Genomic DNA, 144179 nt, shown 5'->3' with positions numbered 1-144179 from the left:
CCCGTTTGGTTTCGATGGGATTTTCTGACGACGGGCTATGTAAGCGGGGCTGTGGACTTAGTGCCACCTTTCTCCACATCCTTTGGGAGTGCCGCGAGGTGGCGGAATACTGGCACCGGGTGCATGTGGTAATGGGACAAGTCACCGGGGTCGCTCTGTTGCCGGAGGTGCGTCGCTGTGTTCTGAATGTGTGGGAGCCCAATGATTATAACGCGGCTCAGACTCGGTGGGCGGCCCTGGGGAACATGATTGCCAAGAGAGATATAGCGCAGCTTTGGGGTTCCCAGCGGCCGCCCGCCGTGTCTGTATGGAAGGAGAACATGGACTGGTGCATGTTCAGGGAGAAGACTGTGTATGTGGCTCGTGGTAAACCGGGGGCATGGGGTAGAATCTGGGGGCAATGGAATCAGTATCGGGGAAATATCTGTGCCCCCCCCTGGTGGACACTTCCGAGGTTGCTTTGTCCCCCTGACCCTTGGTGGTTCCTTGCGTATTTGGACTATCCGAGTGTAGACCTGGCTCTCCCGTGACCCCCCCCTGACCTCTCAGTCCTCCTTTCCCTTGACCGCCATCTGGTGGTCGGATGTAGGGTCCCCCTGCTGTAGTCTGATGCCCACTTTATGTCACTACGCCTCGCCTTTTGTTTTTAGTTGTTATTTATGGTAAATGTATGTATCCTGATTCCCTTAGGAGTATCCGGAGCTTCTGTACTGGGCTGGGGACCATGGGTCGGTTGATACTTTAACACTGTGTGATCCGTTTTGATTCTAGCGGCCGGCCCTGGTGGTTGTAGGCCCATGCTTGTATCCTTTTTTCTGTTCAATAAAAACCTTTTAAAAAAAAAAAAAAAAAAAAAAAATCAATCCAAGGAAGCTCCCCAACGGGCCCGAGACCTAGATCGCCCACAACCTAACTGTCAAGAATTCTCCACCTTCTTCAATCTGAAGACCGACAACCTCATAAAGGACCTCCTTAATGACAGCCCACTACACACTGCTCCTCATACGGTTATCACCCCGTTACTTACACCCATCCCATGCCTTTCCCCCCCTAAGGCCTGCCCCAAAAACAAGGCAGCCTGGTCTTCCTTTGAGACGTACACTGAAGACGACCTAGGCAAGATTCTCAACAACCTGAAACCGGCCAATCATTTCACTGACCCCCTCCCGGCTAATGCAGTCAAAGCCCTTTCACCGTGGCTCCTTCCAATCTGGACCAAAATCATTAACAGCTCACTCCAACAAGGCTGCATCCCGGACTCCCTCAAAGAAGGCCAAGTCTCACCTATCCTAAAGAAACTCACTGCGGACCCCTCTGACCTCAACAACTACCGTCCCATTTCCAATATCCCCACTTTGGCCAAATTGCTGGGAAAATGTGTAAACGGACAACTGACCAATCACATAGATTACTTCAACCTACTAAATAAACACCAATCAGGCTTCAGAGCGGGTCACAGCACTGAATCGGCCATGACACACATTCTTGATGATGCGCTACAAATCCTTGACCAGAATGGTTCGTGCTTACTCATCTTACTAGACCTCTCATCAGCCTTTGATATGGTCAAACACCAGAAACTATTAGATCTCCTGGAGCATAGGATGGGTCTGTCTGGCACAGTGCTAAAATGGTTTACATCCTTCCTGCATAACCGTTCACAAAAATTCAAGGTTAACAACGCGCTCTCCAATGCCTCCCCTGTATCCCTTGGGGTGCCGCAAGGGTCCGCACTCTCACCGTCCTTATTCAACCTGTTCATGGAACCGCTCACTGAAATCCTGCAAACATCCAATGTTCAATTTCATATGTATGCAGACGACACACAACTATACTTCAAGATCAACTCCATAGAGGACATTAATTTGCTCAACTCCACACTCATGATCACCCAGTCTTGGTTATCAGAAAATCATCTCAAACTCAACACATTAAAAACAGAATTCCTCCTCATAGCACCACCGGCCAAGATCCCTCTAATGCATGACCTGATCAAACAACTCTCCGCGTTCAACGTACAACCAACTATCGTGGATTCTGCAAAATCCTTGGGGATCACTCTCGACAACAATCTCATGATGCAAAAACACATCAGTAACGCCACAAAGAGAGCTAATTTCCAGATAAGTACCCTAAGGAAGCTAAAACCCTTCCTGCCAATCGAGGACCTCAAGTTGGCAGTGCAAGCGCTAGTTCTCCCTTGTGTGGATTACGGAAGCGTCTCCCTGTGTGGACTACCAAAAGCCGCAACAGCACCCTTAAGAGCGTCTATCAACGCTGCGGCAAGACTCATCACTGGCTCGAAAAGAACTGCACACATTACCCCTGACTTAAAATCCTTGAATTGGCTTCCATTTGAAGCTAGAATCCACCTAAAAGTGGCGTGCATGACTCATAAAGCCTTACACCACAACTCTCCCAGCTACCTCGTGCAGAAACTGACAATCTCTGGTGGTCTACGGACTTCCAGGAGTGCCGAAAACCTTTTACTGAAACCTCAAAGGTTCAACAAAAAGAAAACATATAATCGATCCTTCTCTGGGATGGCGCCCAAAATTTGGAACACTCTTCCCCCCGAAACCAGACGGAATGCCTCCTCCGCCGCTTTCAAAAAAGAAGTCAAAGCGCTTCTCATGGCAAAATTTACTTGAGCTCTATCCCTTCAGAACTGAGTTCGCTAGTTCCTGTCTTATGTGACAGCACCATGTTGTAATTCCTCTATACCACTATATTTGCCCTCATCATGGTTTTTATATGTTTGTTCACTTGCTTATCTCTGTTTTTTGTTCCTCTTACAGGCTGCTGTTATGTAAAGCGCTCTGATATCCGCAAGGATCTTGTTCGCGCTCTATAAAACTTTCTAAATTAATAAATAAATAAATAAATAAATGAATAAGAGTGAATGTTGGAATTAGCCGTGGCAGAGAAGATTTGAAAAGTGCGGTTGGCTAAAAAAGAAATGATCCAATCCAAGGCTGAGCCACAGATGCCCAAAGACCTCAGTGTGTTGATTAATATAGGATGGGAAATAGTGTTGAACGCCGCGCTGAGGTCCAACAGTATGAGCGCAACTGTGTCGCCAACATCCAGATGATGGCGCAGCCTCTCCAAAGCTGGATTGAGAGGGGTGGAGGATTTTGTAGGTTTCGACAAACTGGGAAAGATGAGAGTGAATGTGTCTCTCAAGGATTTTGGAGAAGGCTGGCAGAAACCCCTATGCCACAGAAAGCTGCTGCTGGTCCTAGATTTGCTTTGAATCAGGTTATGAATGCGAATAAGATTTCATTTCAGAGTACTAACCCGTATCAACAATATCCCATGTTTGAGAATGCTGAGAATTTTGGTGCTGATCAGTCAGTCTGGCAGTGCAGGAGGGTGGAGGAGGATTACTTACTTTGAGCAGTCCTGGAGGTGGACCATAGTGGTCCATATGTAGATGGTAAGGTGAACAGTGGACGTTCCAGACCTAACCCTCTCTGAAAGAACATGCCAAGTTGTTGGAATTGCTATTCGGCACATGAGAAACCCTATCACTGAGGAAGTCCCTGTTAGATTAGAGTATTTTGAGAATAATCACCAATTTGTGGTCTGTGATTTAAGTCCTTTGAGTCTGTTAGGGTGTGATTTGTTGTGCAAGTTGAATTGTACTGTTTATTGTACACCGAGAGGTGTGAAGTTTTAGACTCACGAGGAGGACAGGGCCTTTTAAGATGGTTTATCTCACCCAATTGATACCATGTATCCTACAATGACAAATGAAGCACTGCTTTTAGACCTTAGGGATACAGTGAAGGCTGAGGTGTGGGATTTTTCAGGAAAAGACATTGGAGTCATTAAAGGAATCAAGCCTGTTTGGATACAGATTAGGCCAAATGAAAAATTTCCCAGTACAATTCGTCTCCTGAAACAATCGCTGGAATAATTCTAGCAATTGAGTCAATGATCCAACAAGTTATACTGAAGGAGATTATGGGGAGTTATGTAACTTACCCATTATGGGCATGCAGAAGCCTAGCAGTAAGTACCACATTGTGCAGGACCAGCGCAATATGAATAATATTGTGGTTCCTTGCTGTCCCATGGTACTGAATCGTGCTGTAATACTGTTTCAGATTCCATGCGAGGCTGAGTAGTTTTCTGTCATTGATTTGTGCTAGGTATTTTTCTCCATACCGTTGCATGAGTACAGTCAGTTCCCATTTGCGTTTTGGCTCAGCAATCGTGTTTTGTCATGGTGCCGAGTCCCACAAGGGAATACGGAGTGTCCTTCTATTTTCAACCAGATCCTTAAAAATAATCTGAAGTCTCTGGTCATGCTTTGTAGTTCTCTCCTGGTCAGGTATATTGACGACTTGTTTGATTGTGTTTAATACTCGTGAAGTCTGCAAGACTGATACCATTGCATTGCTAAACCACTTGGCTGAGAATGGACATAAAGTGTCTCCTGGTAAGCTGCAGTACTACTTGAAAGAAGTCCTGTATCTTGGTCATCACATTGAGAAGGAAGTCAGAAAGGTGTCACAACAGAGAATCTCAGCAATTTTACAAATGAAACCGCCAACAACTCAGAAAGAGGTCAGGATGTTCTTGGGAATGGTGGGCTACTTCCGCCTGTGGATACCCACTTTTCCCTAGTGGCCGAGTCTTTATAGAGGTTAATGCACAAGGACGTGTCTGATCCAGTTTCTTGGGACAATGACTGTTTGGTTGCCTTCCTAGAGCCCATGCAGTAGGGATGCCTGAATATAATAACGTGTTTTTGCTTTACTGTAGTGAGAAGGGCAGCTGCTCTCTCTTAGTGCTTACCCAGACTCACGGTAATTCCTGTAGACCAGTAGCATATTTTTCCACTACTCTAGATCCAGTAGCATTTTCTCTGCCCGGGTGCCTTACAGCAGGGGTGGCTGCAGTTGTCAGCATTAAATGGTGGGAAGGCATCATCATGGGTCACTGTTTAACAGTGTATGTGCCTCACTCTATAGTAATATTGCTGGCACATGCTCGCTCTGAGCCGCTGACAAACAGTCGCCTGACCCGGTATGAGCTAATCATACTAGCGGCTGAAAATATCACTTTGAAAAGGTGTTCTGTTCTAAACCCTGCCACCTTGTTGCCTATTCCTGACAGCAATGAAAATGAGGTGGAACATGACTGTCTCGATGTCACTGAACTATGCACCAAGCCAGGACCAGACATTCAAGAAGAGCCACTGCCTGAATCTAATTTTTCATTGTTTGTGGATGATTCATGTTTGCCAGACCATGAAGGAAATTCACGAGCTGTGTATGCAGTTTGCACAGTTTCAAGAGTAGTAGAAGCTTTGTGGCTCACAGATGTGTACTCAGCACAAGTGGCTGAATTGATTGCTCATATTACAGCATGCTGTGTCTCAGGCCAGAAGACAGTGACTGTTTTCACAGATTGGCAATACAGCTTTGGTGTTGTTCACGACTTTGGACAGTCGTCCCAGAGAAGATTTATGACATCCTCAGGATCACTTATTCAAAATGTGGAGCAAGTATGAAAACTCCTTGAAGTATTATAGATGCCTTCCCAAGTTGCTGTTGTCAAATGTGCAGCACATTGTAAGGGCGATGATTATGTAACAGTTGCCAATAAGTATGCCAAAGAGGTTGCTAAATATTGTGCTTACAATGTTTACACTTTTAACAGTAAATATACAAATGAACAAACAAACAAGACCAACTACAACCTTTTGTTAACTAAGGAAGACACTTGGGAAGAAGTTTAGAGGTTGCAGGAGGAAGTGTCAGAGGAAGAACAGCAGAGTTGGGTCAAAACCGGTTGTGTTAAGAGAGATGAGGATGAGATTTGGATTTCCGCAGATGGAAGACCAGTGTTGACCAGTGTTACTCCAGATGGCAAGACATTATCATGGTCCAACTCATGTAAGGAGAGACGCTATGTTTGGGTTGGTCTGACAAATCTGGTTTAATCCCAGCGCTGTGTCACAGGTGTGTAGTGCGCCAACAGAACAATGCGGGAAAAAGGACTGCAGTTACGTTAAGTCACATTGGGAGGTTAGGCAGTCCTTTTAACAGTATGCAATTGGATTTCATTGAGATGCCTATGTGTAATGGATTGAGGTGCTGGTTGTGGTTTTCATCTTCTCATAATGGGTTGAGGCACACCCTACATGAAGAAACAACAGTCTCACAGTTGCAAATTTGCTCTTGAGGGAGAAAATACCTAGGCTTGGCTTTCCAACTTTGCTGTAATCTGACCGGGATACCCACTTTAACCCCTTCAGTGCCCATGACGAGCTGGACTCGTCATGGGCTGCGGTGGCGCTGTGCCCATGACGAGTCCAGCTCGTCATGAACTCCGCCCGCTAATGCAAAGCGCGGCACTGGGCGGGGAAAGGGGCGGGCATGCAAGGGGTTAATAATGAAATCTTGAGGATGCTGTGCGCTGCTTTGCAAGTGGAACAGAGACTGCATTGTAGTTACAGACCTGAAGCTTTGAGTCTGGTGGAGCAGGTTAATGGGACTTTCAAATCAAGTCTTGCTAAAGTGTTTTTGCTTCCACATCATTGAAATGGTATGATGCTTTGCCGGTTGTGTTGATGAGTCTCCGCATCATACCTGATCCAATGACAGGATTGTCCCCCATGAGATCATCATGGGCAGGGCAATGAGACTGCCAGCGGTGCCTGGAAATACACTTGTGAACATTAATGATGATCTAATACTTGAATATTGCAAAAAGAATACCTGATGTGGTGTGTTCTGTGTCTCATCAGGTTGGAGCAGTTATGGCCACGCCTCATCAGGAGCAGTGCCATGACCTCAGTCCTGGTGACTGGGTCCTGGTCAAGAAACACATGAGGAAAAGCTCTCTGGAGCCCTGTTGGGGGGGTCTGTATCACATGATTCTGGTCACCATGACTGCTGTGAAGTGCAGAGGTCTCCCCAACTGCTCACACTTGCCAAGTTCCATGTCCCCTTCATGATATAACAGCACCATTCCCAGAAGCACTGGTGGTGGCCGAGAGACCATGGGAGCAGATTAATGAAGCTGTTGGGGACCAAGAAGAATTTGAGACACCACTTGTTCGGTATGAGGTGGGTCCTGAAGAAGCGGTTGCTGAAGCTGGAGAATAAACTAGTTCTGTTGCTGTGACAGAACTAAAGTTGGAACCTGACAAAGGGCCTAGTGTCTTTCAGTCACAAGTGGGAGCTGGCAAAAACTCACCAAGACAAGAGAGGGTGAGACTGATCCTGCAAGAGAAGGTGAGCTTGCTGTTATTCCTGAAGATACTGAAAGCTCTGATCTGAGGGACATAGAAGGAGATGGAAATACCCTCAGAAGGTCGAACAGAGCAAGAGTGCCTTGTGTGCCTTGTCGGAGGTACTCTTCTCCTGAATGGACATATTTCCCTGCAAATGACTGAGAGAACAAGTTGTGGGAATTCTGGAATTATTGTGAGAATTCAACTGAAACTGAGGAACTTGTTCTTCAGTTTGAGCTTACGTTTGAACTTTCTCTTTTAGTGAGATTAAGTGCTTTGAGACATCTTATTCTGGATGTGGCTGAGTTTTTTTTCCTGAATGAAAATGAGTTCCCTATGTTAGTCGAGGAACTGTAACACTTTATTTTGGAACTGAGTGTCAGTGAACTGGAACCTCTTGTCATGAGAGGCATTAACTAGACTTTGTAGAAAAGAAAGAAGAGTCATAAAGACTTTTTATTTAGCCTGCTACTTATCAATTGAACTTGGGTTTGCTGTTTTCACAGGTGGAAACCGACAGAAGAGATTCTGTAGCTGCAACGTTCCACCCAAAGGTTTAAACTCTGCCATCAGAGAAATGGAAGCCACTACCAATACAAACATGAATTACGTAATACCTAGATACATCACAAAAGGCACATTAATAGTTGTAGTTATGGTATTAATCACAATGCTTATAGGATTGTCTCCAGCTACATACAGACCAGGAGAAATTAGATTTACTGTTGCTCTTACTACATTACATCCTGCTGAAAATAAAATACAGTTGTTGGGGGCTAAGATGTTTCACTTAGACATATAAAGAGGAGATTATTCTTCTAATGTATATTTTAGATTATTGTATGAATATATTGATATGATGAGTGTGAAAGATTATGTGTGCTAGCAGTTGCCTGCCTCTGTAGCTGAAGGCATTACTTACCATCATATTTCTTTGACTTATGGAATTACAAGTAGGCTTTTGATGAGCTTATTTTACAGACAGGGTAGTTTCCAATATTATTTTTCAAACTTTGATTTACTGCTGTCAGAAATCCATATGTTCAGACATTTAAATAAAAAAACCTTATTTTAAACGTGCAGAGATTGTAGCTAAGTATTTGGCATCCCTTAAGTCATTAGACACTGCTTACGCTCATGGGCACAATTTGACTTGTTCAATGTAAGATGTGGAAAATACGTTTTTGAATGTGGTAGAAGACAGGAGAAGAGAATTAGGGCCTAGATTCGGAGATGATGCAGGGCTACATAAACAACCTGGAAGGAGTGCTAAGGAGATTAAACATCAATTGAAGGGAAGGCAAATGTACAAACTCTCACATTAGATTGGTAGCATAATAGGAAGTTATGCATACATGTTTACCAGAGTTTTATTGATCCAAGATTTTTGGGAGAGAGTGATTGTGAGCATATTATTAAGGCAAGAGGAAAGAATGATCTTTATCTAGAGGGACAAGATCGTCTGATTCCTGGAGTGTATTTTATATGTGGACAATATGCGTATTTTAAATTACCTTATGGATGGCATGGTACATGCTGTCTTGCTATAGTTTTCCCGAAGATTTACATTTAGAACATTTTAATGATTGAGCTTGGGACAAGAAACACATAACAAAATGAAGTGTTAGTGTAGCTGAAATGGTGGGTGATATTTTTGGCGCCATCATCCCATCACTGGGTGTGATTGTGAATGATTTTAAGATTAGAAAGCTATCTACTATAGTGGACAAGTTAGCTACTAGTACTGCAAATTCTTTGTTGCTTGTAAATACTTAGATGATTGCGATAAGATCCATGGTTTTGCCGAATAGACTTATGTTAGACCTTTGACTTGGAAAAGAGAGTGTAGTCTGCCAAATGCTCAAAGTTCATCAATGCTGCACTTATATACCAGATGAAAGTCAAGATTTAGATAAATATATCTTGAATATATATGGGTTAAGGAAGGATTTGGAAGGGTTGGTTGCAACAGGAACTTGGGAAGCCATTAGAAATGGATTGTCTGAGTAGATACTATGATGATACGAAATGTCTGGAGGATTCAAGATGAAAGATGCCGAAGACCTAATGGTTTTAGATGGTCCGTCTGATAAGATCAGATCATTATTTTTGCTGGCACGATACACCATCAGAGGGGGGACTGGAGCAAACTTTGGCTACACCCTCATTATTATTGGCTAGGCCACATATAAGTATATTAAGGGCCTTATGTATTCATGTGGTATGATGTGACTATTGAAGTGAAGTGGACTTATAGCCATATAGAAAGTGCATTTGCTATGTAATCTCAACATTTATATATGTGTGAGTGTTCACCAATGTTTTCTTACAGTAACAACAAATTGCAGTTCTTATTGTATATTTACATGTGTGTGTTTCAATAACATTGATTAATCTTCATATATTGATGTATTTACTCAAAGGTATCCTGCTTTCACTGTATAACGGAACATGTATCTATCAGAACTGCATTTGAAACTTATAAAGTGACTGTCTATGTATTTTTTTCCATGCAGTTACAACGTATTGAAGTCTTAACTTTGTTAACTTGACCGAAGGGCTTAAGCATTTATGTTACACAATGTTTAATCTACAACATAAATGTTTCTTTGAGTGCGGTGTTTTTCTTTCTTCTGCAGTTGCCTGGTACAATGACCTAAGGAATGGAGAAAGATAAATTGTGTGAAAAGATAGGAAAGCGTGGTGGGAGTTGTGGGTGGTAAACATTAAAGTGCTGAAGGGAGGACTACTGTGCGTGCAAAATGAGCTGATGGAATCCAAGGTTGCTTCGAATATGTGGCTCAAAGAAGAAGAGTTACGAGTGTGTTTGCCAAAAGAGCACTGTTTAAAGGTGGTCACAAATTGAAACTTTGATACTGATTTAGAAGGTTCTTTTATGGGTATAACTAGTGAATGCTCTTCGGCTTGGTTCAGATTCCTCTCAGACTAGGAGAGGTACAGACCTCTATGCGCTATTCTCATTACATGGCTTTATGCTATGTGATACTTTTGCTTTAGAGATCTTCTACCGAAGTTCACCTATGCTGACACTTTTCTATTCCTAAGGATCTAGTTGATATTTAATTTAGCATTCTTTAGAGTAGGTTATCTGGAGAAATTAGAATTCTTGATTCATTATAGGCAAGAGGACTAAAACTTCAAATCTCCACACCAGATTGTCTTTCTTATACTTAGCACTGTTGCTACCAAAGTCCTCATCTGTTACTTTCGGGTTCCCCTTGATAATTTTGTATTGCTCTGCAATGATTCTGAGGCTGATTTATAGTACTCTGGCTTTGAATTTGAAATAAATCCATACTTAACTCTATCGACTCTGAGCTTTACTATGTAACCAAACGGGTTGTACTGTAATTGTGAATTGAAACCGGACCTAACTCTTTTATTCCTCAAGCACCCTAAAAAGGCCAGTTGCGGGGGGATAAGAAAAAGGGCCCATCCCCTCTGCATCAGCAAACTCATCATGGCCCTTAAAAGGTACAGTGTGGTAATGGTAACACCAGGTGTGGATTTACTACAATTATTTACTGTGCCACTTGTGATGGGGATCATCATTAACAAACAGCACCATAACACACTCAGCAACGTGTAAAAGGGCAGGAAAGTAATTATAGAGCATTTGATGGAGGCCAAATAATTACGCCTTGATGCATATGGTTTTAAATCTATTTTTTCAATGGGAAATCATTGAATATATTAATAGGAAATTAGGGCTGGGGTGATAATTCAATGATTTGGGAGACATTGAAGGCAGGTAAAGTTAGACCAAAAGTCTAACTTAGACCAAAATCTAACTTTACTATTTTTCAATATTCACAAAGGGACTTACAAGTAGTATTATGCCTGCAAAGGTTCTGCTCTTGGGCCGACTACAACACAGTGAAATAACAGGTCAGACATTGATATATGCTGCAACACGTATGACTAGGTTCCTCAATCATGAGATATACAACATCTAGTTGAACACCAACATAGTTCAAAATGCCTTACTTCAAATTGAAAACAGCTATGTGTAGGCACTGGGCTGTTACATATGTGTATGTATAGGACATGTGCATGTAGATAACAGTATAATATCACAACATATTACTAAACATTGGATTACACAGTGAGTGAGGGACACTTGTTACTTGCAGGTGAAAAAACAAAACTGTTGAACAAATGTGATGGGAGTAGGACCAGTTAGCTATAATAGATTGCATTGTATGGGTAATTGTGATGGCCAACGCACAACTCTACAGCAGAGTAGACATAACAAGTAAGATACAATACCATACACCTATTCATATGACCCTTCAAATGGCAACAAGAACATCACAAGTATATTTGTCACAACGTCTCTTCTACAGTTGCACATTTAATAATTACCTATCTGTCATGTAATGTCTTCCACAATAACACCATCCCAGCCTATGTCAAGATCCTAGCAGCTCTACGTTTCTTCGCTACTGGGTCATTCCAGAGGGAGTCCAGTGACATTGTGGGCATTTCTAAGGCAAGGTAGTCCAGAAGCTTGCATCAGGTTCCAAGCTGCATAAATAGGAGAGTGCATCTTTATATATGTATAACACATGCACTGGCAGGAAGGCAAAGGGTTGCTAGAGATTTCTACCTTTTTTCCCACTTCTATGGGTGGTAGGTGCAATTGATTGCACTCGTGGCACTTCAACCACCTCGCCACAATGCACACATCTTCTGCAACAGACACCACTGAAACTCCATCAAAGTGCAGGGTATGTGTGATCCCAGTGGCTGCTTTACTGATGTGCATGTAGTGTTCCTAGGCATTACACATGACAGCTACACATTCCACAGATCACCTCTTGCCTGGCGGCTGGTAGCCTGAGAATTTGGCAACATGTGGCTTCTGCGTAAGTACTCAAGCACCATACAAGTCAGATATGTATAAATGTTGTTTGAATATCCACAACCAATACAAATGACTAATTCTCATGACACATACATGACCCCAATAGACACTGTATGTACCATTTCATACATTATGAACTCTACAGATGCAAGAGTGACATGCACAATTATTTCCTCATTTCACTCCCCAGGTGATGCTGCATAAGCACTCTCGCCTCATCTCCTCCCACCATACAGATGTGCAATCACTGTAGCTCAGGATAAGTACAATAGGACACACATTCATACATAAGCCATCATAGAGGGCACTTTTGGTCTTCTAAAGTTGCAATTCAGATTTCTTGACCATACAGGGGGGTGCTGCTGTAGTCCCCTGAAGTTGTGTGCAAGTTATTAGTAGCCTGTTGTGTTTTGCAGAACATTGCATTATGTCAAGGCTTACGTATACCTCTGAGCCCTCCCCAAGGTCTGAATCCAGGGAACTGGGGCATTGTTTATTACTCACTACAAAGAGAAGGTCTAAAAAAAACAACAAAAAGGTTTTTCTTAAAGAATCAATATGCATACTTCTACAGATAGCTAATCTATGTTAATCCCAAACTACTCAGATGATCTAGTCTGGAACCGCGAAAGGAAGGGGGGAGGGGCTCTGAAGGAAAGAAATCTAATTTCTTAATACTGCCCTCACACACTTTGCAGTGTCATGCTTCATCATTGGCCGCATCTGAATGCCCAGGTGCAGACCAACACACTGGACGGAGTGCTGAGAATTTGTTTAGAAATATAGTGGTGAGGAAAGAAAAACGAAATAATAGAGAAACAAATATTCCCTCAAGAAGGGATCATAAAGTGCAAGACATAAATCATATTATTAAAACTATCTGAGGGGAACCCAGGATTACCTTCATTCTTGGTCACCCTCAATAGGATTAAAATTTAGTCGGATACACCAGGGAGATCAGTGCCCCTATATCCTGTTTGCAGGAACCAACATGTTTCGGCCTTCTTCAGTGGCCCTCACGGGTCACGGTGGCCTTCATCAGGGTATTGATCCCTTAGAGTAATTGTGGTCTTGACCAACACTCCGGTCTCCAAATTATTTTATTTTAGGATAATCTCCTTTTCGCCAACTACGCACTTGCATAAAGGAACCAGTTACTGTATAAGAAGAAAATACGAAAAGGCAGGCTTGAATACCTGAACCTCAATTTTCTTGCCCTCAACCCTTATCTCCCTGGTGTACCCGACTAAATTTTAATCCTCTAATTTGTTTGTCTTGTCTGTTATCAGCATGGTTAATTGGCACTAAAACCACCATCTGGGGAAACATTGTTTTGAAATTTGCGACTGCAGAAAATACAACTGTGACATCTAGAGGGACAATGGCAGTCAAGGGGCATGTGCTTGGAGTTGATGAATTTACAAATGTTACATTTGGGCTCTAGAGAAACTTTTGATCACCTGAATGGTCATCCTATGTCATATTAGATATATGTGTGGGCTGCATACTCAATGTATCTTTCAGAAGAGCTGATCCACACCAAACATATGAGGAAAACAGACAATTTGTGAGTGGAATGCTTGCAAATAGTCTTAACCACTGGGAATCACTTAGACTGCATTCCAATCCATAGTTTTTTGTTAACTATGCCATGTCAGACAAAGACAACCATATACAAATGGCCCTTGGTCCTGCTCCAATAGGAACAGCCAGTCCGGACTGTCAAGCAAGGAACATAAGCAAACCAAGACTGGTTTCAGACTACTTAAGAATGGTCAGTGAGGTATAGGTTGAGGCACGAGTCCTGTGGAACAGTGAGCATGGGACTCATGTCTAGGTATACTCGTTGCACTTGAAGCATCGCAGTAAGGAAAAAAGAAAGTTGATGGTTAGAATTCTTGCAGATAGTCTCAGCCACTATCTTTGGAGCCACATTCCAGTCCATTATTTTTCATTTTCGATGCTACTCCATACAGCGACCAGCTGTATGAAAAACTACCTTGGTCTTCCTCTAATAGTAACAGTCTAGCTCAAACTGCTATGTGAGATCCTCTCTTAACAGGAACATACATAACACCTGATCAATTTCAGCTTACTTTAGCCTTGTCATTGAGGTATGGCTTGATACAGTGGCACTACGAGAACTGGACTTCAGTCAGCTACTTCTTTGTTCAGTCAGTAATGACCATAAAAGCACATGTGAATAACCATCAACACAATACAAGAATAAATTCAGGTTTACAAAATAGTAATTTCATGTTATAAAATAAGACGAAAACAGTTTTAAAAAAGCACAGTTAAGAGTAGTGATATCAAAATACATTGTGGCAAGCTTCCTAAACATAATCCATTCAACAAAAACCTCAAATAAGGGTCCGCTATGTTAAGGGGAAAGGATATTGGCCTCCTTGTCACTAAAAAACTGGGCTAATGAATCATATAAATCATTAAAAGGACATAACTTAGAATATCATATGAAAATAAATATTAAAAAGTAACTTATTAAAAAACTAAATGCTAAATCAAAAAAGGTAAAAATGTAATCAATAGATTTGATCAAAGTCATAGGGGAGGATAATATCGTAAAAGATTTCAAGTACTGAAATAAAATACCACATCATAGAGAATTTGCAGTTCATGCACTGAAATAGGATTCCAGGCAGGTGACCAGAGAAAGGATATCATAGTTTTGACCTTCTCAAGAGGTGTACTTCTTTCTAATCTTTAGTGCGCATTAGATGTAACTGATAACTAAATAGTAAACCGACTGGGATTCTAGGTGCTGTAAATAGTGCAGGCCATCTTTGTGTGAATTGAATTTTATGGGATGTAGGATTGGAGATAAGAAAAGTGATCTCGGACTGCTATGCAGTGTGCGAAAAAGCATAAAGTGCATCTTGGATTGATGGGAAATGAAATCACAGGAAAGCAAGGGAGTGATGTGAATCAAGTGACAATCCTGTGGCGATAGGGTCATCGCCTTATTCACAATGCGGCGTTAAGCCACTTAACGTGGCTTAAAGCCGCCTTGTGAATAGGGCACCCTTTCATGCTATACTTAGCATGAAAGGGGTGAGCAACAGGTGTTGCGGTTGGTATTCCGTTGCAACACCCATTGATTTTGATGCTGCCCCATATTTACAAGGGTCGCGTAAATATGGGGCAGCGCCAAATTTAAGACTAGGGAAAACCTTGTCTTAAACAGGCGAAACGAGGAGAAATGCCATATTTCTTCTACTTATTGCTGTTTCTATGTGTGCTGCATTTTGCAGCACAAATAGATACAGCAAAAAGTCGTGTATGATTGTTAAATGCTTGATTGAGGAAGGTGCTCCTTCCTTCACATAAACAGTCATTTTAAAAATGACGAGTTGCAACTTCCACGAGTGCTGCACAAAGCCTGCACACATAGAAGTTACAAATCTCAATTTATGATTGTTTATGTGAAGGAGGGGACACCTTCCTTCACATAAAGAATAATTTCCACGATGCAGGCACCCTTGCACTATGGCGCAAGGGTGCCTGTGTTGGCGATAGGCAGCTAAATTTAGCACCATTTCAGGGAGACACGCAGGGCTGCACTGCATTGTTGTAAATATGGTGCAGCACTGCGTTTCTAAAGTGACGGAGCATGGCGTTAGCCTTCTTGGCTTTTTGCTGTGCTTCACACTTTTGTTGTAAATATGCTGCTAAGTCTCCAGAGCATAAGATAGAACTTTGGCTTGACTACCCATGATAGATATGATTACAGCCCTTCAGAGGTCGAGATCGGCACATATCGAAGAGCAGAATCCATTTCTAAGGCTCTTTCTTTTCTGCTACATTTGGGGATTTAAAAACATGGACTTTACCATACCCTTAGTATAAGCATCAATACTGCCAGGTGAATTAAAAAGGTTAATTTTACCAATATCCTGGAAGGCTTGCTTAAGGTAAGCAAGCCATGGAATAAAGGTCATATTATCTAATCAGAGGCAGTCCTCTAGTGCGAAAGTGGGAAAAACTGGTCTCAGGTGCAGCCCGCAATTTAAGACACACAAACAAGGTGGCAATTCTCACTTGGTTCTCCAGATAGGGCAGGTCCAATTCTAAATGTGAGAACTGGACCTATATCTTGACATAAATGTCACACTTAGGGTGTTGCACTGAGGATAATACAAAGCTGATGGGTGGAATGCTGGCCAATAAGCTAAGCCACTGGTAATCACTTGAGGCCATATGGCAGTCCATTACTGTTTGCCCACTCTACTGCTTCAGACAGAGATGAGCTATATGGAGAACAACCTTGCCTCTGCTACAACGAGAACAGTCTAGCTCAAATTGCTAAGTCACATTCCTTCTGGAGGGGAACCTACACCAACCTACACTAGTTTCAGCCTACTTAGACCTCATTAGAGGAGTGCAGCTTGAAACCTGTGGCATAGTGAGCATGAGACCAATGTCTGGGCATACCTGTCACACTTAGGGTGTCAATAGGCACACTGAGGAAAATAAATGTTGGTGAGTGAACTGTTCACAAGTAGTCTCAGCCACTGCTAAGGGCTTGGGCCTATATTCCAGTCCATCATTTCCACCCACTCTGCTATTTCAGACAAATTATATGTAGATCAGCCTTAGACCTGCACCATATTAGGAACAGTCCAAACCAAACTGCCGAGCCAGGTCCCATCTGAGTGAGAACATAAGCTACTCCAGACCACTTTCAGCCTAATTGAGCCTCATCAGTGAGGTATGCAACTATACAACTATAACAATCTTTATTCGGCAATGAACACAGCCATAAAAGATACAATACATTAAAACAGTATCAAGTTCATTAAAAGAAAACTTATTTCATTATACTAGACAACTCTAAAATGACATTGGACAATATACTCTCAACTTAAAAGACCGCTTGCTTGTACTCAACTGTAAGTGCTAACTAATTCCCAAAGTCCTATGTCAGATTAGAACCATTCACAAATACCGCTCTCTGTCTTTCAATCATATCTGGATTTCCTAGATCTTATCATTGCTCTTCGAAAGTGCATAACCACGAATAAAGTACGTTCATGCTTCAGAAGTTGCATGTGCAAAAGTGCAATTCGAGCCTGTCTAAATCCCATTTCTTTTAAATAGGGTTTAAGATACAGTCGCCGGGGATACGTAAAATATTTGCATAAAAAAAACAAAGTGTAAAATATCCTGTGGAGACGTATTGTCGCAGCCACAAGGCCCTCTATCCTCTGCTCATGCTACAAAGCCAAGAGGAGAGGCCACTAAATGATGAAACATGTTAAATCTAAAACGGGTAATTAAAAAACGATCATGAGCATTTGTTAAAATAGTGAGGTAATGCTCTCTTCCCAACACTGATTTAGCTAAGACGTGTGCCCTAACTGTCAGCTTAGTCAGTTCCATCTGTAGTTCAACCATTGCCTTGTAAACCCAGATCTCACTCCCATACAAGGCCTTAGAGATACAGATTGATTGATATCATTTTAAAATCACCCCAGGTGACCATGTACCTAATCTGTGTGCATAGTTTGCAATGGCTCCCATAGCTTCCTTCATATCCAATACCCTCGCTTCCTTCAGGTTATTCCAATTTAATTTGGCGTCAAATAAAACAAAGAGGTATGTAAAGGCTGGAACTTAGACTATGCTAAAAGTGCCTGTCTTGTAGGATTTTGTGCTATTCCCTCGACAACCAACTTCTATCACAAACGACTTGGTGTAGTTGGGGGACACATCCAGCCCACTCATGAAGGAGACAAACCCATTGATTAAAACTTGCAATGCTCTTGGGGTACATGCTATAAGCAAGGTATCGTCTGCATACAGCAGAACTGGTACAGGTCTACTGCCTATTCTCGGGGTATCGGCCTGAAGGGATATCAAGGCAGATTCTAGCCCATTGATATACAGCGTAAATAAAAAAGGGGCATGAATACAGCCTTGGCGCACACCCCTTGTGCATTTAAAATTGTTAGTAAGTCCCCCCTCTTGTGTGAATCGAACTGCAGCTGAAGTATGGGCATATAAAGTCACCAGAGCAGTTAATTATTGCTCGCTCCACACCTAATTCATCTAACAGAACCACAGTTCACTGCGGTTCACCCTATCAAAAGCTGCAGTGAGATCCATAAAACCCAGATATATGGATACTGCTTTGGCGATTGTATATTTTGATATCAGTAAATAGAGGTACAGGCATTGGCCCACTGTAGATTTGCCTGTTCGGAAGCCATTTTGGACCTCCGAGATAATTTGGTTTTTATCTGCCCACTCTACTCGCCTATTTAATAAGACCCGCCCCATAACCATGACAGTCAAGTTTATCAGGGATATGGGTCTGTTGCAATTGGGATTATCCCTATCCCCCTTCTTATAAATAGGGACGATAGTAGCAGTGGGCCAAGACTGGGGCATATCAGATAACACTGCCGCATTCAAAACCCTAGTCAAGATCGGGGCCCACACATCTATGTTACTCCGGAACAAGTCCAGGGGAATCCCATCTGGGCCCGGGACTTTATTCTTGGTCAATCCCTCTATACCAATGTTGACCTCATCTAGATGGAAGATGATCTGAGAATCACATGGGAGGAGCTCCCAGTCATAATGGTCTCCATATCTGTGATTGTAAACCGCATGGAAATGATTCTTCCACTGGTCCTGTGTGATATGATGACATATGGTCGGTTTATCCATTTCAGAGAAACAAGGTCTGTTGATGATTTTCCAAAATAGGGAGCTTTCTTTTAGTTCGCTAGTCTGGACTAGCTCATCCCAAGCCTGTTTTTGTAGTGAAGACCTCTGTACCTTGAGTGCTTTTTTGTAAATATTGCATCAGATGGCTACCAAAGATCTATTGCGAGGAATCTCTTTCAGAGCTGTTTTAAGTTTCCTCAGTGCCTGAGAACATTCATTGTCAAAACGCCTTGGGCTATCCAAATGAGGAGTGGCCGCTGGGGCAGTTAAAAGAGCAGCCACTGACTTTGCGATGGCCTCAAAGGAACTCATTAAATCTTCCTCTGAGGGTGATGTATCTAGGCACTTCAGAAATCTCCTGCTGCCTCACTTTGAAAAGGGATAAATTAAAAGCGTTGACGTCCACCTGAGACCACCGCAGGCACCTTCCCATATCAGTTGGCGCAATTGTCCCCACCGTCCTACCACCTTGTACTAACTTAGGACCCTGTACCCTCAGCCCCAGAGTCAAAAGATTGTGATCGCTGTAGGGGCTATCTAAAGTCCTAAAGAACGTTATGGTGGGACCCAGCGATGAAGATACAAAAATAAAATCATTGGTAGTAGCACAACCCCTTCCTTTATAAGTAGGAGGGTCAAGACCATTGGGAGGCATTACTGCATTTTGTAAGGTAACCATTAAGGCATGGGTATTTAAAAGAGCATTTAAATCGGGACCATCTGTTGAGTGTTCCATGTGCCAATCTTCTACTGCCGGAGATGTAGGAGTGACCCTCATACTTTGTCCGATGTCTGGACACAGATGACAGTTAAAATCGCCTAGCACAGTGTTTCCCAAACTTTTGACTCCTGGAGACCCCCAGCAAGTCACTACTGGAAGCCGGGGACCCCCCAAGCAATTTGTACTATTTAAATTACAAACATTAAAACAGTAATTCGTGAAAAATACACAAACAAGTGAACACCAAACAATTACTCTAATAGATAAAGATTTTATTATTTTATATTGAACAAATTTGAAAAAAATCCAAAGATTTTAATGGGAAGGTTAGTGATGCACCTCGGCGACTAACTTTCCAATGTTTGCTTTTATTTCTCGGTACGAGGCTCCTGCTCCTGCTAGGGCCATACTGGAAACCCAAAGCAGCCCTGGCAAATGTTGTCAGACCAGTCCCTGTACGGTGCGCACCTCATACATTTGTCATTATATATTGAATTGTATTATCTTTTAAAGCATAGTAAATGATGACCTTACTGTGTACCAGGATACGATGATCTTTGTTGGGGGTTCTTCAATGATTACCTCACTATCACACTCCAACAGTGCCTCTTATCTCTCCATAACCCCTCTGTCACACGTATTGCATTTGTTTTATAGCATCTCTCATACCAGTGTAGGGCAGAGACAATGATCATACATGTGTAAATCGATGTATAGAAAATTTTACATAAGGCAAAGGGGACTTCAAGGTGTAAGATTCACATGTCATCTATACAGGTAGGCATTTTTTAGGAGTGCTTGGTCTAAAGAAGCACAAACTCAGGATTCGGAACATAACACAGTGGTTGGCATTGATGTTAATAATAAGAATGTATTTCTACCCAAATAAACCTTTATTATCAGCATCAGGCTAATGAAAGACTGAGAGAAAACATAACATACTAACTTGTACCATGCAGTTTGAATGCAGCTCTTAGATGGCCGTTCATAGCTTACGGTGCTAGTTTACGATTGTAACTTATGAACTGCACAGTAACAACAGAAGCTCTGTGACAAATGCAGTAACCGACTGAGCTATGCATATAAAATATTTGTTTAATGCATGGTACACGTTTTTTGCAGCAGGCATATTAAACATCTGCGCTTCCTTAGAGGAGTCAAAGCTGCCACTAGACAAAACTCCCATCTCTCTCCAGCAGGTACATTAATCACCGGAGTTATCTTGACACTTTTATTGTTGCTTTGAAAACTGCTGATTGTACAAGGAACTTTGCAGTGCTTTGAAAACTGCTGCCTGCGGACCCCCTGGAAATGTGTCACGGACCCCTAAGGGTCCACAGACTCCAGTTTGGGAACCACTGGCCTAGCAAAATTAGGTTAACCTGTGCCAGGTCATCCCCCTGTAACTGTTCCAGGAAACCAGCTAGCTTCTTCAAACTTGGTGGGCCAAAATTACTATTTTTAGCATTATAAAAGTCAATTATTGTGAACTGTACCATTCTCCCAAACACCAGCTATATTCCTTGTGCCACTGCAGAATTCCAGGTCAATTGGTTCACGGATCCACAAAGCTCAAGAGCGATAAATATAATTAGGCCACCTTTAGCTCACCCACTGATCGAGCCTTCCGCTGGGAGGAAGAACGACTTATAACCTTCTAGGAAGTATTTATTTTCCACCTCCCAGGTCTCCTGCAGGCAAATGATCTTGTAAGAAGATATCATTTGGATCCATCTATCATCTTCGAATTTTGAAGCTAATCCTGCCACATTCCATGAGATCAGATTGACCTCTCTCCCTCCTTGGGTACTGGGTAAGATGGCTGATGTTATCTCAACTCCCTGGTGACCTATCTGGCAGTTCTGGTTAGAATGATTTAGAGGGTAGTCTACATTCGCTCTCTGCCAATACTCACTTGGCATGACAACCTGCGTTTGGGAATCAGTCCCTGTTGTCTGTACTAGGCTGTGCTCAGGGCCCGCAACCTGTCAATCCAGGTCATTAAGATCCGACAGAGGGGCATACATTTTCAGTGATAACTCCATTCCCTCCCAACTCAAGGGTCTTATTATTTTCTATGGCAGTAGAACTCGGTCTGTAGACAAAACCTAATGGTAGTGGTTTAATTTCTGATGCATAAAAATGGAACTCAGTTGAGTGTGTCAAGATATTATGTGCCAATTTTGGGAATCTAAAGGTGTTAGAAGGTGGTTCTGACCATCTGAGCCAGCCAGATTTTTTGCTTTTGGAACACCTCACTTTTGAGCTTTTACTGCGGGAGAGCCTCATAAGCTGGAACTCACTCCCGGTGAACTTATGATGAAACAGACTGCATGTGGATTGCACCGGTGTCCACCTTGTGAGAGAAGGTTGCTGCGCTGCAGCCGGGGTAACGGACACCGGACTGGTTACATGTAGACACTTGTGCAACCGAGTAAGGGCAGCACGGGGGATATTCCTGTCGTGCGCAGCCCAGGAGCAGGTACAGATAGAATGGTGAGGCAGGAATTATGCAGAGTTGGGTGGTGACATGGAATAGCCTTTATCATGAGGGGAGACACATGTGAGGGAAAGTCAGTGTGTTTTGCTGTTTTCCCTGAAGGAACACTCCAGTACTCTCCTATGAAAATGGGGACCACATGGTGTAGTTTCACTTCTCTAGGGGCTACAGATTCCAGACACGCACCAAAGTACACTGTAAGTTGTGTAAAAAGAAATATTCTGTTGAGTCCAAAGCCATATCTGTACTGCTTATGGGTCATCCAGAAATGTCATATTCCTCAGACTCAGCTCATAACCAGAGCCTGGCTGGGTGTGACCCTGCCAGGCTGGATTAATTACCTTCCTCCGCAAGCTGTAGCATCAGAGGCCTATTCCTTCACTGCAAGCAATCCAAAGGCGAAGGTCTCCTCTCCAAGAGGGAGAGATAAGGGTGGAGCTGCAGGTTATCCATCAGCAGCTGTCACCCAGTGCCAGGCACCAGGTCTTCAGCCATGAAGGCAGCAAGAGGGGAAGGGGGCTCGTCAGAGACCATGTGGCATGAGACTCCTGGAAGACGCCATTTTGAACTATCCCAGAGGCCTGTGCAGAAAGGAGGGAGCAGGGGCAGAGAGGTGATGTGTCACTGCAGGATAGGGCAGAAGAGCCTTCTTGCCAGCCCTCTCCAACTGAGGAAGACTGGTGCTGGAGCCTGGCACCATAGGCAGTTGGAAGGAGGAACCCCCTGACTGTCTTAGGACTCTGGACTGCGCCTTGGAGGGAGTCCAGGGCCAGTGAGGAGAGGTCCAGAAGGAAAGCCAGTTGAAAGGCTGGTGCAAGGAATCAGTGAAGATAGCTTCCTGCTGAGTTCACCCTCTTTGAGACCAGGAAGGGGGTGGAAAGCGCTCCCAATGGCTAGGTCTGGCCACCAGGAGCAAGAAGAGGCCAAAATTGAGCAAATCGGTTCCTTGGGGGCTGAGATATGGCCCCCAGAAGGTAGGCGACCTTTGACCACTGAGAGGACCGACGACGAAGCGTGTGGTGCTCCTCCGCCGGTCTTAAATGCAGTGGCGGCTGGTGACATTTGTAAGTGGTAGGGCGTAAAACAATTGTTGTACTTCACTGCGGCGAGCGAGCGAGCCTGAACCACCTACAAGGGGCTCGGGGGGGTTGTCCCCCGAGAAATTTTTAACGCTCCTAAGAAGGAGCCGCCACTGGGAGAGTATTATATTACTATTTAATTATTGATAAGCATGGACGCGCTTAGTGGAACATCTCGAAAACGATATATTTGCATTCCAGTCATGAACCATATTTGTTTAACAAGACTAGCCATTATGATAACATGTTTGTTGTGACAGAAGTAATAAATAAAGGCTGCATTCCGATTCGCAAGGGTGCTCGTAAACAGGAATTGGCAGGCTTGTAGCTGTAGGCGAGGTCTGCTTCACATTCCTCTGCCACTTATAGGAGCTGGCGAGCCAGCCGCCCTTGCTGGGCACAGTGATTTGTTTATCCATTCTATAGTAGTTTTCTGCAAAATCCAAATGATGATTTGAAGTTCATATCACCTAATGGTGACTTAAAGAAGCACTGATTAACGTACCCAAGTGGGTTAATGCACCCACTGCCACGTTTTTTTTAAATTGTAGGTCACAAGTTTGAAGCCAAGAGGGTCGGATCAACCTGTAAAGTTTAAGGTATTAATACAATGTGTACCGAATTGGTCCAACTACAGTACTGCAGGTAAATCTTTGATAAACACAGTCTGACTGTAGTCTGAGGGGGGTACTGCATGAAGGTTTTATTAACTTTGACAATGCTGTTGGTTTGGCTTTGCGGATGGGCAATACATTTATTTAGCAAAGGCACATTTTTTTTCGTACGGCATAATTTCAATCCCCTTGCCTTGCTGACTCAGCGTGCATCTTGAATATTTGAAAAAAGCTCTAAAATGTGCAATTTTTAATTATTTGTTTATTTAAGGCAACAACCTTTTCAGTCCGTCAACAAGAAGATAAACTATCCGCTGTTGTTTAATGCTCTTACATTTTTGCCAGACCAGTTAATGAGCCGAAGGATTCTATTTAAAGGCATCAGTATTATCCCATAATAAAAAAGAAAGACATAGAACGCACCTTCCAGTCAGAATCATATCAGTTAAGCATTCCAAAAACACTTAAGAGGTTACTGCACCAGCAGTACACTTTTACATATGCAAACTTCAGTCGGTCTGGTGGAATATTTGCTCTAGTGAGAGACCTCTGTCCTCAAAGATAATAGCAGGTAACACACCATTTAGCTATTTGAAGCGGAAAAGAAACGAGCTCAGAAAATACAAAATAAATCAACAAAATGCTTTATCCAAAGAACTGTTTTGGTTATTTTGAGCAGACATGATAAGTACATAACAGGTTCCATTTTTATCGTCCATGCTAACTAAGCACAAATGTAAGAGCCTGTTTATTTATAAGAAGTGCTATGAAGTACTACGTCTCCTACAGTACTTCAGATCCTTAACCAAAAGATAACACTGAGATTACAACGTAAAGCACATTAATTGCACTACGCAACCTGCTATAGCAAGTTGAAGCAGCTCCAAAAAGGCCAAGTTAGCATCTCAAAGGATTTTACGATTGTGTACCATCACCTCGCGAGCTCCTCACAGAGGCATTTTCTGAGTTTATTTCATGTACAGTTGGAAGAGCCTTAACTTAAATGTGATCCTTTTGCATTCAGTTGTCCGTATTTACCACACATGCAAAAGAGACATCTGGGCAGTCACGGCCGGCATATGACGGGCGGGTGGGGGGGAAATAACCCTGGCCCCCTGAAGACACTGGAGGAGGGGGGAGTGCCATCGCGCCCCCCTCGAAGAGATCTCGGGGACCCGGGATCCCCAACTTCGGGCCCCTGTAGCTACGGCGAGGAGGAGGGGGCAGTGCCGTCGCACTACCCCCTTGGTGGAAGAAGCCAAGCCAGAGAGTGCCGTCGCGCTCCCCGTGAAGAGAAGGCGGAAGTCGGGGAGCATGAAGATTGCCCAGGGGGGCACGGGATCTCCAACTCCGGGCCACGGTGTGGTGGAGGAGGAGGGGGAGTGCCACCGCACTCCCCTGCAGCAGAGGGAAGGCAGGGGGAGTGCTGTCGCACTCCCCCGAAGACCTGCCAGGCCGGGAACAGCCTCCGTGTCTGCCCAAGCGGGCAGACCAGAATGAAAGGCCGGCTCCCGTGGCAGCACGCAAGGGTACTGGCCAGTCAGGGAGCCGGTGAGGGCGGTCGGCTCCTTGAGCTACCCTCCAACGTACCTGACAGGCAGGGTACCCGGGTGGGACTGGGCCCCTCCCCCGAGAAGTGGCAGGAGCGGCCGGGGGAGGGCTCCCCGAGCCGCGCATCAGCTAACCTGGCAATAAGAGGTTCGGGTGGGACCGGGCCCCCAATGGAGGGCAGAAGCGGTGTGAGGCCGCCAACCCTAGCAGCGCGGCTCTCCCCGAGCAGCTGGGGAGCCGCTGCTCTCTTATTCACTGTGCTTGAGGAAAGCGCCCCATAATGCCTTGCAGGCCTGGACCTGCATGCGAGGAAAAGCAGCTTGTTCTCTGCGTGTGGTGACCCCAGGAGGACGGGGTCACCGCCCAGTGGGTGACAAGGTGCAAGGGGAGCTACAGGAGCAACGCAGACTCCCCCCTGCACGAAGTTTGGAAGTCCCTACCCTGTCTCTGGGGACTTACAAGAAACAACCCCTCCAGGATTCAGCAAGGCTCTTAAACCCACTTATGGCTGAAACGTTTGTACTGCAACTGGGTGAGTGTGTATGGGACTACAGCAAGGTGTGAAGGGCTGAACTGGGGATGTCTGGAGAAGGGCATCTCCTAAAGGTGAAGAGGGATAATTGCACAAGAGGTGCACTTATCTGATGTTGTTTCTTTTGAGAGACTGGAAGTCACATGTGTAATGTGAAAGTGTAAGCAAAGTGAGGTTACATTACGTTGCGGGAAAGCCCTGCTAGGATGTCTGGCTGTACATGCTTAATCCTGTGATTGTAATGGTGATGCCTTTTAGGAGCTTTAATTGCAATGCATTATAACTGCTATACTGCCATTTTAAGTGATGCCTAAACATGTATTCTTGCTGCTGCGTTAGGTGAAGAACAACCCAGACTGCTAGCCACTATGATGTACAGGTGTATACTGTATGGTTAGTATGGGATGCTCAGTCAGGGTTATGTGTCACCATGGTAGGTGTGCCCATTTTAAATGCTTGTTGAGATAATGCGGTGGGTCACCACTGGGATGGTGCCAGTAGGCAAGGCCATCACTTCAGGTTATGGTCAACCTACTGCATTAGGGGGCAAGATGATGTGCATACATGGGAGTGGTGGTACTAGACCCCAATCCCCCCTGCGGGAGAGGTGGAATTGTTATGCAATGTCACAAAGTAATTCCAACAGCTTATGTACATTTGTAAATTGATGCATAGTATTGAGTAGTGTGTGTGTGTGTGTGTAATACATATACTCTTTTTATAAAGAAAAGTATAGACTGGACAGTCCATTATTGAGTGTTATTTCTGCGTACTGGTAAATGTCGATTACTAGCCCACACCACCCCCCTTGAGTAGGCCTTAGACTGCTCTGCAACGCTACCCTCTGAGAGTCAAGCGCTACAATGGGGTGTTTGGTTCCCAGTGAAGGACAAATGTAGTCATGTTATTTGTGCAGGCCTGACAGATACTGCCTCGTTTTCCAACAAAAGGTGACAATCACAGCATCTCCCTTAACAGTTTTCTTGGATTGTCCAATCCAAGCAACCCTTCTTACCATCAAAATGTAAGAATGATCCATAACATTAAATCTGCTATGTTTCCCTAAGCAATGAGACACTTTATTAATCAGAGTGTCTTTGGATTCCTCCGTACCTACTCCCAAACTTTGACCCCAACCAGAACCACAGTATAGGGAGAACAAGCCGGAGGCAGATTGATTACTGGTAGACCTGCTCTGTTTATGTTCTTAGATCTAGCCATCACTTTCTCGGTCTCACGCGGTGAAGAATGTTGGTCCATGACACCCTCAGCTCCTCTCTCCAAACCACGTGTTTAAGAATTAGGCCTACTACCAGCCTCCTTACCCTGAGCCCTCATGTTTCTCAGTGGCCCATTCCCCAGTGATCAATAATTTAGTGGTCGACATTCTGGCCTATTTTACCCGGGCAAACTAGGACATACTGCCTGTGACTAGTTGGGGAAGGTACTTTAGGGATAGTGTTTAGCATATTCTCCACTTTCCCAAGTATTTCTCTGGAGTCTAATAATGCTTTGTTCAATTTGTTCCAGAGCTGAGAGAACAAGTCTGTCATCAATTTCGCAACTATTTCCCTCACAGTATTCCAAAATTCCCCCATATCTGTCAGGCTAATCAAAGGTTTTGGGTCCTCCACTCTCCATGTGGGCTCTTTTCTTTTCTTTGCTTTACGCAGTCTCCTAGGTGCTGCTGAAACCTCTGACTCCATGCCCTTTTTTTTGTTAACTCGGGGTACCCCCAGATCCTTCCCCGCAGTGCCTGGTGTGGGAGGTCCTATGGCAGCAGCCTGTGAACTATCAATAGTAACAACCAGGGGACTCGTAGTAGTTGCTTTTCAAAAGTCAACCCGCAAGAGTTCAGGCACTGGGGGACCGGTAGAGCCCATTGATAGTCTCCTCTCCGCTTTGTCAATCTCCTTAGTGATGGCCCCCACAGCTTTCGCTAAAAAAGAATCAAAGGTATCCCTTTTGTTGTTAGTCAAATGATCAGAATTAGCAGCTTTTCTCTTCCCCATGGTAAATAAATGTGGAGGATTCCTACCAACACTACAGACCTTGTCACAGCATTAGGCATCCACAGTTGAAACATTTGAACAAGTGCTCACCACACTGCTGAGTCTTCCAGGACTTCTACTGGCTTATAACGCTTAGGTGGTAGTTCCTGCGCGATAAATAAAAGCAGATACTATGTAGTGTGTACTGCCTCCGATTCAAAAGTGACCAGCCTAGAGGTTAGGCCCATCCCAGCCACGATCGGCTGCGGACGGGTGCATACGGGTCCCCCCTTGGCCCGGGCTTTGCCTGGGCACACCCGTGTGCGTCCCGTGCTGCGGTAGCAAGCGGGTGGTCTTGTGGGATTGGGAGGGTGATGTCACCTCCCGCGCCACGCCACACACAGGGCCTGCTGGGGGACTGAGTCTCACCCCAGCGATGGAAAGGCTCTGGGATGTTTCACTGTCCAGGGCCCCGGGTGGCCCTTGAAGAATGAACAAGGCTCGCTTTACTGGCGATAGGGTGGTGTTGGTGCAAAGCCTGCCTGTCCGGGTCTGAATAAACATTGGGGCCGGATCAGCCTGTGAAGGAATCCCACGCTGTGGGAGCAAGCGGGCGGACTTGTAGCGACAGGAGGGTGACGTCACCTCCTGTGCCACGCCACGCACAGGGCCTGCTGGGGGACCGAGTCCCACCCCAGCGATGGAAAAGCTCTGGGCGGTTTCGCTGTCCGGAGCCTCAGGCGGCCCGTGCAGAATGAAGAAGGCCCGCTTTACTGGCGGTAGCGTGATGTTGGGGCAAAGCCTCCCCGTCCAGGTCTTAATAAACGTTAGGGCCGGAACAGCCCTTGAAGGTATAGCTTTCAACCTGTAGCATACTGAGCACACAAAGTTGATTGGTGGAATGTATGTATGTATATATGTATGATGTTTATATGAGGTATTTCTATAGTGCAAACCTACCCAAAAGGCAGGGGAGCACAAGGGAGCAAAGTACAATGTCAAAAACCAGAATAATTCAACACATAAATTAGATTATTTGTGGATGGTTAATTTTTTTTTATGTAGTTGTCTTTAAAGAGGTGCATTTTTTTTCCAGCGCTTGGGTGCATATATACAAAAGGTCTGCTGGTGTAATACTTGCAAATAGTCTCATTTATTGCATGCAACAGGGGCATCCCAAAACAAAAAACACCTAGAACACCTAGAACCAAAGACAATTGTCTATCGAGGTGCAACAAAGACTCCAAGTAGAACGGATAAGGAGCATACACAATCATTTTCAAGATTCCAGAAATAAATTTAAAAAAACAATCAATGGTAATGAGCAAAAGACTCAGTCAAGAAGAACGAATCAATGGTAATAAGCAAACCAGTAGGCCCACGTATTAATATCACTTAAGGGTATTGTATTTACAATGCTAATCACAGTGCAGTGTGTATAAAGAAAAACAACAGCAATGGAACATCGCAACAGTATTTCTAATAGTTACAGTTCTTAGGTACCCTTCCTCCTTGCTCCTTTCCTTGGGAAATCCTGATGGTTCTCTGGATCTCTAGCAAAGGAATGCTCTTGAGGAGTCTGTAATGATGGGGATTAGAGACTTGTTGCGTCACTTCCTCTTTATACGAGGATACATTTTGAATACAAATTCCTCCCCATTTGTTTGTAGGTTTAATCATTATGAAATTGTTATTTTTTAGTGTCAACAGTGGCAGTCTCTCTCCAAGGCAGATATTAAAAGGGATATAGTCACTCCTGGTTTTTACATTAGAGACTTCTTTCAAGATCACACTCTGGGTAGGCATAAGTTCAACAGCATTTTGTTACTCGGAGGATTGGACGTAAAGTCTGGCCTTACGTTGTCTTATTAAAGGTGGATCAATCCAACACCTGCTCGTCCCGGCTCAAATTATTTAGGCCACTTGTTCCTTTTTTCTGAGTAAGTGTGCTCCTAACTTTGCTGATCCTGTTGAAGGTTCACTTCCACACCTGTCGCTGGGTTGAGACACTTTACTCTGCAACATTAAGCATGTCATTTATTCTCTATATTTTTCACAGACTGCCATAGTAACTCCAAGTTCTGTGAGCATTTTAATATTTTGTTCATTTTTTTCGACTGAGTCCCCGTTTTTAGTTTATTTTTGTTCATTTTGGTGCCGACTACTTTCTTTGTTCACAGTTTATGCTCTTGCTCAATTTGAGTAATTCTTGTCCTGATGATGACCTGTTCATTTATTTGGGTCCAAACAGTCTACACTTCCGACACTCTGGAAAGGAATTATAGTCATTAAATCTTCACATTATTTGGAGTTAAAGAACTGTACCTACTAGAAAGACTGTTGAGATGTTCCATTGCTGTTGTTTTTCTTTATAAACATTGTGAACTGTGTATTTTATACTCACTGTGTGACCACCTGAGCAATGAGCACATATTTATTGAATTATGATTAGCATTGTAAATACAATACACTTATGTGATATTACTAAGTGGGCACAGTCTTTTGCTTGTTACTATTGATTGATTCTTCCACATTGAGTATTTTAGTTATTATCATTGACTGATTCTTGTTCATTGATGTCTGGAATCTTGAATGTAATTATTCACGCGCCTTATCTGTTCTACTTGGAATTCTTGTTGTACATTTATATTCAAATAGTCTCAGTCACTGGTAATCACAGGGACTACAATCAAAAACATGCAATGTGAGGGAAGGTACTCCAACATCTGCAGTACCATTGTTTAACTGATTATAATTGATATAACAGTGCCTTTTCATACAATAGTGAATTAAAAGCAATATTTTCTCAAAATCACTGTAGGTGAAAACTGGGAGATATGTAGGTAGGGTGATCCACTTTGTGTAGACGAGACCACAGTTTCAGACTCTAGTGAATCCTTCCTCATTCGGCAGATGTCAGATGACAATAATTGAATCTAGAGTTGAAAAAATACCAAGTTACAACATTGACAGGCTCTTATTGATGTAGAGTTGAATGACAAAACAAGGATCATTATCATTATGCTCAACTTTCTCCCATAATATGGAAAAACAACCAGCCTAAGGGCCTTATTATGAGTTTGGAGGTGCGGGAACAAGATCTCCCTGCATTGCCAAACCCATGTAGGAACCGCCCACCAGATCAGGTGTTTTCTCCTGGTCTGGCGCACGGTTCTTTGGTGCTCCCAAGGCAGTGCCTATGAAATAGGCACCACAATGGGAACGACAAAGGCAGTACCTGCACGGCTTCTGCAGTCCATGCTGTGCAGGTACTGTTGTGCATGCAAACAGGGGGGCACATGTTGTGCTCCCCTGTGTGCATCCACATGGTGTGAGGCACAAGGGCGCCCTGTAGGGCCCCCTTTGTTTGCTCATCATCACACTTTTCATGGCAGTTGCAATGCCATGAAAAGTGCGGAAGTGAGGAGACTCATAATATGCTTGGTGGGGTCGCAGCAGTCATAATAGGGCAGTCGGGAGTCCACCACCTTTGAGTCTGGCGGTCCGTGGACCATCAGACTCATAATAAGGGCCTAAGTCTTTATCATTTATTTGGTGATGTTGAAACATTCATCCGCTTACTGGAACCATTGTTCTTGAAAAAAACTATGCCAGGATTGAAAGTTAATCAATCAAGAACATACATTTGGGCAGTTCTATTTTAAAACCATTGTCACGGCTGTTACTGTTGATTTCCATGGTTACTGTATTCTCATAGTACAATTTTCTTACTTTTAACAGGTCCATATTTATTTAAGTTAACTTTACACTGCTAATTAGTACTTTCTTTAACAATCCAAGTCCCCGATTACACAAACAATGGTAGAGCAGTGGTGGTTTAGTGAAAATGGTGTGCTTTTAGGAAACATGATTAACCGACTTTTACAGCACATTTACAAAAGTATTTTGTTATAGCATAGGAAGCACATGTGACCATGTCACATTTGCAATTACCACTGCAACTCCCGATGCACACATTGTGAACTCTTACAAGTCTCAAGAGGAAAGGAGGTGCCATGAAAATGCACGAGTGCTTACTAACAGCTGAGAGAAGGTGCTAACCATGCCCAATGCGTAACCAGTCTTTTTTGGCAGCTTACACTCCGTGTGCGCAGGCATCCAAAATAGGGAGGCACAGCCAGTGGTCTCAGGGACGCTTGCATGGCCTCCCCATAACTTTTCATACTTTACCACATGTTGTAGGATTGTAATCCATTCCGTTTTAACTAAACATAAGGGCTGCAATACATTTATAATGTGAAAGAAAATGTTGCGATATAGCTCTTGTGTTCATTGCATGTTCTTCTTACCTGTATTACATAACAGGTGTATTTGGAAAGCACGCGATTACCCGTAGGTGTCCAGGCGCTTAATAACAGATGTTTTTTGTTACCCAACTGTACTCATTTTATCGACCTCAGATGGATGAAAGGCTGAGTGGACCCACCGGGATTTGAACCTGTGACCATGAGGTTGAACACTGGCCCCTGCAGTGGCTGCTTTAGTCCACTGAGCCACCAGACCTGGTATTCACTACTCTGATAGACACAGCCAATGTCTGTCTGTTTAATATTCATGAGGGGACTCACGTTCACCTCATCACACATTGCTCATCTGCACTGTAAAATATAATGATTGTTTTGATGATAAACTGTAGCCTTTTCAAACATTGTTAAACATTGGCTAATTTTTTGTGTTTTTAACTTAATGAACCGATTAAACTTGATCTAAGCCTACAATGACTTTTCCAATTCTTTGCATTATGAGTGATTTTTTCATTAAATCAATCAGTCGGCTGATTTAGATTTTTGAGATAAATTGGCTTTCATCCGAGAGCATAGTTGTATCCCATAATAACCTGGGCATCCCTCAACTTGTAATATGAACTTAATACAGGTTTTAACTTAAATAGAGGTGGGCAAGCCAGAAAATTAGCATGGAGAGCCCAGCCAGAGCAGAGCAATGGGTCTGGCTTAGCTCTTAGAGCCTGTGACAAGCTGAGCCCTGAAAACATTTTCCATGTAAATCACACAGAAAACATCACGTAAAGTATGATAAAGTCTCTGCAAATTCTAAAAAATGTATTTCTTTAATATGTGGCAACTTTGACGTTAATGCCTCACATTATAGCTCTTCACTGAGAAGTACTTATTAAAAGTGATAGTTTTTAAACATGAAACATTAGTGAACCAAGAGGCAAGACAGTTGTCGTGTAAACCCTGTTCCCAGGACCAGCTTGTTACAGAGAACCATTACAGTCTATTAAATCAAACACAACAGATTTTTGTACAACTGGTATTCTGAACTCACATAATTGAAAGTGCTTTCATGCGCTATAATGAAGAAAAAGGAGCTTAGGTAAAATAAAATATTTGCCTAAGATTGCACTAGTTAAGCTAGGATGCCGTCATTTATCCAGGTTTTCTGGTACAAATCAGCCACTGTATTCTATTTGTATTTCATTTTTTTATGTTAACTCATTGGTTTTACCTCTTTGTGCATTTTCTACAGTTTTTATATAGTTCTAACTCGACCTGAAAGGTATTGGGGTGCTTTACATGAGCACCATTTACATTACGCAAGGTCACATTCATTTTTTAAAGTCGGGATGTTGAGCCCAAGATTTAAAGTCGGGAGCTCTGGCCATCACACCCCATCAAAGGTACAGTAACAGAACCAGGCTGCAGGTTCGAGCCTGGCTTGAGCTTTCATTGGCATAAAACATTATTATGCACCTTTTTATATAAATTGCAAACAACAATTTTGAAGATAAGTACAAGCTAGGGAAAAATTAAATTTGTATTAAATGAAATATTTTAAATTATTCACTCTCAAAATATATAGGGTGTCACGATTTGTTAAAAGGTGTAAAGTCATTGTGATGCCTTTGGTTTGAAAACCGTGGTTTATGTGCTGGATCAACTTATGAACTACCTAAATGAGGGAGTCGTATCATTTCATTTTTCAGCTGACTAATAAAAACTATAGAGTTACAAAAGAAAACAATGGTGGGTAAAAAACAGCTATACCACAACTAATTAAGTGATCTGTCGGAATCAATACCTCTTACTTGTCCAACATACTTAAATGATGTTTTGACCTAGTTTTGGAGTGAACAGGACCAACCCATTTTTGTGTTATTTATTAATACACTGTCTATAGATGTATAATATGCTTCTCGTATCGGATAATTGTGTCCAGGTGCATAAATGTGTTCTAATTTAGCCTCTCTACAGCTTACCCCATACTTTGATTTTGTATCTGTGTTTTCTACTTGCTACCGATGTACACAGTTTTGATATCTCACAGGGTCATACTGCAGTGACTACTTCAAATGTATGATATTCAAATATATTGAATCAAACATACTATTAATAGCCTTTGCTTTCATCCATGGATTTAAATACTAGATAAGTTACATGTTAGGTTACTTTTCACAGGGTAAATTCTTGGCTGTGCAGAAGTGTTCAGAGCATATGTGATCTATTCAGTTGTAGGCGATCAATTTGCTATCTGGTAGACATCCTTTAGAGTGCAGCTGAAGCCACTGGAGCGGTGCAAAAGTGTGTATCTGGTCACCATACATTTATACAATTATTCTTGATTTTGGTTGTAACAAAATTACTACAATACTTGAAAATAATGGAATCATGATTTCTGCCAGCTAAAGGTTTATATTATAGCCTTAGAGCACACCATAGTGGGCTCTACCGGCCATTAACGGCCAGCTTCAGCGTTCAGCGATGGCCTTTAACAAGGGAGCGGGCCTTTAATGGCCAGTAGAGCCCGCTAAGTAGGGCTCTAAGGCTATTAGAACATTCTGCCCCAGAGGGCAGAATGTTCTAATTTTTAAAACAAAGGCCTCGCAGAGCCCGAGGGGGTTGAAATCCCCTGGGGTGCCCTGAGGCCTTTGTTAAACATTGGAATATTGATTCTCTGGGCTTCTACCGGCCATTAGAAGTCTAGAGCCGCTCTATTGTCTTCAATGGAGCTCTTAACATTCCAATGTTCTAATAATTAACAAAGAAATTATGAAAAGTAAGCCAGTAGTGAGCAGTTTACCATGAATCAGTACAACTCTCAAACAAGGAGCATCAAAGGTATACATAACCAGGCCGCCCTCCACACACAAAGTTACTCAACAAAAAAACCTGGTTGCAACTGACACACAATAAACGTATGTATTCTTAATCCAAATCCAAACACCCGGTCCCGGAGGTGTAGGTGTTTCCTTGCCGTTTAAAGTTGTGTGAGGGGAAGGTCCTCCCTGGTGAGTTGCTGGTAGGCGTCCACCTGGCATCCACTCGGTCCAGTATTATTGAGGTGGAGATGTATCCCCGTGCCCTGATGAAATTGCTGCAAAATTCTAAGGCAATGATACATGTCAGCCGTTCAGCTCAAAATGGTCTAAACATGCCGCTTTTTTAATTCGGTGTGAACACTAGACAAATATTAAATACATATGATAGGTGTTCACAACCTATTTTAATGGAGAGTGCAGTTGACTCTTTGTTACATGTTACGGCGTCGAGATGGTAGATAGTTTACACCATTATTTGTTACACCTTTCTCATTTATGGGTTAAATGTTCACATTTTTTTGAGTTAGGTCACATTTATTTGTATCTTGTCATGAAAGTGCAGATGATGACAAATTGCTGAATACCTACCAGCAGCTCGGTGGACGTTGCTCACGTGAGGCACCTCACATTTTTTCACATTGCTCATGACCAATGTACCAGTATCATCCTCAATTTTTAGGATAATTGGGATGCGTTTGTGGTTGGATGTTTTTTCAAAATAATTGTACACACATGGGAGGTATAGCTAAATAATATAAGCAAAGCCAAACCCAGGAGGTGTGTATTTGATACCCAGTGGATTAAGAATACACATGTGTATTGTGTGTCAGTCGCAACCAGGCCTTTTTGTTGAGTACCATGAATCAGTAATCAGGTTTGCAGTCAAGTAGTCATATATAGAAGTACTCTGGGTGGTAGTATGAATCATGGTGCAGCTTCACTGTTATGTTCAGCTCCCGTTTTTAAATAATGACTGAACCTGTTTTGCTTTTCTGTTACTCCATTTTGATTTCAGCATGGAACGTGGTACTAAGAATTTTGACCACATTTTATGGCTGTGTGCAAAATAGGGGAGAATTAGATGAGTACACAATTTGCTTTGTTGATGCTGCTTAGTTTATTTTTAGGATGCGGTGAGTTGCGGGTAGTTTGGTGATAAGACTTGCCATGTAGTGGTTCATGGGAAAATGAGTTTCTCATCATCGAACTATTTCACATAAGTTTTGGAGTTTTCTTAGTTGTCTTATCCTTGTCCTTGACTTTATTGTTTAGTATTTATCAAATGCCTTTTGACAGCTGTACTTTAAGTTCCATTTTTTTTAAAACTCTTGAGAGATTTTCAGAAATACCTTTCTCGTGCTTGGAGTATAATTTGACACTTTTATCATGAAAAACAGATAGTCTAGGGGTAGCATCTGCACATAAAGTTTCACAAAAAGTGCAATATATATATATATAGGCCTTTGACACTAGACTGAACTGCAATACTAGGGGGAGAAAAAAGTTAAGGGCCTTACTTGCAGTTTGTTCACAGAGGTGGTGGCTGTCCCCTCTGCTTTTTTTAAAGTGCATTATAGGGTATGCCACTATTCATGCGCTATTCATCATTTTTCGACAGGCTATCCCGGTCCACCGAACTCTAAAAAACAGGCCCTAAGCCTCCAGGAGTGATATTCAATGCAATATTATAAATTGGGTTCCTGGTCAACATGATACTTGTCTTAAAAGTCGAAAATATTAATCTGCTAAAACACATTATTCCTTTTCTGTTTGATAAACAGAGAGCTGGAAGTGATAATAAAGGCGAAAGTTGAGCACTGTACTATTACTTGGACAGGCACAACCAAGAAACAGCTTGTGGGTTTTTAGGAGCCTGGCTACTAGGGCAGACACAACCGCTCATAGATATTGTTGTATACCTCGGACACTAAGATGCCTGTATTGCCTACACCATTTTACTTTAACAGGAGACATGGAGCAAATACACTCTACATTCTGAGTGGATAGAAAACGTTTTAGAGCAAATAATCCCAAAGAGAACTTAGAAAAATAGTTGCATCCAAGTTAGGGCCCCTCGGACGTTAATGAACTACTAATCGAAACAAAATATTATAAGAGAAATGAGAGAATTTTGAGAAAATACTACAAAACAGCCAGCAAAAAAATCTACACAGTAAAAAACAGAGGGGCCGATTTACAATGAAAGTGACTCTGTGCATTCCGCAAACCATTTGGCTGTGCCGCACTGAGTCACTTTCAAAGCACAGAGATGCAACATATTTACAACAATATGTTGCATTCCTGTGCTCCCCCTGCACTGGCGCACACTCTGCAGCCATACGCCGGCACCCTTTCACCATGGTGCAAGGATGCCTGCGTCATGGGGAGATTTTTTTTTTGCAGGAAGGGGCACCTTCCTGAACAAACAAAAAATCACTACAGGCATTTTCATCTTTCAATGCATGCTGTAGAATGCAGCACGCATTGAAAGAGGAAAAAACGAGGTGAGGGTAGGCGTAGCATTCACATGCATTTCCAGATTTACGATTCCTCGTAAATCTGGAATTGTGTCTGGTTCCATGGGTGTTGCGTGGGAACACCCACAGCAACGCCCATGGAACGCCCCTTTCACGCAGAGTGCTGCGTGTAAAGGGGCCATATTTACAAGGACAGGAAAAGCCACGCAGGGTGGCTTTTCCTGTCCTTGTGAATATGGAGCAGTAAAATGCGCCACCACTACTTCACAAAAAGTGACGTACTGATGGTGCAGGGTGCTTGTAAATCTGCCCAATACCATTATGCTATTAGGAAAGCCAGGATAGTTTTTTTCAGTACAAAGATAAACAATCTGGCCAATTCAGCAAAATAACTTTTTAAAATTGTAAATTCATTTATGAAGCCTCCCACTTCACTAGCAGGTCCAACAGCATCTGAACCCAGATGCAACATGCTTGCTACTTACTTTCTGGAGAAAGTGAATAAAAATGTGTGCAACTTTGCCAGGGGTGGTAGCTCAAAACCCTAACTGTACCTCATCACCCCAGTTAGAGAAGGCTAAGGTACACCTGACTTCCATTTTAAAGAACAAAACAGAGGAGATTGAAAGACTACTTACATCAATTATGTCAGGATCCCCTTTGAACTCCACACCTCCTAATTATCTCCTGAAAGACGGAAAAGTTATTTGCCCAGTTCTGGCGAATATAATCGATCAGTCTTTAGAAAGCAGTGAAGTACCACTGGCATGGAAACATGGCATGCTGAAACCACTTTTACAAAAACCCTCACTAGATCCCTTAATCCCTGAAAGTTACAGACCAATTTCCCTGCTTCCAGTCATCATTAAAATTGCAGAGAACTTTGCTAACAAATACTTATCCTAATTTCTGGAGGAAAAAGGAAATCTCCATTACACCTAAATGGGTTTCAGAGCAGGCAACTGCACAGAGACTCTGTTAGCTGTTAATGATGAACTCAAAGCAATTTTAGACACAAATGGGTCAGTGCAGTTATATTCCGAGACCTAATTGCCGCATTTTACACAGGGCCTCATTTGACACTCATTAGGAGATTGAAAGATGCCCTTGAATGGTTAACCTCATTTCTAGAAAACCGAGGTTTTCAGGTTTGGGAGGAAACAGTTTGCTCGAATACGCTCACCTTGGACCACGGTGGCACAGGGCTTATCTCTGAGCACCACCCTGTTTAATATCTATGTTCAACCATTGGCAGACCTCATAATGGGACATGGATTTTCAATGGTGTCATAAGCTGATGAAACCCAGATAACCATTTCCCTAACACCTGCCACAACAGCTCTTTCCACCCAGTGTAACACATGCCTCAGAGATGTCACTTAATGGAGATAAGGGTGGGGTTTTGGTGGTGGGTAACAATTCCTCCCTCTGGGCTGAATTACAATGGCCTTATTATTTAGGAGAAATAATCTCCCCCCCCCAAACTGAAATAACAAGTATTTGCTTCTGAATTGACTGCCACCTTACCATGGAGGTCCAAGTTAAGAAATTAGCAGATTGCTGCTATGGTTTACTAAGGACCCTAAAGAAGGTTCTGAGTTGGTTACCTCAAGCCACTCGAAGAACAATAGTCCAGGGCCTAGTGCTTTCCTGGCTTGATTATGACAACTCAGTCTACCTTGGAAGCCCCATATATGTAATCAAGCATCTTTAAATCATTCAGAATGTTGCAGCCCACATTCTCCTAAAGGTTCCTAAGCATCATGCTGTCTCATCATCTTTGGCAGGGTTTTATCGGTTGTTGGTTCTCAAGAGAATCAAATTTAAATCTCTCTGTCTGGCCCACCGAGTGACACACAATAAAGTTCTCCTTTAATGCAGTGGCTGTTATCTTCCTACAACCCCAAAAGATCATTACACTCTGCAGATCAGAGACTCCTCACTGTACCAAAAATAAGGGGAGTTAGAAGTGGAGGCCTTTCGTTTGCCTATTTGGCACCAAGGCTCTGGAACTTGCAGTCTTTGTCTCTGAGAGTGACCAAGGAAGAAACAAAATTTAGGGAACAACTCAAAGCTCATCATCTCTTTGAATGATCGGATTGCTTTAACCACTATGTGACGGACTTGACCTTCAGCTCTGGGAGGCCAGTTGGGTAGCCAAGCGCTTTGCAGATCCCTAGCATAGCATAGCATACCACTGTGGGCAATGCCCCAAAGACTCTGGTTCTATTTAATGAATGGGATAGGGCCTTGCTAACCAACGAGAGCATTACAAACAGTAGAACAGCTAGTCATGTCTACTGGCAATATGTCCAGAGCAGGAAGTAGAGCTATTGCTAACACAAAAGACTGGTGGCTGGATAAGTTTGCAGCACACACAAACCAAGTATTTGTAAGTAAACTAAAATGCCAACCAGTATCTCACACAATCCAACAGTTAAATGAGTGCTTTGGGTGGAGGGATTGCCACTATGGACTCCTCAAATAGGACAAAGTCTAAGTAACACATATGGTCCAAGAGCACTTCAAAAAGTAAAAAATTACATTACATCATCTTGTACTTTATTCTCATTGGATTACGTTCTTGTTACTCAAGTGCATTTCAACTCTCTTTAACACGTGTTTCGTTGCTGATCAGATTGCCCATCAACTCCCTCAGGGTTAGAATGAATACATAAAATAAAATAATAAACTGCAATACAATCTCACAATGAGAACCACCACCAATGTTACAACTAAATGCAATAAAAGAGGCAAAGTCAAAAATAACTGGACTTTGATTTGTTTACATCTTTTGTTTTGCTTCATTTTCATATGATGGATGGTGATTCGACATAATCTTTATACTTAGGTTTTGTGGCAACTCTCCTCTTGGTTGTATTGACTCTCTGTTTGGATGAGGAGTCACAGGGATGTTGGCCTGCTGAGGTAAGCAGAGCACTACATCTGTGATTGCTTTTTAATAAAGCAATTTTTATTTATAATGTAGCCTCTTTTCCTAAAGGAAAACAGGATGCTTTGACAAAAAAAGTAAAACGTTTGTAAAACTATTTAAGAGTAGGCAGTGCTCCCATGGACCACTGCCTAATACTATTTTTATTTTTGGACTATTTACAAAGGGTTACCATCTCGTTTGAGGTGTCAGTAAAATATTATTGTTTTGTCAACTGCATGTCTTTCACAAAACATTAATACATATCATAAGTGTTAGAAATTGGGTTTCTGGTTGTCAGAGTATGCACCCTGTACAAGCAGAAACCGCCACTCTAGTCAGGGTACACATTAAAAGATAACCTGTGCTCATCCTCTGGTAGCTTGGCACAGACCTGTCAGACTAATCTAAAGAGGCAATGTGTAAAGTATTTGTGCAACAAACACACACACTGCAAAAATATTCTACACATGGTTAGAAAAACTGTTTATATTTTTATGAGTAAAACACACCAAAACAACAAAACCCCAATAAGTAGAACCGGAGTTATGAATTATTAAAGAATAAATCAAAAAGAAGTGCTTAGAAGCAAATAGGTTTCTTGAGGTCACGCTGGACGGTGGTAAATCTAAAGTTCAGGCTGGCTGCGATAGAGGATAGGCCGGCTACAGGACTCAAGCAGGTCCCGCTGAAAACGTATTTTGGATGCTGGAAGCATCAACGGCGAAGACTTGATGCATTGCATCTGGTCCACGCAGGCGATTAAGGCTTCATCCACGAACCCCTTTATGATGCAGGCATTGCGTTGTTGTCAAGCCGCGCTGTCTGTCATTGAGCCATGCAGCCACAGTCTGTTGAAGAGATGTTGTTGATCGACTCCTGGGTCAAAGGGTAATGTGCGGGTTCCAATCAACGCAGTCATCCCTGCTTTGATTTTGATGGCTCTGGCCAGCAGAAATAACCTTTCAAGGGCCCAGGACTGGATTGCCACCATTGGGTAGGTCAGGACTCACATATGGCAGAGTTCAGCTGTTGTTGCAGGGTTGAAGGAAGTCTTTGATGGCCCTGAGATTGGAGAACAGGGGGCAAGCCGTTGGAGTCACTCTGGGTTCAAGTGAGATGGGTCCAATCCTTGTTCTCAGCAATACAGCACAGCAAAGCAGAAAATAAGTTCTTGCAGAACAGCAGTCAAGCAGAGTGACAATCCTTGTATCATAGCATTCTTTACAGGCTGAGAGTTCTTAACAGGTCCAGTAGTGTACTGTCCTGGTAGGGTCAGAGGCCCAATATTTAAACCCAGATGTGCCTTTGAAGTGGCGGTGAATTCAAAGCAGGCCTTTGAAGCACACAGGTACCCCTTTCTCCCCAGCCTTGCCTTCAGACTATCAGTAGTCTATAATTAAGTCTCCCTGTTTTCCGTTTTCACAGATTTTTAAGATAAAAACAGACAGAAAATCATTTATTTTTCTGTCTGTATTTATTTTTAATTGTGGATAAAAACAGAAATTGGGTTGTTTTTTAATGATTCTGAATGGTGTCAATCATGACTGCCAGGCCAAAAGCTGTGCAGATTGACAGGCAAGGGATTAAACAAATAAAGGAACTTTAGTAAAGAGACTTAAACAGCAGACGTTTTCCACAACCTTGATACTAAACTGTGCAAGTGTTCTGATAAGTGCGTAGTTTATCATCTGAGTGTGTATATATAATTAAAACCTATCAGGCATTCAGGCATGAGTGTATATTAACTGGTTAAATAAATGCAGAAATATACATATCTCAGCTTCATTTTTTCACAAAAAACCTAAAATAAATATGGATAAATACAAGTAAAATTAGCAAAAAATAAATATAAATGAATACAGACGGAAATGACAAAATATATATACCATAAAACCGGGAGCCCTAGGTATTATCAACCCTTTGTGTGGAAAACAGGGAATTGCCTTTTCAGCTCCACCTCTCTCTTCCTGCCCAGGAAAAGCTATCAGAATGCAGATGAGTTCGCTGTCACACCCACACTTTCTGTGTTTGTGGCTGCATAGAGTGAATGGCCAAAGTGTAGCTGTAGCTCACCCCAGACAGGCTGAAAGACAAACAAAGCAGTAAAAACAGGGAAATGCCCACTTTCTAAAAGTGGACATTTCTAAAATAATAATGCTAAATCCAACTTTACCAGTAAAGAGGATTTATCATTACCATTTCAAAGATATGAAACATGAAGCAGCTACTCGTTTCTAATCAGGAATTACAGTCTAAAACTGTATTAAGGAATTCCCAATGCTTTCCTAAGAGAGGAGTAGGCCTTACAATAGTGAAAAACGAATTTGGGTGTTTGTCTTTATGAAGACATATAAAACGTAAAAGTACATGTCCTACTCTTTAGTTACACAGCACCCTACCCATAGGGCTACCTAGGTCCTACCTTAGGGGTGGCTTATGGGTAATAAAAGGGGCTTGTAAGTCTTGGCAAGTGATTTTAAATACCAAGTCGAAGTAAACTGCACGCAAAGGCAGGCCTGTGGCCTATGCCTATGGGAGGCCTAAGAAAGATTTGAAAGGCTACCTGTGTGGATGGCACAACCAGTGCTGCAGACCCACTAGCAGCATTTAGATTACAGGCCCTGCGTATATGGTATACTACTTTACAAGGGACCTACAAGTAAGTTATATATTCCAATTGGTATACATCAATGTTACCATGTTTAGGGGAGAAGCACATGCACTTTAGCATTGGCTAGCAGTGGTAAAGTACTCAGAGTCATAAGGCCAACACAAAAGATACAAGAAAAAGAGGAGGTAAGCAGGCAAAATGTTTGGGGAAAGACCACCCTAAGGATGACATGTCTAACAATAAGAAATCTCTTTTTGGAAGGGCACCCTAAGCACACCCCTCCCAAATTGCAATTCCTTATGATTTCCTAAACCCATTTAGTATTTGGTGACATCACTAAATTGGTTTAGTACATTTGAACATCTAATTTTCTTGTTGAAATTCCTGTAATTTCCCAAGATGCAGGGTTTGCAACATGACAATACATAATTTTCATCAGGCACCAGGTTCCATGGAACCTGGCCACAAGGTTGTATGACTAAAGTTGGCACTGCCCTGAACAAGTATGATCTGGAATCTTTTTCTTCATCTGCAAAAAAAAGAGCTAACTTTTACATTTCTTGAAAAGCCTCTCCTTAAACCAACTGACCTCTCTAATTTCAGACTTGTTACTAAACAAGCCTCTTAATTGCAAAAACACACATCATTTGTTAAATTTATCAAATTACCAGGTATAGTCTTTCCTCTACGTCTTTCTCGTTTTCCATACTTAACCTATCCTCTTGTCATGGATGTACAACTGTTTATTTACTCCATTCTTAAAAACCTGTGGAGCCGATTGTATCTATACAGCCAATGGATTCACATATGTGATTGTTGTGCGTCATTTACAGCGGAGTGTCTATTAAAGCACATCCATGCATATGCTTCACTGGTTGTGCTCATATATAGTGCCATAATCATAGTTCAAAGGTATGAGCACCTCCGACAAGCTGACAGAACCACTTGCAAATATGAATATCTATGTCAAGCAGATTGATGATTTTCTTGCCTAAAGAATGGTCCCTGGTACATGGACTCCAGGCAAATATCAAGAGCACAGGATGTTAATGTGCTTCCCTTGTTGGATTTTTCTGCATGTAAAAAAGTAGCTACACAGTGATTACAGGTGTAGAGCATTAGGTTAATATTTGTTCAGGATGTGAGGGCTGCGCAAGTAATAAGTCTGCAATTTCCCCATGCTAGGAACCAAGGACCCCATTGTAGTGCTTGACCCTTTCAGAGTAGCAAAGCAGAGTAGTGCAAGGCCTACTCAGGGGATGTGGTGTGGGCTAGTAATCACCATTCGCTGGAACAATAAATGACTATCCATTCAGTGTTTTTTCTTTAGAAAAAGGAAAAGTACATGTATTACACACACTTCTAAATACTATGCATTAATTTACAAATGGAAACATAAGGCAGATTGAAAATACCATATATGACATTGCATAATCATATTTGACCCCTAAAGGGTCATGACACTGCCAGACAACAAACCACATAGAACACCATACTTTTGTACAGTAAATGCAATCTTAAATATTAACCATATGTAAATGCAATTATTGATGTTAATTAAGCATTTTAAAATGACAATAGCATGCCTGTGTGCTTTTTATATACTTTCAGATTACATACAACGCAACTATAAAAACAGTTACTTGAGAGCTTTACTTTCTGACCACATAAAATGCAGCCATAAATTCAGTCCCTAGAAGGTGATTTGTTCTTTGTATCTCCTTTATACACATTAAGGTCATAAAACCAGTCCTTAAAGAGGGTAACTCCCAGCTGAAGAGTGGAAACTCCTGCCACACAACTGATTATAAAACCGATGAAAAGTCTCCCAAGGTCATGCATTTTAAGAACTGGGAGACATAGGGTCAGTGTTTCTAATTTTTATAAGAGGGGGATGCGGCACTTCTTCATCCTCTCAGCATCATTTTGAGTTTGTTGGTGGTGACCCAATTTCTCAAGGGACACCACTCGAGCCAAAACCAGTGCTTTGCAGATCCCCGCAGGGCATTATGGGGGTAAACCTTCCGGGAGCTTATGCATTTACAGTTAGCAGCTTCTGCCGCATTCTCTGGCTGGTGCCGTGCTGCCTTATGGCTTCTTCATCCAGAGGTGCCCAGTCCCACCTGGAACACCCCAAGGCCAGTGGAGTAGTAGGGGCATCAGGGGGAGCCCCAGGGCAGCAGTGACCAAGGCCAGCTCCCTTGTGCTCCACCTCCTCCTTTACCCAGATTGGGAGCCTGTTCTCCTTATCCTGTCCGCATTCCATGCGGGCGGGAGGCAGGTTACTAAGGGCGTTCCCTGCCTCCACCTCTAGACATAGGCAAGGGGATGGAGTGGGATGTTCACAGCCCTGTCCAGTGCCCAGGGTTGGGGGTCCCGGAGCCCTGGATCAGCATGTTGTCAGTCCCTAGGTGGATGGGGCACCCGAGGGCAGGAGTCAAAATGAGGAAGGGCCTTCATGCACAACCCCTCCCAGCAAATAATACATTCATTTTTGTGCCAACCCCCATGCCCTAGCCCACCCTGTGGTTAGAAATTAATCTAGGTGGACGGCATAGCCCCAAGCACTCCTTAGCTCGGAAAGCATCAGAGATTGCGGACCTTAAAACTGTCATAACTCTGGTTCCGTTGGGCAGATTTGGATGATCCTGGGCTCGTTTTACTCCTGGCGGTGAGCTCTACCCACCAGGAGCAGGTCCAGCAGGCCTCCTCACTACAACGTTGTGTACCTTGCAGGAAGCTGGTTCCACTGGTTCCCTGCACCCTCTCTTTTCCTGGTCTTTGTTCCTGGGTGCAGAAGTGCAGATCTTTCCCCCAACTGGTCCTAAGGGAGTGTAAAGGGGCCAGTTTCACTGGTACTTGGAAAGACCCACTGGTCCTACCATCAACTGTGGGGGCAGAGTCCTTATTCGTTTTTTTTAAATCAAGGAGTTTCTCCTTCCAGTTATCCATGGCTGTTGCAGTCCCATGATTCAGCAGCGAAGAGCACAAAAACACCAACAGCCATTTCTCTCCCTTTTGAGATTCTAAAGAGGGGGTGGAAGATTCGAGAAGCCAAGCGCTCCTGGCAATCATGGGATGCCCCACAACCTCTCCACCCCTGTCCCAACACTCCTGCACAGCATTCTCGGACAGTTTCAAATGGCGTCATCCAAGAGTGTCTGGTCACATCTGCTTATGGAGTCCTAGCTCCACCCCTCGCTGATATCACTGCTGGGCATTTCTGAACAAAAGTTCAAAGAGGAGCCCCCTCCTGTGCTGGCTCCATTTGTCTGGGCTTTCTTCTTTGCTCAGTGGGCCTGGGAGGTCCCCAGCCCCAATGCAGTGTGGCAAGTAATTAACAAATGCAGATTATTATCCCCACCCATTCCTGCTGTGGAGCTGAGGGAAGCACTATTAAGTACAGTTGAGGCCAGCATGACTCGCGGGTGGAGGGGCGGGCGGATCACGCGGGGTGGGGTTAATTTAAAATACAAATTTAAAAAAAGTTGTCTTACCTTTGCCAGCCTGGTCCAACGTCGAAAAGCGTCGTCTCTGTTCCTCTTCTGCTCTCAGAAACAGGAAGCAGGCAGCCTACCTCCTTTCCCCTAAGCCAATCACAGCGCTGCAGTGGCATTGTTGTGAATGGTCGGGAAGCCGACCATCCGGACGCCTATGGGGAGGCCATTTTATCCATGTAGGCTGCATGCAGCCTACATGGAGAAAAGGCAGCGTGTGCATGACTGGTTTGGTCAGCCCCAGAGGGTCGACCAAACAGTATGCGCCCTCAGCAGTGGGCAAGCCACTCCTCCCCTGCCCTAGAGCAGCCCCGCCCACCTGCCCGCCCCCAACCAAACACTTTTGCTTTCCCGCTGTGCGAGAAGCAGAAACATAAAATGGTAGTTTTACCATTTTATGTTTCTGCTTCTCGCACTGCGAGAAAGCAGTGGGCTGACTCTCCTCCGCCCTAGTAGAGGAGCCGCCCCTGGTTAAGTACTCATTTTGTGTGGGGCAGCCTTTGCTCCTACTGCTGGAGAGAAATGTAAATAACTTGGCACAGCAGGGTGACAAAAGGCCTGGGCTCTGATCAAGAGCTAAGCCAGAGAACTATGACAATTCTGCATGACCCAAAAGTTGTACAGATATCCTTTTGGAACTCTCATAAGGCAGTTCCCCCTATGTGTATAGTAAAGTGTCACCGCAGACAAAACAGTAAATCACATTGACCTTCCCTATGAGTGCACATTAACATTATAAGGCCCACCCCAGGTCAATATCCAATCCTGTAGCGTCCCATCTGCACCAGGGTACCTGTGTGCAGTGGCCGGGCAATGCATGAGAAAAGTCTCACACATGCAGCCATCACATGCGTGTGTTCACATGTTTTACGTGTACCCAGCCAAATGCCCTTCACCCTTGCTGCATCACAGAGGCCTTATCCTAAAAGCCAGATACTTGCTATCAACACATGCAGTTTATTTGCCATGTGATTACCATGGATGAGACGCTTGTAAGGAGACTCATCCAAAGTAAAAAGTCCATAACCGGGTGATGCAAAAATGAAAACTTTCGGGTGGACTGAATTGGCGGAACCCAATTGCAACAACAGATTTGCAGTAGCAGCCTTGTCATTATTCAACCTTTGTGTAGTATCAGTAAATGGAAACCACCCTCATATACACACTGTGTTAAATTCTAGTGGTGTACTCAATTTGCTAAAGAACTTATTGTTAACAAATGTGCTAAGCAGCCAACATCACCTAAATTAACTGTTTTGTTATTTAACACTAGGCTGTATATCCAATGTGGACAACCCAAACATTGTATTTATGAGCCTAGTATAACTTAGTGGGCAAATGGCCTCATAGCCCTCTCCTCCCACAGTTTCGTACACCACGGACGTCAGAAATTCCGGGAAAGGGCTATGATAGGTTTCTAAGTTAGACCATCAGGGCCCCTGACAAATGAGGCATTTATTTGAAAAGTTTTATAAAACGCGAACATGACCCGTACGAATATCAGAGCACTGTACAATATAGCGGAAGTGGAAGGAGGTAACAGAATGAATATGAGTTCCTAAAGGGACATGTGAGGTATCAGAAAAGCAACAAAGTCATATGGAGCACACAAAATTACAACGTTGAACCGAGGTAACAACCCATCTTGTAGGACATGTAAAGTTCCAGAAGACCATCTAATCTCATAGGGCACGTGAAGAGACAAAATTAAAACTTTTGAGCAAAAGTATCAAAGAGTGTCAACAAGAAATAAAAGTAAGTTAAGATGGCTACAGGACAATTGCTGTAGACGGTCATTTACGAATAACCAGTTGACATGTTTTTTTAATGCGGCGTTAGAGGGGTTTGTTCTTATCTCTGAAGGAAGAACGTTCCATATTCTTGGTGCTAGATCAGAGAAAGCACGATTGTAGGTTCTTTTCTTATTGAGTTTGGGAGGTTTCAACAGTAGGATGTTAGAGCTTCTTAGGGTGCAATTCGAACCCGATAGTTCAAGTTCTTTTGAGAGGAAAATAGGGGTGTTATAGTGAATAGCTTTGTGTGTCAGGCAAGCTATCTTGAAATGGATCTTTGCTTCGATACACAGCCAGTTTAGTTGAATTAGGTCTGGTGTGATGTGGTCATGTTTTCTGGAACCAGTGATGAGCCTAGCCGAAGAGTTCAGAGTGGCCCTTACAGGTGCCAATCTAGCTTTAGGTAACCCAGTTAGGGTCACCAATCCATACTGCAAGCGTGAGATAACAAGGGATTGGGCAGCAGACTAAATGTCCTCAGAAGGCAAGAATGGCTTGATTTTTCTTAATGTGTTGAGCTGATGATTGGCTCCCCTTATAGTTGCACTGATGTGATGTTGCATATTCAGGTATTTGTCCAGAGTTATGCCTACAGATCTCTCAGAGTCAACAACATGAGGGGTGCAGAGAGCTATAAGTAGTTTGAGCCAGTCTTGAGTGGGTGTAGAGTGATTGTGCGGGGCAATCAGGAGGAATTCTTTTTAGATCATATGTAGCTAAAGACAGTTATGAGATAACCATTATTGAGTTTTTAGCAGCACAGAGTTTAGAGTTATTATGTAATCTGGCGAAGAGATTTTTACATACAGTTGAGTGTCATCATCATATATATGGTATTGAATGTTAGAGCTGTTCAGAATTTCGGAGAGTGGTTCCATGAAAAGGTTGAAAAGCGTGGGCGAGAGTGTGGAAACTTGAGGCACTCAAATTGCGAACAGGGTACTGGTTGCAAGGGAGTGGTTAACTTTGCGTTCTGTTTCGTAGGAACGAGGCAAACCAAATTACTACAGGGCCTTATAGCCCCATCCTTTTTTGAAGAAGAACAATCAGGTTTTCATGTTTGAACTTGTCTAATGTTGAGGTCAGATAAAGAAGGATCAGTAGACAAGGTACATTCTGGTCAAGAGATCTCAAGGGGTCATCTAATATGTGTGTTAGGGTGGTTTCAGTACTGTGACCTGCTCTGAAACCTGACTTCTATAGGTCAAGTAGCTGAAACTTCTCGATGTGATTGCAGAGCTGTGTGTGAACGTTTTTATCGAGCAATTTGGCCAAAGTCATGATATTTGTAATTGGATGGAAATTGTTAGGATCAGCTAAGTCTGCATTTGGCTTTTTGGGGATGGGAGTGACTTGACCCATCTTGAGGCACTCAGGAATCCTACCCTGCACGAGAGATTCATGAATAATCAGGGACCAGAGAGGAAGAATGGCCGATTTGAGTTCTTGAAAAAACTTGCCAGGTAGAGGTTCGTTGAAGTGATTGGATGGTTTTAAAGAAGCCATAGATGAGAGCAGCTCCGCATCGTCTAAAAGTAAAATGGAATTCCACAATTGATTCTTTTTTGGAGGGTAAACTGTGGGTTAGGAAGTAGGTGCACTTGCTACCATTGACCAATATGAAGGTGAGAGTGAGGTCAGAATCAGCAGATTAGGTGAGGCGCATTGCAGTTCATGTTCGATTTGTCTTGCCTTTTCAGTGAAGTGTGCTGAGAAGTCCTCCCCACTGGGGCAAGAGATCTTGGTTGCAGAGTGTTGATTGGTTGAGTGGTTAGCTTGTTGTTTGATGATTCCAAATCGTTTTTTGGAACTGTTTTTGGCGCTGTCAAGCTGTGTCCTGAAGTGATCAGTTTTGTCACTACGGATATGCTTGTTATATGAGCTTCTAGTCATCCTTAACTGTTTGAGGCTTGTAATAGAGGGCGAGTTTCTCCATAGTATCTCTATAAGCCTTCATTTGCGACGTTCCTCATTAAGGGAGCCATTACACCAGGTTTTGGACTGTTTGATCTGAATCCTTCCGAGTTGCTTCGGTACAATTGTGTCGAAAATATTTATCATGGTGTGGATGTAATGATCCGTAAGGTCATCCAGGTTAGTCATGTTAGGGGATGGCGGAAGAAGATTATTGCTAATGGATGTTAGATCATTAATGTTGATGTCTCTCAGATTTTCAACCAGCTTTTTGGTTTTGAGTGGTTGACCTTCTCTGACCAGAAACTTTTCCAGGAGGTGAAAAGAGATTTGGTAATGGTCCGACCAGTCACAGGGTGATATGTCATCAAGTTGTACGATGTTAACTTTAGCTATGATTAGATAAAGGGTGGAGCCCTTGTTGTGGGTTGGTCCCTGGCAGGCCTGCGTGAAGTTGAGGTCAGAGAGGAAAGCCTTGAAGGAGCACAATAAGGTATCATTTGTGTTGTTCCAGTGCAGGTTAAAATCCCAGAGGAAGATATGGTTGGAGTGTTGGTCAGAATATGAGGTAATGAACTCCATAATTTGCTCGAAGAAGAGCAGATTTCACCTGGGGGATGATATATTGTGTGGAGCAAACAGACAATCCTGCCATTGTTCCAGATTTCAATGTCTAGGTGTTCACAAGAGGACATCATAGCAGTTTGAACCTGTTTTAATGTGAGGATGGAGCAATAGATGCATGCAGTGCCACCCCAACTTTCACAGGTGTATTGAGTCTGATAATGTCATATTCAGGAGGGACTAAGATGTCCAGAATTGGGGAGGAGGTGTCATTAAGCCAGGTTTCCGTTAGAATCAGGAGGTCCAGTTCTTGCGTGAAGATGAGGTCCAAGATATCTGCCGCATGCTTCACTGCTGGCCTTACTAGGCATTACTAGGAGAAATGGAAATACCACAACCGGTTTGTGTAGTTACTGCCCATAATCCCCAATATTTGACATGGACATTTAGCATTACCATTGATTACTTCTGTGACTCACTAATGGCCAACATACCATGGTAATAATAAAGCTAAAGGTTATTTAACATGACATTCATTGGTGTCTTATCCAACTTAATCTCTTGCAACTGTATACTGACTTATTGTACTCTAACAATAAAGAGAGTACAATGAAGCCAGCCTATCCATATTTCACAACAACAATGTATGTATTAGGTTAAACCTATCTGCTGTATGTGAACATCATGCTTGTCTATCTACCTACATCTAAGACCGGCAAACTCCAGCTTATGTGGATTATTTATATATGTCTGTTCATCGAACGTTAATGTCCATTGTTTGTGCTGTTTGAGGACTTAAGCAGATTTTTCATACAGACAAATTATACATAAACAATGCATTTTTGTAACTGCTTTCAATTTAGAAGTGGGAGTAATTTGCACTCATATTTTAGCTACTGATAAGTGTGAGTGAAAAACAGACTATTTATGAAAGTAACACATGCATAAAGGGTGCAACAAAAATAAAATATTTTCCCCGTGGATCCCCATTTTTCAAAAGAACCATACATTTAGTTTAAAACATTGTCAGGCACTGCCTGTCTACAATTTCATTTGCACCCGGGATTTTTGTGCCCTCTTTTGTGCAAAGGCGTATATGACTCCCACTGTCTGTAAAGTTCTATGTCTTATCGAACTGTACTGAAAAATCCATTCTGCCCTGCAATACCAGTTATTCTAAACTGCACTACCTCATTTCCCTAAACCTAAGCAACGAAGCTACTAAATGGAGGCAGCGCCTTTTGATGGCATAAGTCTGTTTTTTTTTTTAACTGAAGGCCATGAGAATTCAAATACCATGGATCTGTCCAGCCACCAAAAATTATATTTATGAATGTTTGCACAAAAGGCTTGTCCACAGCACCATGTGTTTCTCTTTCGTACTGTCGTGGTACCTTTGTACCGTTTGGTGGGGGCCTATTTCCGAAGCTGGCATATTGTTATGTAAAATGAGAACAGAGAAATACTAAAGTGCACACCTTCCAGCACATCCACGCCCAATGAACACTGTCAAGGAAATTGGTTTTCTTTGCTACATTTAACTACACAGCCTTCGGGCTTCAACTGGTTCCATTTCTGAGGTACACATTTAGTTCAATAAATATATACCGCAGTTCAAATCTATGAAACATGTCACTGCAGTTATCATTGCTTCTGACGCATGAGATACAACGCTGACAGCAAACACCAAACAGTTTCCTACCTAACTCACTGTTTGTTAACTCTTGGGCAAACCAAGTGCAGGAAAGTCGACTTCTAGCTTTATTTAAAGGACACGCCACCCTCTTGGGAGGAAGCTTTCAATGTCTGTCTAATAAATGTTAAGTAGCTCTCACTGATTAATGTAAATACGGCGAATTCTGCATGTTTCAAATGGGCACTACGAAAGTGTTAAGTTGTGACAACAAAGGATGTATCAGCGTGTGAGGAAATAATTGTCTCCTGCCACGAGGGGATCTGATGTGACATCGCTGCCTGCAGTTTCAGATCCATTTACCATCACTCCCGATGTCAGTCAAACTGCTATAGCCTCCCTCGCTCCTCGCCCGAGGTATCCCCCATGAACACTTCCGTGCTGTCCTGGGTGAAGCCCTGCAGCTCGTTCCCTCTGGGGCTCCCGCTGACGGGAGTAACAACGTGCTCTTACGGGCATCAAACAGTTAGACATTTGTTCACCGGGAGGAGATGGCAGTTCAGCTAGGGAACATCCGGTCTCATTCCGCAGTCTCCCGGACTACGTTCAGAAAGCGAGGAAGGACAATTCATTTTTATCAGATAATTAGTAACCGAAGACAGTAGGAGCTCACGCTGTTGGGCTGTTTTCCGCTTTGAGAATGCAGAAGAAATAGTGGCCCCAGCTGTTGCGGACTGGCCTCAATCACTCAAACTAGCCAACAGAGTGAAACCCTCCTCCCTTCAAACTGACTATCTTTGATCTCCGCAATATCAAGCCAGTGAACGCCTCAGTAGGACGGTAAGCAGGCAGCAGGCACCGCAGTAGTTAGTGGTGGCATGCGGCTCGGGGCAGGCACCTTACCTCCACGGTGTAGTCAGCCGGCGATCTGCCGCACGACATCAAAGCAGGTCCAACTGCCTGCCGCTTTAATTAGGAGGCTGAAATTATAATATTATGTTAAAGAACAAAGAGTCTCGGAAGGAAAAAAATATGTGCTGCATATCTGACAAAGATAAATTGGATTATTCAAAATATTCTTGATGAAATGTTACAGTTTGCAACTAATTATCAACCTGTTTTATCTCCAAACCAGCTGGGCATTTTTGTGTATGCAAGACCGGCCTTACCAATGATCTTAAGATGTCACTGTAGCGTTTACATCTTTTATTTCGAGAATTAAATTACTAGGAAGTGGCTAATGCAATTCACTGCTGAGAAGAAAGGCTAGTTAGCCGTATTCTCTCCAAAGTGATCTTCTAATGAACTTCTTTGGACGATGAGTAATGAGGATTTATTCAAATAAACTTTAAAATGCATTTTTTTCAATACAAATGTTCAAGAAGGGCTATTTTTCAAATACATGTCAATGTATATATTAATAACTTAGTGAAGCAAATGTTAATGATGCAGGGTTTGTTGAACCTCTTACTTTGCATTTTGGACTTTTTTTTAGCATTAGCTATTGTACTGCTGGACCTAAGAGAAATGACGGCCAATTTAGAACATGTTATTTGTTATGGTGTAAAAAACCTATGGCCAGGTCTGCATGTGAAATCTTTGGATTCACACCATGATGAATCATACTCCTTGTCGCATTTATTACAAAGGTGAGCACGATAGGAATTGGGTAATGCATGAATAAATATTAATATAGATATAAAAGCATATTTGCATAAAGTAGGTAATCCATTTTTGATTTATTCTTAATTTGCGCACATGAAATAAATCATTCCCCTGGCTTCTGTATCAATGGCCTTCCACCAACAATAGTTTTCTCTCTGTGGAATACAGTTATATGGCTGTTTGAATTTTAGGGATGTTCTTAGCTGTTTTCATGAGCATTGCACTAGCAGTTCCTTGGGACGCTTTCTTGGTAGGTGGTTATGACGTTATTAGTGGCCAGGGTGAAAATACTTGTTCTATTTCTCCTACATAAGAGCTTAAAGACTCCGCAGCACTATGTTCATTGGGATGAACTGAAAGTCTCATGTCTTAAAATGTTATAGTTCAAGAAAAAGTACTACTGAAATATTTGTAAATTATTTTACCAAAAAAATTCATATTCGTTTTCTGCATTATTTCATAATATTTACCAAAAAATTCACATAAAAGAAACTCCACTTTGTAAAATAACCAATGAGAGACACAACTATACATTGGAGGAAAGTTTCCATGATTTATTTTGAGATGAGGAGTAACAACAACACTGAAATTATAAGCAAAACAAGGCTATTTGTTTGCAAATTAACCCAGGAACTCAACACAATTTCATGAATAAGGCACATAAGCAATCAGATTATAGAAGAGAAAGCCACCTATCAAATGCGTTTCAAAATATTTCTTTCAAATAGTAAGACAAAATCTCTCACGAAAAGTGTTTTGGAATATTTAAAAGCACTTGGACAAGAGATATTTTTGATCACAATGTATGATTTTTAAAAAGGATTTTTAACTTTTAAGGACATTGGTGTTAGAGTGCGCTGCTGCATGTCTTCAGTGTGTGGTGATCAATATCAAAATTCTTTGATTATGTGTTTCGCGAATTTAAGTCATAGAGCTCACTCTCTTTTTGGGGTTATTAGTTTCCTTTTCAGGACAAACATAAGAGCTATGAGTTTTTGCATTACACTTTTGAAAAAATGCCAGCACCTCAGCTAGCACCACTTCTGGGATGCCTCCATGGGCTTATTAGTACATCCCTCGCATTACAAAATGGACTTTCAGTAGGGTTCAGAGATTCCAGCTCTATTCATTATAAGGCGGCCTCTCTTTTCTCAAAGGTCTGGGAATATATGCTTTTCAAAAAGCAAATATTTATTATAATCGCAACACCTCTGCTTTTGGAGTCAGCCTATGTACATTGGGCCTATAGTGCAGATTGAATGGCCTCTCGGCGGTGGCAAATTTTGGCAAATGATGGAACTGAGGCACAGGGAAAAAACACATTTGTCAAGGAGTTCCTAGTTTAATCGAGTGGAAATCCAGGATTCAACTCGAAGTTTGCTGGTGGGAAGTTAAGAAGCATTGCAACAAGATTTAATCATAAACCACTAATCTTTGCATGCTAACGCCTGTACACATATCTAGAAAATACTACTCAATAACATTTAACACCTACTCAGGGAGAGAGAAGTAATTTCACAGGATAAGATCAAGTAAAAGTTATTTTTACATCTTTCTACAAACAGGACTCCGCTCTTGCATCCTACGCTCTGAGACACACTTTCCTCCACACTTTAATTATCCTATCCTCTGTCATACTTACCTCAACAAAGCCTACCTCCACAATACCCACAAGTCAGAGGGAGAGCATAGTTCCTCTCTGTTTAGTTTCTTTCACCTGATGACTCTGTTTTGAGGATGGACAAGGTAAAGGAAAGAAGAGCCACTCATTATATATGGCCTCAACTCAGACCTTTAATAATCTTCCACTGCCAAGTAACTTCTTCCGGTAAAATAAAGAGAGTGAGTCTCAGATAGCAAAGATGGCAAAGAATTCAAGGAGCTCGATAGGATCCTTGTTAAATAACGTTAAGGCTCTGCTGGCAGAGATTAAATCTGTCTCTTCTGAGCTTAACTGAACCTACCTTGAGGGCGTAGTTAAAACAAAACCCAATCTCGAGAGTGCTACTATCGAAAAGGCTCGATTTAGATCATGAAGTAAAATAGAACTCCACTCCAGAAGAGATGTCACCTCTGCGAACAAAAAAAATATCAAGGACTTTCTTTTCCCCTTCTAACTCTAGAGATTATACCAAAATACAAACGGTCATCAACACCACACACATGATGTGTCTAAAAAAGGACAGCCAAGGTGGGCACTGGGAAAACCTAATTAAAAAGAAACACTACACTATTTGCTTTTTATGAGTCCTCTCAAATGCCCCTAAAATACATACTACGTAATTGCAGACCATATTCCAAGCACTGCCTGGGGTCTGCAGATGTGATCACCTCAAATAATCTTGCTCTACTTTTTCTAACATGCACATCTCAGCCAATCATGAACCCCCTCCAGACTTCAGCGATATCAGACACAATAGAGTTTGAAAAAAAGCAGTGAAGTAGCTTCGGTACACAGGGAGAACATGGTCTATATACATGCCTGAAACTTGATCAATATTTAATTTTCCAAAACCTTTTAAAGCAAATGAAAACTGGAGACACCACTCTTCATAATCCAAATAACTACCATTCTCCAGGTAACAATCTAACATTTGAGGAACAAATCGTTTAGTATACCTTTAGAAAGAAAGATCTTTTCAGGCAGCAATTACTTCTCATGTGACTTTAACCTCCCATGTGGGATGAGAGTCTCTTTGGTTACACACACATCCTCATTTCCGAGTGACAATGATCTCTCCCGGTTTGCGCATTGTCCACACTGGATCTTGTTTTTGTTTCTGTTGAATTGATTAAAGTAGAGTCTCCAGGTCCCGTAGACTGGTTAGATCATTTCATAACCCCCTTTACCCTTTCCTCCACTAAAACCATTATAGAATGTCTATCTAGAAGGCCCAAACATGGACAGCAAGCGTTACAACGAGGGACCAATACAACGCGTACTATTACAACGACTATGCCTTTACCATGCAAGCCATTACAACGCAAAAACATGCGTGGTAAAGGTATAGTCGTGGTAAAAGTTTCTAAGGTAAGTGACAGTCCTCTCACTACATTTACACTTTTCAGCACGACCCCCCAACACTACCCTAAACCCTAAAACACTACCCTACACTACACATACACCACAACACTACCCTAAACCCTAAAACACTACCCCCAGCACGACCCCCTACACTACACAAACACCACTACACTACCCTAAACCCTAAAATAGTACCCACAGCACGACCCCCTACACTACACAAACACCACTACACTACCATAAACCCTAAAACACTACCCCCAGAACGACCCCCAACCCTCTTAAACCTTAAAAAAGTAACCCCCACCCCATGCCCAATCCCCCTTACCTCTCTCTCCTCATGGTTCCTCTCTCCTCCTGGTTCCTGCTGCATGTCGTCTTAGAGCTGCGGTGCACGTCGTTATGAGGAAATAGAACAGCCTCTGTTTCCTTACAACTCCGTGGATCGTCTACATTTTTATAGAACGCATGGTCATTTACTATACATACCTTTACAACGAAATTTGTTGTAAAGGCATGCGTGGTAAATGACCATGCGTTCTAAAAAAATGCGTAGTAATGACTTCGCGATGTGCAACGCATGCATGGTAATGCATGCGTTGTAATGGTATCGCGAAGTAAAAAACTCATTGAAATGTCTGTTTACCCCCAAACACAGGGTCAAAGATATCAAAACTATTGTCCTATTCAACCGTGGAGTACAGTGTTTCCCCTTCTCTCCCAACTGTCTCTCCTGATGAAGTCAACATACTCACTGATCAATACAATAGGAATAATTCTGAAATGATGGATAACTTAGCCTCACAAAACAAAAAAGATTCAAAAGCAAAGGACCTGCACAATGATTTTTCAAATAATTCAAGATCAAAAAGAAATCACAGAGAGCAGTAGAACATATATGGTGTGAAGAACTGTGCTCTGAAAAAAGTGAAATAACATTCTGCTCCGTGTTTTATGATTGCAACCAACAATTCTGAATAGAGCTGTGAAAACATTGCCAACTTATTAGGAGAAAAGCTGAAACAGAGAGATAACTCTCTTGCCATATACACCTTTTCCATCAATCACACTCCCAGACCAAAGAGAAATTCATTTTAACTTTAAACCTGACCAAAATCATGCACCATGTGTTCAAACAACTGAGAAATCACACATTTGTAAATTCAGAATATCAGAGTCAACATTAGGTCTTCATTGCACTTCTCAAAACCCATTTATGCTTTCCAAATAAAAGACATTAGTCTCTCAGTTTTTAGCAACATTTTTACAATGTTGCATGGACATGGAGCTTAAACAATGGACAACAAACTTCTAGATAAATGTCAGTCAGGTTTCTGGGCAGGATGTGGCACGGGGTCCGCTAGTTTTACAAACAGTGGATGATGTACTCATATCATAGTTCACTGGTGACTTCTGCCTCCCAATCTTCCAGCACTCGTTGATAATTCCACCATCATCAATTTCCTGAAAGAAAGAATGGGTACAAAGGGTACCATGATCGATGTTCTCTCTAAATTCTTTTCTCTATGTTCGGCAATAACGGTATTTCGTGCACTGCAGCTAAGGCTGAGTGAACGGAAGGTAAGCAACAACTTAATATACAAGCATGTGCGGTGTGCAAGGATCCAAAATCAGTGGCATAGTAAGGGTGCCATGGGCCTTAATGCAAACCAGTAAAAAAAGAACACACCCACACAATCACACATAACTCTGGGTTGGTATTAAAAGACACCCATTACTCTGGGGCAGAGAGCTCCTTGCACCCCTGGGCATGGTTGCCACAGCGTCTTGTGGCCTAAACATTCTACCTGTAATTCCTCTCTATTTGCTACCTCCCTGCCACCATTATCTCCTCCTTGCACCTCGTCTTATCTCTGTCCACTTCCAATAGATCTCCTGGCGTGTCCTCCCTTTGTTTTAGCTTTTTGCTCTCTTTGTTACAATCCTACTTTTCTTTCTCTATTTCCACTCTGCTCCACTTTTCCCTCACTCTGTCTCCTCTCTTAAATCTATGTCCTACTCTTCTCTCTCCCACAAAGTCTCTCTAATCTCCCTGTTATCGCTCATTCCACCCTTACTCTGTCAAATCTATATCTTGACTATTATTCTCTCTCATCTTGTTCCTCTCCTTGGTGCAGAACTCCTTGTATGCCACCTTTTGCTCTACCTATCTCCTTTAGGTTGTTTTATCATCCTTTTCTTCTTTCTTTCCCTACCATTTTCCTTTCCTTTCTATGTGTCACTCCCCTTTCTTTATTTTCCTCTCCCTTTCTTGCTTTCTATCTCACTTGCATGTTTCATCCTCTCCATACATGTTTCATTTTCTCACTACACTCAAATCTCCCCTCTCCCTCACATTCCCAAATCGCCTTTCCTCTCCATCTCTCTATTATTTCTGTCCTTCCTTCTTTCCTATCCAGTACCTTTTCTTACTTTCTATTCCTAGTTCTCTTCCAATCCAGAACCTGTCTACAGAAATTTGGCATGCTCAATGCCAGACGCAAACCATTTTTCTCTCATGCTTCAATGGCTTTTGCACAGTAAAGCTCATTTGCTCTGCATTGGTCATTTGGTAACCTTATATTAGCTTGCAGTAAAAACACAAATAGTCCTCATAATATTGACAAGTACCTGTTTAGAGATTCTGATCCAGATTTATTAACTCTTTGCGCTGAGTTTGCATCACAGGGGTGACACAAACCTAGCACCTAGTGTTGTTGTTGGATTTACTTTCCAACGCAAATCATGATTGGTGTAGGAAATTTGCCCACAAAAACTCAAAGTAGCACTATGCACTAAATTGTGCTACTTTGCATTGCGGGGCATACCATAGGTGGTACATGAGCATTCCCATGCAACCACCCATGGGGTTTGAGGCAAACCCCTATATGATAACATTTATAGACAGGGAATTGAGCCAAAAAATGATGTCCCCTCAAGGCAGGAGTAACAGTGGAGTAACTTTGAAAAGTTTATATATTTTTCAAACTTTGCAAGTGTGATGTACTTTACAGCACACATACAGTGAGAGATGTCTTAATGGATAATTTTTTGTAATGGAACAATCCCATTCTAGTACAAAACCCATTCTTGACAGAATGCTCACATCCTTGTTCTTAGTTCAGGCACTGGAATTATAAGATTTTGCGTCCTTGGCCTTTCCTGCATGAGTATGGATTTGCCACATGTGCCACACAATCCATCATCTGCTGTATAGTTTGCAGATTTTAATCCCCCAAAATTGCTTCTATCTTGAATGGATAGAAAGTTACTTAAACCGGGTCTACAAGTATTGCTGTGATGTGGAAGACCCTTCGCAAAGTTTGACTAGGCACATTTCTGTTGCTTATTGTTGTATTGGGTGTTAAATTGGTACTAAAGAGGTGAAACATGTGCCCGGTTAGTGTTGGCATGTGTGAAATGCAGTGGCGGCTCGCCGAGGGAGGGCTGTAGGCCGGTGAGGCGGGGCGAGGGAGGGGCAGGGTGATGGTAGTAAACTCCGGCATACGGCGGAACGAAGTAAAGTAAATAAATACAACAATGTACATTGCGTGCGCTGCAACGCCAACTCGGCGTTGCAGCGCGAGCAATGTAAATTGTTTTATTTATTTGTTTATTTACCTACTCCATTCCGCCGTATGCCGGAGTAAACTAACCCCTGCCCGCCTCACCGCCCCGCAGCACTCCATCGGCGAGCCACTACTGGTGAAATGTCAAAATAATAAGGTAGTACTATCAAAAAATGTGCAGCATTACGCTGCATAACTCACCTTTTCTTGCCACATAATTCAACCCTGCTTCATCATTTGGTCCTCTCCTGACGCATAATTCCAGTGGTCCGGACTATGGCAGAAGGTAAAGGTGGGCAAGCCACCAAATTAACAGGGACAGCTGAGCCAATGGTATGCTATGGCTCTTAAGAACCCATAAACAGACCAAACCTTGAAAATATGTGGCATGTCAATCATGCAGCACAGATTATGTTAGACTACAGTAGGTCTTCAGAAACATCTCATCTTGGTAAATTAGATTATGTGCAAATTATTTATTAAACATTAACTGAGAATAGTTCCTGCTCCCCCACCACTTCCCCCAAAAGACAATGCTATTAGTGAACTAAAAGGCAAGTCAGGGGTCATGTGTACCCATATGTGGCCTACGTTAAAATTATAGATGGAGCTAATTTATTTTGTGCAGTGCAAAGCCTGAATTCATGTATTTGAAGGTGACGTCTTTGTGATGATAAATAAAAAGGAGGATCGGTTTAAAAGTATTTGCCTATTCTTTAAGAAGAAAGTTTAATGTTTTTTTTTATAGTATTTTGAGCAACCTCCACTGGAAAGTATTGGAGCTCTTTACTTGAGCATCAAGACTGGAACCTGTTTCCAAGGCCAGTTTTAGCACTGGTGGTTCCCAGTGTGACACTGTTTGTTGGCGCCCCCAATGACCACCTCCTTCACAGATTCCCTCACTACCACCCTTTAATAGTGCCCCTCAAGTCTCCATAACTGCTCTCTCTCTGATACATTTAATAGGTTTATAGCGCCACTCATACCAGTGAAGGGTGTCAGAGCACTTTACATCTCACACACACATTACACAGAGACAATCAACCATACATGTATAAATCAGTGTACAGGAAATATTAGATAAGACAGAGGATTACAAGGTGTACCAGTTGCATGTCATCCATACTGGAAGGCAGCATCATTTAAGAGTGCTTGGTGTGGAGAAGTGCATACTCAGGATTTAAAATGTAACACAATGGTTGGGGATTCTCTTTAATAATAACAACTGTCTTCTACCCAAACAAATCCTTTTTGCAACATTAGGATAATGAAAGACTGGGGAAAAAATTATGACACTCTAATATATACCTTGCAGTTTGCGTGCAGCTTTTTGATTAGTTAATATCTTGCTGTTCTATTTTAAGATTTTAACTTATAAACTGAAAGTAGCTAAAGAATCTCTCTAGCAAAAGCAGTAACACACTGAGCTAGCCTCATAAATACATTTCTGTGATTTACATGGTAAACGTCCTTTGCATCAGGCATATTAACTCTCTGCGCTACCTTTACAATGAGTCAAAACTTCCACTAGACAAAACTCGGATCTCACTCCATGAAGAACAATAATCACTGAAGAAATCTTACCATTTTTATTGTGGCCTGAAAATTGCTGGTGGCCAGGAAAGAGGCAGCAGGTGGTTTTTAAATTTTAATATACTTGCCCTAGAGCCAGCCCCACAATGTTGCCTCAGTTCCAATGTCAGCAGCACTGGCCGTAATGCCACATCCACACCCTCTCATTGCAGTGTGAAACACATTAACATATGTTTTGTTTCACACTGCCTGCTAGGGGCCTCTTGCAACACTGGAAGCCGCCCCTTTGTCATTTAATTGATATACTGGTCCTCCTGGTGCACCACCTGCCTTGAAAAGGGATGTTTTTATACTACCCTTTAGTTATGCGCTTTGCTCCTCGAGGAGAGAGCGCGCTCCTACTGAGTGTCTGGGCGTTGTAAAAAGCAAGGCTGCACGGGCACAGCCTAGAGGGAACATAGACCATGATCCATTGCTTCACCTTGTACCGTGAAACACAAAATAATGCATTAAAGTGGCAATCTCCCACTCAAACATTCCTCTTTCTAACGTTGGGTCCCACATGGCACTTTTGAACATAGTCTGATGATACTCAGGTTTAATACGAAAGTATCTTAAAATGAAATCTTGTTTTTTGCCCAGACTCTCCAGGGCATAGTTTTATGAATGTCACAGCATCACTTCAAACTTAATCCTATCAAAACTGGATTACTTTTGAATGTTTCTCCCAACAGCAACAACTGCTCAACAGTACTAGAGTACTCACCCACAGTCCAGAGAAACTCTTGCGCTCAAGGCAGAAAAAAATGACACAACAATCCTTTTTCAGGAAGTGCACCAAGGGATTGGTATTCCATCCCTTCAACAATCAGAACTCTTAATTCGTGTGAGAAATTCAAGAAAGAGCTAAATGTTCTTCTGTTCCATGCACACAGTACTTCATTTGATGTGGTGGTTGCAGGTAGGTATCAGTAGCACTCCTTTTTGGGGATTGGCACTTTAATTTCCTCAAGAGACTTTGATCCAGAGCTAGAGAGATAGAAATACAAAAGAGGAAAAGAAGAAGTAGGAGAAAGACAGAGAAATAGGGACAAAGAAAGAAAATAGGGTTGATAAAAAATCTGCAAGAGTGAGATAAAGAGGCAGGGAGTGTTTGGTGGTGGATTAAATATGCATGAGGTGGAATCAAGACAATGCAGACTTGCTATTCTAGCTCCAGCCCTGGGGATGTGTGCAACTTTGTGGGCCCCAGCACTTATTCTTTTACAAATTAAGCACTGCAATAACCCTTCCAATTATAAAGAACAATTCCTTTCCAGTATATACTGTATGTAATGATTTGACCCTGAATCAATCCAACTCAGGCTATCATCACCTATATAAAATGCTCAGATTTCTTACCAGTGATTTTCATTACTCTGATTCTTCTATACTTGTTCCAGCATTTACTTAATGTGAGAATGTGGCCATTCACTGCACTGTTCACCACTTCCCAACGCTGTTTTCCATTTCTGTTCATGGAACTTGGATCTACCAATAAATCCCCTCTCTCCTCACAACACTGTCTGTTCTCTACGAAGCCCTTAGCTTAAAAAGATGATAAACGAAAACAGGGTGAGAGGGAGGATATAAGTACTGGGACGAGTAAGGAAGAATCTCCTTTCTTGTCCAATTCCTTACTGAAAGAGGCATGGCCAAGCTAATAATCAACTTCTTTAGATAATGAAACCCACCAAAGACTGACTAGAGCTCAGTTTTTTCTCAAAAACATAATGCTGTAACAGGTGCACGTCTCTATCCTGAACCATTAGTACTCCGACAGAAAAGCTGTGAAGATCAAAAGCCTCCCAGCGCTCACTCAGCCAATACACAGCTAGCTTAACCAGCAGAGCTACCTACCATGAAGCCAGGTCTTCAATGCCCTACGAAAGGAAAGCTCATTGGACTGCTGGTGAAGTTCAAGGGGAAGGGTGCTCCAGAGCTTGGAAGCCTGATAGGAAAAAGAGCAGCCACCCCATCGATATTGGGGATCTGTAACAGTTGAACTGAGGAAGATCTGAGTGACCTACCAGGAATGTAGGAAACAGCCAGCGGTCTTATTAAGGCAGGGCCTCTCTTGAAAAGTGATCTATGTAAAATACATAGAGCCTTAAATTGAATCCTCTTCTCCATGGGGATCCAAAGAACATCCCTCATTCTGTTTTTTGCTGAATAATGTCTCGGAAAGGTTCATCAGAAGCTGCACAGCAGCATTCTGAATAGTTTGTAACCTTTTTGCCACATAATTTGGCGACCCAAAGTACAAAATATTGCTATAGTCAAGGTGCGAGATGACCAGGGCCTGAGCAGCTAGTCTTCTGGCTAGGAACGGGAGTAGATTTAATACCTTCCTTAATCACCTTATGACACCACAGCAGTTCGTTGCCAGATTTCTTGCTTGGTGGTCCATGGTGAGACTGGAGCCGAGCCACATCTCAAGGCCCTTTATTGCCCCTTTGGGGTTAGGGAGTCCATCCAGGAAGTCAGGCACAAGAGATGGACCTTGTTTTAGGAGGTTACTGCCCATTAACATGGTCTCCTTCGTGTCTTCATTGAGTCTCAATTTACAGTTGGCCATTCATCTGGCCATCTCATGAAGACAGGGAATCAAGTTATGATGGTTGGAGCTGGGGTCAGGAGGGATAGCTATCACAAACTGGGTGTGATCAGCATTAGAAGCCAATTACAGCTCAAAAGAGCACACAGTCTCGGCCAGAAGAAGAAGATAAAGATAAAAAGAATGGGGCTCAGGGTGTACCACTGTTCATAGGAAACCTGTGAGAGCACAAAGAATGGTCAAGCACCTGGAACAAAGGAGGAGAACCATTTTCGAGCACGGTTGATGACAACCACATCAGCTACCCTACTGTGTTGAAGGCCGTGCTCAGCTCGAATAAGATAAGAGCGGCCAAACCTCCTTTTTGCAGCAAAGTTATAAGTCCCTCGACCACAGCTAGCAAGTCTATTACAGTGCTTTGCTGTGGCCTGAACCGTATCTGTGTGGGGTGGAGGATTACTTTAGATTTGAGGAAGATAGGGAGATGCTTATTGTCATGCCTCTCCAGCAAGGATCTGTTAGAAATTTTGTTTCTTATTGGCAAAGCAACCAGGCACCACGAGCAGGAACCACAATCATAGTCAGGGTAAGTCACATACACACCATAAATTAACCTATGCTCACCCTCTGGTAGCTTGGCACAGAGCAGGCAGGTTTAACTTAAGAGGCAATGTGTAAAATATTTGTGCGACACTTCAAAGCACAGTGAGGACACCACAAAAAGACTCCACATCAGTTTAGAGAAATAGATTATGATTTTATAAATAAAACAAAATCAAAGTGACAAAAATCCAATACATAGAAGTCAAGAAATTGTTTTTATAAAGATTAAAAGTAGAAAATAGTGCTTAGAAGCAATAGGTACCTATGGGATTATCTACTTGCACTGGACTGAGGCAAAGTCAGGCCAACCACAATGGAGCGTGGGCTGGATAAAGGAACCATGCAAGGCCTGCATAAACAAAAGTACCTTTATTCTTGGCACAACAGCAAGATGTAGGGGCAGCCGAGCAATGCACAGTTTTGATCCTGCAGTCGAGGTGATGCGTTGATTTCCCCCATGCAATGATGGAGATGCACCGGTTCTGAAGAAGAATCGCCGGGTCTGAGGTGCAATGGTTCTGAGTGTGATGGGCCACGTTTCTCCATGCAGTGGAGGGGATGCATCTATCATCTCTTCTGCAGCAGCGGTGATGCTGTGGTTCGGATGTGTCCGTTCCAAGGGTGATGCTCTGGTTCCAAGTGCGAAGTGCGGTTCTGTTCCACAAAACAGCATCGATGTGTTGATTCAGCCTCATGCAGTAGAGGATGTGTTTGTTCCACTGATGCCCGCACCTGGATCCACTTCCATTTCACCAGGTACAGGAGCGGGGTAAGACTTTGTTATCTCTGAGTCTTAAAACAGGTGGCAAGCCAGCATGCCCTTGGAGATCACTCTGAGTTCAAGCATGAGTCTAGTTCTTCCTCAGCAAGGCAGAGGGTAGCAGGCAGCAGAAAATGTGTTCTTCCAGAACAGCAGTCCAGAAGAGTGACAGTCCTTGTAGCAGCACAGTAGTCCTTCCTCCTGGCAGAGTTTCTTCACAGGTCCAGTAGCGTCGAATTTAGTGGTGTCAGAGACGCAGTACTTATACCCAGTTGTGCCTTTGAAGTGGAGGTGATTCCAAAGAGGGGCTTTGAAGTGCAAAGTTGTCCTCCCTCCCAGCTCTGGCTCCAAACCTACTACAAAGAGGTATGCAGCCTTGGTGTGGGAACAGTACACTGCCTATTCAGGTGTATGTACCAGCTCCTCACTCCCATCCTTCCCAGGATGACCCATTAGGATGTGGTTGGCCATTCTGTCACACCTAACCTTCCTTTGTTTGTGGCTTTCTAGAGGGAATATACAATGTCCAGCTGTCACCCACCCCAGACCTGTCTTGGAGAAGGGCTGCAGGGATTCAGAGCTAAGAGCTGAAAAAGGCCAATCTTTCTAAAAGTGGCATTTCTGAAATAGTAATGATTACAAGTAAAGAGGATTTATCATTACCATTCCAATGAAATGAAACATGGCAGAGCTACTCCTTCTCAATCAGGAATTACTGCATGTAACTATATTAAGGAATTCCCAAGGATAACCTATGAGAGGAGTAGGGATCACTGAAGTGAAAAACAAATGTGGGTGTCTTTCACTACCAGTACATGCAAAACTTAAGAGTACACATCTTACGTTTTAATCACACAGTACCCACCCTATGGGCTACCTGGGGCCTACAATAGGGGTGACTTAAATGTAATAAAAGGGGAGTGTAAGGCTTGGCAAGGAGTTTTGAATACCAAGTCGACATGGCAGTGTAAGCTGCACACACAGGCTCTGAAGTGGCAGGTCTAAGACATGTTTAAAGTGTTACTTGTGTGGGTGGCACAATCAGTGCTGAAGGCCTACTAGTAGCATTTAATCTAGAGGTCCAGGGCACATGCAGTGAACTCTACTACGAGCTTATAGATACATTAAAAATGGCAAGTGTGGATAAGTCAATCAAATCATGTTTTTAGGCGCACACAGTCATACGGTCAACAAAAAGATTACAGAAAAATTGCAGGCAAGCAGAGCAAAAAGTTTGGGAGAAGGCCACCCTAAGGCTGTGAGGTCTGAACAGGATCCTCTCTATTATCCTCTGGAGGTAAAGCAATGAGAATAATTTCCCGATTCCTAAGAAAGTCAGTATCAATCTTAGGAAGTAATGTGGGATCCAATGACAGTTCCATACGACCCTCAAAAATCCAAAGGAAAAGATGTTGACATACTAGAGTGTCTAACTCACCTAATCATCTAGCTGACATGATAGCAACAAGAAGGCCATAAGAGTAATGAACTTCTAAGGTGAGGACTCCAGGTGTTCAAACCAACCATGCGATGGAAGCATAAGATCAAGGGAAGATCCCAAGCTGAAACTGGATTTTAAATTTAAAGCCTTAAAAGAGCAAGCCCTTTAAAAGCTCTGATACCAAAGTCTCAACTGAGGACAACTATTTCAAGGGGATCTGAATCCCCTTATTTTCACCCACTGTAGCTTAAGGGTAGATATGGCCAACACCTCATCAAATCCTCCCTGAAGAAACTGAAAGATACTAGATTTTGAAGTATCAATTGGGGTTAATTCCTTACCTCTGCACCATGCACCAAAGCCCACTGGTGACTATCGGCTTATTGGTGTTTTCTCATCGAGAAGCTTGTAAAGATCTAAAAACAGGAAGAGAGAGAGAAGCCTTTTTAAAAACCCTCCCTCACAACCTCCAAACCGAATGTTTTAGGTGGACCAAGATGTCCAGAGGTAACAGGGGGAAGGAGATAAGGGTAGAATGTAGATTCTCCGAGTTTGGTGTAGAGAGAATCTGGATTTCATTAAGGACATGGAGGCTAGCATTATGCATTAACGTTCATTGCCAAGCTCCTTGCAGCACTTCAAAGAATGACATCACAAAACATAAAATTCCAGAACAAAAAAAATGTCTATAACATATAAACTCTGCCACAGCAACCATCTTCCTTTTTTAAGCTGCTCTGGACCCATAACACGTAAACTTGACTTTTTCCAAATGATCAACAAAATCTTCTCGCCAATCTCTACTGGTTATCTGAAACAAACAATAAAAACGTATTTTACTTGTTCTTAAGTTTCTACTAATAAATCAACACATCAACAAATCCTCTTAAATCCACTCCCCCTCCAAACACTTAGTGTGGGAGGGATAAAGCTAGCCTCCGTGTCCTTAATGAAATCCAGATTCTCTCTACACCAAACTTGGAGAATCTGCATTTTATAACAGGACCAAAGCTGTGCTGCAACCACAGACGAAACATGACCCAACGGTTTGAAAAAAAAATTTGCAAAAACATCAGCATTAGACCAATCTGCTGCATGCAAGATCTCTTCCAAATGTCCACCTGACATGAATGCCTTACTCGCCATAGCACCCCTTCACGAGTGTGCCACAAAATCAGTCATATTCACACCTGCTTCCAACATACAACCTCTCACCCATCTTGCAATGGTCGCTGAAGTAACCGGTCAATAAGGCTTCACAAAAGAAATCAACAACTGATTGTCACCATGCCTTCTGAACTCACTCAACCTGCTCTCATACTCCTTTAAACAATTTACAGAACACATCTTAGGATGATCTTCAAATCTAGGATAAAAGATCGAAGAAGACATGCATTTTGTTCTTCTAAAAATCCTAAATAACACTCCATCTGGATTATAACATCTGTTACAAACATCCAAGGCTCGACATCCGAAACTCTCCTAAAAGAAATAAGACACAACAAACTTGCCAACTTAGCTGACAACTGTTTTAGATTAAAAAATCTATTCATAGGCCACCCTTCAAACATTTGAAGTATCTTACTTACATCCCACAAATAATTGTATCTAGGTCTCGGTGGTCTCCGCAACCTTATTCCCTTCATGACTCTACAGACTAACGGTTCTCTACCTACAGAGCAACCTCCTACTAAACAATGACCTGCAGCAATTGCAGACCTATAACAATTAATTGTTTTATAACTTAAACCCTTCTCTTGCAAACTAGATAAATAATTTGACAATTCTATGGCAGATGCCTCCACGGGATCCAAACCCCGTTCCCTGCACCAACAAACCCACTTCTTCCATGCTCCAACATACCTCTTTCTGGTTCGTGGAGCCCAAGACTCCCTGAGCAACTCTTGAGCTTCCTACAAAAGACCTCCGAACTGCATACCTCTCCTGAAATCTTCCAAACAAGAAGGCTTAACGCACCTTCCAAGACCAAAGAATGAAAACCCTCTTCTGCCCCTAGAAGAACATCCTCTGTTTCCGGAATCAAAAAGGGCTCTTCTATTGCCATTTCCAACAAACCTGGAAACCACGCCTGCCCTCCCCAAAAGGGTGTCGCAATTATCAACTGACATCTCTGTCTCTGCACCATCAACAATACTCTCTGAATCATCACAAATGGGGTAAAGCATACCCCCGAACCTTGCTCCAATCTTGCTGAAATCATCCACCTTGTTAGATTTGGGGGTCTCTAGTTGGCAGGTAGGTACCTGTGACAAACAGGGACACTTGCGTCTAGTCAGGGTAAGGTGGTACTCTCCTAAAATAACCCCTGCTCACCCCCTTGGTAGCTTAGCACGAGCAGACAGGCTTATCTCAGAGGCAGTGTGTAAAGCATTTGTGAACACATACAGTATTCAAGTGACAACACTACCGATGGACACCACACAAGTTTTATATAAAAAATAAGTATTCTCTATATAGATTTATGTCAAGACCATAAACGACAAAAATCCACAATACTGTTACTTTAAAATGGTAGAATTTAGCTTAGTTCCCTTTAGATGGTAAATGCGACACTCAGAGTTCAATGTACCTTAAGATGCGACACGCAGGGCAACGAAAGTGTTGCAAGGACGGTGATGCTTTGAAGATCCGGTGTAAATAAACAAAGATGGCGCTTTCTTCTTGATGCGACACGCTTCCTGGTGATGTGGCGGTGCCTGATGCGATGTCGATCGTCTTCTCCGGTGATGCGAGATGTTTCCTCACAATGCGAGCTGCGTCAGGCCCTGCGTCATGCTTCCCAGTGATGCGGCGGCGTCTGCTGCGACGTCGATGCTCATCAGGACCATCAGACGCACCACAGGAGGTGGAGCCAGCATTGTGGAGGGAAAGCACAGCCCTATTCAGGTCCCAGGTACAACTCCTCCCACCCATCTACATGGAGATCTCTCTATCCAGCCCTGTGCTGACTCACCCTGTCTCTGGGAATTCCCCAGCCCCCTGGAATGCCCCAGCCTCTGTCACTCAAACTCCAGACAAGGAATACACAACCTAGCAGAGGCAGGCCTGGATGGTTAAACAAGAAAATACTTACTTTCTAAAAGTGGTATTTTCAAACACAGAATGTTAAAACCAACTTCACTGAAAGATGTATTTTATCATTCTGAGTTCAGGCATACTAAACTCGAATTTCTACCATGTTCCCTGAGTCAGTTAGGATTATAGGATGTGATAATCAAACCGCCCATTCCGGCCAATGGGGAACAGTTAGCCTTGCAATGGTGAAAAACGAAAATGGCTGTAATTCACTATTATGACATGCCACACACACCAGGGCATGTCCTACCTTATACTTACAATGCACCCTACCCTTGGGCCCACTGTAGGGGTGTCTGATATGAAGAAAAGGGAAGGTTTAGGGACTGGCAAGTGGGTGCACTTGCCCAGTCAGCATGGCCGTACCAGACTGCACACAGGCTCTGCAATGGCAAGACTTAGACACACTTTAACAGGCTGCTTCTGTGGGTGGCCCAACCAATGCTGCAAGCCCACCAGCAGCATTTGGATTACCAGCCCTGGGCACCCCTGGTGCACTGTACTAGGGTCTGAGAAGTAAACCAAATCAGCCAATCATGGAGTCACTAATCCATACATCAATTTACAATAGGGAGAACATATGCACTTTAGCACTGATCAGCAGTGGTAAAGTGCCCAGAGTCATAGAGCCAACAACAACAGGTCAGAAAAAATACAGGAGGAAGGCAAAAAGTTCAGGGATAACCCTGCAAAAAGGGCCAAGTCCAACACACCTCCTCTGCAAACAGATCCGGTCTCCAACTGTAATATCTTTCCTGTTGAAACGTTAGCCTCGACACAAACAAGTCCACTTCCAACGGACCCCATACTTGAGATATTCTTCTGAAATATATTACATTCAGCTTCCAATCACCATATTCTCTGAGATATCTCAAGTTACAATCTTCCACAACATTTTCCAGACCTGGAAAATACTCCGCCTTCAAACCAATTTTCGGATCCAAGCAAAATCTCCAAATCCTTTTTGTCAACTGAGTCAGATTCGTTGATCTGCTTCCACCCAACTTGTTTATATAACGGACTGCCGAAACATTGTCCATCTTCAACAACACATTGACATTTTTTAACTTATTCCCAAAACCCCTTAAAGCATAAAGTCCTGCTCTCATCTCCAAACCATTTATATGTTCTGACTTTTCTTCCAAAGTTCACTTTCCTCCTGTCTTCTGATCCTCTAAACATGCTCCCCAACCAAATGGACTCGCGTCTGTTTCCACAACAAAATCTGGACAGTTCACAAAAATCGCCCTTCCATTCCAGGCCTCCAGATTCTCTAACCACCAAACCAACTCCTCCCGTGCTTCTACTGATAAAACTACCTGATCTCCATACCACAAACCTTTCCTCAGGGCCTCTGCTTTCACTCTCTGCAAAGCCTGGTAATGAAGTGGACCTGGAAAAACTGCTTGAATGGATGAAGATAATAAACCAATCACTCTTGCTAAACTCCTGAGAGCCACTCTCTCCTTTCTTAGCACTCCCTTCACTTTCTGACTTTATCTTTAATACCTTCTTCTCTGGTAAACTTAAAGACTTCTTTTCTGTGTCCACCACAAAACCCAAAAACTCCAAACAATGTCTCAGCTCTAAGACTGATTTCTCCTTGTTTATAAGGAAACCTAATTTCTCCAAAAGATTCATAGTCCATAATAACTGATTCTTCAAATCCTCCTGACTCTGAGATATTATCAAAAAATCGTCTAAGTACATAATCAAACAAACACCTCTTTCTCTCAAAAACTTGGCTACAGGTCTCAACACTTTTGTAAAGCACCATGGTGCCGACGCCAGACCAAGTGGGAGAGAACAAAACTGATAAAGCTCCCCCATCCAACTGAATTGCAGAAACTTGCGACTCACCTCCGCAACAGGAATAGTGAAATGCGCATCCTTCAGATCCAATTTCACCAACCAGTTGTTCTCTTAAAGAATGTCCCTTAACAGATGGATCCCCTCCATTTTGAAATGCCTGTACAAAACATACTGATTTAATCCTCTTAAATTTATCACAGGTCTCCATCCCTTTTCTTTCTTTTTCACCAAGAAAACAGTACTCACAAATCCGCGATCCTCCTCAACAACTCTTCTGCAACTATATCCTGCAGATCTCTCTGAAAAACTAGCTGCTTTGGTTCCTTCAACTGAAATGGCTCTTTTTCAAATTCTATTACATATCCTTTTACAGTCTGAATAACTCAGCTGTCCTTGGTAAGAAACTCCCAATTCCTCACAAACCATTGTAGCCTTCCCCCTACCTCGCAGGCGATAGAACCAGAAATGATCTTCGTACTCACCTTGAGTTCCTTGAGTGAACTGCGCACGCCCTCTTCCTTGACGCACTCTGCCTGTTTTTCCTCTCTGAGTATAGAGTCTAGTCGCTGACTGAAAACCTCTGAACACTGCACGACCTTGTGACTGGTACTGAGCCCTGCTGAAAGACCGGCCAGGGAAACGGCCTCTTGCCCCAGCCCTGTCAAAAACTCCTCATCCAAAGACCCTTCTTAATGAAGATTGAGCCTCATCCAAACTGGTGAAGGTTGAAGCATATTTTCCAACTCCTTTCACCAATCCTTCGCTGAATAGATAACCCTTCGGATCTTCAGAAGGTTCTTTTTTAGCAAAGTCCCTCAACTTAGAACTTATTCTCATTAGGAATGCTTTCCTTCTCTCAGCTGATAATGCAGAATAAAACATATCGCTCTTTGAGCCCAACCCCTCAAAAGCTCATTATCTATTTGAACACTCTTCATCTTGGCGTCCTCAGCAATGTCCAAAATACGTGCCAATGGCCCTAAGACATCCAACAAACGGTCCTGGCACTGCTTAAGTGCTCTTTCTAATCCTTTCCTGGGGTCACGCCCCATCTTAAAAAGGAAACAAATATTATCTGGATCGAAATCCGGAGTGAAGCATGCATTTCCATCCACAACAGGACATGAACACTTTGCTCTCATAACAGCTCTTGCTTCCTTTTCAAGTGGTCTCCTTATCCCTAGTTTAAAAAGACTTGCAACATGAGGTAAAGGCCACCAGTCTGTACTTCTAGGGCGACGAATCATCTTCGGACTAAACATATCCTCACCCTGAGGATTTTTAACAATTCCTTTCTCTTTCCTCTCTTTCTCCACTCTGTCCCTATCCAAATCCCAATCGTCATTAGGCCTTGGCATAGTTCTTGGAGTTTTGCAATGCAGAACTCCGCGAAGTTACAAAAAAACTCCGCGGAGATCCGCCAGTGGTGGAGTGCAGTGCAAACTGCAGTTTGTGCTGGTATTCCTGCAGCTCGGTAAAAATGCTACCCGAGCTCCCGCTCGCGAACTTACTGTTAGCGATCGCGAACTTACTGTTCGCGATCGCGAGCCGGGAAGAAAACTCTGCTGCACATCGCGTGGCAGAGTTTTCTGCATTCCGCGAGCTCTGCGGAGTGCGGCATGCAGAAAACTCCGCAAACTCCGCAAACAGAGCGAAGTTCACCGCCCAGGTCTAATCATCATCTAAATAATTATCAAGCACAAACTCATCTGTTTCCTCATCAAACTCCTGATGTAGAAGATCCTCTTGATGCTTTTCTCCATCATTTGTGCCGCTTTGGACACCCTCTTTTGTGCTGCTTCGGACACCCTCCTCATTTGTGGCGCAGGGCTCAACTTGATTTCTCTATAAAAATCTAACCCCTACTTCATTATTCTTTTCCTTTCTGTCCCTTTTACCATAACTTCTTACATCTCCTCCCTCCCCTTCTTCAATGACCAATATTCATCCTCAGAGCAATCCACTGCCCTTCTTTCCTTTTACAACACACTTTCTAAAACCTCTCTCATAGATGTTTTTATCTCTTCCTGCACAATCGTCCTTAATTTAGCATCTGCACACTATAAGAGTGTGGGCTTTCTCCATTATCCATCATAAAACCTACAAATAACAAATCTAACCTTTCTCCTACAAAATATTCTGCTACAAGCACTTATCTCTTATCAGCCACCTCTCTCCTTTAAAAGCACAATTGTGTTCCTTATTTTTTTTTATGGCCCAAACGCGCTCCGACTCAGTTGACTGACCAAATCAGCTGTTAGTCAAATTCTTCTGGCAGCACTTATCTGAAATTATTGCTGCGCAATACTAAACAAAATGGCCCCCATGCATCTCCACGCAACGTAGCGTGGTGACGCATCTAGGGTGGCTTTTAACAAACAAGTTCCTTTATCAAAGGAAAAGCCTCCCTTGTCCTATGGTGAAAAGCCTCCCTCGTGCCTAATCGTGCTCAGCAATCCATCTACACCACGAGCAACGGGAATTTTCAAACGCTCGCAGTGCAACAGTAAAATACCTTCCTTTTCTCACTTTATTATTCTTACAAAACAAAACAGTTAACCATAAAATAAAATACCGTTCAATCAACTTTCTTGCCCACCATTTCTCCCCACCTCAAAAACGACCCATAAATTGGGTCCAAGAAAACCCTAAAGTGTAACACAAATTGAAACAAATTAAATAACACTCAAAATACATTAAGGTGCCGATTCCGATCCGTTAAAAATAATTTGCGTACGACCCGTATCCGTATTTTTTTACGTACGAGTCGTACAAGTACCGTACAAACTGCCAAGTACGATTCGTTCGTGAAAAATATCTACGAATAGCGTCGGGAAAAGTGTATGAGAGTGCATTAGAAAATTTTTACGTCCGAATATCATCGGGAAAAGTGTACGACATGTCCCCGGACAGTTTTACGTACAATTCGTAAAACTAAAGTCCGAGCGCACAAGTGCGATCCGTACCGTCCGTCCGAATATACAACCGCATGGAAAACGTCCCGTACGGAGCGAACTGTGTACCACCCCTACCCCGGGCACACCTGGACGAGGGGTACGAGTCGCACAGCCCCCCCAGCACCCCTCCCGCGTACATCCGCACCATACCCCAGCCCCCCCATGTACGCACCGTACCCCAGCACCCATACGTGTACGTGCCGTACCCCACCTCCGTACCGCAGCCCCGTACCTGTACGTACCGTACCCCCACCCCCCCATATGTACGGTGCGTACCCCCACCCCCGTATGTACTGAGCGTACCCCCACCCCCGTATGTATGGTGCGTACCCACACCCCCGTATGTACGGTGCGTACCCCCAGCGCGTAGCACTGGGGGTACGCACTGTACATACGGGAGTGGGGGTACGCACCGTACATGCGGGGGGTACGCACCGTACATACGGGGGTTGGGGTACGCACCGTACATGTGGGGGTACGCACCGTACATACGGGGGAGTGGGGGTACGGTGCGTACAGGTACGGGGCTTGGTATGGAGGTGGGGTACGGCACGTACACGTATGGGTGCTGGGGTACGGTACGTACATGGGGGGGCTGTGGGTATGGTGCGGATGTGTAGGGATGGGGGACGGTGCGTACTGGGCCCCCTTTTCGTCATGCATGGCGGCGTACTTAGCTGTTCCGGCACTTTTTGGGTCCCGTAAAAATATTGCCGTGCGAAGTTCTGTGGGTACGAATCATACTTGCTGATCCGTAAAACGCTGCCTGACTCCGTGCGAATGTCGCGTACGCGGTGTCCCGGATCGGAATTGTGGGTATATTTTAGCCGGTCGGTGTTTTTTACGATTCGTACGGAAATGGTGTTTCTGTACAATTCGTACTTGCGGGTTTGTAAGGTGGTTTTCCCAGGTACGAGTCGGACGGAGAAAACGCTCCGTCCGACGGTTCGTACCCGGGTTTTACAGGATCGGAATCGGCACCTAAATGTTTAAAACACAATATAAATCATAACCTTCATTAAATCAAATACAAGTTCTACAGTTAAATTCAAATATTTAAATAGATACTTATCTGTCAAGGAGCAGCAATTAAAAGAGGAAGATGGCTGCTGTGACAGAGTTTATATATGTTATGCAACTTGTTTTTGTTCTGGAATTTTATGTTTTGTGATGTCATTCTTTGAAGTGCTGCAAGGAGCTTGGCAATAAAAGTTAATGTATTATGCTAGCCTCCAGTCCTGTCATGAAATCCACTCCTTTCCCAAAAGCTAGTAGCCGCAGGAGAAAAACCCATGGTCTCCTTGTCCAGAAAGGAAGGACCAGAATCACTACTGCTGATTCTCTCTAGAGTTTTGCTAGAACATTTAAGATCAGCTAAATGGGGAAAAGGCAAAAAGAAGAACTACTTGAACCTCGGCAGGAACTGCGGGAGTTCAGAATTCTGATAAGTTGCAAACAGGTCTATAGTGGGCAATCCCCATCTCCTGCGCATCTCACGAAAGACTGAGGACAAATTATTGGGCGTTTTGGAAAGCTCCTGCTGAGAGCCTCCCCATGAGTGCTCATGAACCCCTTGATGTAAATCGCTCTGCGATCTAGTAGATTGTGCTCAGCCCAGGAGCAAATTTGATGAACTATCTGATTCTGGGAGATGGTGCCTATCCCAAAGTGACAGTTTGGATAGGGCATTGTTACCATAGTGGGTGCGCACCACCAATGCTCACCTCTTCATAAGGTGAGCAAAAACCTGTATCGCCTTCCTTACAGTGATTAATTAATTCCTTCCAGTTGGAGGTTCCCTGAGCTGTATGATCTGCCAGCACTGCTCTCTAGCCCTAGCTGGTAGCATCCATTGTGAAGACCACCGGATTCGGGTAAGCAAAGAGAACCCTGTCGTAAGGTTGGGGACCCTATTCACTGTGTTAGACTCTCCTGGGTCTAGTGAAGTTCTGTAATTAAGTACTAGTAATTCTCCTGCAGAGGCACCCAGTAATTCAGAATATGAAGTACGACTAGTCCCAAAGGTAGCTTTGTGCATGAGATGATGCTCAGAGTTGCTGGCTGTAAAGAAGAGAACAAAAGGAAAGAGTATTTCTCCTTCCTTGTCAGACATCAGGTCTGACATGTTCTAGGTGATAACTAAAAATGTCTACATTACCATTGACTCTAAGCCACTCTCTCACTAATAGTTCTGGTCTCATTAACAGTTTCTGTAAGAGAGTCCTGAGATTGAACTTCCTGGATTCTAGAAGCAAAACCATCCCTTGCATCATGTTAACTATCACCCCCATATATCCCACCCTCTGAAACACATTGAGGTGCAATTTTTGCAGTTTGCCAGACAACCACAGCTGTAAAGTCTGAACTGTTCATGCTATTTGTCTCATTAATTGGCTTTATATTAGAAGGTTGTCCCGATATGGATAGACTCATAAACCCTGGGAACTAAGAAGACACAAGACCTGAACCAGGACCTTGGTTAAAACCCTGGGGAAGGTATTTAGCCCAAAATCAACAACTAAATTTAACAATGGTGGTTCCTGACAGCAAATCTAAGAAATCTCTTCTGGGTAAGAGCTATGAGATTGTGCAGGTAGGCATCAATATTCTTAAGAAAACCTCCCCTAAAGATCAGAGAAATGGCTTGTTGTACAAGTCTCATCTTAAAATGCACTGTGGGAATGTACCATGGAAAATCAAGTCTATACTTCAATCTGAAATTGCCAGAAGCTTTCTGCAGAAGGAACACTTGGAGTAGCATCTAAGACGACTCCCAACTAGATAGACAGCAAATATGATGTCCTTGACCAGTAGATGAGAAACACAGACCCTCAGAGCCCCTTTTTAATCTTATCCTTGGCCAAGAAGTCTGTAAAATTGTGATTCTGGAAAATCTGGATGAACCTTTATGAAGTGTACTCAAGAAACATTCTGCTGACCCCACTTGCTTGTAATTGACTTCCTCTAAATCCGATAAAACAACTGAAGATGACCCCTTACTGGTGAAGTAGAGGTCTGGGCATAGACAAGAACTCTTTTTCGAGTTGGTATCACCCCACTGGCTTACAAAAGGAGGAGCTGAACTGATTACCCCTGTGTTGAAAATGAATCCTATTCTGATGTAAGTTTGTTCTGTAATGATCATACTTCTTTCTGCCCCCGTCCCACACTCTGCTTGCGTTGAGTATGCTTTTGGCAAGCAAAGGATTTTTGCAAAGCCTCTTTCAGCAGGTCGCCAAACAGCTTGTTACCTGAGAAGTGCATTCTCAGAAGTTAATTCATTTGGGCTTTTTCCACCTTCCAGTTCCTGAGGTGTAAATGGATTCTGGCAGAAACGGACCCTGCTGAATCATAGCTGAGGCTCCTAGGTTGTCAAACATGACATCCGATAAGAATCAGGCCTTGATCTCCATTCTCTACGACAGCTGTGAGAAATCCAGCCCCCCCCTCGAATGCAGGAGGAAAGAGACTGTAAATCCTAGACCACAGACTTCATAAAGGTCTGCCCTTAATGTTAAGCTTAGACCAGCATGTGATTTATTTAGGGCATCCTTAACCTTTTTATCCATTGGATCTAACAAGAAAAATATCCTCTCTGATAAGGAAAGGTTTGCCCACTAATTGTGCAAGCAGGACGTCCACCACAAAGGACTGAGGTAGTTGGCCAAGGGATAAAGCCTGCACATGAATCTGGGGACCAAGACTCTGTCCGGGTCATTCCATTCCCTCTTTAACAGATTCTGGATAGCAGGTATAACAGGCAGCTTTGGGAAAAGAGGGCTTTGGGAATGGTCAGAATGGTTCTCCAATAGTGCTAAATTGGTCTTCTTCTATAGATCATTGGAGATTAGAAAACAGCTACAAAATCACTGGTTTAAGATCCTCTTTAAAGATGTTTTTCCCTCCGGGAGCAGAAGGTTTATTGGGAACCAGCCTCCTTTTTATCATACTTCGGAAAAGCTGAAGAGGAGCAGGAGGGTGGGAAGAGATAAACAGGCTAGACTTGTCTGAGGGCAAAGGAGAACCTTGGGGGTGAGCTTTTCTCCTACACTGGAGATTACACACTTCCAACATGGACTTCACCATCTCCTGTAAATCCTTCTCAAAAACTGGAGGAGAACTAGAACCCTGTCTCTTATCTCTGATCTCATGTAAATGTCTCGCAGAAGAAGGAGACACATGGCACAACTTCTTAGTATGCTTTCCCATGATAGCAGCAAACTGTTGGTCAGCAGTCAAACATGCCATGGAAACAGCGAAAACCATCCTACTACATAAAACTGACAACTGTTTTCTGGCCAAAACCTGGCTAAATAACCTCATATTCCCATTAATCTATCTCCTCAACCCTCCAGGCTACTCAATCCTTCGCCGTGACTGCAAAAACTGTATTGGTGGTGGATTAACTATCATTCACAAAAACGATCTCTGCCTAAAACCCTTCCACACAACCTAATATCCTATCGTCGATCTCTCCTCCAAAGGCTCCAACCCATCAAATTTCACCTCATCTATCACCCACCAGGTGAAAAAACAAACTTCTTTGTGGATCCAACAGACCTAATTACACAAAGCTCCCTGAAGGACTCCACTGGTATTATATTAGGTGCACTTAACCTGCACCTAAATGATGCTGAAGATACAACAGTCCAAGCCTTAACCAATCTCGTTGAATCAAAAAATCTCACTCAACACTGCAAAAACGCAAAACCACAACAAGGGCTCCACCCTTGATGCAATCATCTCCAAACAATACCATATCCCTTTAATCCATCATATCCACCGACTGGTCCGACCATCACTTAATTCTATTCAAGCTCAATGTCAACCAACCCAAGTCCCACTCCCACACCAATTTCCTTAAGCAATGGATGAGAAATATGCACAAAATCCCCCAATCTGAGTAAGTATCCCTTATTGGTTCCAAAATTCTTCCTCCACCTGACCTTAATTCCACTGAGGATCTCACCTCTCACTATAACACTGAAATGGCAGAACTTCTTGACACTGTTGCCCCTCTAAAACTTAAGACGTCAAGAACCATCCTCTCCAGATCCTGGTTCAATAAGGACCTGAATAAAGAAAGATGTCACCTTAGGCTGGCTGAAAAATCGGATGACATCAACCGTCTTTGACCCTTCTCTCTCTCCTCCCAGCTGAACACTTATAATACAAAAAATATATCAACCAAGAGAAGTCCTTCTTCTTCTGAGTCAAAGTTGATCATTCTAGAAACGGGCCTAAATACCTCTTTATTGCATCGGACTGAGAACTGGAGAGACGTGCATACACCAGATCGTGGTAAGATTAAAGCCCCAAGCTCACGTGTAGAAGCGCTTTGCATCTCAAATACGTTCCTCCCTGTAAATCATTTGATTAGCCTACGTTTAGAAGCGCTTCTCATATGCTTTTTCATTTATGTTGCAGTAAATCACCCGACTGGCCCACAAGGATTAACCTTTGAAAAATATTCCTAAACCTCCACGATTCTTGTACTTTTTAAGGTACGTTTAAATAACTTTGAGAAGTATTGTCTATGCCAGGAGGTTTCACCTTCAAATAGACTGACTTTCACTTTAACCTCGGCATCTGCAGACAAAATTAACTGACCTTAAGTAATTATTATATGACCCACAAGGATTAATTATATCTTTCCAATCTTTGAAGGTTTGTTTAAATAAATGCCAGAAGTGTTTATCTTCGTGACTTTCACTCGATTATTGTCTGCGCTAGGAATGATTAAATCCCATCCTTCTATTCATTTAAGGCTTGTTTCAATAAATACCATGAGTTTTTACCTTCGTGATTTTCAACTAAATTAATTTTCACTCGATTATTGTCTGCGCTTGAAGTTATTACACCCTTGGGAGTGTCTAAAGCCACATTATCACCCCATAGGTCAAATCATATCTATTTCTGCTGGACTAAGAAGCCCAACACACGCGCAGTGATTATTGACCTTCTGCGCAGGGTAAGCACTACTACCACATAGAACATCAATTTATTTACTGCTCTTATAAACACACACCCTTAAATTAGCCTTTCAATTTTACTCCATAGGCTACATACCTACCCCACTGTCTCGAGGAAGACCCGCCGTGACGCTTATTAAATATTGCGCTTTACACAGGGTCGAAACGTCGCCGCATACTATGAGTCTACACAACGTCTCAGTTCACAAATTAACTTATACAGGATCATGAAGCGTATGTGAAAAATCATATGGACATAATCAAAAATTGTATCCTCCCAAAAAATCTTTTTGGATTTCTCTATTTGTCATATACTAAGTGTATCGTCTGTATTTACCACTACATGTCACTCCTTCTTCACAAGTCTTTCAATTGTATCACTGTAGCTTAGCTTATTCGTTATTCCTTCTTAAAAAAATACCGATTGAAATTTCGCTTGGGTGTGTTTTATTTTCCTTCCCTTTTTTCCTAATTTATGGACATGTGTTACATGTAATGTATATATACTGTGAACACTCTAAAGCAATTGAAAATTCCCCGACAGAACCATTGTATCTATATAATAAATACCTCTTCAGCATCATTAAACAGCAAACCTCCTCCTTACCTCTGCTGATGACTCTGTCAAGTGCTGTGATGAGTTCGCCAATTTCTTCTCTGAAAAAATAACAAAACAGCGAGTTCTCTTATTGGATACCCCCACCTCCTCACCCATTACCAATGTTGTCCCCTCTTCCAATGACGATCCCACCAATGCTACACCTTCAAACAATGATAAGGCCCCAAACCCACCTTCTCAGTATACTTGAACTCCAACCACAATCACATACAACTGAAAAACAATGCAACATGGACAACGTTCAAACATATATCTGAAGAAGAAGTCACTAAAATTCTTGCCTCCATAAAGTGAATATCACACATATCTGACACCCTTCACTCATATCTAGTCAGAATCTCAGACACGTCATCTTCCCAACATGGACCAAAATCATTAACTCCTCTCTATCCAGTGGCTCGATGGTGGCATCACTTAAACTTGGCCAAGTCACACCGCTCATCAAAAGATAGATGTTGATCAGAATGGCCTTAACAACTACAGACCCAAAACCAACCTCCCTCTCATTGCCAAACTATTGTGATATGTGTGCTCTCACAACTCAACAGAAACATTGAAAAATTCAACCTACATGACACCTTCCAATCTTGATTTAAGAAAGGCTGCAGTGCGGAAACTGAAACCCTGAACATCACTGATGATTTCCACTTGATGATGGTCAGGCCTCCCTCCTATTCATCCTTGACCTCTCAACGGCCTTTGATACATTCAACCACAAAATTCTCCTAAACACCCCCTCACAGCATGCAGGCATCAAAGGTACAGTTCTTCAGTGGTTTACTTCATGCCTGAACCAACGATCTCAACAAATCAAACTGAACAATTCCACCTCACCAGCAGTATCAGTCCCACAAGGAGTTCCTCAAGGATATTTTCTGTCCCCTGCCATGTTCAACTTCTATATGGAACCACTTGCAGTCATCCTAAAACAAGCCAATATTGCCTACCATGTCTATACATTAAAATCTCATCTTCCAAAGACATTCAGCATCTAAACAATAGTCTTGCCATGGTGCAAACCCCACAAAACTGAACTTCTCTTTATCCAACCTAAGGAAAAGTCCAATACTATACACAACTGGCTTCATAACTTAACTGCACTAAACTTCAAACTAAACTTCAAACTTTCCATGTTCAACTCTGTCAAATCTGTAGGAATTACACTTGAGAAAAACCTGAACATGAAATACCACATTAATTCTTCTGCAAAAACTGCCTTTTACACACTGAAACACCTAAAAAAATTGTAGTACAATCCTTAGTCCTCTATAAGCTGCACAATGGTAATGCATCATTCACAGGTATCCTAAAAAAAACCCACCTTATTTCAATTGAATCCACACTAAATGCAGCAGCTAGACTTCTTTGGAGAGAGCCGCTATGATCACTTCACTCTCAAGAAACTCAACTGGCTACCAATAGAAGCAAGAAATATATTCAAAAGAGCCTGCTTAACCCACAAAGCTCTTTGCACAGAAAACCCAGTCTAATTCACAAACAAATTATTTAAAGAGGTCTCTGCGAAGCTCAAATACTCTACTTCTGATGTCACCCAAATCTAAAAAAAGAAAAAATCACTCACTCCTTCCTTCGCTGGGGTTTTGCCTAGAATTTAGAATGCCCTGACACATGATTTGCATGACAATCATTCATTCCTACACTTCAGAAATAAACTTAAATTACTTCTTCTCTCCAAATACTTGAACCCACCCTCCTAATATAACAGACTTCACAGTCAATCTTCCCCCTCCAACCAACAAAAAGCCTGAACAACTCTACCTCTGAATTTAAACGTGCATTCCCCCAACTCTGGAAATAAACAACCAAAAGATTCCCCTGAACTATAAAACCTATATACTCCATCATTTTTTACATATTAGTAACATGGGTACATATTGTTCTTACTATTTTTCTTTAGATTATCTATAAATGTGTCTGATAACCCATGTATGCCAATTGTTTTTACTATATTACTTGTATACTGTCTGCAAGTGTTGCTATGCATTTTCTGTAAAGAACTCATATATCTTCGGGTCAAGTCTGCGCTATATAAAACTCTAAATAACAGGAGTGAGAGAAATAACGATGAGCAGACAAGGAAAGTCCCCTTAAATACCCAGATGGATCCATGTGTTCTGGAGCCAAACCACTGCCTGAACCAAACCCAAGAAACAGGCAAAACAAACCATATGTGTAATAGCTCCTATAAAAGAATGAAGGCTTAGACTAACTGTAAGGTCCAAGGGAATGGACTTACTCTAAGGAGTGACCACATGCACTCTACTCATACTGCCCACAGCAGTTACCCCCTAGGTAACCTGCTATGCTTCTTTCAACAAATCAGGCTTTACATTTAACAAACATCATGGTGCCCCATGCAGCCACTCTACAAAAACTAAATACTGACAGTATAAATAAGTTACCGTCTCAGGAAATGGCATCTCTATCAGACCAATAAGACCGGAAAGTTAACACGGGGCACAGTGCCCATGCAGCCATGAGTTTACCCTTTTTGCTGGCAGTGCACCTGATAGCAGCTATAAACTTTATTCAGGTATGGTGCCCTTGCAATTGTGAGTCACCTTTACTACTGAGCAGCTGCAACCAACCTTATCCATGCATGACTCCCTTGCAGCCATGATCTGTAATCCGTTGCCTAAGCAGCGTGTGCTGAAAGCCACAATTATCTCCATATGGGAGTGACACCAGTGCAGCTGTGACCCATTGCCGTGTTCCAGGTGATAAGCACACAAAAACAGTGAAGCAGCAGGGAGACCCTTTTTCCAAAAGCAGTATAAACTTCACCATGGTAGCCGGTGCTGTGGGGCAAAAACAAAAGTACAATGGTACAAGCAGAGCCCTTCCCCCCTAAAAAGGATTCAATTAAACTGAGCAAAATCTTACCTTAACAATGTTGTTTTAATCAAGAGACCTCAGCACCCTCAATTAAACAGGAAGTTGCCTCAGCAAAATCAAACAGTCCTTAGAAAGCAATAGGGCTAAAAAAACAGGAATAGGCAGTGTTGTGAGGAGGGATGTGATTTGTAGGTAGATCCCAGTTCTAGCAATAGAAATAGAAAACAGCATGTGCAGTGAATGCACCCTTTAAGTGAGTAGTGGAGGTAATATGTATGTAATTTTCTGACACTGTTGTGTTGTGCGATCATGTGAAGCAGGACCCATGTGGTCCTTGAACGACTTCTTACAGAGTTACATAATTAGTAAGGAGGTATTTGGGTGTGTCTGGTTGTGGTAAAAAAAAGCCTATGACATATTGCATTTGTTTAATGGTTGCATGCCGAAGAATAAAGATGTGTGCTACAGAGCCCCGTGTGTAGCATGATAATTTGTGTGCTCCAGATTTGGGGTGGGTATGACAAATGATGACTAGTAAGGGATACGCGCCCCGAAGGAACAAGATTGCTCAACCTGAGAGTTCACCGAGGTCCAGCAAACTGCTTGTGTGTGCCACGTACTGCAAGAAGCAGTCTACAGTTGGCATATGTGGAGTCAAAGCGCAGCGATAGCCCTTGCAAGGCCTTACAAAAAGCCCACCAGAAAGAAGAGATAATGCACCACAGCACAGAGCCATCGTCCATACAAAGCAGAAATGCTAAAGTAAATGACAGCCAGGTGCGAAGAAGCACTACAGGTATCAACAGCTAGGTGCAAGAAAGCGCTAAAGGCAGAGACGACCAGGCACAAAGAAATGCTCAACGTAGTGACAACCAGGTGCAGAGATTATGAGTACACTTACCATCTCGAATGAAGGAAGTGCCCTCCGACCTCGGATCGGGCCAAGTTAGAGGCCGGTGCGTCCAAAATTGTTGGTGAATTCAATCTGACGAAAAGCCAGTCGGAATAGTGAACTTTATCAATGGTTTCAGAAAGGAGCGGCAAATACAGCACATCTGGGTTCCTAAAACCACACCAGCCAAGAAGCAAAATATTGTTGCCAGATGGACTGTATGGATTGAAATGTTTGATGATTTTATAGATGCTCTAGAAGAATCAGTTGACAAAAATAGCTTATCAAATACTTACAGAACCCTGCAGTGAAAGAAGTGATAAAGAAAATACCTCAAGCTGAGGAAGTATTGTACCATCAAATCAAAGAAACGTTGGAAGCTAAATTCAAGCCAATGTCGATCATCGACTAAGACATTTACATTTTAAACCCAGCAAGACAGCTGGTGAAACGATGGGTGACTTTGTCAAAAGACTTGATGCCCTTATCGAGGACTGGAAGTTCAGTAAATTCAATGACGAAGAAGCCCTGCACCTCCGAAACAAAAGTGGGTCATCTGATTCGTTCAGATGACCAATGCTGAGAGAGACACTTAGTCTAGAAAAGGTAGTCATGGCTGAGGAACGTGCAGAACAACAAGCTACTGATGTGAAAGCTGGAACAGACCAGAATGATTTAGCGTTGACCATGAAAAGTAAGCAGGAACACAAAGTGGAGGCCCTAAAGACGATGTCTCCGAACAAAAAAGAAATTGGGTTTCCGATGTTGTTAGAAATTGGGTCTCAATTTGGCAAGGGTATGACTCACAAATGGCAGAGTCCAGCAGCACCAACACTTATACCCAAGTGGGCCTTTGAAGTGGGGGAGATCTCAAACAGGCCTTTGAAGATCACAAGGTCCCTGCCTTTCCTGCCCTGGCTCCAGACTCACTACAGGGGGGTATGCAGCTATTTGTGTGTGGACAGGCACAGCCCTATTCAGATGCAAGTGTCAGCTTTCCTCTCTCAATTTACCTCAGGAAGGTCCATCAGCCTGGTGATGGGCAATCAGGATGCAAATGTCATACCCTTTCTGTGACTGCCTAGAGGGAATGAACAAAGCCCAACTGCCCCCCCCCCCCCCAATGTGTATTCAGAGACAGGCATTGGCATTGGCATTGGCACAGAATGGTTAAAGTAGGAAAATGCCAACTTTCTAAAAGACACTAATTGGAAATTACACTTAAAAGATGTTTTAAGGCAATCCCAATGTTAACCTACATGAGAGATAGGCTTTCCAGTAGTGAAAATCAAATTTAGCATTCCTTCACTAACAGGACATGTATAACTCAAAAGTATATGTCCTACCTTTTAAATACACTGCACCCTACCCTTAGGGCTGCCTAGGACCTACTTTAGTGGGGGCTCATATATAATAAAAGAGAAGGTTTGGGCCTTGAAAGTAGGTTAATTTGCAGTGGCAGGCCTGAGAAATGGCTACTGAAGTCGGTGGCAGAATCAGTGCTGCAAGTCCACTAGCAAAATTTTGTTTTTATAAATTAAATATGCCAATTGTGGATAAGCCAATGTTACAACATTTTGAGTATAAGGCATATGCACTGAAGCACTGGTTAGTAGATGTAAAGTGCCCAGAATCCTAAAGCCATCAAAAATGAAGTCAGCAAAACAGGAGGTCAGAAGGCGAAAAGTCAGGGGAAACCATGCCAAGAATGCCAGAGCTAACAGATGTGAATTGCCGTTTCCACACAAAGGTAAATGTCCTGCCATTGGACAGATATGCAAAGGATGTGAGAAATAAACAACCACTTCATAAGGGTCTGCAAGTGAAAGAGAAATCAAGTGTGTCACAACAAGAAGAAAAAATGGGCACCAGAAAGTTCCAAAAGCATTCTAACCACACCCATAAAATCAAACAGCAAAATCAATCGAGGCAAGTAGAGAGTAAATGAAGTTAATTGTGCTTGTCAACATCATCATCGAGTGATAATGAAGAAGATGGATTTGCAATGGTGTGGTTGACTGCAGAACGACATGCACATGTAGGATTGGCTGCTTGCAAAGAAGAACGCAAGTGAAAGAGAAATTGCCACGTGAAGCGATAAAACTAATTTAGAAACTGCCCCAAGATTACACTAAAGGTGAATGGTTGCCCCATAACCTTTATTATTTACAGTGGTGCATCAATCAAAAACATGCTGGCAGAAAAATATAACTCTCTGGTACCACGTCTAACAGCATTGAAAACAAAGGTATACACACAGGCTGCTTCTACGCCATTGCAAAGTCAAGGGTCATTTGTAGAGACCACAAGGCACAAGAAAACAACAGTACAATCACCAATTCATGTCGTCCAAGGTACATCGTCAATTGCATGTTTTCTCAGTTTCAGCGTTGCTTCTGACATGGGACAAATATCCATCAGCTACAACCTCAATGCACATTCTGAAATAGTAAGTTAATTTCTGTTGTTTCCTGGCCTAGTGAAACATAAGACAATGAAGGTGCAACTTCACATTAATGAAGACATTCGTTCTGTTGCTTAGCAACACTATCAGATTGCTTTTCATTTATAGGAGGCCATTGAGAAAGAACTATAAACATTGTTAAAGCCTGACATCATTGAGCACTCTACTGGTCCGATGCCATGTGTTAGTGCCCAAAAAGAGCCGTGAAGGTGCAGTGCACATTTGTGTTGATTTGCGCCAGGCCAACAAAGCAATTGAGAGGGACAGACATCCAGGTACACACAAAGTGGACATGATAACACAGCTGAACAGAGCCAACGCCTACTCCTGTCTTGATTTGAACAAAGGATACAATCAACTCGATCTGGAAGAGACCTGTGGGTACATTTCTACTTTTTCCATTCATGTTGGTTTGTTCAGATAAGTTTTGGTGTGTCCTAGGCTGCATAAATCTTTTAGGATGTCATTCGCTGAGAAATTCAACCTGTCACACGTGCTTTTAACTACAGTGATGATATAATAGTGTTTGGAACCACATAAAAGGAGCATCACAAAGCTCTTACAAAAGTATGTTGTCTGCTTGCTGATGCAGGTTTCACTTTCAATGCAGAAAAGTGTGAATTTCACAAAAATATACTAAAATACTTTGTGCATATTTTCTCTGAGGGGGAAAGACTCATGCCTTTGAAAAGGTGCAAGCATTGTCGTCCACTTGCCCCTCCAAAATGTAACCATGCTGCGATCCTTCTTAAGCATGGCCATCTACTGCTCCAGATACATTCATGTATTTGCCACAGTGAGTGCTCAATTAAGAGAGTTGACAAAGGAGAATGGTCCTCTGAATGTAACCAGAGTTTCAAGAAAATCAAACACTCAATTTAAAATGCAATTCTAATGGCCTATGAGCTAAAGTTACATAATGAGGTCATAGTAGATGCAAGCCAGGTGGGGTTGGGCGCGATCCTTTCTCAACACAATAGACATCTAAATGCTCAGACACACATTGTGGCATCTGCGATCAGAAGTTTATCTCAGGCTGAACGTGCCTTTTTGTCAGCTAGGAAAAGAGAGCCTGGCTCTAGTGTGGGCTTGTAAACATTTTTATGTGTTTCTGTACGGTAAGCATTTTACCCATGTCACTGACCACCAGGTTGGCGCACCATTATTGGAAATCTATAAGCGCAAGATGCCCCCTCACATTTAGAGGTGGGGGTTGAGATTGCAAGAATAAAGCATCACAGCACAGCATCTAAAGCGGCAGAAGCACATGTCAATTTTGTAGTAAAGTCTCGCACCCCTGCAGCTCTCTTCATTGAGCAAATCATTGCTGTTACTAACACAGACAGAGACATGCTCACACTCAAGAATCTCACTGAGATGTAATCATGGAGAAAACATGCTTGACCTCTCACAGATGACTTTGAATATCAAAAATGTGCAGGAAGAACTTTCCGTCATACAAGAAGGTATTATACTACAAGGTTTGAGAATTGTCATACCTGAGAGCTTGAGGCAACAAGTCTGAACTGGCACACAATGGACATCGTGGCATTGTTGCCAAGAGAGCTAACAAAGACCAAGTGTGGTTTCCCCACCTTGATGAATGAGTCAAGAAGGAACTGAAAGCATGTCATCTATGTAACTGCTTATCTCCCAAGATAACACAGCATCCTCTAAAGGTTGTATGATGGAACAACGCATGCATTCATCACGCATGCCTTTATAATGCGTAAACTGCCACGCATGATCTGCTACCACATACCTCATTACCATGTATGCCATTACAATGCACGTTTTCAGGGCACATCTAAAGTTCTGTTACAACACCTACAGTAACCACGCATACCACTTTCATGCAAACGTTTATAACAAAATTGTGGCATGTGCGGTACTGCTTATAACACTGAAAGCACAGTCATGAAACAATCGGGCAGCTCAGAGGCTCTGTTTCAGGGGCAGCTGCCACTGTTTAGATGTAAAACATACACTCTCATCCCCTTACTCCCATCCCAATGCACCCACCACTTAGCTTGCGAGTGGCGTAGTCCAGGAGTGACCCAGCTCCTCTGTACCTGCAGATGTATCTGCAGTATACCATGCGCCACTTCCAGCACCGCCTCCGGTGCTCTGTCTTAAGGCAGTCCCGCTTCCATAATCTTTTCTCTCTGGGGGCCACAACGAGGGCAGGGTAGCAGGTACAGCCAGAGAAGCCGTTGACTGGGGCGCTGAACCAGCAGTGTAGACAGCAACCACTTCAACAGTGTCAGACTGCTGCCATATAAGTAGTTTCTCGCTGTCAGTCTTGCCGGTCAATTTAACTGACACACACCCCCTAGTGATTGTCAGTAACGGGGTCCCCACCCACAGGAGGCACTCCGATGGGGGTCCCACCGGTGCGTAGGGCGCCATGAAGCCCACAGTCAGGTTTAATGTCCAAGAGGCAACCAATCGGGACTGGAGTACGCACCCATCTTCAGTGCAGGCTTGATCACGCACCCACAACACTTAAGCCACCTCCTCAAACACTAACCATAAAAACTAATTTCATTCATTTAATCATTGTTGCCCTCTTGTCTCAACTCTGAAAAAAACACTTAAGCTATGAAGTCACTACCATGCATATTCCTTTATCATTCATGGCTTTACAAGGAAATTCATTGTAAGGGCATGCGTGGTAAATGCTTACTCGTGTTAAAAGCATGCATGCTTTTACCAAGCTCCACCGTTCAACAGCATAGAGTTTAAGGACTTTCTTAGTCACATGAACTGCAAGCATCAGAAAAGCACACCTCTCTGGCCACACGCAAACGGCATTGTTTGAAAGATTTATTGGCACCCTGAAGAAAGTGGTTCAGCGTTCTGCGCTCGAAAGAATGCCCAGCCCTCCGTGCGTATCGGTCAACTCCCCAGGTGAAAGCCCTGCCACCTTGCTGTTTGGGAGAGCCATTGGGACAAAGCTATCACAATGGACCATTAGCTAGACATAGACACTGATGAGACTCGTGTAACGGACACTTCACGCCAAAGCAACATGAAGACCTATGCAGACAAGTGCAGGTGTACTCGGGACACGGTTTTCAAAGAAGGAGGCCGGGTCCTAGTCAAACAATAATGGAAACGCAAGACTGACGCTCCATTAGATGCTGATCAATTGAGAGTCTTGACAGGTAAAGGACATATGGTGATCGCTCAATGTCATGGAAAGTCCATTACGAGAGTCTCATCACGTTTCAAGCACCTGCCTCGATGGCTGTCGGCTCCAGACCTTACGAGTGAGACAAGTCCTACTGAGTGCACCAGTGAAGCATCTGAGTTTATATCTACGATGCCAGATTGCATTGCAACTCCTTCACATTTTTTTGACTCGATCTGGAAGATTAGTGCGAGCACCTTGAGGACTCATTGAGGAACTCTAATTAACATATGTTGTTCATACTTTTTATTTAAAAAGAGAGAGATGTAGTGTTGTGTGATCATGTGACTCTTTGCAAAGTTACTAATCAGTTGGGAGATATTTGGGTGTGTCAGGTTGTGGTCAGTAAAGCCTATGTCTTGTGTTCAGTTAACGGTTGCATGCTGAAGAATAAAGGCATGTGCTACAGAGCTCCGTGTGCGGTGTGAACATTTGTAAGCTCCAGAGCTGGGGTGCATTGCTTGTAAATGGATCTAACAATACTGCCTGTTATATGTAAAGAGCTCTGCTACCTGTTTAGGTCTTGTTTATGCTATATAAAATATATAATAAAATAGGAGTATTTCCAATTCAGCTGAAATTTACAGAGCATATCGAGAACTAATCCACACTCATGAGCCTTAAGGACTCACATAAGAGCAGTCTACGAGGCAGCTGTGATTGTCATTGTTTATGCACACACAGAGCTCTAATCAGGGGACATTAGTCAGAAATCGGCATGGAGTCCAGTGCACCCGCAGAGGGCGCTCAGTCTCAGCCACTGGCTCATTATTCAGACACCCTGGAAACTTTACTTTTAGAGCAAACATAGAGCACGGTGTTAATGTCGGAAAGAGTGTTTTCTTGATTACATCGGTGTTGTAATCAAAACTAAAAAGGGAACACTGCAAATTGTCAGTGAAGGATGATGTGCCCGTCCCTACCTGCTTGAGACGCAACAAATGAGTTATGAGGTGAATACTAAATGTATTTTAAATTGCAATCCCAAAAAATACAAAAGTTTCACGGATAATCAGGGCCACTTGAAGTTTATGTTGGGTTGAGTGAAATATGGCCAGCCATCTCATTCAGTATTCACTCCTCACTAATTTATGGTATGAATTTTACATACAATATCACAGAGGACAAGTCAAGGGATGAATCATAATTAGTACACTGAGAGTTTATAGGAAGAGGCCATTCATCATACGGTTCATTGTTCTCCTAACATCACATAGAGCGACCAATTATCCATGTACTTCTCGCTTCTCATCAACGGATCCCTCCTTTCTAATTTGCATAATTTGTGCTCCTTCCTGCGATGTTATCAAACGGAGCTTCCAATGTACATCACTGGGCTGTTCAAACAAGCTGCTAAACTGCTGACATATTTATTAATCTTTTATGTATGAGAAACTTGCTGTAATGTATACGAATGCCATCAAGGTTATTTAACTAGGTAGATAAACATAGACATTGGGAAAGAAACATCGGAAACGTGGAAAGGTTTTGCTTAACGTTTGTGGGAAGGGAAAGTATATTCGGAGGTTTTAGTATTCGACATTAGAAATAAAATAGCGTTCCTTAGTAAAGTTAGCTTTTTTTTTTTTTTTTAAATATATATGAGCTAGCTGCAATAACTTGTGAACTGGTGCAGAGTGGAGCAAATATTATGTTTCACCATGTTTCACAATATGTTTCATGCACTTTTGTGCTGGGGCAAAAATGTTCATGGGCCAGAGTTAGGGTTTTATTTAGAATTGAGTGGACGGGATGCTCCATCAAAACATGATGGATATCCTGACCTCAGTATTGCAAGAGCCATAGGCTACAATGCTCTTTTAATATGACTGAAGGAAAGTTTGCCACTAATATGGCACACAGAATATTTGCCACATTTGTGCCGGTATATCCTTCCAGGCAAACTCTTAAATAAGGCCTTTAAACATGTTTGCTCCCGTCTGCATTATGCAACGCCAAACATGGCCCAGATTCAGAACAACATTAGATCCCTTTTTGTACCACTGCAAACCTCATATGATCTGTGGTCTGAATATATTTTAGGAAGGGGAAATATTAACACATTCTCAATCTGTAGAAACCTGCTGTCTTATCAGTAGCAACTGCACTGGGTCAGAGCGAGCTGAGCCCAAATTCATTCTATCTATCTATCTATCTATCTATCTATCTATCTATCTATCTATCTATCTATCTATCTATCTATCTATCTATCTATCTATCTATCTATCTATCTATCTATCTATCTATCTATCTATCTATCTATCTATCTATCTATCTATCTATCTATCTATCTATCTATCTATCTATCTATCTATCTATTATATATATATAAATATATATATTTTTGGGTGTTTGCAGTGTTTAAAACTCATGCATTAAACTCAGAGGTTCTTTGGAATTAAAAAATAAGGTCACTAACCTCTATGCTAAGCTAGTGCAACTGTTCATGATACAGCGCCTGGTTGCCCAAAAATGTTGCTGCCATTTTTCAACCTATTTCACATAGTGCTATCAGTCTTGTTAAATGCATTTTATTTCCATAGGCTTCCTCCAATTGAAAGCATGTCTATGTGGTTACTACTCCCACCATATATTTTCTGATTCAATTTATTAACGTAAGATAAATGAAAAACATCCCCATTCAAATATTGCCACACTACTCCCTCTGTGTAATTTATCCTTTCATCTAATAGGAAGATTCATGGAACACTTCATAGAGGCTTCATGTGTTATCTTCATTGGGAGTGATTCTGACACTTTTCCACCCCAAATAAACACTTATTCCAAGTTGATTTTTGTAAATTAAATGTAGTTGGGAATTAAGAGTTAAAGAACATTGAAAATATTTGTAAATACCTACAATGTTCAAAGTTGTGAATCAGTAACCCTGCAGGAAGGGTGTGCAGGAAATGGGTCCCAAAGCTCACAAGGCCGTATGAATCAAGGTGCAGCTACTGACAATGCTCAATAAATCTATACATATCTAGGATTGTGCCCCATGCAGAAGGGATACTGCTCAGTTATTCCCACTAGACTGTCCCTTTTTGGTCTGAAGGCCAAGACTGATTTTCCTATACGTAGGTGCTTTCTGTAATGACACAGACGAGCTAACTCTGTTTCAGATCAGTTAAGACACTCAAGCCATTACTTTTTAGCTGTCTTCCTTATTTAGATAAGTTCCTGTTCCTAGGAAGAGAATGAGGGAATGAAGTGAGCTCGTTCATGAGGTCATATGAGGAAAAGGCAATAGGTTTGGACATGTCTTTGGCGCAAGGGCCGTGCATTTGTCACTTTTAGGAATTGAAGTGACACGATCAAAAGTGTATGACTCCCACTGAGAGGGGGGTTGCATTAAGAGCAGCAGTAATATGTTGCATGTTAGCCAACAATGCTATAATTACTCCATTAAATGAGCTCCCGTCCTTGCTAAGGCCCTCACTACCTAATTCCAGCTGGACCGGCGGTAACAGCACTTACCATGGGGATCGAAGTTCACTAACATCATTGCTAGTTAGTGGTATTCGATCCAGAGATTTCACTTTCTGAAAGTAGGCGAAGTCTCCGGCAGGAACACTAGATGGAAACATATGAGAATCTGCATGATATGTCAAATATTCATATTTTATTTTAATCCAGGAAACGCAGACTCTCTGTTATTTCCGCCTATGAAATTACCAGGCTCCATGGAAATTGTAATTATGAGATTATAACAATTCTAACAGCTAAAATTGCAATGAGAGCCTATGTCAGATCACATTTATTGAGGAACGTCATACCACTGGGCAGACCTTTTTTAAACATATATGTTTAAAAAAGGTCTGCCCAGTGGTTACGTATGGCTAGAACCATGATGGGGCTTCAGCATAGCCCTTAGTTCACTCACATTTCAAAAGCTATTGAGCAAAATCTGTCAGTTTTGAAGAGTTTTTGAAGTATTTTAATGAAGTGTATATATGGGAGGATGCTAAAAAGAACAGCAGGGCGCACGAGCTGCAAACATATGTAGAAGACTGCACAGACCCTGGTACAATGTTGAGGAAGAAATCTAGCCTGGCTCCATGACTTTGCATCTGGAGTGATCATGAATCCAAAGGGGAGGTACTCAAGTAGCCACCCTGGAATATTTTTAGACTTATAAACTGTCATTTAAAATAGATAACTTGGCTGTTTGTTGCATACTATATGCTAAGGATTGATATTTGTCGCCAAATGGCTTGGCTGATTTGAAAGTAGCACCGCTGAGTTTAGGTGTCACATACAACAAATTTGCCTTTGAAATGGAAACCATAATGTCCCCAGCCTTTATACCTACAGCAGGAGTAATACAAAACTATGACATTATGGTGCTCCCCCTATTTAATGGGTAGTTGCCTCAGACTCCCAGACTGGTTAGGGTTCAGGGTTCATCTCAGGTCTACATTCCATTGTGGAATGTCTATCAACGTACCCTTAAGTATGAGGCCTATCCTAATAACGCAACTAGAGCATGACATAATCCCTTTCAAGGTAAACCTGGAAGACACCACCTGTCCCTGTAGGAATTTATCAAAATACTTCAAAAACAGCACACTTTGCAAGACCTATGACAACAACAATCCCTAGCACAAGCTCTAAAACCCAAAGACTCACAACAAAGGAGGCACAAACATGAAACGGTATCCAATAACGTGCACTTCTTTGCATATATGCAAGGCCTAGGTTATTTGGAATCCATAGCCTACACCCTAGTTTAGTGAAAACTTTTATTACCACCAACAAATCACTACCAAACTGTAAAAAAATACGCAAAACTACTACATCCGAAATTGCAATCAAGAAACTCGAAATCAAACAACTTCCCTAGCTTAGATGTAAATACCTCTCCTACCACTTCAATGAACATGGATCCAGCAGCCATTGTCCTAAAAATAGACTTATTATTAAAAATATACAGTGAAATGAAAATTAAAACTACCCCACAAATACACTGTAGTCAATGTAAAATTATTATATTCTGTCTAATGAATAATAATTATAAAATCTTAAAAAATATGAACTAACTGGATTAATTTTCAATGTTTTTGAAATAAATGTGGAAATATGTTTAGGTCAAAAATTTATTTTTGTCCTATATTAAATCACCAGTTAATTAATTTGCATTTCTTTATCTTTAAAAAAATATGCAAATATATAGGGCGCTCATTACAAGCGCACGGCTAAACTAAAATACCTGTGCATATGCTTGTTTGCCATGGGGTTTGAATTACGAGCTGTGTGAGAATTGTCACACCCACACACATCTTCCTTAACAGATTCTGGCATGTTAAACTTCCAGAAATGTATCAGGGCAAAAGACCCATAAATAGGAAAAATATGTGGATTTTGGTATGTTAAATGCAGATTCCACATCTTCCGCCTCATTTGCAATTAAAAATCTACGGAATAGGAGGCATATATCTCACACTCGGCTTATGATATTTAGCACATGTGGTAAATACCTCCCCTTATTCTGCCTAGTTTGTAATGAGGGCCATAGTGTGTATACTTATTTTTTTGTTTTGTTGGTTATACAATTTGTGAAGAAACGGTTTATGTATTGCCATTAAATGCACACACACACGCACATACACACACACACACACACACACACACACACACATACATATACATATATTTTTTTTCCTCTTATGAACACTTTTAATTATTGAATAATTTACATTTTATGGTTGTAAAGGTATGTTTGTGTTTAATTCACAATATAAATAAAGAACCTACAAACTTTAAGAATTGTTATATTACTATTAATATGTATTCTGTTCAATAAAGCTCATATTTAATTTAAGAATGTCCACATTATTTCAAAGCATATTATGTTAAAATGATATCACTAAGTAATTATTATTTAAATATTATAATATATTTAATGTACTATTTTAATTTAAAATTGTTGTATTTGAAAATCTAGCAATAATAGTAGGGTTTCAAAAACTAATATGACTACACTTCCACAATCTTGTAAATAGTATAATAATAACTATGTTGTTTAAGACTGGAATTCTAGTTCTACAAACCTAGTTAAATAATGCATTTGTTCTTAGAGATCCCATTTACTATTCGTATTCCAATCCCACAGACATTTCAGAAGGTCCAAATACAGGAGAGGGGGAGCTGATTCACTGTTGTGACATTGTGGAAATAGCACACATTCTAGGGCGTTACATTTTCTAATCTAAATCTATATTCTAAAAGATTAAGGGATTTTTTTTATGCTAGAGGCAAACCTACTATTTCAACCCCATTGCTACGAAAACTGGGGCAAGAACAGATTCTGGAATTCATACAGACCTTATATGACTGAAAAGGGAAGGAGTGGGGTCAGCATTGGAGTTCCTGGCCTGAATCCCAGTGCAATCCTTACAATAAAATAGAGTATGTCAAATGTCCTTCTCAAACTCCAAACCCACAAACATTAAGAGAATATATTAGAGGGACTCAAATTTACCACTCCTACTTACTAATCCCACAAACACTGACAAAAGTGCACATGTTCTGTGGATCAAAATTACTAGTCTAGCTCCAATTCCCACAAACTAAATGTAGATATATTGGGGTGGAGTCAGAATTACTATTTTACCTCCAATCCAACCAACATTGTAGAAAATGGATAAATCAGATGGGGCAGATTTTCTTTTCTAATTGAAATCCCACAAACATTGATGAAAGTACATAAATAGGGTTTGTCAAATATATTATTTTAACTCCATTCCCACAAATGTTTTTTATAGAATGTTTTAGCCAAAGCCTAAGTTTTTGATTTTGGAAATCTGTGCACCTTTAACACCCCTTCCAAGGTTTCAGGATTAAAGAGGCACCACTTGAAGGGTTAAGACTCCCCCAGGCAGGGTCCAGGTGTAGGTTAAAGATGGCTGAAGCCTTTTCTGTCCCTGAGGCTCTGATCAGGAGTCCAGAGAACAAGCCCTTGGAGTCACTTTTGGAAGTCCCGGGTTCAAGGAAAAGAGCAGGGCTCAAGCAGCAGAGCAGACCTCTGGGGCTCAGAACAGGCTTCAGGTAGCAGAGCAGTCCTTACAAAGTACCCACAGGGAAACAGCAGCAGGCAGTCCTCTTTTAGTCCTTCCACAGGTCCAGGAGTGGACTGAACAGTGGATCTGAGAGTCCTGTTTTTATACCTGTTGCCTCTTTTGAGGTGGGAGATACTTCTGGAGGCTTACACCCCAGAAGTGTCAGACTTTCTTGCCTCCCTACCTCCAGCTCCAGTATGGCTACTGGCAGAATGGACTTGTGTGAAGTTCTTTGTGTGAGAGCAGAACTTAGCCTATTGATGTGTAAAAGGAACTGTGCCCAACTCCATCCCCCATCCTGCCTGAGATAGCCATCCAAGCGTACTTGATCCCTCTATTGTTTGGCTGTCTTGGAGAAATATAACGGCCAACTGCCATTCACACCTAGTCATGTGACCCAGGAACAGGCTACAGGAATCAAATGGTGGGAAAAAGAAAATGACAACTTTCTAAAAGTGGAAACTTCAGAATTGTGACGTCAAACTTGACTTTACCATTGAAGAGGATTTCAAATTACAATTCCTCAGATACCAAACATAACTTTCCTACCTATTCCCAATCAAAAGTTAGCACTTGTTAAATGTAATTAGGTAACCAAATGTTATCCTAATAGAGAGGTATGCCTCACAGTAGATAAAAACGAATTTGTGAGTTTACCAAGAAATGTAAAACTCAAAAGTACATGTCAGACTTTTTAATTACAATGTGTTTAGGGCTGACGTTAGGGGCAACATGTTTGTAATAAAAAGTGAGTTTTAGACTTGGTAAGGGGGTTACATTGGCAAGTCAAATTGATGGTGTAAAACTTCTGCCAGGCTACAATGGCAGGCCAGAGACATGCTTTTCAGGGCTACTTAGGTGGGTGGCACAAATAGTGCTGCAGGCTCACTAGTAGTGTGAACCAATTGTGCTATGTTTTAGTGAGTGAGCACAACCACTTTAGCAGTGGCTAGCTGCCGTAAAGTGCACAGGGTCCTAAACCCAACAACAACATATAAAAAAAAGAGGATGAAGGAAAAAGATTTGAAGGAAGACCACCCCAGGTCTGACAAGTCTAACACTTACTTACTGAAAAAAGAATCTTTAGTGGAATGATTCTCTTTTGTCCTTGATTATGGACAAACATTCAGTAACAAATCCCAGGGATATATCTTTGGGAGTAACTGTGGATGAGGATTTGATTTTCAGTTTGGAATTTATTATGGTGTATGCATGTTGTTTCTATCTGCTGTGTTGTTTGGGGAAGATCGCATCTTTACTCAATATGTAGAACCACATGGGACAGCAGCCTTTATTTCCTCTTATAATCTAACTATCATAAAAGTCTTTATCTCAGCCTTCAAGATTATGCCCTTTTTAAACTACAACACATTCATACCTTTCAGACTGGACAGTTGTGTGGTAGAAGAAAGTGCGCTATAAATCAGAGACACAAAATGTTACACTAGCTCTCTGTTAAGCAAAAGATTCTGTTCAAAAGCTTGTGTTCTATTAAAAATCGTTCTGTATGTAAGTTCCGTCTGTTCTTATGTAGTGGTTTTCTGCCCTCAGCTTTTATTTTACATATTTGTCAAACAAAGCACATCGGACGTGGTGGGCATGCCCCCACGCTTTTAGATTCTAAACTCTTGAATTACCTGCCTCTACAGTTATTATAAATTCCAGATCACCTTACAATCAGAAAATCCCTTAAACATTTCTGTTTCATCAATTGCTACCAATTACCAGTGTTGACACCTTTTCACTCACATTACTTGCCAAGTTACTCAGTTGGGTGTTTAGCACCAAGATGCAACAGAAGGTGAATGCCACAATTTACAAATATCAAATTAAATGAAAAGCAAGAGTTGACCCAATAAAACCTAAGGACAGGGACTAGCTGAAAGTCTGATGCTCAGTCACATCTGGCACACACCCCTGGACTAGACACCCAGTGTTAGATATATTAATTAGCTGCGGAAGCGCACAACTCATTCATCCCAGTCTTTTACAGCTTGGCACTCATTGGACAGATGCAATCACATATTGCTCCTTGAGTACTAATGTATCTAATTGAACTGCCACACCACAAGCTATGCTGCAGGCTCTCTATATGTCTATGTCTTTTGCAGGAGGACCACACTAATTTTACTTGATGGGGCCTAGATCCTAGTTTCTGGCTGATTGAAAGAGTTAAACATATGCATATATTTTTTTCTTGATATCTCCATACAACTTAATTAATCAAGTCTTGGTGTTGGAAACACATTATTAGGGTGAATAATCCCTTTATTCTGCACTATTCTTTCATCTCAAAGCTTAATCCTGACATTTCACCTCAGTACTACAAGGGATATTTCTTACAGCAGTATATTCTATAGAAATTGATGAATACAAACTATTGCTCACAAGAAGTATAATTTAAACCATAACACACAACCAACACAAAGAAAGAAAAAAATCTCCTCCAAAGATAAAAAATACATTAATTAGATCCTTAAATTATTTGTTACTAAAAAAATATATATTACTAAGTATTAACCTATTTATGCATTATAATACCTAGCCATTTTCTGTACCTTCATTTTCCAATGATTCATATTTATTTTGTGTTTACTCAACTCCGTTATACTGTAATCATCTACTTGAACCTGTCATACACAATATAATGGATATGTCTGATCATTCCACCAGTTTGCAATCAGCATCCTTGAAATTGCTGTATCCTTCTAACAGGATATTTATGACCTGTGAGCTAACAACAAAAAGGACAAGCAGGACACAAATATAAGCCTGCAATTTTCATATTACACTTAAATGGCCCTCTACTGACTCCAAAAATGACTCTATTGTTGGCCATAAAGCAAACATATGTGTGTGGTTTGAATGTAATAGTTCCATCTTTAATACATTCCTGCATAGACAGAAGATATATTCTGCCTATTATCTTCACATAATATAACATCAGAAAATACAATAGCATGTAGTTGGGCAACTGTCATATGAAGAAAATTTGGAATTCAACCACAAATTTTTTGTATACTTCACATTTTCTGGTTTCTAGCATATATCAGCTCTGAAGTCACTGATCATTACTGGATTTTAACTTTGTATATAACTGTTAAGTACATGCTTTTGCTATTCAATTTGGTAAATAGCTTCTTCAAAATCAGGAGAAAACTTTGGATATATTAAGCAGCATAATTTAATTTCAGCACATGTTTTGTTTTATAATAAAATGCGAAATTAAACTGATTATTAATCCTTTCTAAAACGTCTTTAAACACATGAATATTTCCCTGATTATCAGTCATACCTGTTTTATAAAATATTTTAATACAATTATTTGAATTAATCGTAAGTTCCAAGAGTGGTAAATTGAATTGTCCCCAAATGGCTGCTACAACATCATGAAAAATAATTTGAAAATATTCAGAAGCATAATTTAATTTCAATATATGTTTGATCCTATATTATAATAATAATTACGTTGATTATTAGTCTTTTTTAAAACTACATTAAACTTATGAGGCCTTACATGATTATCAGATATAATTCCTATATACTATATGACCTAATTTAGCATCAGGGTTTGAGAGTGAAAAATAGAAATATCCTCAAAATCCTGATTATTTAGTATATCTACAGATGATATGTGTGCTTTTCTGAATATTTCACAAGAGTTGCATCAGTTTCTGAATAATGTTCATCTTGATTTGTTTCATTTTTTAGTTATTACATTTTGTCAAATACACTGTGGTTGCTCTGGATAAAAACTGAAAATGAAACTGGCCACATTTCCTGGATTCAAGTACAAAATGAATATCCTGAAGGCAGGTCACCCAGTTATATATACTGAAATTTGTGCAGGGTAACCCTGCTGAACTAACATTTTCTACAAACCATTCACTGAGAAATTCTTGGATTTTTGTTCTGCCAGATAAAGATATCTATTGGCATTGTGAGCTTTTGAAGGAATCTTCAGATATATGCATTAGTAATTGTATAAATAGACAAAGGAGTGCAGCAGGACTACCAATTTCATTTTTCCCCTTCCAACTAGGTATAAAGTATGTTACAAAAACCACATAATTTCAGCTAATTTTGTAAATACATGTAGTTTATACAGCTCCCAATGTTAAGTAATGTAGACCTCGGATATTTGAGTCTTGCAACCACAGGTACCAGGGGTAAACTATTGGTGACTTTCCTTAACAGATTTCACATTATCAATTCATACTTCTAGATACTGATCTTACATCCAGAAATTGTGCCAAGTGTATTAAACGTATGTAAAATTATGCATAGTTCTGTTGTTTGGACTGATAAATCATCAGCATATAATTTGACTTTATGATATGAATTGCCTAACATGAAGCCTGATATTGAATCATTGTCTCTGAGAAAAGCCAACAGTGGCTCAAGGTCAAAAGCAGTGGAGATATAAAGGTTTTTTTTCCAGGTTCAATCCTAAATTCCATGTATAGCATCCATAGCAACGTTCTAGACACCTCTTGGAGAGGTGTCTAGAATATTGACAGGTTTTATAATTCCCCCAGGTAAACTCAAAGCTGACATAATATGATACAATAAACTTAAAATAATTAAATAAAAGGGTATATCTGCTTTGCAGTCAGAAATATTGCCAACATTTACAGATTCAGTATATACAAGCAATGTTTTTTAACGTATCAAAATGTAATAAATCTTTTCTTATCTAAGTGAATTCCCTGTGGGATTACGTCTTGAAGATGTTTATCCAGAATGTTTGCAAATGTCTTACTATTGCAATTTAGTTAGGATATAAATTGATAAGAAGAAAATCTGGTTGGATCTTTACCAGATTTAGTAAATATTGAGACTGTTGCTTTCTCCCAATATGTCAGTGATAAACCTATATGATGTACCTCAGAGCAGATTAAAAAATTGCTTTTTGATTTTACTCCACAGATTTTTCCATTATTTGGCAGGTAGCCCATTTGGACTACTGCTTTACTATCCTTTAACTTAGTTACTAGTATTTCCACCTCATTTCTTTACATATTGAGGTCTAGAATGTCTTCATCACTGTCAAAAACCATAGGGAGATTCAGGTGCTCAATAACAGACACACACTGTGAATCTTTGAAAGTTCCCCATAAAACTGCCCCCACAAAACAAAGCAAAAGATTCCTGAATTACATTACCATCCATTTCTTTTTGCCAGCATGTTTTAACCCTATACTTATTTTTCTGAACTACAATTTCCCAAGCTAGCAGCTTGACACGTTTTCTCCAAATTCATACATTTCCTCTAAAAAAGTTGACTTTATCTTAGTATGGCAACTGTATATACTCTCTGCACTCACCATTTAATTGCTTCTCAAGTCTTGCTTTCCCCTTATTACTGGTTTGAGAATATCTGCTTTGCAAATTTATAATTCTATCTATATAGCACAGAGAATCAGAATGATGCTTTCTGCTTTTGTAAATTGTTAATAATTTGGTGCCTGTTGTATGAATCAAAGGTCACAAAACAGAACGTACAAGTGTCACTCAAACTGATTTGCTACCTTAGATTCATTTTAGCATCAAGATGCCTATTGGTATTAGCGCACTCTATACATTTTATTTTCATTTCATTTCATGTGTATTTATCATTCGCATCATAAATATTGATTCAAAGGAGGTTTTAAAACTCCAGCTTAATGAAAATTATTCAGGGAGGATGCATTCTGCCACCCTCTGCAAATCGTGTGTATGTTATGTTATTCCGATTTGTATAGCACACTTTAAGCCTGGAGAGTACCAGAATCTTGGCACTGAACAGGTGTGAATATAGATACACTTAGGGACTATTGGGACTATAGACATTGCCATGGATCTCTATGCATGTTATGTTATGTTATGTTCTGTTATGCAATGTTACATCATGTAATGTTATTTTATGTTATGTTATGCCATGCTATGCTCTATTAAATCAATTTGCATGGTGCAAGTTATCAACCATGAGGGTATCCAGGTGCAGGAGTAGGAACATAGGCCAGGCAGAGCTCCTACTTGAACAGCCAGGTCTTCAGTTTCATGTAGATGCTGAGTAGTGAAGGTGCTGTCCTGCTGTGCTGGGGAAGTTCATTACAGTTCTTGGTATCAATGAAGGGGAACGAGTGCCCTCCTGACTTCCTTCTGTGGATGCAGGTACCTGTGCAAGAGTAAGGAAGGTAGAGCATAGCTGTCTGGATTGATGGTAGAGTTGAAGTCAATCATTGAGGTATGCTGGTCTGATATTCTCTAGGGGTTTTTAGGCATGGACGAGCAGTTTGGATTGGCAACATTTCTGGATGGATAGCTAGTGTAGTTCAGTAAAGTGGGGAGTGATGTGAGCCCTCCTGGGGACAGGTAGGATTGGTCTGGTGGCAGTGAATTGGATGGGTTGGAGTCTTTGCGTGAGCTGGTTGTGGATGCTGATGTAGAATGCCTTGCCATAACCAAGTCTGCTGGTTATGAGGGCCTGGGTGATTGTGCGTCTTGTATGCATGAGGAGTTATGTTATGTTCTAGGTCTTGGAGCAATATGAGAGAATGGTTGTCTACCCATTTTAACATGCCGAATGCTGGGGATGTGTGCGAAAAAAGGTCCATCCGATCTGAGGTGTCTAATCAGGGTGTGGAATTAGCTGCTATTATTGAGGTAAGGAGTGCCTAGTTATTCACTGCCTTGGAGGTAGGGGTGAAGAATTTGAAGGTGCTGAATTTCTGGATGGGGAACCAGTGTATTCGCTGAGGTTTTTAGAGATGTGGGGATGCCTACATAAAGGGCGTGCCCTGGTCTAGTCTGCTGATGATGAAGGTTTGAGTTACCATTGCAGGTATCCAGTAGGAGCCATTTGAATTTTTGTCTGAGCATTGTAAGGGTGTGGAAACATATTTCTGCTACTGTGTTGACCTGTTTGACTGTTAGAAATTGGGTGTCTAGCTGGCAGAGGTATGCACGCTGTCCAAGAAGGGATCACAATACTAGTCAAGGTAAGACACAACACAACTTAAATTATCATGTGCTCACCCTCCGGTCGCTTGGAACAAAGCAGACAAGCTTTACTCAGAAGGCAATGTGTAAAATATTAGTGCAATAACTCATAGAGTAAGACAGTGAAAACACCACAAAAGACTCCACAACAATGTAGAAATATAAAGTTTGGCTTTATAAATAAAACAAGACCAAAATTACAAAATTCTAATGTGCAGAAATTGAGATATTGAATTTTGAATAAATAAATGCATTGAAGCGTTTAGAAGCAATAGGCATTAAAAATGTTGCTGTAGGTTGCGCTGAACCGGGGCAATGTCAATGTTTGGCTGACCGCGATGGAGTGCCGGCTGGCTACAGGACTCACGCAGGCCCTGGTGAATGAAGTACCTTTCCTGGTTGCAAGCAGCTAGAAGCGTCAATCTTCTCCAAGCAGTGAAGGTGATGAGTCAGTTCCAAAGACGGGTGCTGAAGTTGAGAGGTGTCAAGTGATGCACCGGTTCCTGCTATGCAGTCGAGGGGATGCGTCAATCTCACCAAGCTGCAGCAGCAGTGATACGTGGTCAGATGTGTCGATCTCTGGAGGCAGAGTGCTAGATGTGAAGCTATGCGTCAAATTTTTTCCCTCATCTGCATTGATGTGCCGGTTCTGCTTCTTGCAGACAGGAGCTGCATTGAAATCAATGTTGCAAGTATCTGGGCCACTTCCAGTCAGCCAAACACAGGAGCAGGAGTAGAGACTGATATCCCTGAATCTCAAGCAACAGGAGGCTACCAAACAAGCCCTTGGAGATCACTTGGAAGAAAGCAGAGTCAATCTCTCCTTCAGCAGAGTTACAGAGCAGAAGGCAGCAGGGCAACAAACAGAAAAGCAGGCCTTCCAGATCAGCAGTCAAGTTCATTCCTTTGAGCAGCTAGTTCTTCTGACAGAGGTCCAGTTGTAAGTCCAGAAGTGTCTGATCTGCTGGGGTCAGAGGCTCAGTACTAACACCCGAATATGCCTTTGAAGTGGGGGGACTTCAAAGATTGGCTTTGAAGTGCACCAGTTTCTCTTTCAGCTGTCACCCAGCCCAGACGTGTATTGGAGTCAGGCTGCAAGGCACACAGAGCAGTAACAGCAGAGAAATGTCCACTTTCTAAAAGTGGCATTTCTAAAATAGTAATGTTATATCCGACTTTACCAGTAAAGAGGATTTATCATTACCATTCCAAAGATATTAAACATGATGCAACTACTTCTTTCTAATCAGGAATTACAGCTTAAAGGTAATTTAAGGAATTTTCAATGTTAGCATACGAGTAGAGTAGGCATCACAGCAGTGAAAATCAAATGTAGCTCTTTCTCACTGCCAGGACATGTAAAACTTAAAAGTAAATGTCTACCTTTTAGTTACACAGTACCCTGCCTACCCTAAGGGTGACATATGTGTAATAAAAAGAGAGTTTAAGGCTTGGCAAGTAGTTTTAGTTGCCAAGTCGACACGTCAGTAAACTGCTCATACAGGCCCTGCAGTGGCAGGCCTGAGAAGTGGTTAGGGGGCTACTTAGGTGAGTGGCACAAGTAGCACTGTAGGCCCAGTAATAACATTCAATGTATAGGACATGGGCACATGTAGTGCACTTTACATGGGACTAATAACTAAATTAAATATCCCAATTGGGAATGAACTAATGTTGCCCTGTTTTAGGGAGAGAGCACATGCACTTTAGCACCGATTAGCAGTGGTAAAGTGCACAGATTCCTAAAGTCAGCACAAATGAGTACAGAAAAAAGGAGGGAGGCAGGCAAAAAGTTGGGGATAGACCACCCTAAGCCTGCCAGGTCTAACATTAACCATGGAGATTTGGATGTCACTTATGATGCCTAGTTTCCTTGCAGTGTTGGTGGGGTTGGGCTATAGACCTAGGTCATCGGGACACAAGAGGCCAGAGACCATGGAGAGATGTGTTTGCCGAACATTACCACTTCAGTTTTGTTGCGGTTGAGCTTGAGGCATCTCCTTTTCATCCAGTCTGCTATGTCTGACATGCATGTGATGTTGCTGGATTGTGTGCTAGGCATGTGTTCTGAGAAGGAGAGGATCAGTTGCGTGTCATCTGAGTATGAGTCAATGTTGAGACTGTGAGATCAGACAATGCTGGTGAGTAGGGTCATGTAGACATTAAATACAATGGGATTCAAGGAGAAGCTCTTTGGCGCTGGGAAGATCAGCTTAGTGATGTTGGACTGCAAGGGTTTGAGGATGACTATCTGAGAACCTATGATGATGAAAGAGCGGATCCATTGTAAGATGGATCCCGTATTCACGTATACGGAGTCTTTGGAAGAGGATGGGGTGGGAGACAGGGTAGGAGCCTGCTGAGCGGTTCAGTAGGGAGAGGACTGCCATGTTTCCCTTGTCGATGATGAAGCCCATGTTAACCATGGCAGCGATAAGAGCCGTCTCGGTGTTGTGGTTGTTTCTGATGCCAAATTGTCATTGGTCGAGGAGGAGTTTGGTCTCAAGTTCACTGACGAGGCGTGAGTTGATCTGTCTTTCCAGGAATTTTGCACGGTATGGTAGGAGGGAAACAGGCCTGCAGTTTACCAATGTCATTGAGTCAGCTTTGGGTTTCTTGAGGAGAGGTAGTATGGTGGCATGTTTCCATATGTCCAGGAAGGCGGCGGTGGAGATCAAAGGATTGAGTATGTAAGTGAGTGGTGATCGGACAGGGTCCAGTCCTTTTGAGAAGATGTAGTGGGGGCAGGGATCTGACAGAACTCTTGATTTGAAGGATCACTTGATGTTGGCATTGTCTGTGGATGTAATTTCTGACCAACAAGTCAGCGATGACCTGGCAAGTTACAGGACACTATTTTACGCAGGTCGAGGGATGCATGATCTGGTTGGAGAGCAAAGGTATGGTAGATAGATAATTTAGTGCATAAATCCTGGGAAGGGGTGATAGCCATGAAGCTTGCGGGCATGCATATAAACTCTTTAATTATGACAAAGATCTCTTTGGTGGATTTCTCACTGCTCTGTATTGTGGAATGAAAGGACTAGGTGTTTGGCAGTTTTAAGGCATTGGTGGCATCTCCTGAGGGGTGACTTGAAGAAGGTTCTGTCTGTGATGTCGTGTGTGAGGCGCCATTTTCATTCAAGTTGTTTGCAGTGTTGTTTCATAAAGGTCTTTGATTTTACAGCTAGTGTGGGAAGTGGTCCTATGTTTGGACTTGGTTTGGACTGGGTCCAGGGAGTCAGTGCAAGTGTTATTCTTTTGCTGAAGTGAGAGATGCTGTGGGTGAGGCTGGTGTGCTGGAGGGTGCTGTGGGTGAAGAGTTTGGAGTTCCAGTTGTCACTGGACATTTTGTTCCTTTGCTGGTGGGTGGTCTGGAAATTGGTGGGTTCAACATAGTTTTGTAGTTGAATGTTGAATTTGATAAGGTAATGTTCAGTACAGATGGGAGGAGTGGGAGCATCTACCAAGATTGTAACCCACTTATACTCCAGCTCCACAAAGCTCCCAAGGATTGCTGTTCCACACGCTGAATGAGTATATACATGGTGGCCATCTTGAACAGGTAAAAAAGTAACAGAGCATCTAGAATACAGTTCCAATATGTTTATAATCTATTGACGAGCTGAATAGCAGCACTGTGGAGCAAGTGCTGACAAAAGCAATTGACAAATGGAAGCTACTGAAAATTAGGCCACCCTTTTTTTCCATACGACGATAAGGGGCTAGTTCAATAACCATGGGAACCACGGCATTCTATTAAAAAGGAGTAAATGATTCTCTTGAGGACTAGTGATGAGAGAGAACAGGTCATCTAATTATCCACAGTCACAATCATGTCATCCAGAACATCTTACAAAAGATTTCAAGAAACAGAGGAATCATGTCTATGAGAACAATTATACATTTGAATTCAAATCAAATAGCATATAAACAACCATACATCACAATTTTATGAGTCGTTTTTCCAAAAAGTGGAAAAAGGTAAAAGCAGTGCAGTGCTTAATATATATTATAGATGCAAAATTGTGTAAGGTGGTTAAAGTACATTAAAGTATCCAAGTATGGCTACAGATGGAACTAAATATGTAGAAGGGTGAAAATTGCTATTCCCTACAACCTGAATTACTCTGCAGTATAAGCAGTCCAATAGATATTATCCATTAGATATGCTATGTTTTTCCTGCAGCATTCATATTTCAGATTTTTTTGTCCGTGATTCCTCCTCAATGCTACAGGGCTGCGTAAAGACTGTAAGATTGTACCTCATGCATTCCAGTAGAGGTGGAAGTGTACACAAAAACAGCCAGTAGAAATATTGGAACACCAACATATTATTGTGGGCAGATCAATATGTGATTGACAATGTTGCAATCCAATGGCAGAAGGTCCTAAAACAAAAGAAGCTAAAAACAACTGACCAAAATCTTCTTAAAGTGAATATAAAACAAACTGAAACATCTTCCAAAGGCTTTCTAGAGTCCTGTAATACTCTTTTATGTAATCTTAGATGACTTTGTGAATTACACCGAACCTCTAAATTGTGATTAAAATATGAATATTCAGGCAATATTCAGATTCGATTTTTTTTAGTGCAAACAGAAAGGAGATCACCCTCTTTGAACTTTTACCGAAAGAGGGGGTTGATATTTCAGGGCCATTCACAAAGTCAAAGAAGGGTACGTAAAAGAGTAAACTTGTAGTACTACTTGTACGCATAAATGCTGTTACCATTTTACTGAATATATTTGTATGAAGTAGCACAAGTGCCAAAAATTCTACCTAAAAAAGGCCATAATTCCTGCTAGACGAGTGAGCTTTGGCTGTCAGAGCGATTCTGTTAACTGGTCATACCTCTGCAGATCTGAACTGCCTGCACTGTAGGGGAACATCAGAAATTCTTAAAGTAATTTATCACGCCCATCTGGCCATTGGTGTCTCGATACCTCCATTTTTGAGTGAAAAGATCAACGTGCATGTATTAATTAGCATTCTTCAATTTGCTAGTCACGGGCCATTAAAGGCAGAATACTTTTAAGGCCAGCAGAAAGGAGAGCCCATCCTTCTTGCAGGAAACTGAAAAAGTTTGTAAGAATATTGCAAAAAAGTTTAAAGCTACGGTTGTTTACACTTTAACATGCACACATTATTAGGCTCTGCAAAATGTTTGACTTACGACATCACAAACCAACAAAACAGCTGTACAGTGTCAGCTCCAAGACACCTACCTGCTGAATGTACACTTAATAAAAAACACCAATGTACCATGGCGTATATTTTGTCTGGAAGTATTTAATTTTAAACTGACTAAGTGAAAGGGCCTTGTATTAATTTATATTTATTTTGCGCTGCACTGTCTATGATTGGTTAATGTAGTCAACCAGTTTGGGGAAGAAAATTAAATATGTTTGGGCCCTAGTCACAAAGTGAAATTTGTTGGAAAACCTAGTGTATGACAGAATTTTCATTTCTTATGCAGACAAGGAGTTCAGAAAGGCATTCGTGGCAGACATCAGTCCGTTTACCTGTGCGGCAGTCTCCTTCCTGAGTGCGGGCTACTTGCACCCATACATCCCACTTAAGGAGTGGGAATTTTCAGCGTTCCAAGGAGTTCGAGTTCATGGCTAGCCCTGGAATTTGTGAACTTCCACAAACAGCTACATTTGTGGGCATTCACAAACTCCTCTTATTCCCCTCAGCAGCCTAGAAAGTGAAGGTTGTTTACTTTAGAGGGGTGTTGGCTTAAATGTCTTTCCAGTGTGAGAAGGGCAGGCATCAGTCCTATATTTGTTTTGGGTATGAGGGAAGGGGGTTTAATAAAAAAAAGGTGCATTAGTCTCTGCTTTGGAGAACTCTGCGCTGCGGGAATTGCTTCTGGTGGGAAATCCGCATAGAATACTGCACTTGGCTCACTTTTCAATGTAGGTTCATGTGAAATGATGTGAATCTCAGAAAGTAGTAAAACCACCCTCACATGTAGGTTTAAATCCCCGAGTGTAGCTTTCCTACTTACTTTGTAAATTGTGCCCTTTAGATTCTAGGGGGCAGATTTACAATGACGCAAAAGTGGCGCAAGGGGCTTGTAAATCTGCTCCTAGGGGCTTTATTTATGAGGCCCTTACGCCGCAGTTGCGTCACTTTTTGAAACGCTGCAGCGGCGTAAAAAATGCGCCATTTTTAAAAAGTGACGCATCTACGCAGATGCGTCACTTTGTAAACCTCTGCGCTACATTATACCTGTGTCAGGTATAATGTATGCAGGGTGAGCGTTCCAGCGCAGAAAAAGGCTCGTAGCAGTGTGGAAGTGAAGTCTCTGAGATTTCACTGCAACACTTTTACGGCCTCACTGCGTCAAATCCTTACGCCTGTTTGAAACAGGGGTAAGGTGTGACACAGGCCTTTTTTCACTTGTAGCTTGCCCTATGTGAAATGACACATTGCTGGATTTGCGTCTGTTTCCAGACACACTCCAGCAATGTGCCACTTATGCGCCGACAGATACGTCAGGTTTCCTGACGTATCTGCCAGTCCTTGTGACATGGAGCACCGTACTGTAAATACAGCGTATCCATGGTGTCGCAAGGAGGCGCAGTGAAATGTGTTGCATCACGTTTTAATAAATAAGGCCCTATATTTTCAGCATCTGTAATAAGAAACTTTTTTTATGTTGGTTCATTGTTAGAGGAAGTAAAAATAATATGTTTGTGTCCATCCTCATTTACTATGTATTCGTGTATTATTCCTGTGCACTTTTTTTCAACCATTTCTATTGCTAAAGGCAGCTCTTCCTATTAGGAATTTAGGTATGAGATTCGTTTATGTGTTCAATATTTTCTCTGCACATTTAAAACTTAAGTACTGGAAGAAAGTTCTGAACTATATTTTTATGTCTTCGACCCTCGGCAGCCTCTCCTTTTCTAGTGAGAGAGTTTGCCTTAACAACTCTGGTCAATCAAGTTCCTTATCCCCATGAGTGTTAGAAAAAAACACTTGAAAATGGCTGGAAAAAAATCTTGGTTCCAGAAGGAGCTTTGAAAAGGTGGTCTCAAGGTCAGCAAAGTGCTAAATGCTGTTCCTACCTCCTGCCAATCCCTTGGTGCTCAAGTTCATGCAGCAATTTGATTAGACCAAATAGGGTTGACTACTTTTAAGATGACTTGCAATGGGCCGTAGTGTATCAAACTCAGAAAAATATACCTTTTTAGAGGGTAGCTGACGCATATTTCTCCTGGTTGCCTTCAGCAAAAGAAATATGTCTTCAAATGTACCAGCCTGCTCAAATAACTTTTAAATGTACAAAATGTCAAATGATTTGCAGCAGGAATATGTTTTCCCTAAAGGCTCTGAAGTGCTACAGTATATAACGCTTGCCTTTTTAAGGATAGCAGGTTTGCCTTGATGTCATAAATTGGTAGGAATATTTTCAAATGCATAAATGTGTGATACATAAAAGTATTGCTCACAGAGTAGCTGGAAAAGCAGCGAACGTGAGCCAAAATAAATACAACTTCAAATATTGTCATTGGCATACTTCTCCATGCCTCACTATGCGGTGCAAACATATGAATATAAGGATACACATGATCCATGTAACACTTTTTATTTTTTTTACCAATAAGCTTTGTAATCTAAACTATTTTATGCATTTATGTCAAGGTGCAGGGATCATAAGTATATGTAAATCCTAATGGAAACAAAAACAACACACAGAAGAAAAGTGTTTGTGGCTAACGAATTTACCACTGTGTCAATCAGTATAGAGTTCCTTGTTAACTAAATGTCCAGGGCTAAGGTTGAGCGAAAATACCATCATTATTTTACCCGAAATTAAGTGAAATGTCAGGAAAATTTATGCAAAATTATGCGAAATGCACTTTGAGGTATCTAAAGTGAAAACTGATTGCGAGGGGAGGATCTGCACGTTCGAAAGTCCCTTGATTTACCCGCAAGGGGAATAGGTTGAGGAGGAAATATCTCTCGTGACACATTTTCTGCTCAAACCTTTCTCCCTCAAGATATTATCTGCTCAAACACATCCTCTGCCTAATGTCGTGCTAGCAAACTTTTCCACAGGTGTAATGCAAAGTTGCACAAATTAGACACGTATAATAGAAAATTTTGCATGGGCCTCAATTAATGAAGCTGAAAAATAAAACTATTAATTAGCTGAACAGAACATCCATTTTGGATGTTTTCAACCGGAGGTAACTTGCACTCGTGCCGCATGCTTTTCCAGTTACTCTGACAGTCAGGCTTTAGAGAGTGCCTGGCATATAGATGCATACCCAGGCTACAGGAGGCTGATTGGCACAACTCTGAATAGTGAATATCAAACTTTGGGGGTTTCCCCTCATCCACCCCACAAAAAACACACAATCTTACATATGGAGTTTGTCAGGCTGGATGAGTATTTTTACATAATCACTTATTAAGTGTAATAAAATAACCCAGTGCTGGTCTATGGGAGTGATAGCTTTACAACACTGAAAAACTACTTTAGGATTTTTTCAGTGTCAGGACATGCACAACATCAATACATATTACCTACTTTTCAAATACCCTGCCCCTGCTCCAGGAGTGGTTAGGGTCTGTCTTAGGGGTGAGTTCTAAGTACTAAAAAGAAATATTTAGGCCTTAAAAAGGTTCATTTTGCCAGGGAAAAAGGGCAGTTTAAAACAGCACTACTGGCTGCAGTGGCAGGCCTGGGATAGGCATTACAGTACTACTTTATTAGGTGGTACAATGAGTGCTGCAGGCCATGGTTACATGTAGTACCATTTACTGCGGTCTTATATGTAAATTAAATGTGCCAATTGTGTGCATGACAGCTTTACCATGTTTAACGGAGAGAGCACTAGCACTTTACCATTGGTTAGCAGGGGTAAAGTGCACAGAGTCCCACTCCCAAAAGGTGAATTCAGCAAAAACATTGGAGTGAAGGTAAAAAGTCTGGGAGAATACCCCAACAAAGATGTCAGGTATTACACAGCATATGGAAAATACTTATGTCAGTGCTATGAGTGTGTTCCCAAAATTTCACAAGGTTATCCATCACTCGTGTCATTTTCGGATACTCTTTGTTGGAACGTCACTATTACCCCACTTTTTTACCCTCCTTGAATGTGTTGTCACATACAAAGACCATGGAAAATGTCCCTTTCTTTCCACAAACCAGGTGAAAAGAGTGCCTAAGCTGGTGGTCACAGCAGTACTAACTGGACCAAACACTCCTCATGTCGGTGACTGCTCGCATTAAATATGTGGTTAAGTAATGAGTTGAAGTAGCAGCTTAAGAACAAAATGCCACTGAAAATTAGTTGGTGAACTCGAGAGCTGGTGATCAGCACACATGGAAGTATAAAAGTAGGAAAGATAGTGGCTTTCGAAGTTCACTGTGAGATAAAAACTCAGGACAAAAATGAAAGGAAGCTCTTAATAGTTGAGCCTTTTTGTGGTGTGCTAAACAAAAGAAGAGAAGAGAAGAGAAGTGAAGAGAAGAGAAGAGAAGAGAAGAGAATGGTTGTATTTAGGCCCACATTTAGAAAACCTGGAGAAAGAGTAATTTTAAGAGATAGAAAGCAGAAATAACAGAAATATATTAATGGATGCTGATATAGAGGCATGGAGCTGTAGTTTAAAAAAAAATATTTTCAGAATAACAAAACAGTGTTGTTTGAAAAACCATAAGACAGCTATACCAGGGCTAAATCGATCAATTTGGCACTAGTAGTGGTAACAGCATACACAATGAGAAAATGGAAGTTGACTGAGTCTTCACACCCAGGAGAGCCGGCTCAGTGAACTGATTCAGACGGAAAGGTGTGAACTGAATGATTGAATGCACATATATGAAATTGCTGTGAGGCCAATTGTTCCACGTATGTCAAGGGCATGGGGTGGAGCAAATTGAGGCTGGGATTATGTGTCTTTTCTTGAGCCTTATTACTTTCATTCTGGGTAGAACAGATAGGGGATATGTGTTAGAGTCTACTATACTTCTACCAGAAATGTGGGCTACACAGGTGTTATTTCTCTGATTCCTGATCTGACAAATATAACAGTACATGCCTCTGTTTCTACCTTTGTAGGTTTAATGAGTCCAGTGGTAAATGTACTGTCCCTTACATCCACCTCTGTAATGGCTTAGGTAACATACAGATCCCATGACTTCCCTCTCTAATCCTTGTGTGGCCAGACTGATAGATGAGCAGTACTAGCAATGTTCATACTTTTGACTTCCAGCATGCAAAGCCCCTATATCTTGATACTCCGGCTCCAAACACTGGGGAATTTGTGGGTGAAAATGATTGCATTTTGTTAATCAACCCCTAAATCTGAAATTTGAGTGGTAGTAGCTATTGCAATCTAAGACCCAAGCATGTACGACTAGTGTAACCAGTGTCCTGTCCAAACCTATAATGTCTCTGTAATCCCAGAGAAGACGTCAGTTGTGACATATTAACGAGGATATACATTAAAGGGGCAGGATCAAAAACTGAAGATAATTGAGGTTTAGGTAGATGGTATGAAAAATGAGAGGTTATGTGAAATTTCCTTTTCTGACTTGCCAGTATCACACGTCTTTTATTCATGTGTTAGTGAAACCCTGCTTAAAAAATCACTATTTTGCCACCATTTCCTAATATGTATGTTTCAGGGGGTAAACCTGCAACTCTCCGTGAGGAGCTCAGGTTTGCATGGAACTCTGCAAAAGTTCTGGAATGATCCACAAGGGCCTGTCCAGAGCCAATGGATTTTTAGCCAAACAATGAGAAAATATCCTATAAAACCAACTAATTGGCTACATTGTTATCAAAATGGGCGTTTAGAATCTCTGGCTTTGCTCACTTAAACTCCGTTATTCAAGGCTAGCATTGTGCTCGAGCACCTTCAAAATCACCAGCCAGTTCTGCCATTTTGTAACTGTAAATGTTATTTATATAGTGCTTACTCCACCTGCTAAGGGAGATTGAAGTACTTTGCGACAAGTAGCATGCTATTCTAGAACCCAAGATAAGATTAAAATTGTAAATTTGTAATATGTGATTTATTCAATTTGTGGATTAGTTGTGGAAAATATGTGCTCTTGAGGTCTCATGTGTTAGGTAGTGTTTTGCATAGGGACAGAATAATGGAAGTGGATTACAAAAGTAAAGTTGAGCGCTCTTATCAGGAGTAGTGGACGTGTGTCTGTTGGTTGGGTGAAGTGAATAAAAAATAAGTTTGAAAAAGATGATTGGAAGTTCATAGTAGTCAGAAAGATTTGGGAAGAGTCATTGAAGAGGTGTGGGATAAGGTTGAAGAGATGTTTTTTGTAAAAAAAAAATCATTTTATGACTCTATGTGGTTTCTGTAAGCAGTGACAAAAGTAACGAATTGAGCCCTGCTGTCCCTTCAAACACATAATTTAAATGCACCTTTGGACGGCAACATTTTTGAGTCGGAGCAGGAAGCCTTCACCTTATTTCTGTAAACTACAACATTACATTTGCTGAGGAGTAGCTGGTATAGTGTAATGCACTGTATTGCAATTTTTACATAGAGTTTACTACTCATTTGTGGGGCACTGAAGTGCTTGCCTACATAGGGACCATGATCCACCTAGTAGGGTGTGTGGTAGAAATGTGAGTCTTTGCTTTGATCCTGTGCGTAAGGACACCCGAGGTGCGTTTATCATGTTCTGGGATGCAACTCTTAGTAGTGTGATAGATGACAAAGTGTGAGAGATAGGCGCGCAGATGATTACAAAGGTGACACATGCTCAGACCTCTGACAGCAGAGCTGATCCTCGGATTACTCAGACTACAGATCTCTTACAGACCCAGGTATCACACAGCATAGTCAATTTCCAAGTGATACAGATCTTACACTCTAACACTTCTGGCAGCAGTGGCATCCTCCTTCTTAAAGAACACACACAAATCTTCAGTCTACCAAAGTATGTCTCTCCCGCACAAATCAGGCTGCAGCTCGGTCTACAGTCTCAAAAAATAGCTCGAAACTCCGCCTATGTGAAATGCTCGTTTAGGATCAGAAGTGCCGATGAGAGCTCACTGAATTTCCATCTATGGAAAGAGATAAACTCAGGCAAAGCCTGCACCCCAAGAGATTACCTGACTGCATCCATAAACCGCCTAGGTCTGAAGGAGCTCTGGGCAACTACGGGAATGCAGAACAGCTTCAAGTCTTTGGTAAGTAAGACAGTAAAAAGGCTCTCAGCACTGGAAGATAAAGAAGCGCTCAGGGGAAGGTCTCATGCCTGGTGCGTGCTGCAGAGTTATACAAAGCCTGGCCCGCAAAATTATCTGTGTGCTGGCTTTAGCAGAAGACTAAAAGAGAAATATCTCCGGTTCCGACTGGGGATTCTTCCTGTCCTGCCGCACCTTCCACCATGGAAGCGATCTGCAGAAATAACTAAGTGCCGCTTTTGCAGGAAAGCAGAAGAGAGCATCACGCACCTTCTATGCATCTGCCGTGGTTTGGACCCAGAACGATGTTTGTTTTTTAAATCAATCTTTAACAAGAAGAGGATAAGAACCTGCAGGGAAGCAGGGAAGGCTTGTTTTGGAGGCGGAGACATACAGCTGGCATGCCGGTTTGTCCAATTCATGGGGGAAGTAGAGGCGAAATTGAAGAGATTCGACGCACCATAAACAGCTTTAATCGAGGCCTCACGATTCCCTTACTGGAGAAACGCCTGACCAAAAAACTTCCCTTTCACCACATTGAAAACAATTGGACATTTGAAAGGCCACCGACCTCTAGCATCACTATTATAATAATTGACTCTGATCTGATAAATTACACTATTAATTTTGCTACTTTTTATAAATGCATTACATAAGCTCTTTTTAAACACATGTTTTTATATCACATGTTTGGGACTAAGGACCGACCAAAGCTGATTAGATGAAACAGACACTCAGTCGGAGGACTGCACAAGCTTGCTGGAAAGGAAACACTGGGCTGGACAAAACTGTCCCATAGCCCCCCTTTTAATTGCAGATTATTTCTTTTGTGAATTTTCGTCTTGTACAATTTCCTTTTGTAAAGGTTTTTATTAACTTATACAATAAATTACGATAGAACACACACAAATGCAGGCATCTGAGAGCAAATTTATCCTTCGGGTTAGATAAATGTTGATGGCTCAGGTCTTTGACAACGGTTAACACTCAGTTTACTGAGGGTTTTCAGGTCTCAGACTGTTGTCAGCAAAGCTATCCCTTAGGTTATATGGATGTTCCAAGCTAAGGCGTCAACAAAGATCATCTCTCAGATGTTCCACACTCTCTGCCTCCACAGGGTTTGGTTTGACTCAGCACATGTTCTGCCATACAAAAAATGGATCGACTCATATGAAAGTGGAACTTTATGCGCCCTTCCAAAGTATGTTTAACTACAAGGCCCTATAGCTGTGCCATATTTGAACATGACTTGCATTTAATCTGTTGTGAATGAAAAATATTTGCGCTTTTTCTCCATGACCTCCTTTGAATATAAAACTTTTATCAAAACTATTGAGTATCTGATGAAGTAATTGAGTGTGATGAACATTAAATTCGAGTTAGCCTTTTATAAAATGAAACTATTTCTTTCTGAACCAGTACTCGTCAATGAAAAAAAAAATTATGCCATTTCACCCTCTTGTTTCAATATTGTCATATGTCAGTGATCTGCGGGTTCGTGTGATTGGTGGAGTCACACATGTTTTCCCCACATAGAAAAGAGGCACGTTCATGAAGCCAACAAAAATAATCGTACATATTTCAGTATATTTAGGAGTAGGGCCGCATATGATTATGTATAATAACATTTTATGCATACATTTTTGGGGTGTGAATACCGCTGTACCATTGGAGTGATTGAAATATTTTATTTGATCCCAAAGGGAGGAGCAGATAATAGTAAGTTTTGATGAACCCCAACCACAGGATTAAAGTCAAAGCTTCTAAGGCATTTCTAATTTTGACAAAAAACATAAAGCAACCACCACCAGTTTGATGGCCTCAAAGCCGAGAGAATCGCTCGATGTTGTAACTGCTAAAAACAGTCGCAAGTCCCTCATCAGAAATAAACCATAAACATAATAGATTTGATGGAAACACAGGGCTAATAAAATGGGTTCTATTACAACACGATTATTTTTGTGTCACTGGATGTTTCGAAGCTATCTTTTGCATTCTGTAGGTGGCTAAAAAAATTTAAACAGAGGCGAGGCATATTAGAATATTTTGACAAATTTATGGTCTGCTGTAAAATTCTGTAGTTCAAGAACAAAAGTAGCTTTTTATGGAAGCTTTTGAGGCTGATTGCATTTGTAAATCATTTCGCGGCGTTCTTGCAGCAGCAAACAGCTCAGATAATGGACCTGATGTTTGTATCATACATGCGAAAGCTCTTGGAAAGTCCCTGGATATGGGGAAGTACATGAAAAGTGATTCCCCCGAGCTGCCAGAGAGTGTATGCTAAACAGATTCATGTAAAGGAAGCGAAGGCTTTAGCTCAGATTGGACGAGGTTACTGAATGTTTAGTATATTCACTTAAACCGCGGTGCATTAAACCCACATTCCAAGGGAGAAATGTGTCCCCTTGGGATGAGCGTCTTGGAAAGAACCATTGTAAATAAACTGTCAGGAGTTCACAAATACCTTGTCACTGCAGCTGAAGCAATTTGGGGCACTTGGGAGTTGTAGTAATGGCGAGGCTATCACAGTACAACCACAGTACAGCCCTTGACAATTTACCTTAGACAGGCAAAGAGGAATTAGATACATTCATTTGTAAAGTTGGCATTACTAATATTAAATGCAATAGTAACTGTGGTCTGAATTCAAACCACATTCAATCATGCTTATTTGAGGTAATTCCCTTGCACGCTTCTTCATATTGAACCACTTGGCATATGCCCACTGCTTAGGTTGAGCCGTTGTTTGCCAGTGGGGGCCACCACACCCTTTTTTTAGGGGACTGGCACTTATTTTTTCAAAAGAGATATTTATCGAACTCAAGAGAGGGAAAAACACAGAGATTAGAAAAACGGAGGAAGAGATAAATGGCAAAACAGTCACCAACAGAGAAAGCAGTAACCTGCAGGAGTGAGATAAAGAGCCATGGGGAGTCTGGTAGTGAGATAAAGAGTCCTAAAGTGGATTTAAGGCTACCAGCATTGGTATTCGGCGTGCTGACGTTTAATTGCCCTGCAGAGCTCCGGGCACCAGCACACTTTCTTTTACAAATTAAGCACTGAATGTTTCTAAAAGCACACTTTCATACCAATAATCTCATCACTGGAATTCAGCTATGCTCAAAGAATATAATTTACCAGAATATTTTAAAGCAGAGAAACATATACCAAGAAATATACCTGTTGCCTTGAGGTCTGGATTTTAGCGTTTGAGGCGTTCATTCAATTACTATGAATTTGCCATAAAATGAGCCACGAGTTCTTCACGAACACACATGTTACGTCAGTGAGCTCTTGATGATGAAATTTGTGTAATTGTTTTTGCAAATGACTCAGGACTTTATCTAGTGCTCCCGTCATTAAGCTTTTTGTCCTGCGACCATCACCGCAGACCCTTTTTATGTCTGGCATTAGGCAAGACCTTTTAATTTGATTTGACATACAGATGTGTAATATACTTACATATAGGGACTTTCAGCCACCTTTCTTCATCCATTGTTCTGTTGTTGTGTTATTCACGTTTTGCTTCTGCCCACTACAGCATATAGTATGTGTTAGAAATGTGATTCCTGGTTGGCTGAGGTATACACCCAAGCCAGAAAGGAGCCACCACTCTAGTCAGGGTAAGCTAGATACACACTAATAGATAACTTGTTCTCACCTTCTGGTAGCTTGGCACAGAGCAGTCGGGCTTATCTAAAGAGGCAATGTGTAAATTACCTGTGCAACACACACACACACACACACACACACACAAAGTAACAAAACGAATACACCACAAAAAGACTTCACACAAGTTTAGGAACATAGAGAGTATTTATCTGAGCAAAATGAGACCAACATGACAAAAATCCAATCAGTAAAAGTCAAGATATACATTTTTAAAGATTAAATTCAAAAACAGTGCTTAGAAGTCCTCAGTGGTCAAAAGTTACTTGAGGTCGTGAGGGAATGGTGCAAATCCAAACTTCAGGCCAACCGTAATCATCGGCAGGCTGGCTACAGCACGCAGACAGGTCCCACTGAAGAAATACCTTAACTGGAGCTTTTGTTGACATTGAGAGTCTACTGCGTCATTGTCGAGCCGTGCAAAGGGGGTTTCACTCCATTGAAGTGAACATAATGCGTTGTCATTGAGCTGCACAGAGTGTCATTTTCGAGCCACACAGGCTGTGGAACTGTTGTTGTCAGGCAACATCGGCGTCGAAGGGCAATGTAGCAGAATTTCTCATGCAGTCAATGGAATACATCGGCTTTTGATGAAAACAGCAGCAGAACCCACTTCTGAGGCCCAGAACTTGGAAGGTGCACCTCAGGCAAGGGTAGGGCTCACAGAAGGCAGAGTCCAGCAGCACCAGCAGATTTGTAGAAAGTCTTATGTGTCCCTGAGAATTCAGAAAACAGGAGGCAAGCCACCAAGCCCTTGGAGATCACTTGGAGGGAAGGCAGAGTCCTTCCAGCAGAGTCAAGGAGCACCAGGCAGCGGGCTACAAGGTGAAAAGCAGTCCTGCCAGAAAAGCAGTCCAGTTTAGTTCTTTAAGTAGCACAGCAGTCCTTCTGACAGAGGCTCAGTTCAAGATATAGAAGTGTCTGTTTTTAGGGGCTCAGAGTCCCAGTACTTATTCAAGTGCCTTTAATTTAGGGGGGTAACTTCAGAAGAACTCAAGGATCCATTTCAACTGAGTCCTGTCTGCCAGGCTAACCCTCTGGGGGGTTAATCAGTGCTTTGTGTATGGACAGGACACTACCTATTGAAGGGTAAGTGTCAGCTCCGTCCAATCCTCCCTGCCCAGGAAGACCCATCTGGATGGAAATGAATGCAGATGAGTGCTCAGAATGCAGATGAGTCTCATCTTCCTGTGTTTGTGACTGTCTAAAGGGAATGTACTAAGTGTAGCTGTCACCTAACCCAGACGCGTACAAGAACAGTAAGTACAGAAAAATATCCGCTTTCTAAACAATTGCATTTCTAAAACAGCAATGTTAAATCCAACTTCACCAGTAAGGAGGATTTATCATTACCTTTCCAAACATGTCAAACATGAAAAGGCTACCCCTTTCTGATCAGGAATCATAGCTTAAAAGTGTATTAAGGAATTCCCAATGCTAACCTATGAGAGGGGTAGGCCTCACAGTAGTGAAAAACGAAATAGGCTACTTGTCACTACCAGGGCATGCAAAACATACAGTACATGTCCTACCTTTTACTTACATGGCACCCTGCCCTCAGCGTTACCTGGGCCTTCCTTAGGGGTGACTTATGTGTAATAAAAAGGGAGTTTAAGGCTTGGCAAGTAGTTTCAAATGCCAAGTCACAGTGGCAGTGAACTGCATACACCGGCACTGCAGTGGCAGGTAGAGACAGGTCTGAAAGACTGTCAGGCTCTCCAGATCCGTGTCCTCAGGGCTGTGTCGATGCTCAATGGGGGCCCACCTCTGAATCGACCCAAGTCTGGCTTATGTGTATCTACACAGACTTTTGGGGCAATTGAGCGGGGGAAGGAAAGGATGGGGACTGCGGGGAGGGAGACCTGTGGATGGAAACAAAGAGACACCGTGAAGACTTGACTGGTATGCCTATTTTCTATCTCTAACCCCATCTTTCCCCGAACCCCTCTAATCCACCGTTTCCTACCTGTAAAGGAAAAAAGAAAGGTAGAACTGAGCACATCCGAAGATAGTCGAAGGTAAAGCCTTCAGAGTCAAGCCAAGGGATTACAGTTCAATGCCACCGGGTTTCGCTCTGCAACGTATCCTCATCCTCCTCTATGCGCTCTCTTTCCTGTGTTGTGGCAAAAAGGAAACAAAACTATAACAGCAAAGAACACGTTCTAGAATAGGGTGTATGGCCAGGAACCCTCGTGAACGCTCTATGCCGAAGGAGAGCTGCTTGTCTGTGCATGCTCTCAGTCACTGTCAATGCCACCAATAGTAATAATTAGTGTGTTGAATATCACACACTCATTCCGTTAGGGCTGGAAAATGTTAGTCGAAGGAAACAATAGCCCCCCCTCACATGTGCTGCGTATGATTCGTTTTGCGTGCTTTGCCTATAGGATTCTCAAACACACTCACACCCAATACATAGATGGGGAGTCGCGGGCGCAATACCCTCTCTGCATGAAACCAACCCTGGTTTTGCCAACAGAGAGAAAGCAGCCCAAGCGCCACTACGGGTGACAACACTCCTCTGCACGAGACAGCCTCGACGGCGCGTCTCTCCCAACAGAGGAGTCAGCGTAACCAGGGACGTCCGTCACCGGTTCTTTGCAAACAATGGCGGTTCAAAGAGTTATGTGTCCAGGACACTCTTACCGCCTCAAGGAGTAGCCGGGGGTTTTGACCTGCATGGGAGCAGGTACCGGGAACGAATAATCGGCAGCGCTGCCCGGGGTTCGAGCAGCTTTAATTCCTGCTTCCTGCTCCGCCTCCTCAGCACGTACGTCATGCCCCGCTTTGCTTCCTGGGAAATGTGGTTCCGGGCAGGGAACTGCTGGTGCAGCTAGCGTGCACGTATGCCGTGCCCCGCTTTGCTTCCTGAGAAATGTGGTTCCGGGCAGGGTACTGTTGGGGCAGCTAGCGTGACAACCGGCCACGGAATCCCTGACAAAGACTACTTCTGTGGGTAGCACAATCAGTGCTGCAGCCCACTGATAGAATTTTAAGTACAGGCACTAGTTAAAAGGTACACCACTTTACAAGGGACTTACCAGCGCAACAAATATGCTATTAAGGTAAACACCAATGTTATCATTTTGAGGGGAGAAGCACATGCACCTTAGCATTGGTTAGCAGTGCTAAAGTGATCAGACTCCTAAGGCCAACAGAAAAGAATCAGCATAAATGGGAGGCAAAAGGGACAAAGTTGGGGGAAGACCCCCCTAAGGATGATAGGTCTAACAGTATGGCCAGTGATTCAGCCTAATTAGGACCCTGGTTAACTTCACTTTGAATGACTGCATTTTGCTTTCTTTCTTTCTTTCTTTCTTTCTTTCTTTCTTTCTTTCTTTCTTTCTTTCTTTCTTTCTTTCTTTCTTTCTTTCTTTCTTACTTTCTTTCTTTCTTCCTTTCTTTCTTTCTTTCTCAAATGCCATAGACTTGCAGTCAATGTCAGGCTGAATATTTTAGGTCTGTTAGCCAAGGTCTTTTGATTTTACTAAAGTTTTGTGTATAACATAGTTACTTATAGGGATATTAGTCAAACTTCATCCAATAGTCTGTCGTTGGTGCCATTCATTGTTTTGCCATTCATTGTTTTCTTCCACCCTCTCCAGCATGCATTAAGGGGCAATGTATCAGTCCACTTCAGCCATTGTCTGACTTCACTCTGAGTTATGACATGCCACCCTTTCACAAGGAACACATCTACACACAAAGTAGTTCCTTTCAGTGCTTGGTATTTCTATGGTAGTGGGTGGGTTTTTAGAGACCCAAAAACATGTTTTGCCTGTAGCAAATAATTACAATTTTTTAGATTGATGAAGGCCAAGTGCATTCCATAAAAATAAAGTTCTGCAAAAGCCATGGCAAAACATAACAATTATTGCCAGAAGGCTGGCGGCCAACACCATACATATTGGCTTTGACAAAGCTTGTTTGACTATTGCTGGCATCTCATATGCCTGAAGATTTGTACTGTTTTGGAGAAGACCAGCAGAGACTGAGGCAGGATTAATAGGAGAGTACTGTGGTGTCAAATAATCATTCCGCTATCCAGATATGAAGCAGTGTTTGGCTTGAGAGCCCCACATACAAGTTGCTGTCAGCCTGTTTTTTATGTTTATAAAGAAGGGATAAAGCCCTCATTTTCTTGCCGTACTCTGAATTATTCTTTTGATTAAAGGTTTTCAGGCACCTTGTGCTCCCACTTTGACATGTTTTTATGGTTCGGCTTGACAGTGCAGCTTTCACCAGATAATTATGTGGGGCTTTGGCTCCAACCATTGTGGTCACAAGTTGGGAGCCAGGAGTACATGTTTTGATTAGGAAGAAGTTGTGTGCTTCCGTAAAAAAATGTTTCCCCTCCACCAGTTGTAATCATTTGTTTATTCATCCAGCTGCCTAAGCTTGAATTTTCAAGGACACACATGACATTGGAATGCTATTAAAATGACTTGCTATTAAAATGTCTTAGATAACTAGATCATTTATATTGTTATTCTTTTGCAGCAACACAGATGAGAGGAGGAGGTTTGTCTTAACCTGCATGGATTTGTGGGTCTGGTGTCACCTGACCTTTTAACCTACACCAATATTATTCTACATTTGTTTGGTTACACACAAATACATATATATTTCCATGCTATTTACTTGTACTGCTTCGCATTGTCATAAAACATTCCTTTAAAGCCAGAACTATAGACATTGCCAATGCTTGTTTTATTTTTGATCAGAAGATACACCCGTAGTTCCCTGACTGCACCTGCAGCCTTGTGCATTTCCAAGTAACATAACGTAACATAGTATAACATAACGCAACATACCGTAACATAACATAGCAACATAACATAAGATAACATAACATGATGTTGAGATCAATAAATATGATAGCAGTGTACAACCTGATGTATGCACGCATAGCAGGGGCATTATCAACAAATGAAATATCGCTGTACGCTATAATCTATGCATGCACACTGATGTCAATGCCAGTAAATCCAATCTCAATGTACACCGTAACTTCTGTACACATAATGACATTAATCTCAGTGAATGCAATGTTGATGTACAATGTAACAACTGTATGTATAATAATAAGGATATATGTAAATATGATATCGATGATCGCCATATTACACATGCCCGCACCCACAAACTCATTTCATTGCTGTCGGATTCATCCGAGATGACCTCCCCTTCAACACTGAGTCAGAAATACGTGGTCAGACCAAAAGCCAAGCCTACCGATTGACTGGTCACATGTGGGTTACACTTAGCCCAAAGACAAACACGTACCCAGGAAAAACCCTCATCGATCTCACAGATAGGCAATCACACCACATGCAGGACTGAGGAGATTAGTCCCAATAAAACACGTTTGGCCATAGGCACGTGTTCCCAAACACTCATCCAGTCAGGACACAACATGTACACCACATGGGGTGATCACACGCTCACCACACCGGACACCTGGACACGCACACACTGGCACACACTAGCTCTCCCCGAAGTCAAGAACCATCTGTGTCCCCCTTATCAGGTGGTTGTACTTGTTGTTCATGACTATGATGCTTTTTAAAGATGCCAAAGTGTTTTATTGTACCCACAAAATGTATATATAGGCGATCAAAAGTCCTGTACTCTGAGACTGTCATCAGATGCACCTCTGTCGATACTCTCCCGGCCGCTGCGTTTATTTAAACCAACTTGTTCCTGTTTTGCCAAACGCCTCTTGTCTTTTCATTTATTTAAGGTAAATTCATATTTGAGTAACAATAACATAACATAACACAACATGCATAGTGCAGAACAACATGAGACATGCTGTTTTGTTGCCAGTTTTGGGGTCACATATTTTTTACGGGACCATGTAAAGATGGGCTTTGCCTTTCAAATATAAAAACTTCTTTATATGGTTCCCTTTGGTCTATAAAAAAATATAGAGATAGTTAAAGAAAGCCAATTATAGTAAACAATCTGACTAGGATGTTTGCAAGAGGTAGGATAGTATCAATACAAACAAGAAACCAATGATGCAACAAATACCATCTCTTACCAATCAAAGTAATATCTACCTAAAGGGGATCAGCAGACTTTCCCATACGCCAACCATCCCACGATAACCACACTGATTGGTAGGCCTTTGAAGTACCTGAGGACCAAGTGCTCCAAATGTAGTTTGTGGCTTTAGAAGAAAAACTGAGGTTCTCCAGGCTGTTATAACATTTTCCAAGCTGTTAGTGTCGAGTAGTAATTAAGAATAAGGTTGAAGAAAAGTCCCTGAGCATTCAAAGCTGACCGGTGGAAGGTGGAAAGAGAAATGGATAATGTAACGTTAATTCCAAAAAAGATGGAAACCAACATGGGAGTGCCAAAGAGATATGATCTGAACCAAATCTGTAATTTCACCCCAAACCAGAGCTGGAACACTCGATATCATTAAGATGGGATGAAGTGCATTTTTTATGCTTAAAGAGTAATCTTGCTAGGAAGAAACATCTGTTGCAGAAGCCAACAAGACCAGTTTCCAGCTGTAAGAAAATCGAGGTGAGTATTCAAGTGAGTGGTAAAAAGATCCACTGTAAAGGGACTCCAGTTTAACGAAAGTTTTCTGAACATAGAAGGGTGAAGGCAATCACTAAAGTCTTTAATATTGCTGGAGTTTTAGTCTGACACTGTATTTAGATCAACAGGAAAATAACCTGTCTGGTTCTTAATTTTGCATCTGAGACTCCAAAAACTCTTTTGCCACCTCTGCCAAAAACTGATTTTGTTCCTCCTATTTAGTTGCAAATGTCAGCTTGTGCATTTGCACAATTCCGTTTGCTATTTCCTAATAGCAAATGTTTGCGATGCATTATTAGGAAATTGCAAACACCTATGTTCTAATGTGTGTTTGACACATCTAGCGATTACCAATGGAGTTGCAATTGACCGACCGTATTAATATTCATGAGTTAGGTCGCAATCTGAATCACTAAAAACACAGGAATGGTGGCCTGCTGGGGACTGCAGACTACCATGTCTGTGTTTCCTCTTAAATAAAGCAACTTTTTTTCCCAATGCAGCCCATTTCCCTTAAAGGAATATCGGGATATTTTTACAAAAAGAAAAATGACAAGTGTTCTTTTTATTTTTTCAGACGGTGGGAACATTGCCTGCTCTTAAAAAACATTGTTGCATATATTCACAAAGGGGAAGGGACCCCTTCCTGTTTGCAAATGGGTTACCACCAAATTGAATTTGTTGGTAATTAGCAAATGTTTTGCAACCACATTTTTGTTGCAAAACCTTCATACATAGCTCTGCAAGTCACTATTAATACGCTGCTTTCTAATACCAAATCACTTACCCATTTAGTAATTCGGTAATCACAAAATAGGGTTTGGTACATAGAAAGAGGCTCTTTACCGGTCGCGAACAGCTCAATTCTGTGAAATGGGCTGTTTGTGACTGAAAAAAAGCTACGTTCATGTGGCCCTTTGTCTTTTGTGTACTCTGGATGATAAAGGAACTGACAAGAATTTATAAACAAATAAATGCAGAGATGACTCCTGTCTGGACCATGCACTGCTAGTTGAGAAGTGGCGATACCCTGCACCACAGCCTTTTAGGCTTGCTTTTGATGCTAATAGTAGATCCGAGTTAGAAGCACAGATACTTACTTATTCTCTTCTAAGCCTCCAGATGATCTAACCCTCACTGGAGCCCTATGAGAGACACCTGATTTAGGGGAATAATGTCTAGGTAAGAAAGACTCTTTTGAAGATGTCAATTATTTTGTCTTTGAAGTACTTAATATGGAAGATGAAATGAGAATACTGTTAGGATTGATGAAGACAAGAGGCTCACTATCCTAGCTTATGATCTCAGGGAAATCATGGACTTGATTAACATCACCTTTATTCCTTAACTTTTAATGGCTGTTTCCTTGGGTTTTGGTAAATGAAGAACAGCAATCTCTGCATCTATATGGAAACTGAAGAATTCTGTCTGGAAGGGAGTACACTGGACTTATCCCACTTGATAACACACCCAAGAGTCTAAAACAGCAGCATTACGACAGCAATCTGATGATTGAGAGAAAGCTGATTCTGGGCCATGATCAAAATGCAAGCTAAATACACTATGAATCTTTTACTTTGAGTTAAAGCTTCCATCAATGGTTTCATGATCTTTGTAAAGCACCAAAGTGCTAAAGAGAGACCGAAAGGGATACATATAAACAAATATGTTTGGTTGTTATGCTGAAGAGTGAAGAGGAAACCACTGTACTGCGTTTTGGATCAAAAAGTACACTGTTTGAGTTACTAAGTCATTGATGTCTTCTGAAAAATGAAGGAGCTATGGAAGCAAATTCAGAAAGAATTTACATACAGTGCTATAAGTTGATCTTCAATCTTGACTGTGAGAAGCAATAAAAGAGGACTTCTTGCCCACAGCCAATGATAATATAGGGATTTGTATGGTTCGTATCTCTCTACTGCAGTTTGTTTCCCTTTGGTTTGTTTGGTAAAGCCTTATGTGAACTGTAGTGCGTTTTTGTTCTTGGGTGTTCAAAATAAAAGAAGAAAGGAAAGGATGCCATCAGTCTCCAATATTGTCATAAAATGATCAGTTTGTTTATGGAATGTAGCTTGTGACGTGTCATGCATTCAGGGTAAAATTACCCAACCACTCCTCTTGGGGAATAATGCACTCTAGCAGTTCTGTAACTGATTAGTGACTGAAAATCAACATAGCAAATATAAATGTTTTAACAGTGGGGCCAAGAAAGATCACTGGTACTTATTCCTTCTGGTAATAGGTTAGAGATGTACACTGACTCTTTGAGGGTCCCAGGGCAGCTTGTTAAAATTACACAAATGGCAACATCTAATCAGAGATATTGGGATATGGTTTTAGTAGAAGCTTTGAAGCATTAGCAGGCCAGGGCACCAGTAGCATAATCATATGCAGGGGAGATATATGCTTGTTGTAATCTTAAACCTCCAAGTTGCAGAGATCAATTTGTGAGAGCTGCTCTGGGGACCACTATTGTAAATGTGAATACCAAGACTAGTGCTTTCTTAGCTAGGTTACTTACAGAAGGCAAAGAAACTCCTGTTTTGTGCTGAACTTTGTGGGAAAGTTCATAAGGAGGGGTTGCTCAATGGACCATAACATAAAACGTCCCTGGGTATGTTACCTCAAGGGAATCTTAATAATCCTTAAACTCCAATAACTCCAATAGTGGAGGAGGTGGCCTCAAAGTGGGGAATGTGCACATTCATGACCAGTGTCATAGAGACCTGACTATTACCTACTTTTGTGACACGTGAGCCTACACTTTCCATGATGCCATGAGTACACTTTAATCTATGAAGGATCAGGAAGTTGTGTATGTAAGTCTTCAGTTTTTATCAAGAATCATGTGTTCATGTTGAATGCTTTTCTGGGCATTAGACCTGAAACTCTTTTCTTTAATCTCTTGTATATATAAAGTTTCAAAGATCTTTTGTAGTAAATGGAATTTAGATGCTGTTATCCAATTAAATGTTCTTCTTGGTATTACCTGGGACTGTATTATTAATTGTGTAAATAATGTGTATATTAGTTATATAAATACATTTTTGATTAATTTGTGGCAATTATATCAAGTGAAGTTTGTAAACAATTATTAGGGTTCTTGAGAAGGAGATTCTGCCATGTTGTCAAATAATTTGAATCAAGGATAGTCACAAAAGCAAATTGTTCTTAGCCAAGGAGGGCGGATCTAATAAAATATATTACACCTTGTTGAAAGATAAATAGGGAGTGCCAAAATTACACATGCCATGAAGTTGGATCTTGGGAAAGAAACTGAAACTAATAGATCAGATGTAAATTGGGACAGAATGTCAGAATTTCTCATTTTTATCAAGGACTGAAAAATAATTAATTATAAAATTATATTTAGGCAAAAGTCTATGCTTGTTAGAAACAGTGGCACACCTATCTTTGTTCCAGTAGGTTCAGTGGCACTGGGGCCCAGAGTCTGACGGGCCCATTGAACTCTGACATTTGCTGTATTTTATTATTCCAAGTGTAATCAAATGGGTCATTTTCCTTGCTTGCACCAGGGACCATGGCATCTTTGCTACTCTACTGGCTGAAATAGGCTGATGCTATGCTTAATATTACACTGGTGGTAACTAGTGCTCAGCAGTTTCATTCTGTTTTGGAGACTGGACCTTATTTTTGATCAGCAGATTTTAACCCAGAGCACGGGCGAGAAATGCCGAAAGGGCAGATAGAAGGACCATGATAAAGACAAGAAACAGTGACACAGGGAGAAAACAAGTATGTGAAAGATCACACCTATAGTGAGACTAAGAGACAGAAAGTGAGAGACTGGAAGTTTGAGGTGGTGCAAAACTAGGTAGCCTTGCTTTGGTATTCAGCAACCCCACCATTTTGCATGTAAAAACATTTAAACACTGCTTTTATTAATTTACTTTACACTTGCTCTAAGAGAACGCTTCTATGACTAACTGCCCATGTGATTTTTAAGGCGCTCGGATTGTCCGAGATAATATTTTAAAACTCCGTGTTTACTATTTTATTTGTTTTTTCTTTTTATATTTCCCCTGGTTTTAGGGCTGCTCGCACACCCGCACTCATCCCAGCTTACCTGCACCATAATCTGTTCGACCACCGCGTTTTGCGGGTCCTCTGCCCCGACTCGTGTTTGGCGGCCATTTTGGAACGGGGAACTACGCTTAGTGCTCGTTGTGGGGTAGGTGTGGCTCAGGGTCACAAGGGCCTAGACCACTATAAAAAAGCAGGCAAATTGTGTATTCTCCCTTGCTCTAAGAGAACGCTTCTATGACTAACTGCCCATGTGATTTTTAAGGCGCTCGGATTGTCCGAGATAATATTTTAAAACTCCGTGTTTACTATTTTATTTGTTTTTTCTTTTTATATTTCCCCTGGTTTTAGGGCTGCTCGCACACCCGCACTCATCCCAGCTTACCTGCACCATAATCTGTTCGACCACCGCGTTTTGCGGGTCCTCTGCCCCGACTCGTGTTTGGCGGCCATTTTGGAACGGGGAACTACGCTTAGTGCTCGTTGTGGGGTAGGTGTGGCTCAGGGTCACAAGGGCCTAGACCACTATAAAAAAGCAGGCAAATTGTGTATTCTCCCTTGCTCTAAGAGAACGCTTCTATGACTAACTGCCCATGTGATTTTTAAGGCGCTCGGATTGTCCGAGATAATATTTTAAAACTCCGTGTTTACTATTTTATTTGTTTTTTCTTTTTATATTTCCCCTGGTTTTAGGGCTGCTCGCACACCCGCACTCATCCCAGCTTACCTGCACCATAATCTGTTCGACCACCGCGTTTTGCGGGTCCTCTGCCCCGACTCGTGTTTGGCGGCCATTTTGGAACGGGGAACTACGCTTAGTGCTCGTTGTGGGGTAGGTGTGGCTCAGGGTCACAAGGGCCTAGACCACTATAAAAAAGCAGGCAAATTGTGTATTCTCCCTTGCTCTAAGAGAACGCTTCTATGACTAACTGCCCATGTGATTTTTAAGGCGCTCGGATTGTCCGAGATAATATTTTAAAACTCCGTGTTTACTATTTTATTTGTTTTTTCTTTTTATATTTCCCCTGGTTTTAGGGCTGCTCGCACACCCGCACTCATCCCAGCTTACCTGCACCATAATCTGTTCGACCACCGCGTTTTGCGGGTCCTCTGCCCCGACTCGTGTTTGGCGGCCATTTTGGAACGGGGAACTACGCTTAGTGCTCGTTGTGGGGTAGGTGTGGCTCAGGGTCACAAGGGCCTAGACCACTATAAAATAACAGCCACGCTGCGCGCAGCGGGTACGCGCTGCGGGGCGCCGGATTTCTTTCTTTCTTTCTTTCTTTCTTTCTTTCTTTCTTTCTTTCTTTCTTTCTTTCTTTCTTTCTTTCTTTCTTTCTTCCTTTCTTTCTTTCTTTCTCAAATGCCATAGACTTGCAGTCAATGTCAGGCTGAATATTTTAGGTCTGTTAGCCAAGGTCTTTTGATTTTACTAAAGTTTTGTGTATAACATAGTTACTTATAGGGATATTAGTCAAACTTCATCCAATAGTCTGTCGTTGGTGCCATTCATTGTTTTGCCATTCATTGTTTTCTTCCACCCTCTCCAGCATGCATTAAGGGGCAATGTATCAGTCCACTTCAGCCATTGTCTGACTTCACTCTGAGTTATGACATGCCACCCTTTCACAAGGAACACATCTACACACAAAGTAGTTCCTTTCAGTGCTTGGTATTTCTATGGTAGTGGGTGGGTTTTTAGAGACCCAAAAACATGTTTTGCCTGTAGCAAATAATTACAATTTTTTAGATTGATGAAGGCCAAGTGCATTCCATAAAAATAAAGTTCTGCAAAAGCCATGGCAAAACATAACAATTATTGCCAGAAGGCTGGCGGCCAACACCATACATATTGGCTTTGACAAAGCTTGTTTGACTATTGCTGGCATCTCATATGCCTGAAGATTTGTACTGTTTTGGAGAAGACCAGCAGAGACTGAGGCAGGATTAATAGGAGAGTACTGTGGTGTCAAATAATCATTCCGCTATCCAGATATGAAGCAGTGTTTGGCTTGAGAGCCCCACATACAAGTTGCTGTCAGCCTGTTTTTTATGTTTATAAAGAAGGGATAAAGCCCTCATTTTCTTGCCGTACTCTGAATTATTCTTTTGATTAAAGGTTTTCAGGCACCTTGTGCTCCCACTTTGACATGTTTTTATGGTTCGGCTTGACAGTGCAGCTTTCACCAGATAATTATGTGGGGCTTTGGCTCCAACCATTGTGGTCACAAGTTGGGAGCCAGGAGTACATGTTTTGATTAGGAAGAAGTTGTGTGCTTCCGTAAAAAAATGTTTCCCCTCCACCAGTTGTAATCATTTGTTTATTCATCCAGCTGCCTAAGCTTGAATTTTCAAGGACACACATGACATTGGAATGCTATTAAAATGACTTGCTATTAAAATGTCTTAGATAACTAGATCATTTATATTGTTATTCTTTTGCAGCAACACAGATGAGAGGAGGAGGTTTGTCTTAACCTGCATGGATTTGTGGGTCTGGTGTCACCTGACCTTTTAACCTACACCAATATTATTCTACATTTGTTTGGTTACACACAAATACATATATATTTCCATGCTATTTACTTGTACTGCTTCGCATTGTCATAAAACATTCCTTTAAAGCCAGAACTATAGACATTGCCAATGCTTGTTTTATTTTTGATCAGAAGATACACCCGTAGTTCCCTGACTGCACCTGCAGCCTTGTGCATTTCCAAGTAACATAACGTAACATAGTATAACATAACGCAACATACCGTAACATAACATAGCAACATAACATAAGATAACATACCATGATGTTGAGATCAATAAATATGATAGCAGTGTACAACCTGATGTATGCACGCATAGCAGGGGCATTATCAACAAATGAAATATCGCTGTACGCTATAATCTATGCATGCACACTGATGTCAATGCCAGTAAATCCAATCTCAATGTACACCGTAACTTCTGTACACATAATGACATTAATCTCAGTGAATGCAATGTTGATGTACAATGTAACAACTGTATGTATAATAATAAGGATATATGTAAATATGATATCGATGATCGCCATATTACACATGCCCGCACCCACAAACTCATTTCATTGCTGTCGGATTCATCCGAGATGACCTCCCCTTCAACACTGAGTCAGAAATACGTGGTCAGACCAAAAGCCAAGCCTACCGATTGACTGGTCACATGTGGGTTACACTTAGCCCAAAGACAAACACGTACCCAGGAAAAACCCTCATCGATCTCACAGATAGGCAATCACACCACATGCAGGACTGAGGAGATTAGTCCCAATAAAACACGTTTGGCCATAGGCACGTGTTCCCAAACACTCATCCAGTCAGGACACAACATGTACACCACATGGGGTGATCACACGCTCACCACACCGGACACCTGGACACGCACACACTGGCACACACTAGCTCTCCCCGAAGTCAAGAACCATCTGTGTCCCCCTTATCAGGTGGTTGTACTTGTTGTTCATGACTATGATGCTTTTTAAAGATGCCAAAGTGTTTTATTGTACCCACAAAATGTATATATAGGCGATCAAAAGTCCTGTACTCTGAGACTGTCATCAGATGCACCTCTGTCGATACTCTCCCGGCCGCTGCGTTTATTTAAACCAACTTGTTCCTGTTTTGCCAAACGCCTCTTGTCTTTTCATTTATTTAAGGTAAATTCATATTTGAGTAACAATAACATAACATAACACAACATGCATAGTGCAGAACAACATGAGACATGCTGTTTTGTTGCCAGTTTTGGGGTCACATATTTTTTACGGGACCATGTAAAGATGGGCTTTGCCTTTCAAATATAAAAACTTCTTTATATGGTTCCCTTTGGTCTATAAAAAAATATAGAGATAGTTAAAGAAAGCCAATTATAGTAAACAATCTGACTAGGATGTTTGCAAGAGGTAGGATAGTATCAATACAAACAAGAAACCAATGATGCAACAAATACCATCTCTTACCAATCAAAGTAATATCTACCTAAAGGGGATCAGCAGACTTTCCCATACGCCAACCATCCCACGATAACCACACTGATTGGTAGGCCTTTGAAGTACCTGAGGACCAAGTGCTCCAAATGTAGTTTGTGGCTTTAGAAGAAAAACTGAGGTTCTCCAGGCTGTTATAACATTTTCCAAGCTGTTAGTGTCGAGTAGTAATTAAGAATAAGGTTGAAGAAAAGTCCCTGAGCATTCAAAGCTGACCGGTGGAAGGTGGAAAGAGAAATGGATAATGTAACGTTAATTCCAAAAAAGATGGAAACCAACATGGGAGTGCCAAAGAGATATGATCTGAACCAAATCTGTAATTTCACCCCAAACCAGAGCTGGAACACTCGATATCATTAAGATGGGGTGAAGTGCATTTTTTATGCTTAAAGAGTAATCTTGCTAGGAAGAAACATCTGTTGCAGAAGCCAACAAGACCAGTTTCCAGCTGTAAGAAAATCGAGGTGAGTATTCAAGTGAGTGGTAAAAAGATCCACTGTAAAGGGACTCCAGTTTAACGAAAGTTTTCTGAACATAGAAGGGTGAAGGCAATCACTAAAGTCTTTAATATTGCTGGAGTTTTAGTCTGACACTGTATTTAGATCAACAGGAAAATAACCTGTCTGGTTCTTAATTTTGCATCTGAGACTCCAAAAACTCTTTTGCCACCTCTGCCAAAAACTGATTTTGTTCCTCCTATTTAGTTGCAAATGTCAGCTTGTGCATTTGCACAATTCCGTTTGCTATTTCCTAATAGCAAATGTTTGCGATGCATTATTAGGAAATTGCAAACACCTATGTTCTAATGTGTGTTTGACACATCTAGCGATTACCAATGGAGTTGCAATTGACCGACCGTATTAATATTCATGAGTTAGGTCGCAATCTGAATCACTAAAAACACAGGAATGGTGGCCTGCTGGGGACTGCAGACTACCATGTCTGTGTTTCCTCTTAAATAAAGCAACTTTTTTTCCCAATGCAGCCCATTTCCCTTAAAGGAATATCGGGATATTTTTACAAAAAGAAAAATGACAAGTGTTCTTTTTATTTTTTCAGACGGTGGGAACATTGCCTGCTCTTAAAAAACATTGTTGCATATATTCACAAAGGGGAAGGGACCCCTTCCTGTTTGCAAATGGGTTACCACCAAATTGAATTTGTTGGTAATTAGCAAATGTTTTGCAACCACATTTTTGTTGCAAAACCTTCATACATAGCTCTGCAAGTCACTATTAATACGCTGCTTTCTAATACCAAATCACTTACCCATTTAGTAATTCGGTAATCACAAAATAGGGTTTGGTACATAGAAAGAGGCTCTTTACCGGTCGCGAACAGCTCAATTCTGTGAAATGGGCTGTTTGTGACTGAAAAAAAGCTACGTTCATGTGGCCCTTTGTCTTTTGTGTACTCTGGATGATAAAGGAACTGACAAGAATTTATAAACAAATAAATGCAGAGATGACTCCTGTCTGGACCATGCACTGCTAGTTGAGAAGTGGCGATACCCTGCACCACAGCCTTTTAGGCTTGCTTTTGATGCTAATAGTAGATCCGAGTTAGAAGCACAGATACTTACTTATTCTCTTCTAAGCCTCCAGATGATCTAACCCTCACTGGAGCCCTATGAGAGACACCTGATTTAGGGGAATAATGTCTAGGTAAGAAAGACTCTTTTGAAGATGTCAATTATTTTGTCTTTGAAGTACTTAATATGGAAGATGAAATGAGAATACTGTTAGGATTGATGAAGACAAGAGGCTCACTATCCTAGCTTATGATCTCAGGGAAATCATGGACTTGATTAACATCACCTTTATTCCTTAACTTTTAATGGCTGTTTCCTTGGGTTTTGGTAAATGAAGAACAGCAATCTCTGCATCTATATGGAAACTGAAGAATTCTGTCTGGAAGGGAGTACACTGGACTTATCCCACTTGATAACACACCCAAGAGTCTAAAACAGCAGCATTACGACAGCAATCTGATGATTGAGAGAAAGCTGATTCTGGGCCATGATCAAAATGCAAGCTAAATACACTATGAATCTTTTACTTTGAGTTAAAGCTTCCATCAATGGTTTCATGATCTTTGTAAAGCACCAAAGTGCTAAAGAGAGACCGAAAGGGATACATATAAACAAATATGTTTGGTTGTTATGCTGAAGAGTGAAGAGGAAACCACTGTACTGCGTTTTGGATCAAAAAGTACACTGTTTGAGTTACTAAGTCATTGATGTCTTCTGAAAAATGAAGGAGCTATGGAAGCAAATTCAGAAAGAATTTACATACAGTGCTATAAGTTGATCTTCAATCTTGACTGTGAGAAGCAATAAAAGAGGACTTCTTGCCCACAGCCAATGATAATATAGGGATTTGTATGGTTCGTATCTCTCTACTGCAGTTTGTTTCCCTTTGGTTTGTTTGGTAAAGCCTTATGTGAACTGTAGTGCGTTTTTGTTCTTGGGTGTTCAAAATAAAAGAAGAAAGGAAAGGATGCCATCAGTCTCCAATATTGTCATAAAATGATCAGTTTGTTTATGGAATGTAGCTTGTGACGTGTCATGCATTCAGGGTAAAATTACCCAACCACTCCTCTTGGGGAATAATGCACTCTAGCAGTTCTGTAACTGATTAGTGACTGAAAATCAACATAGCAAATATAAATGTTTTAACAGTGGGGCCAAGAAAGATCACTGGTACTTATTCCTTCTGGTAATAGGTTAGAGATGTACACTGACTCTTTGAGGGTCCCAGGGCAGCTTGTTAAAATTACACAAATGGCAACATCTAATCAGAGATATTGGGATATGGTTTTAGTAGAAGCTTTGAAGCATTAGCAGGCCAGGGCACCAGTAGCATAATCATATGCAGGGGAGATATATGCTTGTTGTAATCTTAAACCTCCAAGTTGCAGAGATCAATTTGTGAGAGCTGCTCTGGGGACCACTATTGTAAATGTGAATACCAAGACTAGTGCTTTCTTAGCTAGGTTACTTACAGAAGGCAAAGAAACTCCTGTTTTGTGCTGAACTTTGTGGGAAAGTTCATAAGGAGGGGTTGCTCAATGGACCATAACATAAAACGTCCCTGGGTATGTTACCTCAAGGGAATCTTAATAATCCTTAAACTCCAATAACTCCAATAGTGGAGGAGGTGGCCTCAAAGTGGGGAATGTGCACATTCATGACCAGTGTCATAGAGACCTGACTATTACCTACTTTTGTGACACGTGAGCCTACACTTTCCATGATGCCATGAGTACACTTTAATCTATGAAGGATCAGGAAGTTGTGTATGTAAGTCTTCAGTTTTTATCAAGAATCATGTGTTCATGTTGAATGCTTTTCTGGGCATTAGACCTGAAACTCTTTTCTTTAATCTCTTGTATATATAAAGTTTCAAAGATCTTTTGTAGTAAATGGAATTTAGATGCTGTTATCCAATTAAATGTTCTTCTTGGTATTACCTGGGACTGTATTATTAATTGTGTAAATAATGTGTATATTAGTTATATAAATACATTTTTGATTAATTTGTGGCAATTATATCAAGTGAAGTTTGTAAACAATTATTAGGGTTCTTGAGAAGGAGATTCTGCCATGTTGTCAAATAATTTGAATCAAGGATAGTCACAAAAGCAAATTGTTCTTAGCCAAGGAGGGCGGATCTAATAAAATATATTACACCTTGTTGAAAGATAAATAGGGAGTGCCAAAATTACACATGCCATGAAGTTGGATCTTGGGAAAGAAACTGAAACTAATAGATCAGATGTAAATTGGGACAGAATGTCAGAATTTCTCATTTTTATCAAGGACTGAAAAATAATTAATTATAAAATTATATTTAGGCAAAAGTCTATGCTTGTTAGAAACAGTGGCACACCTATCTTTGTTCCAGTAGGTTCAGTGGCACTGGGGCCCAGAGTCTGACGGGCCCATTGAACTCTGACATTTGCTGTATTTTATTATTCCAAGTGTAATCAAATGGGTCATTTTCCTTGCTTGCACCAGGGACCATGGCATCTTTGCTACTCTACTGGCTGAAATAGGCTGATGCTATGCTTAATATTACACTGGTGGTAACTAGTGCTCAGCAGTTTCATTCTGTTTTGGAGACTGGACCTTATTTTTGATCAGCAGATTTTAACCCAGAGCACGGGCGAGAAATGCCGAAAGGGCAGATAGAAGGACCATGATAAAGACAAGAAACAGTGACACAGGGAGAAAACAAGTATGTGAAAGATCACACCTATAGTGAGACTAAGAGACAGAAAGTGAGAGACTGGAAGTTTGAGGTGGTGCAAAACTAGGTAGCCTTGCTTTGGTATTCAGCATCCCCACCATTTTGCATGTAAAAACATTTAGACACTGCTTTTATTAATTTACTTTACACTTGCTCTAAGAGAACGCTTCTATGACTAACTGCCCATGTGATTTTTAAGGCGCTCGGATTGTCCGAGATAATATTTTAAAACTCCGTGTTTACTATTTTATTTGTTTTTTCTTTTTATATTTCCCCTGGTTTTAGGGCTGCTCGCACACCCGCACTCATCCCAGCTTACCTGCACCATAATCTGTTCGACCACCGCGTTTTGCGGGTCCTCTGCCCCGACTCGTGTTTGGCGGCCATTTTGGAACGGGGAACTACGCTTAGTGCTCGTTGTGGGGTAGGTGTGGCTCAGGGTCACAAGGGCCTAGACCACTATAAAAAAGCAGGCAAATTGTGTATTCTCCCTTGCTCTAAGAGAACGCTTCTATGACTAACTGCCCATGTGATTTTTAAGGCGCTCGGATTGTCCGAGATAATATTTTAAAACTCCGTGTTTACTATTTTATTTGTTTTTTCTTTTTATATTTCCCCTGGTTTTAGGGCTGCTCGCACACCCGCACTCATCCCAGCTTACCTGCACCATAATCTGTTCGACCACCGCGTTTTGCGGGTCCTCTGCCCCGACTCGTGTTTGGCGGCCATTTTGGAACGGGGAACTACGCTTAGTGCTCGTTGTGGGGTAGGTGTGGCTCAGGGTCACAAGGGCCTAGACCACTATAAAAAAGCAGGCAAATTGTGTATTCTCCCTTGCTCTAAGAGAACGCTTCTATGACTAACTGCCCATGTGATTTTTAAGGCGCTCGGATTGTCCGAGATAATATTTTAAAACTCCGTGTTTACTATTTTATTTGTTTTTTCTTTTTATATTTCCCCTGGTTTTAGGGCTGCTCGCACACCCGCACTCATCCCAGCTTACCTGCACCATAATCTGTTCGACCACCGCGTTTTGCGGGTCCTCTGCCCCGACTCGTGTTTGGCGGCCATTTTGGAACGGGGAACTACGCTTAGTGCTCGTTGTGGGGTAGGTGTGGCTCAGGGTCACAAGGGCCTAGACCACTATAAAAAAGCAGGCAAATTGTGTATTCTCCCTTGCTCTAAGAGAACGCTTCTATGACTAACTGCCCATGTGATTTTTAAGGCGCTAGGATTGTCCGAGATAATATTTTAAAACTCCGTGTTTACTATTTTATTTGTTTTTTCTTTTTATATTTCCCCTGGTTTTAGGGCTGCTCGCACACCCGCACTCATCCCAGCATACCTGCACCATAATCTGTTCGACCACCGCGTTTTGCGGGTCCTCTGCCCCGACTCGTGTTTGGCGGCCATTTTGGAACGGGGAACTACGCTTAGTGCTCGTTGTGGGGTAGGTGTGGCTCAGGGTCACAAGGGCCTAGACCACTATAAAATAACAGCCACGCTGCGCGCAGCGGGTACGCGCTGCGGGGCGCCGGATTTCCGCCGGAGTTTACGCCAGAGTTAGCCCGTCTGCGCCCGTCCGCGTCCCGGAGGCGCCTGAGGCGACGGACGAGTCGCGGCTTTCCGGCTCGAGTTAGCTGGCCCATGCAACACCATGCTACACTACTCGGGGTCGGAACTTTGGTCCTGGCGGTACACAAATGGTTTCTGCCGGTCGGGGTTCCCTGCTCGCCACAAGGGTAAGCATTGCTGCCCTGAGTGTGGCTGGCGCCCGCAGAAATTTTTGGGCGATGCGCCACTGAAGGCGGCGTTTTGTACTAAACATCTGGGCCTACTGCTCAACACTCGATCGTTGGGCCGGCACGCTTTGGATGTTTTTGATCTGCTAGAGTCAGAAAAACCCCTGTTTCTAATGCTCACCGAGACGTGGCTCGGCGCGGCGTCTAACCCTGATATTGCCACTGCTATCCCGCCCGAGTATAACATCTTCAGGCAGGATAGGCCGAAGGGGCGGGGAGGTGGCGTGGCTTTAATAGTCAACAAAATGGTCACTTGCACCATTATTCCATCGGAGGTGATCAAGGATTGCGAATCCCTTGCCTTTGCCCTTGTCCTTTCACCTCACCAATCGATTAAGGGTCTCCTAGTCTATCGGCCGCCGGGGCCCTTGGGCTCTTTTTTTGAAGAGTTCCAGTCGGTGACCTCTTCTTTGCTCTTTACATCAGAACATTGCATCGTCGCCGGGGACTTCAACGTCCATATGGACGTGGAAACGGATCCCGATGCTATGAAAATGTTGGAGGTCACAGCCCCTATGGGCCTTGTTCCTTATTATGTTGGGCCGACCCATGAGAAGGGACATACCCTGGATTTGACATTCTCTACGATACCTATAGAGATGTTGGCTCCCACCCAGGTGCTTTGGTCTGACCACAGGCTGGTGAGATTTTATCTCTCAGAGGCTGGGAAGCCTGCCGGTGTCCCCCGGCAGTCTTTAGTGGGATTCAGGCCACTCCACCGGATTACTCCTGAACTGTTGGCACAGTCTTGTGCCGATCACCCCTGTGCCTTAACTGGGAACTTAGAGGAGGATGTGGAGCGTTTGCAGGTCTGGCTCTCAGAGAGGCTCAATGAGCTTGCTCCTCTGAGACCCCCCCGCAAACCCGGAAAAGGTGCTTCTGCCCCTTGGTTCACGGAAGCATTGGCAACCTCGCGTCGACAATGCAAGGTAGCGGAAAGAGCCTGGCGCGTGAAATACGACGCGACGGCGAAACTCACCTACAGGTCTCTGGCGAAAGCGTACCATCGGAACATCCTCGCGGAGAAGAAGGCTTATTTTGCTAGAAGAATTGAAGCCGCTTCTAACTCCTGTAAGGAGCTTTTCGCCATTGTGCGGGAGTTTACAGCCTCTCGCACAGCGCCTGCCCAGACCCCCCCTCCTGCGCCTTGGGTCAGGGCGATTGCGGACTTTTTCACCTCTAAGATCCAGCGGATTCAGGATTCCTTCCGTGTGTTGGATCCTGAGGTACCAGGTCGGGTGGAGAATGCCGCTGCTACCCGACTGAGTGCCGGTGTGGCTTTGGCAGCTTTTCCGCCTCTTTCGCTGTCAGCTTCTCTTGACCTGATGGGAGGACTAAAGTCAGGTTCCCCTCGGGATGCCTGCCCCGCAAAATTCCTGGCTAAAATGGCAGCTGTCATTAATCCACTTGTGAACCCCCTGTTGAACTGTTCTCTTGCACAGGGTGTGGTTCCCCAGTCCTGGAAGCAGGCTATGATTATCCCCCTGCTTAAAAAGCCTGGTCTGGATGTAGAGGTGTTAGCGAATTATAGACCTATTTCGCTCCTGCCGGCTCTGGCGAAGGTCATTGAAAAGCACGTGCATAGGGTGCTTGCCGATTACTTGGAGGCCCACGATCTACTGCACCCTACCCAGTCGGGTTTTCGCGCCAATCTTAGCACCGAAACAGCCCTCTTGGAAGTCTCGGAGGCGGTAAAGGAGGTGTTGGATTCGGGTGGGAGAGCGATGCTGGTGTTGTTAGACTTGTCGGCGGCCTTTGACACCGTCCCCCATGAGGGTCTGCTTGCTAGACTCTCAGAGATTGGTCTTTGTGGGACGGTGCTCCGGTGGTTTCAATCTTTTCTGGCAGGTCGTCGACAATCGGTCTGGGCTTCTGCTTGCTCCGCCGATATGTCGCCATTGGGTGTCGGAGTTCCTCAGGGCTCTGTCCTGAGCCCGACTCTTTTTAATATCTTTATGACCCCTCTGGCGGCCCTGGCGGAGTCCTTCGGGGCCCAGATCGTCTCTTACGCTGATGACACCCAGCTCCTCTTCACCTGTGAGAGGGGTGCGGACTTCGATGGAGGTAGGATCCAGGGTTGCCTTGAGGCTGTGTTTCAGTGGTTCCATCATAACAGCCTCAAGTGCAACTCGGATAAATCTGAGGTCCTCTTCTTTGGGTGCAGCTCGGACCCGGACTGGAAAGTGTGGTGGCCTGAGAACATGTTTCCACCAGCTAGTTCCTCCCAGGTAG

Source organism: Triturus cristatus, chromosome 1_2, assembly GCF_964204655.1.
Source record: "Triturus cristatus chromosome 1_2, aTriCri1.1, whole genome shotgun sequence".
Lineage (NCBI taxonomy): Eukaryota > Metazoa > Chordata > Amphibia > Caudata > Salamandridae > Triturus > Triturus cristatus.
This window is presented reverse-complemented; position numbering follows the sequence as displayed.